We start from the raw sequence: 140,999 nt of genomic DNA on the forward strand, positions 1-140,999 counted from the left end.
TGGGATTCTTTCTGTCCAGTAAAACGTAAAGTAAATTTGATAAGAACTCTGGTACACAGGGCTCTGATGATATGTAGTAAAGTCAAACTTGATTCTGAATTGGAGAACATTCGGTCAATCTTTCAGTCAAATGGTTATCCTGATCATATCATTAAAATGACCATAGATCGTAAACTCAAAGATTTCAGAAAAGTTAAACCGTTCGGACCTAGAAAATGTCCTGTTTATTTGCATCTTCCTTGGATTGGGAAAGTGTCCAACAGGTTTGAAAAACAAATTAAATCGTCAGTGAGCCATTGTTTTTCACAAGTAGAACCTCAGATAATCTTCACGACGAAATCTCTGATGCCTGCAACACAAAAGGATGTGCTACCTGCGACAAATCAAAGCAGTACAGTAGATTATATTGAACTTTTACTCTCATGGGGCGATTAATCACCTGATGTGTCACTACCGTATGTTCCACCTAGTGTCACGCTCTTTCTTGCAATTTTGCAGACTAAAATTAAATATCATATTAGCCCGCAGCCTCACGCTCCGCCACCTCCGCTGCTTTCGGTGGTTGGGTTGTATTTGATTGGAATTGGTCGGTTCGGTTCCCAAATTTTGGAAGGAAATTTGAAAGTCCGCAGAATCCGGCTGGAGAATTTCCGGTTCTGCGTCCAAAAAACTTCTGCCAAAATCATGATATCGTATTTAAGATTATAATTAAGAATGTGGCCAAAATCCGACTGTCGAAATAAATTCAGAATCCGCATCCAGTCCGGCTGAAATCCTGCTACGACTCCGGCTTCAAATCCGGAGTGTAAACGAGAGGCCATTTCTCCCTTGCGAGTTCACATAAGTTTCGGCGCGAAATACTGGCAGACAAAGCGCTCTCGTAATGGAGGCTTACAGCTACGCAGCCGTATGTTAGGTTTAGTTCCGTTCTGGAATTAATCGTGGTAAATTAAGGCTCAACCAACCATATTCCTTCAGAGGATTACTGAAAACTGAACTGTAGATGGTAATTTATATATGCTTGATACGAAACATAGGTATATAGTGTATGGTATAATGTCACAAAGTATAGAACTTGGTTTGCACTTTTGCGAATATCATATAAGCTATTGTGACAGTGCTGGATTATATAATATCATCAGATGGTGGTCGCTAAAATCATTCATTATGATCGAATGTTCTTGTACTTTTGTCTATAATAGTGTAGTGGGAGCTCAGCTACAACGTGGTAATGCCCAGATATAAAATAAGACGGGGGAAGCACAGACGTAGGCAGTACCAGAAAAAGTGGCTACGGTTCAAGCGAGCTAGAACCTCCGATTTGACGGGACGGATCGTTTCATGATCATCAAGTGAAATATGACACGGGCAATTGGACTCCGTACAAAATACGTATCAAATGCTCATCCGGTAAGTCAACTCATAATTTGTGAAGGTTTACCGTTACTCAGTACCAGTGTTGGGATGACTTGAATCATGACAAAAATGAGACTAGCATGTACCTATACCAGTGATTCCCAACCGCGGCCTCGAGCTAGCCGTCTTGCGTCCCCCACAAAAATTTAAAGAAATCGATTTATGATATAAAATAAAATTTATATTTATAAAATTCTCTTGCTTAGCTTGGAGTCTGGAGTTGTTAATTAGGATTGCAGAAAAGTTCTGAGTAGAGTGCTAACGTTATGTCACTACTGTATATAGGTATTGATAACTAATCTACGAATAGATGTACAACACGTGACTCACGGTTGAATACGCTGAGGCAAAACCCAGCAGCAGTTCTCCTTGATTTTACTCTATTTGGTGAACTTTTTATTGATCTAAAGCAGTCACGAATTCGTGCGGCCCCAACTATATACTCTGAAATTCTAAATTTGGCCCTGACACCGAAAAAGGTTGGGAACCACTAAGCTATGTATACAGTTACTTGCGTACAGTATTTCATTAGCAGTTCTATGTTTGCGTGTGCGATACAATATCGTTTTTTCAAGTTTGTGCGAGTTTTCAAATTTGAGTAATTCTAGATCTAGTTGCGCTGTTTACAAATCCAGTAGTTTGATAAATCTGGAAACTTACCATCTATATTATCCATCTGTTTTAGATTTATGGGTCAAGGCCTTTCGTGATATGAGGGCAGTTGCAGACAATAGTAGCTTGCCCTCCGCTTCAGATAAGGACCTACACGGCCTCTAACCGAAAACGTCAGCCGCCAAAAGATTTTTTGACAAGTCCATGTCATCTGATAATCAAGGTATAGCCTACACTGTTATTCTGCCTAATATGTTATACGCAGAAGTGACATATGTATAACTTTCATACTTTGTAGATGATGCTGTTCCTTCAAAGAAAAAACGTAATCCAAGTATTCAGACACAAGGCATGCCTATACCAACTCCAAGAGTGCGGTCACCTCCTGATTCTTGCGATGAAAGTGTGACAAGCAAGAGTGCTCTTGTTAATGATGCTTCAAATGCAAGTTTGCCATCATCAAGTGAGGAGAGTGTTCAAGAACAGCATGATCCCAACATCGAATGTAGCGGCCAGTTGCAGGGAATCAACCAATGCAGTAAGCTCCTAACACTTTGATTCATTCTCGAATTTAAGCAATAGAGTCGCTCTATTTTCCAGACGATCCTTCATTTGTAAGCAATGTTGAACTGCAAAATTCTGACTGTCAACAACAAGGCCTATCACAAAGTAATGGTAAGTTTATCGCATATGATCAATCCAGTTTTCTTGAATTCAAATAATTTTTTAGCTCCTCCATGTTCTTCATCAACTCCAACATCTGCACACAGTGACCACTCTATATATTTCTCTGATGCGTAAAGACATCAAAGCCATCAAGTTGCAGATGAACCAGATGATGGACCTCAGCTCCAAGCAGATGAACCAGATGATGGATCTAATTAAAGGTCACATCATCAACGACTCAAAAAATAAACACAGTACTACAGCCCCAATCTTGCTTGAAGATCTTATTGAAAACCCCTGTCAAACCGTATCTCAGCTGGAACGACTGGAAAAGAACTTGACTGACGGCGATTGCAAGAAATCTGAACTGGTATGATTTTGTCGATTAGAGCAAACTTAGCCGGGGTATCTAACCAGGGGCAGGCAGCATACGGCCCGCAAAGTGATTTTGTCCGGCCCGCCGACAGTTTTCTGTCCTACATGATAATGCCCCGCCCCAGTTTGCCGAGATTCCTCACTAATTCCATAATACGTCAAATTTTAGTGACTGTGTTGTTATATTATACGTGTATGCGCAGCGTTGCGAGAGTGGAGCTTACGCGTAAGTTCGTTGAAGCGAGAAGACTTTCATTATCGGCATTGACGATGCAATCAAACCTAATGTGGTCTGTGGTAATCATGATTTTTGTCGACTACAATGGTCAGCAGGCTGATATTTCCTATTTTTGATTCCGTGACCGCCGACTTGTAGCACGGCACACTTCTAGGATTTTGTAAGGCACCGCTTATGCCAGGGGCGCCAACTCAAAATGAGTTGCAGGCCACTTTTCGAATTTGGTAGAGGACGCAGGCCGCATGAATTCAGTATCGAGATTGCCTACATGACAATGTTATTCTCAAATCCACATTGTATTCTCCATTATCGGCGAGAAATGGCTTTGAAGTGACATTGCTGTCGTTAAAATACATTCATTAGATACGATATATTCCTTGTGGATAAATGGACGAATAATGCATCGATTCAGCAATCCGGTGCCCAAGTACTTAATTTTCCTATATCCGGCCTGCCGACTGGAGAAGTTGCCCACCCTGATCTAACCTCTCGTCAAGATCAACGTTCCATCAAGTTATTTGATGATTATGCAGGCGCGTAGCCAGAGGGGGGTTTGGGGGTATAATCGTCATTTATGCATGTACTTTACCATGATGAATTGATGCTATATTAGTGAATTCGAAACCCTAGTTATTTTTTAGGCTGATCTAGTTATTTTTCATTCTGGTACACACCACTATCGTAATGCAGAGTCATTTGTATTTTGTACTACAGGTATCTGCTTTGAAAGGACTTCACGGTGAACAATTGGCTTCAACGGTCAGAAATATCATGACAAGCATAGCTGTAAAAGATGTGTGGCAATTGTTCAGCCTAAAAGGTCAAAGAAGCAAAAATGGACAAAAAAGAAGTTTTCAAAATTTTAATCTTTACAAGACTATTACACGTAAGTTGTTACTGATATTACAATCGAGATTACAAAACCCTCGATAACAATGCCTTCGAGAGCATTTTTACAGAGTTAAAAGTATTTTGCTTTCCCTTCTTGTGAAAGATCATCGCAGCTAAATTGCAAATCGTTGCTGACCACACAGCCTTATAAGCTAGGCTTACCATACGTCCTCTTTTAAGAGGATTTGTCCTCTTTTTTTACTTTCTTGAAAGTGTCCTGGGAGGACGCCCTTTTGTCCTCTTTTTCGAGATTTTGTCCTCTTTTTTGAAAATTTAGGTCAAATTTAGAGGAAAATGCGAGTGATATGCCGCAAATTAGCGCAGAAGTGAAGCTCCGGTGGGTATTTCGGAAGGAAAAGCGGTGATTTTAGCTCTGAGCGAAAAGAAGACCTTTTTTTTTTCTGGCAATGTGGAGAGAAAAACGTTATTTCGAGCACTGAGCGGAAGTGATGACTTTTTTTTTTTTTTTTTTTAGTCAACCGATCACGAAGTGGGAAAAATTTACCGGTTTTTGAGAATTCTTCTCCAGTTTTGCATGTCTGAAATTTCTGAAAAAGTGTCCTCTTTTTACATTTCCAAAATATGGTAAGCCTATTATAGGTAGGGCTGGGCACAATGATTCGCGTACTCGAATCTGAATCGAGTCTTAATTTTAATGATTCGAGTCGAGTAGTAAAATACGATTTTTTCGAGTAGTTAAATTATACGCTTCTCGCCACTGAAAGTTAATTTACCAACGAGAATTCTAGTTTCAATATTAATTTTCACTGTTGAAGCCTTGAAACCTTGATTGGCGGTATTGTAGCTTACGAAACATAGTACAAACCTACGGAGGTTACTGGACGTAGCTCATTTACGAAGTCATGATAATCCCACAACATTTTCACCGAGTGGAATGAAATCGGTATGGTCGGTAAAATACCAAAGTATCTTTTACGAGATGGATAACCGGCATTGTATTCTTTGTGGTAGCAAAAACGGTGCATATTTGAACTTGGACGTAATACATTCCGTTATGACGTCATAATGGGTGATACTCGATTACTCAACTCGACTCGAAGCATATTACGTGATTCAGAATCGAATCACTCAGGTACTCGATTTTGCCCAGCCCTAATTATAAGCCCTCGTTTGAAGTCATCTTCTACTGACATTGCCGACATGGCAAAATCACAAACAAGTGCGATGATTGCGCAACTCGGTGTTGAGTCTGGAATGTTTTGAAATACCAATTTTGACACTATGGGGTGATCACATTCGAGAGAGATTGTTACCGCTGGCGGAGATTCCGATTTGCCGCATTGTTTTGTAATGCAGCCCCTGATCAACTTATATTATCTTTGAAGGAGCATGTAAAGTGGCTAATCCTACTGCCGAGAGTACAACAATTACAACCAAAGTGGGACGATTTCTAACTGTTATTGGAGCTTGCAAGGTAATTTTGTTTATGAATCTGACGTCTGTGCGACAGCTGCGTTCTTTATCATATCATTTGACAGTAAGTGAATCGTTGCTACCTCCAGGGCCGCTACCATTCATCTTCAGAACACTATACCAGTGGTTCCCAAACTTTGACGTGATCTAATTTAAAAAAATTTATAGTCATTTAATTTTGTCAAAATTGTTGGTCTTGCTTGCATAAATTTTTGATCATCTCGTTACACTTGCTCAGATTTAGCGGTGGAACCAATGTCTCCAAAACTTTTTTGCCAATAATCCGTCACTCATTTCAAACTCCTTTCAATTCACATTTCTACACGGGAAGCAAGTTCATCCTCAACTGGTCGCATTCGTACCGCGTGGGGGGCTCAGATTGCTATTGCCTGACCCATGTTCCCTCTAAGCTACACTGCGCACGTGCGCAATTGCACAGTGCTTAGTTGGTCTCTGCGCACAGAAAAAATCTGAAGTGATGTCATTTTTTTTAGTCGTTATGCACTACTGTGAGTTGGTGAGTGTGTGCAGACTCGTCAAAAATTAGAGGGAGCATTGGGTCGGCTAATTCGGTGGCGAACAAGATGTATGGCAAATATGGCTCAATTCCAACGTGTAGATGTCAAATCATTGAGATACAAAATTAGGGATTTGATACTTCGCTGGTATATATATTAGGTACATTTTACAGCTAGCTATAGTATCCCGTTCACCAAAGAAATGTTTGAAGCTGGCCCAGAACGATAACGATGAGTTATACGATCTTCCAGGGCCATCACACTTCAAACACCCAATTAGGGGAGCTCGACTGAACCCAAAATTACTTTGTTTGTCGTTTGTTGAAGTAGATTTTTGTCGTGCTTTGCGCGATTTTTTGTCCCTGTAGGTCTACATTTAAATATGATTAGTAAGATAAAAAGGTGCTCATAATAGAGAAATATGCAAATTGGTGGTGGCGATTACCACACATTAAAAAGGACTACGACTCTACTCTGTGGTAAGAGATGGGTCTCGAGAACATTTTCAAACCCGAAAATGGACCACGGCCAAAAGATGGCTGAGAACCCCTGGTTTATTAGCTTCTATATGTTGGAATTGAGCCAAATATGGCGCGCAGAGTTGAATCGACAATTTCGTCGAAGTAGATGGTAAAGTTTGACTTGGCTGTCACACTCCACCAAGTTCGTCGTGACTTCCTAAAGACGGTTCGGAATCCTTGGATGAATGTGACTTGACATGACCGTCCCACATTACTCACAAACAAACACATATAATGACTATTGCTCTACTGCTAATCAATCAAAGTAATCAATTCATTTATGTTATAGGACGACGATAAAGGAGAAAACAGGAGCAAGACTGTTATCGAGGAGGCAGAAGTATTGGCTGAAGTGATTGCACAGTTCTGTATCAAGGCCCAATTCTTGCTAACGTATTTTCTTCATCCATGTTTTTTTTCGTGTTTTGTACTGATTTCATACAGAACAGAAAGCCATATACATGCTGATTTTTAAAATTGGCAATTAGTTTCCCTTCTGAACAAAAAGGCCTACCTCTTGCTGCCTACTTCTTGCTAACGTATGTTATGTCAGGGACTATTATTTTACCTTCATTCTTCATCCATTTTTATTCCAATTTTTCGTCGAGGTCAAGTCCAGTGCATTTTTTTGTATTTTGAACTGGTACAATACAGAACAAAAAGCCATACATGATTTGTAAAACTGAGGATTCGTATTCGTTCATGTGTGAAGTGCAGCATATAGCAGGTTTAGCCAACCAGGGTTCAGGGTCACACAGGGTCGAATTGTACAAAAAATATCTTATAGGATATCGTTGAGGATGTTTATCAGGATATCTTTGAGGATCTCCATCAGGATATCTTTGAGGATGTTTATCAGGATATCTTTGAGGATGTCTATCAGGATATCTTTGAGGATGTCCTACAGGACGTCTTATATATATCCATTTCTGTCGACAAATGTATATATTTTGCACTTCATTGAAGGACATCTTTTGAACTCATGGAAGATGTTTAAAAAATATCTTTAATAAGTTTTGTGTTTGCTGGGAAACTGTTAGGCATTAGGTAGACAGTGGATTTCTATTGATAAGATCGCGGCATGCGCCCGGAAGTGGAATTAATTCAAGCCCAGGGGTGGCCAACCTGCGGCCGTAGAAGGAAATTTGTACGGCCATCAACACGTAACTCAATTAGTATGTGCTGGCGGCCGTCGACATGCAAATTGAATTTACGAATTGACCGATGTACTACCGAAATGCTTCGCGAACGTAAATCGGGAAATGCACCAATGCCGCCCAAATCGCTCTTTTAATCTGCAAATAATTGCCGCGATGCGAGTTGGTCAACGCCAGGGATATCTCTGGGTCAACGCGAAGCAAGAAACAGCAAGAGACAATTGCTGATTGGCAGCGCGATTTCGCGTTTGTAATCATCAGTATTGTCTGCTTGAAATATTCGAGAGTTGTCATGTGTTACTTGGCAGGCCAGTGCGTAGTGTATTTCGTAACTCACACGGGGCGTTGCACGCTAATAACATTGATGCAGTTCCAGATTCTCAGTGACCTGAATTCTGATTTTTGTTCGATGAATTCCGTCGGACGGACTGGTAGCGCAAGCCGCAGTTACACTTTCGAATGATCGTACCGTTTTAAGATTCCATCTAATAACTCGACTGCATGGTTTGATATTGATGAGTGCAGGGTCGATATTAAAACGTCATGCGGCATGTAGTAAAGAGCGTTTTAGTGCGACGATGACGTCATCTATATGGAACAATTATGACGTCACAAGACTTCGCTACCACGCAAAAAAATAAAAGTCGGCGCCTATGTCCAATTGTCCATGAGTTATTGCAAAACATTGCTCTATCAAATATGCCGGACCTGACGTGTGGAACAGTATTCCGCCGGCTATCCGACAGTCTACGAGCATGTCCATCGTCCACATTCAAGTCGAAATACAAGTAATTTCTACTAAATGAATACTAGTCAGTCATCGAATGTTTCACCTTCAGCTACATCATACGTTTAATTTTAAACCATTAGGACAGTCCTCTGCTGTTGGTAAAGCAAAATTCGCCTTATGCTAGGCTTACCATATTTCGGAAATGAAAAAAGAGGACACTTTTTCAGAAATTTCAGACATGCAAAACTGGAGAAGAATTCTCAAAAACCGGTAAATTTTTCCCACTTCATGATCGGTTGACTAAAAAAAAAAAAAAAAAAAAAAAAAGGTCTTCATTTCGCTCAGACCTGAAATCACCGCTTTCCCCTCCGAAATACCCGCCGGAGCTTCACTTCTGCGCTAATTTGCGGCATATCACTCGCAATTTCCTCTATATCTGACCTAAATTTTCAAAAAAGAGGACAAAATCTCAAAAAAGAGGACAAAAGGGCGTCCTCCGAGGACACTTTCAAAAAAGAGGACAAATCCTCTTAAAAGAGGACGTATGGTAAGCCTACCTTATGCTGTACAATTTCGGTCTCCCGCAGTTTCTAGATATTTTTTCCGCGGGGCCAGGTTGAGCGTCCATAATTTATCGTTTTTCTTTACCATCGGTAACTTGAAGTTAATTTTCCCACCATATTAGCTATACCCGCTACGAGGCTTCATCCTCTTTCGCATTAAACTCATAAATTAGGGAGTTCTGCTGCTTCCTCGTTCTAGACTTAGTTTCCACTATGAGATCTATCCAGTATCCAGGTCAAAGTCTGACTGTTCCGCATTTTCCTGTTTCAGCGCTTTAGGAATCTAGGTTTCCCGTAGTTCCCACGTTTTAGGGGCCATTTCCGCTATTCCTCCTTTTAGGGTTACCCGAAAGTAAGGCCTATTTCGTTATCCTCCCAGTCCACTAGAGTAACATAAATACTCACTGCGCTAACTTGCAAACACACCGCACAAGGAAACAGTGTAAAAATTTTGTATTCAACAAACCCTTACAATGGAAATCCTGTTTTCAAAAATACGTTTCTAGATTATCAAGTCGCTACAACACGACGTAGCATCCGAGTCGGAAAAATTTGGAAAGCTCAGAAACAATGAAACACCGAGAACGTAACAAACTTTTCACAAGATAATTAATGCCGAAAATGAACAGTTTGCTGTACGCAGAATAATAAGCGAGGAAGCCGACTTCTATACAGAGGCAATCCGCGTCTTAAATTTACTAATGAGTAGAACAAAAGCAAGGAAGAATTAATCACTGCTCTTTCTGCGTGCCCGGCTTGAATTCGTCCTTATTTTTCAACAAGTAAGCAGCCAGATATTCAATGGGGTTTGGTGGCCTGGAAAATATCAGATGTTGATGATAAAAGCATTCCCTGATTTGTTTTCATTGCAAGGCAAACTGATGAAAAGTTCAGGATAAATCTCGAGAAATTACTGCTTGGTGATAGCAACCTGCCTCGACACAGCGCGCAGAAAATGCTACCAAAAATCTTAGATGCGACATGCGAGTCAATTCTGCTATGGTGAAGACTTGAGTTGCGTGATCACTGGCATCGATTGTGCGGTCAATATAAAGATTCATCAGGAAACAAATCCTGATGGTATTTTGTATGGATTACTTGATTGCTTAGCAAAAAAAGTATCTAGGAACTAGTTGTCTTTTTCACAAGGAGTCAAAGGCAATTGAAAATAGAGTTTGCGTTTTCCTGTGATTGCATTCAGCGGATGGAGTTTAAAGAATGTAGCCCAAGTAAGCAATGAAAATCTGACATTGGAGTTGACTAATCCAAACATTGAAAATCGTGACAGCATGAAATGATTAACTAAAAAGTTACTAGGTGCAACAGATTATCTTATAAGCCTATAACGTTAATTCAACTAATATAGCTGCGAAAAACTTCACATTGCCGATATCGGCAGGAATGACGATTATATTTCCTCACCTTTCTTTCGCAAGTGTAGCTAATCCTGACAGCAGTATAGGAACAACAGTTTGGTCCAAGTAGGCTCTCGTTGGCATAGATTGAAGCTCCACCATTTTGGGGGTTTTACTTGCTGCTTCCTTCTCTTCCTTGGCTACCGACTGGAACGAATGAACAGTTACTCAAAATCTGCCATTAAAAGTAACCACATCCACTGAAACTCACCTGGACAGACGCAACTGGACTTGGTTCAGTGGTCTGGCTAGGCTCCTGAAACACGAAAATTTGCTTTGATTCAACATATTAGAGTCATTCAGTCCAGCAGGATGAAATCAACACCAGGATGCACAAGTCATAGGCCCAGGGGCGTAGACAGCCGAGAAAAACGGAGGATATTTAAAGAAAAGGGAGGGGGGGGGGCAATTTTCCTAACATGATATGTTTTTACTACTGGCCAAGCGCGGTAAAACAGGACAATCAGCAGATGCGCTAGAGGCCCGAGACACCAAAAGTCTGGAAATTCAGAAACCACAACTAAATCATTGAAAATTGGATCAATACATGATAGATTTCACATCGGACATTTGATGAGTACAATCTGTTATGGTACTATAGGGATCAGCTGTCTCTAATAATACCAGCGTAGGTCGCATGCCTATTTGAACGCGCAATGGCGAGGTCTTCGACTGCAATGTAACATGATGCTCTAATTACTCCCTGTTACAGACAAGAGATGGATAGGAGAAAAAAGGGTATCGTTGCATTTATTGTTCTGTGAAAACGCACCTTGGGCATCTAATCACTAATGAGCATTTGAGCAATTATACTAAGACATAGCAGAGTGCTAGATTTCGGATTCAAGAGCTATATTTGAGCTTGGGAATGGGGATATTGGACACCGATGACCTCCCCCTGTCTACGCCTTTGGATAGGCCACACACTCCTGTCTACAGTGATAGAAATATATTTCTGAATAAGGTTCAATTAAACGATTAAATGAAGTAGCATTCGGTATTTTTCCGATCTTTCAAATGCCGAAGTACCAAAAGCGAACCTTTTTTGTTACCGTATCAGGGATTAAATATCACATTGTTGTGATACCACATAAAAAAAAAACGTTATATAAGGTGAAAAGTATCCATGATAATAATCTTCAGACTAGCAACAACTGACACATCATATATTTCAGTTGCAAGATAGCATATTGATGAAACATGTCTGGTGAGTCTGAGTGTATGAATGAAACAATATGAAACTTCACATCTAATATGTAATCGAGTGCTATTGCTGTTGCACTTGGAGAATTCAGCACAAATTAAACTCATTCCAAGTTCAAGAAACATCATCTCTTCTCTCGCAGGCGGCCACGTGCCCCAGTTTGAGAACCACTGCTCTACAGGGTTGGAAGTAAATAATTTTAGTCTACCAATGACAAGGATTTGAACCGCTGGTACCATACCTGTGCGGGTGCTGGTGCGGGTGCAGCCTCTGTCTGCATTGGCTCAGCAGCTGGTGCATTTGCTTCTGTAAATAGAGTGAGCAAAATGGTTTTGCGGAGTTTTTTTGGCGTCAAAACACTCAATTTATTGCAGAGCATGCCAAAGACAATTCAATTCATTTCATCATTTCAATACACCTCAAGACATCGATACAATGAAAGATAGGAAGGTGACGAAACGACTTGGAGTAGTCCCTCGAAATCAGACACCCACCTGGCCTAGGTGATGTAAAAAATGAGGCATGCACAATGAATGAAAAGTAAAAGAAGATGATATGAAAGGACCGGTGACAAAAAAGGTGGCATGTGTCGGAAGGTGAGATCAATATGTCAGGTCGTGGTCCGGCAAACTAGAGGGCTAACTAAAAATGCATATTGGAATGTGTCAATGAAAATAAACGCTTTGGAATATTAGTGACAAATGCCAAAGAACGTGACTATGCTGGTGGGCTCATTACAAATCCAACTGGTGAAGTAGAGAGATGGAAGCAAAACTTCACCGGTAGAGCCTATTGAGGTAATAACACTATTTTTCAGATTGCCCAATAAGTACGGAATGGTTCATGGCAAATTCAGCCAACAGATGCTGTTCAAAACAATCTTTTGGAAAGACAGGCCACACCAGAACTACTCAGTACGTGAGTGGTGTCAATGCAGTCCCAGCATACTTCCAAAGCAACATAAGCTACTACTAATGACAGTATTTGCATTTGCAGTGATCGCTATTTCACAGAAATCAATTCATAGCATTTCTGGTGGGCCAGACGACATCTTTTTCCAGTCGCTCACATGCAATTGGCGAAGTTCGGGTAAATACCTGGGCCACACATACCGATTCCATACCAGCCCCACGCAGAAACAACTATACTGTTGAATAGTATATCGATACTGAAATGAACCCAAATATTTTCAGCTGAGACTCGTCAGGAGGGGTAATTGTCCGTAGACTCGTAGATTATCGGAAAGAACACTGTATTGGATATTTTTCGATCCTTCAAATACCTCCAAGTACCAAAAGCGAACCTTTCCGTTACCATATTATAGGGTTACCATACGTCCTCCTTTTTCAGGTTTTTGAAAATGACCTCCGAGGACGCCTAAATGTCCTTCTTTTTGGCAATTCGTCCTCCTTTACAGCTTTTAGAGCCAAGATAGTGGATAGGTTCGAGTGAAAATGGGCATAGATGACTGATGATGCTAAATAGGAAATTCGGCGCTTCTTCGTTTTACGATCAGAGAGAGCCAGTGTTCCCCCATGACACCAACAAATGTTTCACATGAACACGAACAAAAATTCATAAACGTCAAAATAAATTGTTTTTTTTCTGTGTGTGGTGGGGGTGTTGGGCTTAGGGTATCCATCTCTCCAAAGACACAAATAAAACAATTTATTTTGACGTTTATAAATTTTTGTTTGTGTTCATGTGAAACATTCGTTGGTGTCATGGGGGAACACTGGCTCTCTCTGATCGTAAAACGAAGAAGCGCCGGAAATTCGTGGTTCGACCGAAAGCGATGACCTTTTTATTTCTTCAGTCACTAAATTTTCCAGCAGAAATTGTGACATCGGCCATATCAAATTTAATATCAAATTGTTGCGATAAGGTGTTCTTTCCAATTCTCGGCTAGTTGCTGACGATTACCCCTGACAAGTGTCAGCCGAAAATATTCGGGTTCATTTCATTCAATATCAATACACTACTGTATTCAATTGTATACCGGTATCGCATTTCTGTACCTCCAGCTCCAATAAGCGGTTTAAACAAATATTGGTACGTCACGAGTTGAGCAGCACAATTATTCCACAAAACTTGAAATGATTGCAGTTTCGACACGATGCTATTGTTACTACTCAAATTAAATGGCAATGACGATTTTCATAATACTCGTGGGAATGTAACTAAATAAGCTACATTATAGGGAAAATTAATAAATGACAGTAGCTTCCGATTTATAACGGTAGCATGGGCCGCCGGCCCCATGGACACCTTCTGTTCTCCGTAAAATCAAAATGGAGGACAATTCTCAGTCGTCATTTTCTTTTCTCCATTATCAAAAACTAAAATCTCGGAAGCAGCTCGAATCAAGGTTACATCACGTATTAGCACTTGACATTTTCGTTTGCCAAGCCTGCACCACGTTAGTTTATGATTTTTGCTGACATGACCAATTTAAAATTCTACCGGAGATTACAACTTCAGTTCATGGTGCATGACACGAGTAACTATAAGCTTCGTAAAGGGTAGGAATCGCGAACGTAACCAGTGTTCAATATTTCCTAAAATGAGAATTTTCCAGCTATCGATATTTCCAGGTCACTAACTCACCATCGGCCATCTTCTCGTAGTATATTCAACGATTCTCGATCACACCGAAAGTACACAAGACTGAAAGATCCGCTCCCGCCGTTGCTAAAGACTACCGCGCACGTTCACGAGCGCGCTCTTCGTGCTGGCAGAATAGAGGTTTATAATATTACAAACTACTAAAATGCTATTTGGAATATACCGATCAAAGAATGGCACAGGCAACATTTCAAATTTGATATATATTCAGTAAATTTATTATTAATATATATAAATGAAGTAATAACATATTAAACAGGTTAATTTTCCTTCGTGTTAGTCTGATCTTACCTACCGAGCGAGATAGTGTAATGGTTGTGCGTCCGGCTTCTCGATCGGTAGGTCATGGGTTCGATCCCCGCCCCGGCCGGGTCAGACCAAAGACTCGAAAACTAGTATCCGCGGCTATCCTGCTAGGCGCACAGCAATCACGGATAGCATGGAGGAGAAAAAAGACGGGGGTGCAGACTAGATGACCTTACTATAAAGGCCGTATCGCATCTCCGTCGTCAAAGCATCTGGATGGTGCAGGCGAAAAAGAATACCATATCTCTCTCTATCTCTCTCTCTCTCTCTGACTATTTTGTGACCTAGCATAGTTGGCGAATTTGGGATTTTGTTAGGCTGATATGCATATGGTATCATCTACAATACTGCTGAATAAAAGAAATTTCGATCGACTGCTTATAATGGTATGATGATGTATAAACATACGAACAGTGAACACTGAACATGAACAGTGAACACTGTGATATAAAGATAGATCCCCCTGACAAGTCATGCGTAACGGGAAAACAAATGGCTCTAGTTTTGCAACATTTGCATTGCAATAAAAGGTCCAGTTTGAGTATAGATAACTAACCGCCGTAGGTTAGTTATCTATAGTTTGAGTTCCGTGTTCCGTTGTGTCGCCTTGGAGCATATTTAGAAATAGGACCATTAGTTTGTAAATCCTGTGGATTCTCACCTACGTAATTACGCAGATGGTGAAAGATAGATGTTAGCATATCATCCAGCAATTGTACGCTGTACTCAATACCATATCCATTCTGCAAAGACCTATCAACGGTATCAATATATATTTCATAATATTGTGACTCATGAGGTTCGGGCCTGTTGAACAAGTGTGCCATGATCGAGTTGATATTCGCGTATCTACTCGGACTCTATGACGGTCTACTACGGCCAGTTTTTCAACGCATATGGCTCTACGTTGAACCTTACTTGGGAACAATCAAGTCATTAATTATTCGGTCAAGCGCTGTGTTTGTGATATCATCCTTCTGCCTGTATCTGTCGGCGTTCCTCGTTGGGGTTGTCTACTATTACAACATGCCTATCACGTATCAATCTTACGAATTGAATTTTCAGTATAAGAGGTAACTGGTGATCTTAATTGAGCTATTGATTCTTTTAATTTGACAATTTGTCTTGATTTTCGCCAGGTCATGTATTCAGCAGCATAGGAACTACGTAAAAAGCGGAAAGGGATTGCCCGGAATGATCTATGGAGAAGACTGCTTCCCCACTGCGACAGTGAAATTTGACGATTTATCTAATAAGGTATCCGGTACCATATTAAGGCACTTTGTCCTTGAAGTGACTTGTCAGAGAATCATTTCACAGGTGAATCCTCATCAAGCGTATGAAGTCCATCTGTCTCTTAAACTTCCGAACTCTCCTGCAAATATGAACATTGGTATGTTCATGGCAACAATACAATATGGAAGCGAAATATCCTCGCAACCGGTTAATGATTTGAATTTTGTAATGATCAATAACATTAGAAATAACAGAGCTACTTCAGGCTTCACTCAACTACCATCCCCTTATCATTCGAATTGCTTCAACTATACTGTTTTGGCCTTTTCTGATGTTTGATGTGATGGAAAGTACGCAGACACTCAACATTCAGTTATTCAAGAGAATAAATTTTGGACTCAAGCCATCCCAGGTGAGAAATGTTGCATCTTGTAGATATGTAGATGGTGGTGAAGTTATTTTCAAAGAGCCCGAAGATTATGCATTATGGGGCAAAGCAGCAATTGCAATGAACCTTTCTGTGACAAGAGCAGTCCAAGAGATGCAACTGTATCCTAATTTATTCAGTTCCGGTTTAAAAATATTTTCATCATTTCAAAACACCGAAAAAGCTGCGATGCAATGAAAAGATAGGGGCAGATAATCTTTGTGTCACATGAATAGTTGAAAAAAAGCTATATCGGTACGTCATATGCTGCACCAAACAATATCTTAATTTTTGAGCGACTTTAGTCTTCAGAAAAGATCAGCAATTATTGTCAAAAGAACTTCACTTTTGCTATAAGAGCATGGCAATGCACAACAAATGGTATGCTGTAGCACAAATTCCACTAATATACTGAAGTTTTTCTGCGCTTTTATTTCCAGTAAAATCGTAAATTTGCCCTGCTACAATCTATTATGCTGTTGATGAGTGAATGTTTATGTGTTATTTTATCGCTACAAATCCAAAGTTATTACTGAATTTCACTGTGAAAATAATGTTTTGTGAAATAGCAAAGAGGTATAATTCAAGTAGAAACTGTTTGCTTGCTATCTATATATACAACATATGTTAACAGTATCTGCACTTGATCACAATAATATTGTTTGCAATAACTGTGTCTCTATTATTCAGGATTGCAATGCAAACTATGTAAGCTCTTCGCACTTCCAATTGAAAGATGAAACGACTTGTTCCAAATCTTCAAATATAAAGCCTCCTCATCAACGGATAGCAACAGTGCATATTGACTATCCAGAAATCGAGATCAATTCCGCTACTCTTCACATCACTGCCAAACTCTCCGGCTTGCAGTACTTTTTATTTCAATGGCCAATTTTTTCTTTTGTGCTGGGCACAATGATATTCTTTACCCCCGTACTTGCGTCAACCGTAGTGGTGCTCTACATATTTTTGTACGTCAGGCGATCCAACGGCCCTGTGAGAACCGACATGGAACAACAAACAACATCTTCACAAGACACTAATGTTGAGACGGTCGGCGTTGGTAATGACGGTAAACACATCTTCTCTTCACGTTTTTCATGGATCAAGTATTGTCACATGAAAAATCGTCCTCTAGGCCCACGTTTAACTGAGGAGTTGGGGTGGGGTTGGGTGGTGAGTGATGAGAACAATCTGAAATCGAGGATAGGGATGAAAATGATTAATAGGACACCAAAGGTCAATATTACAGCTTTGATCGCTATTGTGGTAGGCTACTTACAAACAGGAGTTCGAAGTAGTCATCCGAAGCAGTGCCGTAAATTTCTACTTGTAGAAGGGCAAGTAGGCAAAACCCGTTTATCTACTCCAAAAAGTAGAAGTAATTCATTACTGACCTCTCTGAATATAAAGTTGTCATTCTTATGGAAAAGCACCCTTTTGCAGTCTAAGCAAAAGTAGCAATACACACTGCAGAGAGCAGTACTAGTATTTCATTGCTTTCAGGCCAATCTACTCCGTTGAATCCAGAACCCCTTGAATTGGAGCATAGCGAATTCGGGACCGCGAACCCTTCGAATGCGGGATCATCATAATGACATTGGTAAGAATTTCAGAGTAATTGAGATAGTTTTCATGGGCATGGGATCGTCCTGCTGGGCGACAGGGTGGAGTGAAAAATGAAAATTTTTGAATTTCAAAAAAGGGTCTTGATATGTGGTGCCAAATAGTAAACAAATAAATTCTATTATAATTTTGGGTTCGTACACCCTCTAGTGGTCGTGCAATTTCACCGAACGAGCCAAAAACAGCTAATTTCGCCATATCTTGATCATCACTTACACTAGAAAGTCAGTTTTGGGCTTAAAAGATGCAGAAGCAACATGTTTCTATCTCACTTCCATAGAACTTACTCTTAAAAATGAACAGAAAAAAAGTTACAAGCAAATTACTGATTTTATAGGTAAAATTAAGCACTGAAGCAGTGGGTAGGATGTCAGAAGCGTGTAGTGATTGATCTTATGACTGAGCAACATACCATATCAATTAGAACCACTTTTGAAAACTTGCTCAAACAAATGAAACCCTCTCCAAGCATAAATAGGGCTCAGGCATCGAATAGAGACTGCGAAAACTGTATTTAAAACAGCGTCCATTGGTAGTGCAGCGTCACGATATCGGTAAGTTTATAACAACGGCCCTCATGAGATTTCTTACCGAAATGCTGTCGTAGGGTTTGTATCATATTTGTCAAAAAGCTCCTGAATGAAAGCACAAAAGTTGAAAATACACATTCAAAACACAAACATCAATTCTATACTAGGAACAGAAAATTTTTGTAGCAGTATCATATGAGTATCAGTGTGCACAAACATTATAAAATCATGTTTAGTATTGAAAGATTTCATCTGCTTTCAAGACTTCAGTTTTTGTCTGATGAGGCTATCTCTACGTGTAGATCCTGAAACATGGGTAGATGCTTCAGTAACCACGTTTAATGTCTTTCCACTGCCTGGTTGTGGCAAGGATGACTGAGCCGTAATGGTGATGATCTTAGGTTTTCCACCTCGACATCTGACAAGGTCTTGATTGCAGGCGGCTGTTCAATATCTTTGTGGTTTAAGTTGACAATTTGGTGGAAATATTAAGCCTTGATGTTGATAACTGGAATTTGGAAGAAACTGATGCTCAATGTCGATGTTTTTAGCTTTGATGTCATTCATATATCTTCCTTCCAATTCATAATTGGAATTTGGTATGGTGTGGTTGTTCTGCGCATAGCTGTAATCTTGTTAACTGTAAATCTTCGGACGTTTCCCTCCTCGTCACCAAAGCATTCCCAGCAAAACATTTTCTGGATGTTCAAAATGAACATTTCGTCGTAGCAAAGATAGTGCAAGGGAGTGAATTCGGGTATTAGTCAGCTTTGTGACGCGGGAAACTATATTGTGGAAATTTTTAGCACCATCTACAATGGAATTGTGCATTTTTTTCAAACCATGACGGAACATAGACCTCCATGCAAAATTGAGCAAGACGGTTCAGATTTCTCGATGGACGACTCTGTCTCACATAGTACTTTGAAATTTGAGAGCGAGAGTCAACCATATTGAATGAACGACGGGCCCAGCCTCTAAATATTGCAGATCTGGTTCCAATTGACGACTTTGAAGGAGAATATATAAATGAAACCAAAACCTTAAGCAGCCACATTGACACCAGCATCATATTCTTCCAAATTCCAGTTATCAACATCAAGGAATTAATCTTTCCACCAAATTGTCAACTTAAACCTCAAAAATATTGAACAACCGCCTGCATCGCAATCAAGACCTTGTCTGATCACGAGCATAAGCATAAGCATCTGCTCAATGTTTCAGGATTTAAATGTAGAGATGGCCTCATCAGACAAAAACTGAAGTCTTGAAAGCAGATGAAATCTTTCAATACTAAACATGACTTTATTATTTGTGCACACTGATACTCATGTGATACTGCTACAAAAATTTTATGTTTCCAGTATAGAATTGATGTGTGTGTTTTTGTGTATTTTCAATTTTTGCGCTTTCATTCAGGAGCTTTGTGACAAATATAATACAAACCTTACGACAGCATTTTGGTAAGAAATCTCATGAGGGCCGTTGTTATAAACTTACCGATATCGTGATGCCGCACTACCAATAGACGCTGTTTTAAATACAGTTTTAGCAGTCTCTATTCGATGCCCGAGCCCTATTTATGCTTCGAGGAGGTTTCATTTGTTTGAGAAAATTTTGAATCACTACACGCTTTTGACATCCTACCCACTGGTTCAGTGCTTAATTTTACCTATAAAATCAGAAATTTGTTTATAATTTTTTTTCTGCTCATTTTTAAGAGTAAGTTCTATGGAAGTGAGATAGAAACATGTTGCTTCTGCATCTTTTAAGCCCAAAACTGACTTTCTAGTGTAAGTGATGATCAAGATATGGCGAAATTAGCTGTTTTTGGCTCGTTCGGTGAAATTGCACGACCACTAGAGGGTGTACGAACCCAAAATTATGATAGAATTTATTTGTTTACTATTTGGCACCACATATCAAGACCCTTTTTTGAAATTCAAAAATTTTCATTTTTCACTCCACCCTGGCGTAGCTCGAGCACTTGCTTTTGTGCTGTTTACAATAACTTCTATGTCTATTTGATGATCATGGGATGCAGATGTATTTCTATGGAGGTTAAAATATGTACCGGTAGTTTAATATTTAAAATAATTTCTTGAAAACCATGTTTACAATACGTAACTGTATCCTTATTAAATACGAGGCGCTAGCCGTTCTGTCGATTTTTCGAGGAATCTTCAAGCGTGTGGAATCGCTATGCGCCATACCACGAGACTGGAGTGGAGATGTTTCAAATATTGGTTCTCATTGCTCATTATATCAGTGGTGACACGAGGAAATATAGACTACGACCTAATCCGGCCACGAACTCCGCGTAAACGTAAAGGATCCTAATCAGTACAGTGTTCAATAATGATTTGGAAAACGTCCCTTTACAAACCTTCGAGAATCTGGTCGTTAGATAGCATTCCTCGTGTACTGGCTAGGATATCAACCCCTGTACGATGTTGTATATGGCGGTGGTGGCAAACTGGTGTCAGCTGCGCATGTTCTGATGATTTCAGTGGCGATCGACCTGCGTTCGTGAAATTCATTTCTTCTACTGTCGTTTGCATTATATCTATGACTGCTGTGATTAAATTGGATTCATAGTCTTATGGAGTTTTGCGTTCACGATCAGTGTAAGCCGGTGAGATTCGGATACTTCGTTGTTGGCGTTGAACTATGTTACGCCCTCAGAACCCGGATTGGATCGAATTATCATACTGTAAACACCAGCACGCAATACGAAACCCATTACCTTAAAATATCTCACTCGTTTTTTGTTATTCTGTGTCTTTTTAATAATCCTTTGTCTTTCATTATCTCGTTATTTACAGTGATATCATCATCTGCGTCCGCGCAAAGGAACTTCACGACTATAGCTGCGCCGATGATCACGCCATCAACAATGTATTATTATCACTATTTATGTTCCGTATTTCACTATTCTGTGCAACATTTTTTAAGTTTAATAAATCTGTCACCTATGTTAATAGCACCGTAAGAAAAACAATAATACGACAACGGTCAAAATGAGAAAAGTCAGCTATGCGGTCGTGCCATGCATGGATCGTTGTTCAGACGGCGAACAACTCAGACTACCTGAGATTTCGGCAGTTGAGATATTTGTGATGATTTGTTGTTATGTAAGCGATACATAAATGGTGTATTAATATCATATCCGAAAATGTGTGTTTCCCTGAGTATAAGCGTGAATTATGATATACGGTACTTGGTGAATTCGGCTCTTGGTAGGGTTATCATATTTTGAGATCCGAAAAAGACGACACTTTTCAAGTATGCTGAAACCTACAGCACCAGAAAAGAAAACTGGTGATTTTGAAAACTTATCGACCGATTGCGGATAGTACTGTGGTGACTCAAAAAAAGAGGTCATCACTTCGGCTCGACTCCTTAAATACCCAATATTTACGAAACTCTGACGTTCGCTGCGTCGGGGTCGTGTTTTTGTCTTTTGATCTCATTTTAATACTTTTTCTAGAAAAAGAGGACATTTAGGCATACTCCGAGGATACTTGAATTTATTGAAAAAATATGACAAATCCTATTAAAAAAGGACAATGTATTGTAATGTATTTATCCAGTCGTATGCTATTCGGGGTAGGTCAGGAAATTGGCCTTTCGGGCCGCTATTTATCCATATGCGTAACGGCTATACGAGTCGACAGATCTCCGCGAATAACTATCCAATTATTTACAGACAACGGAGATGAAGCAATTAGTTATTAGACTTTTATGCTAGCATGCTGTTTAAGCCCTGTGTATTTACCAACTTCGCCAACGTGGGAGTCATACTCGAACAGTTCAAGTGATAAACGAGTATTTCAGACTACAACATGAATTCAACTAGATAGTTACACACACTTCATGTCTTCACCATTCAATATCACTTCTGAGATATTGAGTGAGCCGCATATTAGGCGTAAAATTTCACTGCTACGCGGGGGTCCTATTCAATCGGTTTGTGTCTAGGCGGGTAAATGGATGTCAACGCTCTCACACGGCTCGTACGGACTGAAGTAGATAAAACTATACGAGAGTTGAGAACAACAAACTTGATTCAGCTGGTTTAATATCAATCGCGGTAAACTGAAATCGTAAACTGGCGCTGATTCATTGAGTCATTATTCTATAATAAACGTAGGTGTTGCGCGTAATTTGATATATGCGCCAACGTGACATCGCAATACCTCTCTAAATATCATAGAAGTCGTTTGTGAGGAGTTCGTTATTATTGAAATCGAAAAGAGTGTTGACCGTTCAGTCAGTATATATTAAGTGATTGCGAAGAAGATAGTAGGATGAAGGAAAGAATGTAGCCTGGCAGTGACAGCGGATTTTGTTCAAGTATGAACCTTGCCCGATACGCAGTGCACCTGCGGTGCGTTTCGTGATATTTGTTCAAAACCTCCTCGCAGGAACAATTACAAATACCTGAGAGACGTTGCAATCGAAATGTGTTTCAACACTGAGTTTATCTAGATTCTAGAATGAGTTATATTTTATAAATAATCGCAAAATTCCTCTAGAATTTCGGATGCTTATTGTGAGCTATCGAGGTAATGGATTTATCGTGTCCATGACGGTACTCCGATTCATGTAAGTGTGATAAGGATTTAATTGAAACGAATGGGTTTATGTTACTGCAAAATCGATGTTATGCACTGCATATGTGTCCCTACCACGATGTAACTTATTTTCGCCGGAGAGTGACAAGAAAATTCAAAATTATTTTTCAAATTCCAAATCATATTCCGGATCCAAGTCCCAATGCCTCTCTGAATCCCTATAGAAATCCTGAAGTGCAGCATGAAGGAAATGATGGAAAGCTAAAAATGGTTAGTGCGTGAACGTCACTTTACTCAAATTCATAGTCTATATATGTGCAAAACAGAAGTCCCCAGCTAACATACTAGATTCCGCAACCCCGAACTCATAATTTACGAATCGCATTTAATCGCCAATCTGTACAGTAGCCTATATACTTGTTTTTTTTTTCAGTTCCAGTATCATATGAATTTAAAGCCTTAGAAAGCAGGCGATATAGATTCATGATTTTGAAGCGGAGTTCGGCGAGTTATTGATGTCTACTCTGGATAACGGAAAGAAATTTTCAAAAAGTGAGAGAAAAGTGCACCCGACCATTTTTGACGTGAGTTCCAGTTTCCCAACTGTGAGTAGGAAACGAAATACTGAATAACAGTAATAAAACAAGCTGACGTCTTTAGGCTACAGAGTCATAGTAAAAAACTGGTACGATTGTGCTCGATAGTCGATACGCATCTCTATCAGGCATAATACGTAAGAACGGCAACGGCAGGGGAAGAGGAGCCCAGATAAACGTCCGACGGGAATCGAACCCGATCCGTCTGCGTGCTGGGCGCTTATCGTAACCACTACCTACACTATCTCCCCCGATTAATAGTTAATAGTAATACCCGAGTCATGGTCGCTTCGTTTGAGAGTTGTCCCATATTGAGGCCATGGCAACGACATTAGCATTTAGTTTTATGGAATGACGTATCCCCCAACGTGTAGCGGAAAAGCGCTCATCTTGATGCCCACGCTGTGTATATTATTAATTCAGTGACGTCATAATAGTTCATTTCCTGTCAATATGTCTGTGACGCAACTTCAGTGTTAGATATTCTTCCCCTCACATTCCGAGACAGCGCACTTGTATGTATCAATCGACAAACCTAATTAACGACACACTGGTGCGAGTATAGGTAAACATTGGCGTAATAAGGAATTAGTCGGTAAATCTGTCATACGTGACTTTTCGTAATTTGAATAATTAAATGGCATTCCTTAATGTTAGCGTGTATTTGCTCAAGGTACATCCCAACTTAAAGAATCATCCTGTACCATGGCGATCAAGATCATTGATTTACGTAATTCATGATTGAAGTTCCATATTGCACACGTTTTTCAGGGGAATGCCCCAGAACGCAACGCTAAAAACAGTGCCCCTCCTTCTGTTGTGATAACAGACTTCTCAGATGATGACAGCGAATTGAGGTCGATAACAGGTAGCCCGGAACTCAGACCTGACGAAGGTGATTTCATGCACATTTTTTACACTAACTACTGTATGATATAGAATAGCTCGCTTTTTGACGATAAATCAAATCGGTTGGTCTATTGGAGGGGTGTCCAACCTTTTTGCATAAGGCCCACATGCGTTCTACAAATGATTGGTACTTGCCTATATTGCATCTACGTTTTAACCTTTTACCGGTAGAGCTGATGTAAGTGGTGTCTTCGACAGTAGAGCGCCTTATCACACCATAAGCCAGTGGTTCTCAACCTTTTTGTCTTCGCGGACCCCTTATGGAGCTTCACGGAACCCCACGGACCCCCGAATATTTAGTTCAAATTAAGCTCTATTATAGTGCAACCGGAATCGGTCGTGTGCAATGTGCATGTAGCAGCTGTTAGACTACTGATAAACAGCAACAAAATGACCGTTCTTGAAAATAACACCATAGGCTAAGTATCATAGCCTCCTATTTATGTAGAAATTTGGAAGGCTTTTATGATTCCAAAACGAATTCTGCAGCTAAATTTATCGAAATACGTGGAGTGTATGGGAAATACGCGTCGTGTATTATATATGAAGGCGAAAATTCATTTCCACAAAGATAGGTGGTGGCGAATGTAATAATAACGCGCAATGCTTCCGACGAACGACACCTATGGGTATGATCGCAACCTGTATGAAATCAAAATTGAGAAACTGATTTTTAGTTAACATATAACCCCCCCCCCCCCCCCCCATTGACATCTAGCCTAGCAGCTTCTCTTATTGTTAGTCTGGAATAGCGATTATGCGTATCCCAGGTGAAAATGGATTTTTGCAAACAAATTCTACCCAAAACCCCAAAAAACATTTATAAACAGTAATATGTTTGTATTAGCAGGATATTGGCAATTAGGAAATTGAAATGAGTTTGCACAGTAGAAAATTTCATCTCAGACGGCCATTCTGATTATACGAGTTATGAGATGTTAGCCGTTATGAAACGAAACTGTCTGGCGATTTCTCTAATTTAAAAAAAATACAAATTAGGTTAGCAACCATTTTGCAAATTTGGAGGCTTCGCGGACCCCCGGTTGAGAACCACTGTCTTAAGCAATACAATACGCTTAAGACTGTCCAATGTTCATGGAAGGTTCTCGCTTGTCAGCATCGGGCGGGTTCATTGTTATTATTATCATTTATTGAAGTATGCTGCTATTTCGTGACCTCCGGAAAAGATTGTTCTTACTCAAAAATATTGGAATCGCTCACCCAACTAAAAGAAGAAAAAAAATCATTTAGTTAGACGCATGCGATTCCATATTCGCATTTCTTCGCGGGGTACAATGTTCTCTTCTCTTCGTATCGAATTTGTACCGCGGGACTCAAATTTCAAGGAACACATTTCCAGTTGATATACTGGTCCCACAAAGCGATAAAGCCAAACCCAATGCAACTTCATCGTATCGCCAATCACAAAGGTGAAATGCGGGGGCGTGTCCATTGGGCTCGAACCCGATATGTATGAGCCCGAACCAAACAGTTTTTTACAACAACCTGAATTTCGATCCTGAAAAAAGTACATACAACTATTAACTCGGTGATTAGTCGAGTGGTCATCGTGCGCTATTGAAGTGTGAAATATTTCCATTAGTCACGCCCAAAACCAAAACGACCGACCGGACTGCGACCTTTACGCACCCGTCTGTAGTACAAGCACAACCATTAAAATATAGGATCCCAGACCATGTGGATTTCCGAAAGGCGGCGCTTAGAGAAAATAGATTAAGAACCACTGGTCTAAAATATCCAGCCTCGAAATCGTTAATTCGAAATTCTTGTACATAAATGTAAGAGTCGTATCAATCGTTGATGCGTGTCACATGATGACTGGATATTTTTAGAGAGAGAGAGAGATTTATTTTATTTAACTGACTGATTTATATATTTATTTAACTGACTCTATAACGATATAGACGGGTGCCGGCGATATGATCCTTACGATCTTCATGTCATGTCAAGTGTTGCGGCATAACAACGTCAGTAGTTACATGGCATAATAAACCATCTCTCTCCACTTGGCTTCCATATAATACTCAATTCACCGAAATAACGTTAAAATAAGTTGATTGGGGCTAGGCCAGAATCGTTTGCTATCACATCTACGTTTAATCTCAACCACAGTGGACCTTAGACGCCATTAATCCAATCAGATTTACGTGGACAGCGGGCGGTCGTAATTTATAGGCGAGAAATATGCGGCATCAGTGATTTAGAAATGACGCATACGGATTGCAGACACGCACGGGGATGCTACGAGAACGGCTCGTGCTACACATCGTTATAATTGATTGTCATGTATACAACAAAAACAGGGAATTATAGTCACATATAGATATAAAATTCGTATGTTGCAATTTACCGTTGTCCGACCCAGTTTGCTCGTGACTATTACACTACAAATTCAAGTGGGCCACGACCAATAAGACGTGGGGAACCACTGCGTTAACATCAGTTTGCATTTCAAAAGCGGATATCTCCGAAAATAGGCATTTCTCGAAATGGTTAGATTTTGAAATCATGATACTTGCCTATTGCCTACGAACTAGCCAAATATATTTCAAGGATCACATAGGACCTTTGTTTCAATTATCAACAACCTCGTCGTCCTAGGCCGCAAACGAATGTTAACCGTTTTAGCACATTAATATTTATGCCTACTTGGATTTTAGGTTCAAAAAGATTAAATGGATTTCCTGCGCCTGGTAAAGCGGCTTTGAAGTGGCAGAATGCAACCAAGAAAGTTACTCAAGCTGTTGTAGTTACACAAGCAATACACCGGCCGCAAACGAGACAGAAGAAGGTGTTATTGCTATAACCGTATTGCATAACGAATTATAATATTGCATCGAAAAATTTTGCAGATTCGTAGACAACTAAATGGATCAAAGGCCGCACTGCCGGTGTTGCCAATTGCCGCAGCAAGTTTCCTGTTGGCGGCCAACTGTTTAGTCCCTGGGATCGGTAAGGAAACGTGGGTTGATGACTCGGGTGTTCATTGTTCAACGAGTGAGTGAGAGAGAGAGAGAGAGAGAGAGAGATGGTATTTTTACCCCTACACCATCGAGATGCTTTGACGACGGAGATGCGATACGGCCTTTATAGCAAGGTCATCTAGTCTGCACCCCCAATGATCTGGACGGACATGGCCAGGATTCGGTCTAGATAATATTGTGCAATCACCGTTCTTGAGTATTGCAATTACGCGCTTGGTCCCTTAGTTAGCTAATCCACGGATATCTATAGGGTATCTAACAACATATCCAGCGCTACATAGGCCTATACTCTAAGGCAGAAGCGGGCAACATACGGACCGCGGGCCGGATCCGGCCCGTGGACAGTTTTCCGTCTTACATGAAAATGTGGCCCGCGGCCGCAGTCTGCCGAGATCTCCACTGCTTGCTTACTACGTCAAATTTTAATGACTGTATGTTATTATATACGCATGTGCGGTGTGCGTAGCGTGCAAGAGTGGAGCTTACGCGTAAGTTTGTCGAAGCGAGAAGACTTGCATAATCGGCGTTTAAGATGAACTCAGTTCTAATAAACTGATATCTTGGTAAATGTGGGGTACCGGGCTTATCGAACGCCTTTGAAATCTTAATTAATCCTTTCAATGGGGGGGGGGGGTCAAGTTCAAGTTCATCTCTCAATTTCTGCAATAGGATATATTGTAGCGGGCTGCTTGTGGTTTATATGGAAAACCATATATCTTCTGATTTATGTGATACCTACTTTGAAAGTATAAGGCGAAACAATTTTCGAATACCGACGATCTTACACGAGGAGTTCGGCCTAAAATATGCATGCCGAAAAACAATGGTTATCACCTGAAATTTCCAGATATTTTCGGAGTGGGAAATATTGTCGGAAATTATGCCAGATCATCAGAAGTCGACTTGTACGGCATTCTGTGTAATTTTTCACCGTTTCGAACTTCAAACCTTATCTGGGGAGTTTTCTGAGGGGGTTTGTTAATTGTGGTCACGCTTCGGTGCATTTCAAGAACATAGTCAAGTTCAAGTCCGAGTTCGTGACGGAATTTGAGTCATAAACTGGTTTACTATGCCTGCAAATGGGTGGATATGAAGAGAGAAAGTATACCACGTTGTTTCATGCCATTAACTAGGCGTTAGGGCTCCGATTCGGTATTGATCTTGAACTTGACCATTATGACTTATACTCACTGACCACGCCTATATGGAAATTTTTCATGTATTTTTGATTTTTCGATATCTGGCGAGCCTGCGGTTTACTGCTATGGTTGACGACTTGTTCGAAACCAGGCAACGATGGCTGCGCATTGAGGCATCATTTTTGACTCACTGACGCTATCCTGGGGGTCAATCTCGAAAAATGAGAGAGAGAGAGAGATTTTTTAGTGAAAAAGTCTGTTTATTAAGTCATATAAAAAAAAACTCTAGACATGGCATGGGGTGTTGATCGAAGGTGGAAACGGTAGAGGGCTATACTCCGCCCGCCCACTTTTAAACTGGTACAGCCCAGATTCAAGTCTTGGTGAGGTCACGGTATGAATTTGAAAAGTGATGGTCATTTCTGCAAAAAGTGACTCCCCATCAAAAGGGCACCATGTGTTAATTGATCAGAGAGAAGCTGACATGGCGGTGCCTGTATGACAATGCTGTTCTCAAATCCACATTGTATTCGTCATCGTCGGCGAGAAATGGCTTTGAAGCAGGGCATGGTATGGTATGGAATGAGAATCTTCCATACTCCATACCCGCCCAATCGTTCCATACCATACTTGACAATTTTCCATACCATTCCAACATTCTTCCACACCATATTTGATACTTTTTCCATATTTTCACAACTCGACCAACCTCTCATATTCTATTTTTGATGTGTGGAAATGTTCCGGCGTACATATTCTAATTATTTTGGATGAGATTATCCATTTCAACAGCCCTGATGCACCAATGATAGCCTCAGTTTCTTTATATCATATGTCGTCAGCGATGTAGGAACTTATAATGTATAGGCCTATACACATGGAATTATTTGGAAATCACAACAGAATCTCACGACATGTAAATCTAGTGTGGTAACGCACTGCTAGCATAACCTCCACTACATAATAACGTGAAACAAAGGTATTGTCAAATTATAAGATAGGTTCCCAATCTCTATATACTTTAAAATTGTGAAAATTTGATAAGATCTTGGTTGGTAAGGACTTGCTATTGGTGAAAGTTAAGATTCCCAGAATGAAACAGCACGCAGTAAAATTAATGAGCAGTGAACTGGTAACCATACGGCGTACACGCAATGTTACGTCTCCGTAAAATGGATATGTGAGGTAAGCCGACAGAAAAATGGGAGGGGTTTGAAATTTTTCCAAACGTACCAACGTAGCATCAATTTACATGTGTAAATGCCGAATATATTGCATGGGTCAGATAAACTTCCTGGTGTTAACAAACTTATGCGTATGGTAGATATACGCCACCATAACCTACACTGTCGCACGCTACTATAACTCGAGTGGTAAGAAATATGTCATTTCATCAGTAACGAGTCCGGCCATGCTATCAATTAGCGACAAGCGAAATGCAATTGTAACGCGACAGCGGTCGAATATCATTCATTTTTATGATATTTAAATCGGAATAATTATTATCAATAATATTATTTTCATTCATATGCGCGTCGCGAAACTTATTTGTCTTCAAATAGATGTCGACCGGTATGGGTGAGTCATGAATCACAATTTGAGATATGAACATCGACAGTGAGCGATTTTATGTGGTATGCAGTCAATTTGACAAATCGAAAGTTAGGATTATTGTCATGGTTCTGGCAAAACTGTCAAGTATGGAAAAAGTATGGAAGTATGGAAAACACATTCCATACCATACTTGGTAAATTTCCATACCATACCATACTTGCACTCTTGCATATTCCATACCGAAATTTCGTTCCATACCATACCATACTTCCATACCATACCATGCCCTGCTTCGAAGTGACATTGCTGTCGTTGAAATACATTCATGAAATACGAATCATTCCTTGTATATGTGGATGAATGGGCGAATAATGTATCGATTCAGCAATCCGGCCGCCAAGTACTTAATTTTCCTATATCCGGCCCGCCGACTCGAGAATTTGCCCGCCCCTGCTCTAAGGGCATGCAGTGATAATAGGGCAGTGTTGAGCTTATTTGCCTTTGTGCCAACAGGTACCATGGTGGCTGGGTTCACATTCTGTTGCTGTGCAACGACATACGATAAGCCGGACAGGAAGGGTATTTGGGATAAAGTACCAGGATTGGTATCTAACTTTTCACTGCGGCCTTATGCAACGCACTCCTGTCTAATCTCGGCGAAAATCATTTTCAGATTTGCACAAACCTATTTGTGGGCCTGGCGCAGCTACTGACAGTTAGTTTCCTCTTGGCGGGATGGTTCTGGAGCATCGCATGGGGAGTAACCATGGTGCAACTATCTCTGCAGAGACGCAAGGAGAAGAAAGAAGGAAGCGATTGGTTTCCTGATGCCGATGATGCTGATTGACCTATCATTGATTATATATGAGCAGCATATAGAAGGGTCTTACCTAATAAAATATATCCAGCGAAGAGAATCTACTTGGATGCTTAGAAGAGTTAAACTGATCACTATCTCAATCTCATTGGTGTGAAACAATCTGGGTTGCTTAGACCGGACAAAATAGTCGTTTTGTGTGAACAATAGCTAATGCATATATTGACAAGTGACTCGTCTAATTCCATCGGTATAGTTTGTCAAGTTACTGCGATCGCCAATATCTACAATTCTACACACTTCAAAACTTCGTATTTTCTAAACTGTCGACTTGAAACATTGCTTACTGCTTTTCGGAAATGCTTCATTATATATTTCTTTGTCATTACGTGGATTAATACATACATGAGATCTTATTTTCGTGTGAAATATTTCGTTTTTGGATGAATAAGCATGTCAATGGGTCTCGTGATTTTGAGAAAATATTCGCGATTTCAATAATATCGAATAGAATTAGCATAGCCTGGCATTTGGCCCAAACTTCAGACTGGTATCGTATTGACATGTGTCCGTCCTCGTGCAGAGGGCAGAGCCTCGATCTGCTCACAAACGGCACAGGCCAGTGTTGGGTAGACTCGAGTATGTACGTACAATTAATCATTTATTCATAAGTTACCCCTCAAATAAATTGTACGTCTCGAAGGTTAAATTCAACCTAAACTGAGATGGTACAATAGGTACAATTCAGACTCCACTGATGAGCTATATGAAATGACTGGTGAATGCGAGACAAATTTTCAAGTCATCAAATATTTTACTTCCAAACGTATTCTGAATCTCTCGGCTGCACTAGAAGTGATCATGATGACTTTATTTACTGGATTTCATTCCATTTGCCTTTTCGATATCGATAGTTCCACCAGCTGCGACATTACAAACAAAACAGCTTCGGCACCGTCAACGGCTTCAGCTATCGTAACAATCGTGGGTAGCCTACACAACGACACGACAATAAGACACGCAATGCGATGTAATGAACAGAACAGATATGCTCGACCTTGGCAGTCTTACTTTTTCTTGCTTATCTAATTTGAATACCTGTGGTGTACGCCATTCATCGGGTATTCGCTGGCACTTCTTTTTGTAAGGACACCGCAAGAACGAGCGACTCAGCCAAGGAGGATCTCGATAAACCGCCCACGCTTCTAAACGTAGCCTACTATTGCAGTGAATCCAACCCGGATCTGTTGCGTCGATTCCGGTGGATGCGCGCGCACACTGCCGTAATAATGGCATTGACTGTGGCATTATAATATCATTACAGCCATGCATAAATCTATTCAGCAAGTATAGTTTGTGTGGAATTAGCGGGGGTTCCGTACTGTAGGATATCTGCGTATTACACATCGACTCACTTTTAAATCCATTTTCGCTTATGCGAGATTGAGCGATTAATTGCAAATAGGATTTACGAGAACCAACGAGGGGCGATAGTTATGGAATTTATACTTTACTATAGCTGTTTTATTTTTGGGAAGTCAGTCGTTGAAGGCCTATACCCAGGGCCGTAACTGCCGCACCCCAAACCCCCCAATTGGGGGGGGCGAGCTCGAAGGAGGCCCAAAATTATTTCGTGAATCAGCATAAATATTGGAGTATTTTTTGAAAATTTATGCAACTTTTTCAGAAATTTTTCACGCTGCGCCCGATTTCACGTTGCCCAATATCTTGATTATTGGGTTCTCTTCACCCAAGAAAAAATACGGAAGATTTATAGAAATGGGCATATCAGCGTTGGACATTACCTCGCCACGACGAACCAAGACATATAAATTTTTAGGCCATGTAACATTAGGGTTAACATACGTCCTCTTTTAAGAGGATTTGTCCTTTTTTTTACTTTTTTGAAAGTGCCCTCGGCGGACGCCCAAATGTCCTCTTTTTTGAAAATTTTGGTTTGACTGAGATACAATAAGTCAGCACTGTAATAACGCTCCAGCGGCTAATTCAGGAGCTGGGCTGGAAAGTTGACTTTTTTTTAGTCAAGCGACCAGGAAATGGAAAAAATTTACCCTTTTTTTGCCGGCTTGAAAATTTTGAAAAAGTGATTTCCAAAATATGGTAACCCTATGTAACATGCGACTCCAAGAGGTGTGCCAGAACGATCAGCAGCGAGAAAACTTTGGCCGAAAAGGACAGCCCTTATTCTGACCGAAAACTTCGTTATATATACAAAATACAGCATACATGTTAAACTGTCCATAGGCGCCTAAATGGCTGGCGCCGAATGTTCTTATCTTGGCAATCTGAGCCTCACAAGACAAATACCATCCCGCAGGGAAAAACAATATGCCAGTGAAGAAATACCAATTTTAAATCGTGTGATCTTTTAGTTAAGTACACGTTTGGGCGATTCTATATTTTTTGATAATGCAGGCTAACGGGTCCGCCCGCCCGAAGATGTTTAATTATTATTTACGGGCTCTACAGTTTCAAGAAGCCTCAATCAGCTATATCGGTAAATCTGATTACGTGAGCAGAGGACAAGAAATTGATTCAATTCCCGATCTTATTGAACGAGAATATCATGAATTATCGAAAATTTACGCGCCTGGCGCTAGCTCACTCCACGGTACGTCTATAATTTCGTGGCAAAGGCGAACAACGTGATGGGGGTCGGTTTATCACCCAATGGAAGTCCAAGACTGAAGTTTATTTTTGGGTGGGGGTGGGGCTGACGAAGTGACGTTTCGTTCCTGCCAACGGGTATACACCCGGAGATGTTTAATTATTATTGAGGGGTCCTACACCTTTTCAAACACACCTCACTCAGCTCTACCGGTAAATCAGATTACGTGGGCAGACAGAGGATAAAAATTGATAGCAATGTATATGCAATTCCCTATTATATTGACCGAGGCAGCCATATAAATTAAAGAAATTTGTCACGCTTCGCGCGTTTATGCGAAAAAAGCTGACGCACCCAACGGACACCCAATGTAGATGATAAGTAGCGGTAAACAGCATATTGCCTGTGGAAGGTCTGGGGGCTAAGCCCTCCAGACGTTCGGTTTATCACCCTATGGGGGGCCCAAGTCCAAGGTTTTTTGGGGGGGCTGACGAAGTGCTGTTACGGCCCTGCCTATACCGCCGATATGGATTTTGGACATCAAGATGCATGTTGGAGCGATACAACCCCACCAAGCAATCAGGTTTATTAATATTTTCATCGTTTCAAAACATCACAAGACTGCGATACAATGAAAAGATAGGGAGGTGTCGAAAGAACGTGGAGATACCTTTAAGATCAGACACCCACCTTAGCCTAGGCGAAGTAAATATGAGGCATGCACACTGAATGAAAAGTAATGCAGAGAATATAAGACGCAAGCGACAAAATGAGGTGGCATGTGGCGGAGGGCGAGGTCGATGTTAGGTCGTGGTCCGGCAATCCTGAAGACTGGCTAATATTGATTTAAAAGAAATTGCTTGTATTCCGACTTGAATGCGGACATGCTCGACGACTGTCGGATAGCCGGCGAGATGTTGTTCCACGATTGGGGTCCGGCATACTTGATAGAGCAATGCGTTTTCTTGTATTCAGTCCTGATCATATGGTAGTTGTTCTTCGTTGACGCGCGTGTGCTGTACTTGTGCGCTTTTGTCTCCGAGGTGAAGTAGCCGTTGATATTTGAGGGACATTGACCGCAATGGAACTGATACATAAACTTGGCAATTTCTAGCTTCCTCATATCTTCTAAGTTTAAAACACCAAATCTTCTGAGAAGCGATTTATCAGTTGCACATCCAGGCCCCCGTGGGACTTTGGCAATGATACGGATGACACGATGTTGAAGTTTTTGCAGTGGGTCAATTGTATTCTTGCAGGCAGCACCCCAACAAAGAATTCCGTATTCCCACCAAACGCACAAGTAGGCTATATTCAACATTCAGTTTAATGGTTGCTGAGTTCGTTTTCCTCAGACGTCATGTTGGTCCTTTATTGGCCATTTCGACGAACATTGGTAACCCAATTACTCCTATAGTATTCAAACATTGTTTCTCCTTTGCGGAAATAAAATGTAGACGTAGAGCAGGGGTGGCCATAACCTGCGGCCATAGAGGGAAATTTGCGCGCACGTGGACACGTAATTTAATTAGTATGTGTTAGTGGCCGTCGACATGCAGATTGAATTTACAAATTGACTCCCGAATTTTTGAGAAATTTTACGTAATCTTGAAATTTTCTTCGCGCTACGCGTGATTCAATGCGACTTCATTTTTCGACCCTTTCCAATATGAGCCACACAATATAGATGCGAACAGCAGAGGAAAATGATTCACCCCTTCAGGGTTGCGGGACCAAGTCACAAGGTTCCGAGTCACAAGTCAATCTATCTCACTTTTATCATTTTGACTCAAGTTAAGTCGAGTCATTTTCAATTCACCACCGATTCAAGTCCGAGTCCAAGTCATTGAGTAAAGGGTCGAGTCCGAGTCATAGTGCTATGATTCGAGTCGGGGTTCAAGTCATTGTGTTCACCGATCAGTTTTAAGTTAATTTCGGCTCAACCCAGTTTTTTCAACCCTGCTCGAGTAATATAGAATGGCTCGCATTCATAATATCGTAATTTTCCTCAGTCCCAACAGTTTTGGTCCTATTTTCCAAGGATCAGGACTTATAGACGAATTACCAATAATGTGGTGATTTTACTATTCTTCGAAGTTAATGAAATGTCTGTCTTGGCCGTCCTAGTTTCGAGATATATGACTTGGTTCGGGCCATATGTACAATGACTCGAGTCGAGTCATTTTATGCATTTTACAGAATGACTCGAGTCAAGTCGAATCACCGAAAAATCGTGGGATCGTGCGAACGTGAGGTTCACATTCGCGTTCTGTGTGTGAACCACATAAATTTAGAGGTTCACGTCGACGAACGAACCTTGGTAGCTTCTGCACTGTGAAACTTCTTCATTTGTTACTATTTTTCACGAATTTCAACTTCAGACCACTCTCTGCATGGCGCTGTTCTCATAAAATCAACACTAAACAAGCACACACCTTGAAAATTTAAAAAAATTTATTAGGTTATATCCGTATAGCAAATAGAAACCCGTTTTACACTCAATGTCGCAATAGTCATACGCCGAATAGGTTGACCGGTCTAGCCTAGGTCGTTAAGGCGTAAGCTTATATTCCTTTCCATTGCATGTCCTCGTCGAAATTGCCTGACAAAGCAACGGAAGATATTGATTTCCAAAAATTATTATAGCATTTGACTGTAGTAGTGATATATTTGGTGATGTTTGAAAAGTCAGCATGTACTTCAGCATTGTGGCATAATGTAGCCTGAGTTGTTGCTAGGTATCGTACTACACATTATAGCCTACTACAGGGGTCACCAACCCTTTCGGCCATATAGGGCCACATGAGATTTACGAACCATTGCGTGGGTCACTTGAATGTGAATGACCTTTTTTTAGTCGTCCTATAGGAGCGAACCGAATTAGGTTATACGTTGAAAACAAGACTTATATTACTTCACTTTAAAATTGATTACAGATATGTCATGAAAACTCTGTGTGCAACTGTGCAGTGTGCAATGTGCATTGTGCATTCATGTCCTGGTCGCACAAAGCGCGAAATTTTTTCAAAGGTAATGAATGAATTCGATCAATAAATATGTTACTTGATTATATTGGGGGTCGCCTCTGTATACCACTGGAGTTTGGCAAGGACAGGATTATTTGGCGTTTAGATATAGTAATATCGAAGGTTTCGGTGAACATGCCTCTATCATTTTGTGCAAATGTTTCGTCGCCGACGATCTCGGTGCGAGCGCACAAGCGAAGTCGCATGTTGGACGACACGTTATCTCCTAATTGCGAATACAGTAGACTCAATTCGGTAAATCACGCGTAATTATAATTTTCAGGAGGGGGTTCCAATACTAAATGCAAGAAATCGAGTGACAATAAATCATGCGAAGTGCTAAGAAAAATTTCAAGTCAAATGAATCTGCTACGAAATATTCGACTTCATAGTCGTATACGAAGATCTGCGATAAATGCGGCTGGCCCCTGGTTACGCCAATGCGTCGGAGATAATGTTTTAGTCATCATCAAATTTCGCGGTAAGGCTAATCAAATTTTGGTTGGCCTTGCAATTTTACCTGATTTCGAGAATTACCTCGCGGCCCACACAAAACCTTCTCGCGGACTATGGCCCGCGGTTCATGGGTTGGTCGCCCCTGGCCTACTGTATAACTTTACTGAAATGTACGGTTGCTATCAGAAATATGACGACTTGTGATGTGATAGGCTCGTGTCCATGTTCACGTTCACACGAACCAGAATCTTTCAGAGGTTTGCACCATCCCTACTATAAACCAGTAGTTATTACACCTTTATAACAAATTCACGATATAGTCTCTTGACAACTTTTTAAGTGACTGGCGGTCCCTTACCAAATCAACGCAAAACGTTTGATTTTATGGTGTCAGCGTGGCCGGTGTAGCCGATATTTTGCGACCAGTTCGGCTATGTTTGGTTGCGTTTTTTAGAACGCAGCTCTAATCTCGTTGATCACATGCACCCGAATTCACATTCAGTCCCCTAAAACGGTGGTCATAGTCCTCATAGGGCGATCAACCTAATCTCTGAGGCACGAATCCTTGAGACTTCCTCTTTCTTACCTCTTCGCATAATTTCATCATTAGTACCCGGTACATCCGATTCACAAACCGTATTACGGGATTCACGGAGGAGTCGAAATAGCTAACGGCAAACGCAAGGTTTATTATTTGTTTCTTTCAGCTTAGTAAGCTCCGGCCCGTGTTATATGATAAATGAGTGAGCACTGTGCAGGTATTTTTTTGTCGCGTGAAACGCGTTTTTTAGAGTTCAGGAATAAATTTTGTCAATAATAATAACTAGCCTACGTTGTTGAAACATGTTGGCATGCGAGGGTAAATTTGGGCCACGGATTTATCCCTAGTGATCTTTATGGCAACGTACTTCTCGTAAAGTCGCATGTGAACCAAACTTCCCCATGTGGTGGTAGGGTTGCATTTAAAACAAACGGTGTTTTAAACAAAGGCCTTTAAAAAAAATAGTTTTTTTCAAGTTGTAAAATTATGCCATAATTGTGTATATACTTTTCAAAAACATGTTGTATGAGCCTACGGATAATTACCACCCGGTAATCGATATGGGATGGTTGGAGCCCTCAAAATAGTCGGTTCAACAGCAATAGTACAGATATTTCGTCAAAGGAGCTATTTTTACCATATATTTTCAATTGTCAATGTCAATCCAATAGGATGTCACAATTGAATATTCGTGACGTCATGGCTTAAAAAAACATAAAAAACAATAAAAAACATGTTTTAAATTAGGGCCTTGTTTTAAACATGTTTGTTTTAAATTGATTTTTGATGCAACCCTATGTATTGGTGTGTCATGGCACAGAAATGATCAGCGCCGATATGGTGATGAATGATGATGCACCTGCAGGTTGCGCATAGGCGCACCCCAAGACTAACGTATTTCAACATCCTCAAGAGGATCTCATAATTTCGAATACAGATAGACTTATTTGTGTAAAATTATGCGTATTTTGTTCGGGAGTGGGTAGGGTATACGCATAATAAAATGCATAGTCACATTATAGCGCGAGAAGCTCGACTCAAATTCAAAATTGAATAATTCTACGCCAAAATATACTATGCTTTATGTTGATTAAAGATATAATGTCGGGCCACCATCGAGTCTGGTTTAAGGGTTTTAAGGAAGTTGCGGAACATGCTTCGCGGTCCCAAAAATCGTCCCCAAAAGGACAATGGACCCTATGAGTTTGAGAACGACGGCTATTGACAGATTTGGGCAAATGTACGTATGTTTATGGGGGCGCTTTTTCGATGTCTTACTGGCTCAGTCGCTCTAACACCCATTCAATTACCTAAATGAGCTGCCTATTGGCTATTGAGCATACTCATAAACGCCTCATGTAGACAAACAAAACCAATACAACTACAAGTTGCAAGTCTTGAAAGTCACTGAGCCTTGACATAGGGGAGATGTGGTACCGATGGATCAAAAATTGGAAAATGATCGCTGGCCCCAAAATGTTCAGCCGAAAACAGCAGGTCTTTTGCTTGCTCAGCACTTTGATACAAGCTCTACCTATCGCGCACATATACATCAATATCCGTCTTTTCAAAAAATATTTATGGACGTTCAAAATTTGTTGCTCGAACGTGTCATCGGTCCCCACCCGGTGGGTCCAATGGCACACGACCCGGGGACCTATGACACATATACCCTAAATGCCTCAGATGTGACAACTGTTCTTGCTCAGTATTATAATCTAAGCTACAGTAAGCGAAAGAAGAATGTTTGATCGCAACCGTCAAGAAATAGAATAAATATTAACTCAAATGTTGTCATAAAATCAAGTTTCGATTTAGGCTCGGACTTATAAATTTGAGGGTACATACATATTGCCCGAAAATCGACAGTGTGACTTCCAAACACCTCGTTATAGTGATAAAACATCATATGCAATTATTACATAAAGATTTTCTGTACGTAGGCATGTTTCATTTGTTTTATGATTAGTATGCTTGATTATTTTGCTTGATTTGGCTATGGTATCATCGGTCCTCACCCCTAGAATTTTATACATGAATCGAAAAAAATTCCACTCAAGGAAAGTACTGAAAAAAATAATAGCTGCCATTATATAGCCTGATACAAGCCCTGCACTTCACAATAAAAATGATTGCTGGTTTGTTCGTGTTGAAGGTTACAAAGAAAAATGTATATGTCGATATAAATTTACTTTACACCCCCCAAAACAAAAAACATCTGTGAGAGACCCCATAGCTCGCGCACGTCGAAGTTTTTTGTATGTGAGGAAAGATTTTGCCAGCAAGCAATTGTGGACAAGTTCACGGAGTGTAATCATGGAATTATCATAGAGAATTTTCAAAGTATTTTCGGTCCCAGTGATCCATCGGTACCACATCTCCCCTACTATAGGCCTACTGCTAAGTTAGTAATCATTTAAAATTTATTATGTTCACCGAACAAACTGTCATGTTGATATCCACATTGTTTTGATCAGTGCCCACTGCCACACATATATAGGCTATAGCAGTGGTTCTCAACCACCAGTCCGCGGACCGGTGCCGGTCCGCCAGGTATATTACAATTTTATACCTTAATTTCAAGATGCAATGTTGAAGGCGACAAGTACATAATAGATACGAGCAGACTCATCGCTAAACAGCGCAATTTGCGCGATTATTCGTTTTCGATTCATCCATTTTGTGCAGGACCGTAATTGGGGCACCCCGAACCGCCCAATTGTAAAAGGGCCGAGGTTGAAAAGGGCCCGAAATTATGTTGCAAATGAACTTAATTCAAAGCGTAATTTTTTGAAACTTTTTCCAACATTTTTCAATTTCTTTGCTTTGCTTTGCGCGATTTGGTGTCACTAAATGCCTTGCTTATAGGTGCCTTTCTCCGAGAAATGAGCATGATTTATAGAAATATACATTTCAGCGTCAGCCATTACCGCGCCACGACGTACCAACACATAATGAAGTTTAGGCTAACATGGGACTACGAAAGTTGTGCAGCGAGAAAACTGATTCAGTCATGAATGATCGAATATTTTCGCTATTGGCGCAATTAAGCTACATAAACTCTCTGCTTACACTGAGTAGGATGAATGTGCTCACAAGTACAGGTGAAATCATCCCCAGCTGTAGGGTCTGTCGGCGAAGCCCCCGGAAGTTTGGCTTATCGCCCTGTGGGGCCTCAAGACCAACGTTTTTGGGAATGGGCTGACGAAGTAATTATTCGGCCCGTATTTGCGTATATGGCCGGTATAGCTGCTGTAGGGTGTTTTCTTGCGGCACGCATTGTAAACGTAGTTGTCAGAGTAGCCTGCACCTGTAGGAAGTGGGCAATGAGCAAGGTAGCACGACAAGGTGCTTGGTTCTATACTAAGAAACGCTTCTTCTCTCGATATTGTCAAAGACATGAATATTATTCGTGTTGGCGTGGTCGGTTAAACCCACGGCCTTCGGCGCGAAAAACTGCCAATGACTCTCGGCTGTAGCACGTTTATCTGGACAAGGCAATTTTACCTCGACTCAGCAGACTCACTACCATAAAATCACATTTCTGCCATCATGAAGATACTTAATTACGATCAAAACCCTCGAAATGTCACTCTCTAGCATCATTTAGTTGCAAAAAACGATTGCATACTTTACATTTTGGCTTCATTTCAATTTTGAAAGTTCACCGGTCCGCCAGACATTTTTTGAAATTTTACTGGTCCGCGAGGTGAAAAAGGTTGAGAACCACTGGGCTATACCACGTCCGACTTCGTCAGTCCTCTCAATAGTAACTCTCTTGTGGCAATGGTTATACCCTCATTTTAGGGCAGACATCGCTCAACTGTTTCGCAGCCCCGTGAACCTAGAGCCAATATTGATTGGAAAATTATTATCGACCTACAATGGCTAGCAGAAATGACTTTTAAATGGATAATTTGAAGGAACATTCATGCCAAGACTTCTCTATCTTCCTTTTCCCTGGGGTAAGACTGGACTACGGCGATACCTGATGGCTTTCGCAATTAGAAGAAAAATAAGAAGCAAAATTATTCAGAGTATGAAGACGGAGCAGGGTGATTACATTTTTATTTGAAGAAAGCAATGACGAAACGTGTATGATGTTACAAATGAATGAAATAATTTACAAATGATCAGCTCCGACGGTAGATATAACACCAACAGAAATACGATGCCATGCACAGTACTCCAATAAAGAGAGAGGTGTGATGAACAAAATGGCATGATTCGATCAAAGAAACGAAGGGTTGGAATTCACAAACCCAATGACTGCTCGCATTAACACACTGATGGTTTGTACATCACGCTATTACGGTCATAATTAAGTCAGAATAATTTTTGTATGCTACAGACGAAATCTAGAAAACAATTTATGTCAGATGAAAGCGAACACTGTAGTGGACACGATTTGCTGACGTCTAAAACAAATAAGTGATGATGATATGTTCCGACGGGCCCGCAGGTACCCATCTGGTATTAAAATGTGAAAGAGATCGCAGTGATAACTATGGAAGAGATAATTAAGAGTGTAAAAACCCGGAATTTCACACATGAATAATTGTAAGACAACGATAATGAACCATGACATAATCAATAGATGTACATGGAAATGGGGTGACAATTCCTTATTTACTATTCTTGGTAATTAAAGGATGCTCTGTTCGTACGGGACTGATTTCAGTTGAAATTTAAATCCTCAAATTGACCGATATTTTTACTGTCGGGATGGTGACTTTCAATGAATCTAACACCGCCATGTTCTAGATTACAACACTAAATTTGACCGTGGGCCATCAGCATGTTCTTGTCTCGTTGGAAAATGCAAGTGGCGAATTCATCATTTTCGAGAAGTCACCATGATCGTATATGCATGGACTTTGGATATCAATGAGCTAGTGTAGTTTTAACTGTTTTTGCATACCGCGAAAAGAAAGTCAGGTATAGTATATGTGTTAAATTAAAAGTCTAGGTGAAAAAAGATGCATGGAATGTACATATATGTATTTTCAACTTCAACCATCCTAAACGCAGAGTAAAAGTCGCATCACAACGTCGCCTTCATCATGCTGTTTTCGGATTTATTTGCAATATTGAGACCATTACGAATATTACATATATAAAAATAGACGAACATTAAAAAGAACGTTGCACTCGTCTTTCACTCCGTGGCGTTGCTACTGGAAGCACAACCCGGCGACTCACACGAGTATCTGTCGAAACACGTGTCTCGCAGCGTCAAGAAAATCGGAACAAACATGCACAGTTAAAAATCGACGAAGTTCTGTTGAAAATACAGAGTTAGTCTCACACCATAACGCTTCGCTTTATATTGATACAGCTATAAGTTAGAAAAAACTTTTGTAATACGCCCCCCAACTCACCGTTTAGAAGTTGGTGCCCTGGTCATTCAGAAGTGCTCTCGGTCTTTGTACGCGTCAGTTCCATTCGGGAAGTTATGCATGGTGGTGCGATGTAGGATTATTTCATGTGAGGTGATTTGTATATTATGCCATACCGAGTATGAATCACCGATTCATGACGACAATAGATAGTCAATGAATGATTGTGACACCGACAGGGTTGCAGTTTGTATCAAAGGAGCAACTATGGAATGGATATATTAAAATTTCAGAGGTAGATATTACTAGTTTCAATTTCAAACTATAGGGGCGATAAAGAATATTTCCCCACATTCACCCATAGGTCCTTATTGATGTATGGCCCAGGCCAGTATTGTCTGGCAAAATCATTTGGAAGATATGTTTCCTTGTCAATACAGGACCGCGAAACTGTATGTTTACTTTGAGTAGTGTGGGCCACGTTCGGGCCATTTACAAATTTTCGAATTAGCGATACGTAGTCGCAGGGGTGTCCACATGTTCACAAACTCGCAGCATATACACGGCGTGCAAACATAATGTAATAGCGATGGACAGGTCAGCGTCAATACGACCGATGTCACGATTACGAGAGACTTGTGAATGACCATGACACCAAACCATTGATGCAATATGGGACAGGTATACAGGTGCTGCAGAATAAAAGAAGTAAATGGTATGAAACCTAGTCCGGTCAATTGCAATATGCCGTGCGGTGAAGGCGGGCGACTAATGAAGATCTTCTCGTGTTGGTTGGGCATAAATCAAAGCCTGACAAATGACTCCGTTTTAATGATGATTCGATTCCCGAATGCTTGATTCTTACTATTATTTTACGACATATCTAGCAAGCAAGCATGTTTTGCAGAGATGATGAACAAATGAATAATCAGGACATTTGGAAGATCCATCGATAGTATAAACCTTTCGCATTAGAACATAAAACGAAATCGTTTGGCGACGGTTAGAATCCCGCTATACGCTTTCAAATTATGTGACCAAGCACCGCTTTCAGTTAAATGCCGCGCCACGGACCTGATTACTCATTTGCGGAGCGAACAATCGAACAAATGGATGATACAATTGCGATTTTATGTAATATAGTTGGAAGGCGCGAGGGAGCATTTGTATCATTCTTAGCATTCTGAAAGACAAAACACAACGTTTTATAAATATATCGACTTGTATAATGAAAGTAGTAACCAATCTAACCATAAAAGAATATTCCGGTGAAATTTTAAGTGCGCAATCTAGGAGCAAGCACACCGTGCCATTTCAAATCCTAATGGCCTGGCCGTTAGCAGATTCTTTTCAACTGAGGAAATCAAGGCTGCATCATTTGCTACTGTGTTAATCCCGCACCAGTAAAAGTTGTGTAAGGGCAATAAAACGATACAGAGCGGTCTCCATCAGAATTCAGTTGATGAGCAAACATATCCCAGGGCCTAGAGACGGAGGCGGCTTCGAAGACGGGTATTTGATCGATCGATCAAACTGAAGGCAGCACACGCACTGTAGTGCATTTTAACATTACGCAAAGAGTGGAGCATAAAACAGCCAATAAAGTCGGACTGGCATAAAGCAAAGAGCTGCGCCAGCTCTCGCTTAACATTTTATGGGACGAACAACAAGTGGAGCAGAAACGCAAATAGGCGAACGCAGAAGTCGTACGGATATAAACTATAAAATCACATCCATTTCATAGATATCACCTGTGATATAAGACTTTTGAAACTTGGAAGTGTATAATCGCATCTTGTGGATAATAAATAACGTGAAGATCTAATAGTGTAGTGTAGAGGAGAGTAAAATTGGCGTCTCTAAGAGTACGTGTGGGTATCCGTTCTTTATATATGACAGCGCCTCACGCTTAAAGAACGTAGAAGTATAGGAGCATTCGTGTCATGGAGAAACAGAACAAAAGGTACGGGAACACTGACCTTGAAACGTAAAAAAAAAGACTGAAGACAGATTTGGTTTGGCATCTGGGTGTTTCATCGCGCACCAGATATAAGGAAGACGTTGATCTCGTTGCTGTGTTCTTCAGTATTTCGTTGCACTGATACGTGCATTCGTTAGTTCAAGGTTAGATAACTTGAGCTTGCTGCGCTCTAGCTGTTTGAACCGTCACCAGCCGTTGGGTAATGAGGTACTGCGCCGTTTGTGGCCCCGGAGGCTTACCGGATATCGAAACTCTACGGTTTCTGGTACCCGGCACGTACTCGCCTTTCTTTGATATCTGTATTCGGGTACCTGAGATCTCCTGGTATTCGACCAGGGTTTTTCCGCCTTTGCCTAGAATTGCGCCGATCAAAGATTCGGGCACCGCCAAGTCAATCGTTTCCTTCAGGCCGTCTGTGGACTTTTCGATGCTTAGGACACTTGCGGCTTGACTTCCTACTGTTGAGATCTGTACTGGCGATGTCGGTATAGGTGAAGAAGACACGCTCAGAGACGAAGTAGCTCCTGCTGTACTCTGCGGGGATGTTACGTTTGATGACAGAATTTGATGGCCTGTCAGGTACCCGGCAGAAGCCATATTGGCTAGATAGTTGTTTGAAAAGACATACGAAGCTCCGGCAGTAGCCGGATACCCGGTGGTTTCGTTGACTCCCGGCATACCCGTAGTCAATATCTGTGTGGTAGCCGGGCTCAACGCCGAACCGGATATAACGCCCGGCGTGAGTCCTAAATGGTGGGCGTACGGGCTGCTGTAACCGTACGCAGCTAAGCTATTCACAGTTGCGTTCAAGGCGGCGAGTTCGCCGGGATTTGAAGCCACTGGTTGATGAATCGCGTGTCCGTGAATTAGATGGGAAGGGGAAGCGGCCAGCGAGAATGCCTGTAAGCCGGGAACCATTGGCTGTCCGATCATGGCTGTTAGCTGCGGCGAGGCAAGAGCTTGGACATCTGCAAAGCCCGCTGCCGCGTAAGGTGATCCTGTGGGGTTCGCGTTGGCGACTGGACCGGAAATACCGGAGTAGCTAATATTGGGGCAGCTGGAGCTCTGCGGGTCGTCTTTGATTTTGCTAGTGATCAGATTGGAGGCTGTCATCAATTGCATTTTGTCGCCTTTCAGGGTGATGACGCGTTCCTGCAAGTTCAGTCCGTCCGGCTTTTGAGAGAGTTGCACTTTCGCCCCGGTCTCTTCCATAATCGCCTTTATTGTGGCGCCGCCCTTACCGATCACCAGCCCGGCCGTCGTGTTCGGTACTATGATCTTGACCTGTTTAAACATTGCTCGTTAACGTGGGTCATCGTACAATAAGTGTTGGTCTCAATGTAGGCAATGAAGTTATACACAGAGGTGGTCAGTAACAAAGTACTGCTACTTTTTTCCGAGTACTCAAGTAAGTTTTGCCTATACTTGCACTACTTAATCGAGCGGTTTTGGAACATTTATACTCCTACTCAACAGTTTCCACGTGTTTTAGACAAAGGTAGGCGGAAATACATACGTTTTACTTACTTGGAAATCACTATTTACTTGTACTTGTACTTGTGTAGAAACCATTTCTACTTCTACTTGAAGAGCTTCTTGGAGGTACAGAACTTCAATATACAATTGAAATGTGTATTGATATTGAACTGAACCCGAATATTTTCGACTGACACTCGTCAGGGGTAATCGTCAGTAACTAGTAGAGAATTGGGATGAACATTGTATATCAACAATTGTATCACAAAATATGACAGCACCGGCATGAAATTTCGAATATTAGGGGCACAGAGAGCGCTTAAGCTCACGGTACTATTTATAGATGGTCCACAAACTCCACCTGTATCCACAGGCGTGGTTGGCGTATTTTGATGACGGTCGACTCCAATAAGGCACCCGAATGAAAGTCGTCCAGATAATTTTTCGCGCAAACAGGATTATCCAACAAAATGTTTGCCAATGGCAGAATTTAAGTCCGTTGACCTGTTCTTAATCAAGCTTCAGGGGATGCGTCGACTGTGAGATTTTCACCGAGCGTGATGCACGGTGTTCCAATACATCTAGGGACAAGCCGTTTTATTCAGTCGTGAAAACGTTGTTGCGTTTTTTCCACGTAGTCACAATCACAGTGGCACTGCTGCTACTCGAGTACTGGCTACTTTAACCATTGGTTATACGTCACATGTCAAAAATATGATGACGTCATCATTTTGTAAAGTCCCTTCTATCTGGTTTAGTTACGACTCAATGGCATGCCCGCAGTGGTGGTCGAAGCAGTCATCTTTGGTACTCACTTAAAAGTAAAAGTTACGTCGTAAATTTTTACTCAAGTACAAGGAGAAAAAGCGGTTTCCAAGTGAGTACCCCTAGATTTGCCTAAAAAAATTAAAAATGTGAAGTACAAATCTACATGACCACTACGAAAAAATATAAGTAGTCTTCGTTCGAAGTCGGACAGGCCTGCGAAATTACCGCGAGTCGGAAACCTTCGACAGTCGGTCGCACGTTCTATTTCGAAGGTCAAAAGTCAGACCATAGCAAATCAATGCATAATTGCATATATGTATGAGCCTCCAGATATTCGAAAAGCGAATTCGTCATTCTCATTCAAGGTCCCAGGAGGCCACCGTTCCCACATAACGGCGGCTAAAAAAAACTACGCTACGAACGTCGCGCAACAGCTGCTTGAGCATTGCCTGATAATTTCGTGGGGGAAGAGAATCGATAGGCAGCGGTCTCATACAAGTCTCGCTTATGAAACATTTTCGAACCGTGCGCTATGCAGTAACGTAGTGTGGCACGGTTTGGATTATTGAAAAATTAAAAACGTGCGTCGGTTCAGTCGTGTGCAGAGAAATAACGATATACGAGATACGAAAGTCTAATTGCTTCAGTCTCATCAATCTTGTGAATCAATTCAGCACAAGCTATTGAACGACCGACGATAAACTAGGCTTTTGCTAATAACGAGAATGCAATCCAAAATCACGAGTTTGGTAACATGGGCGAATCCGGCACGAGTGCAAATAGCGAACTTATGAAGTGCTTTTGTAGATAATTCGGGTCCAATCACAGTGCTGGAAGCGGCCATGTCGCGGTGCGACTGTGTTGCTTATTTTGTGAAGCAAATCGATACAGGTGAAGTGGAACAAGACGAAACTACCCATAAAATCTTACAATATTGATTTTTCGTCGCTCGAGCTCAGGGAAAATGAAACATACATTTTACTTCACGGGGAAAGTAATTCGCTGCATTACTATCTGGGAAGATGTCACATAATATGCATCCCAGTTCCCGCAGACCAAGTTAGGGCCGCCGAAAAGATTAGATTAATGGCTCGATAAATCGAATGGAGACATAGAATCTATAGTCAGTTAAGACGAGGTAAGTCGTACCGGTTTTATCATGGACGTCTCTAATCCCGTCCTCCATACTGACCAATTTCTATACCAAACTGATGTGTATGGTAATGCTCATTGATAAGTATTCAAATTGTAATTTAATAAGTATTAAAATTTGCATATTGATCTGTAGTAGAAGAGTTTGAAATATTTATTGCGTTTATTACTGATTTGCGACACGACAAGCTATGGGCTGCACTGGCTTGCGCCGGGCTCGACCAGGGAGGAAATTTCAGCAAACGCGATTGTTATTCAAAAGTTCAGAGCCTGGCATCATTAAACAAGTCTCCTATCGATCTAAAATACTAGTCGGCGATATAGGTGAACATCTAATGTCATTACGCCGGAATAGTTGAAATTTAATGCGTCTTAAGATAGGAAACAAGGTATGGTGCTATGAATCACCAAAAGATCATCAGAATCACTCCGACACCAAGGAAATCATAATCTAGAACAGGGGTGGCCAACCTTCTAGCCATTCTCGGCCGCATTTCTACTACCCGTGTAGCCTATACGGCCGCATTCCAGGGCATATAGTTATATTGCACTAGCTGGAGGCCAAATACCCATGTTAAAATGTCTATGTCCAATTGTCCATGTCCGGTGAGCTCTGGACTAATCTATGTAATGATATAGACTTACTATCCGCACCAAAATCGGGAGTGGTCAATGGTAATGTTACGGAACTTTACAGTCTTCACAGTCGCGCAAAGCGCGACAATTTTTTCAGATTCACTTATGAATTTCGTGATTGATATCCGTAGTTTTACATATTACTATCAAACATTTATCCTTTCTCAGCCCACGTGATCAGATTCACCGTTGGAGTTGATGGAGGGGGTTGTTGCTGTTGTTTATTAAAAGAAAAATTAGGCGCTTATCACCTGTTGGTCTTTTGCACCACGGTCAAAGATGGAGGGGGTGTTTTCGAACATTTGTTGCAAGATATAAATGATGATGCATCTTAGAGTGGGCCAATTGTCATTAGTCACTTTGTTGCAATCTGTTACTTCTTGACCTCCCGTCAGGATTGTCGGTATAGTGATGAGCGCACGATTCCGAATTGGTATTTCTATATGAGGCGCATCGTTTTCCTCTGTTGTGCATATCAGTACTGTGGGGAATGGGGATCTGATTGCTAAGAGCGCGACTGTACTAAAATCGCATTGAATCGCGCGCAGTGCGAAGAAAATTTCAAGATTAATTAAAATCTTTCAAGAAATCGGGAGTCAATTCGTAAATTCAAACTGCATATCGACGGCCGCCAACACATACTAATTGAATTACGTGTCCACGGCAGCACAAATTTCCTTCTACGGCCGCAGGTTGGCCACCCCTAGAACCATTCGCAAGTTGACCGCGGCCGTTAATGACTCTGTCCCTGGCGCCATAACATAAGAGACCACCGGGAGGGACCCACGGACTGTTGAAGTTTGAGAACAACAGTGACACCATATATTCTATGCTCACAGACGAAGTCTACGGATACCTATCGCGTGACAATAAAATAATAGTGTAAATTTAATATTCTCATTATCAACATAACTTTTTCCATCGAAACGTTGTCGGGTCATTTTCTCACGCAGGCAGTCGTACACAATTGCTTTAGAGCAGGGGTCGCCAACTCAAAACGGGTCGCGGGCCACCTTTCAAACTTCGTACAGGCCGCGGGCCGCATGAATTCAATATCGAGATGAAATAGGCCACATAGATTAACAACCACGTTTTAAAAACTTTACGCCAGTACAGCGCTGTGCTCTCTAACGTGGGTGACGGGCATAGTTACCACAATTGAAATAATATCTTGGTAAAGAAATACAAATGCAACAAAAATCTTATTTTCATCACTTTCATTCTATATTCAACTATGAGCGGCGCACGATACCCGACAACACTTTTAGGCGGCTAAAGAATCGATATTGGGGTTAGCTAGACACGGTACTTGCTGGGAAAATATATCCTCGTAAAGCTTGATTTTGTGGGGAAGCCTCAAGTCGTTTCCTAAGCGTTGTCTGGGCCATTACACGTCAAACCAATGCCCACATTCATATCAGCTAATTCTCCCTCCATGGAGTGATATTAATATGGTTGCATTTAAAACAAACATGTTTAAAACAAGGCCCTAATTCAAAACATTTTTCAAGCCATGACGTCACGAATATTCAATTGTAACGTCATAGTGAATTGACATTTACAATTGAAAATGTAGGGTAAATATAGCTCCTTTGACGAAATATCTGTACTATTAATGTTGAGCCGACTATTTTGAGGGTTCCAACCATCCCATATCGATATCCGTCGGCTATAACGGGTGGTAATTTTCCGTAGGCTCATACAACATGCTTTTTGTAAAGTATTTACACAATTATGGCATAATGTTACTACTTGAAAAAAAAATGTCATTTTGGAAAAGGCCTTTGGTTAAAACACGCCGTTTGTTTTAAATGCAACCCTAGACATTGCCATAGCTGGAGCCTCATCAGAGTGAGGAATAGTGATGTTGAGCGCAAGAGAATAGCTTATTTTGAATAGCAACAACAATATTTTAAAACTGAAATCAATTTTAGCATTTCAAAATAATTTACTTAGCGCTCTTTCGAAATCTCAAATCAGGTCGCGGGCCGCATAATATGACCTCGAGGGCCGCGTGTTGATGACCCCTGCTTTAGAGGTACATTTTTGGTTGCTTGACTGACGAAACTGACGGGTCTTGCCCACAGCGAAGCTGTGTAGTAAAAGAAAAGGCACGCACCAAACACGCTCTAACATGTACGAATGGAGCAATGTAAATTGCTTAGGTAGCCTATTCCACGGCTTGCCATTAGTTACGGGCACACATTCGCGTACACCGCCACATGCTGAAGGTTCGCAGGCTGCCTATCACATAATCAGTCTCACGACTGTAACTTTCCCGACCAACAGCAAGTCCGTACGGAATATTGCGGGTCAGCGAACAATTTCCGCGTTGGAAGTAATACAGCACGAGTGAAATGCGCGTCTTTATCGATCCATTTCGAATGCAGTCTTGACGCAATATTGGCATTCGATCTGACACGGTGCCTTCCTTTACTTGAACGGTCTGAACTTTAAGCAACTTACACAGAAAAGATTTTCACATCAATTTCAATTCTCGCCGGGAGCCCCCGCGGACTCAGCGGGATACCATCATATTCGCGGAAATTGAGAGAGAAACGCCCCGTATACAATAAAACATACGAGATAAAATGCAAGTTTCCAAAATGAATGCTGCGGCGAAAATGGAAGGCCGCAAGGAGGAACCCAATTGATTTTATGGATATTATAGGACATCTCTATTGTCTTGTGCAATGTGCATAAATATGTACTGTACAGCGTGACTCGAAGAAATTTCGATTTCAGGCTGATTAGTTTCAGCTCTCCATTTCAAAACGGCACTCAAGTTGACTTTTTTAGAATTGTACTTTCACACTTGTCACTGTGTTACGATCACGTTTCAAGTGGCGACTGTGTAAACACGGGTAAGCGAATTGGTCTGTCGGTGTTAACGACACAATGGTTTGACTAATGATAGCGTCGGGTGCTTGATTATATCGACCGACGATAAAACATTTTAATGATGTTTTTTACTTGACCACTGGCACCATCTCTGTAAGTAACACAAATTGCTTGTCATCATTACCCATCTTTTCGGTAAACCTAAGGAGATTAGGCCCGGTCGTAAAACAGATATCGTTGAGATGGAAACCGTGTAATGCATCGTACAAACTCAAGATGCATCTCGTACTCGCACGGTAAGCTTTGGGTCTAAAATTCTGACGATGACGTAATTTGACATTTACCCAAGATTTTAGCAGTTACCGAAAAAGCTGCATAGGCCTATATTCAATATTATGGACACATTTGTCCCACATTAAGCATACTGAATTAAAATTAATGTATTTCCGCGTTTGGACAGTCTACCGTCTCACAATTCACACGCACGCCAGTTTTCTTTTGGGGGACAAATCACTGGAAACATGTCGTATACCTGGACCAGTGTTGGGATCAAGTCACTACCTTCTAGTCACGAGTCATTTCGAGTGATTGCACATTTTGACTCGAGTCAAGTCAAGTCAATCGATTTTCGAAGGTGACTCGATTCAAGTCAAGTCACTCGATTTTTGGAAGTGACTCGAGTCAAGTCGAGTCAAGTCAAGTCAAGTCACGAGTCAAGTCACATTTCAAGTCAAGTTGCCTTTTCGAAGTATGAGGTATGTCACGTCATGGCATTTCGCTAGCTGTCTGAAATACAGATTGAGTGGTCATTGATTTTGAACCGATGAACGAATATCTACTTAAATATACACGCAAGAAGACGCTGTATCGCCCACATATGAGTAGAACTGCTAAGCTACGTATATATAATTGCATAGCCTCAGTTTATAATCACCAGCCAAAATAAAGAATGAGAAACGAATTGATTAGATGCAATACATTACCCATTTACAAATTGATATGATACAATTCGAGTCTGCGCCAACGGTTGAAGACGATATAAACTATATTCGAATTCAATTTCAATAAAACAAGAAGTTTGGTTAAGGTAAGAATGGAGAACAGAAATATACATTTTGCAATAAAATTACTTTACTATACTAGTCTACGACAACGTAAGCTGTAAGCTTCGATCACTTCGCTTGCGGTCAATATATTTGTGAGAGAACAATGGAGGCTCAGTAAAACGCACGATCATTGAATGATCGGTCGCTCTCACGGGTTACACCAGCGTTTCGCGAATAATCCGAACAAATGCAAGGTACAGTGATTTTCATCGAGACCGATTATACTTGATGACTTGAAATTGACTCGTGAATTTTGCTCCGAGTCACGAGTCAATCCACATTTCTGATGCGCCGAGTCAAGTCCAGTCAAGTCATTTCAGCCTAGTGACTCGAGTCAAGTCAAGTCATACGAAAAAGGTGACTCGAGTCATCCCAACACTGACCTGGACATGTGTACATGTGATATTCAGAAACACTATCGCAAATTTCGAGGAATTTTGGTGGCATTAAGTTTTTGTATAACGTGTTTTTTCGAGGTTTTTAATCATCCAGGCAACCGACACCGCTACAGACACATAATCCCGCGAGATGTCGCAAGGGCGCCCATCGCTTTCGAAATCAATATTTTAAAGCGGAGCGCGTGACACAAGACGTTGGTATTCGCAAACTGCTCGATCGCAAGACCGCATTGCAGCCAGCAATATACATTGGGTATCCCGGGACATCTATCACTGTGGAGCGCGGATAGACGATCTTTTTTCACTCATATGGGAGTTTAACGGACCCCGCAGATTATTTCTAATCAGCAGGTGCGGTAGTAGCAACGTCACACGTTATCTGACATATTTGAGAATCCTTACGAGCATACTCTCGTTCAGTTGTCTTAAATATTTTGAAGACCGACGAGAAGCTAATGGGACTATATTAATACCGGTATATTTACTTCTGGAGTATTTTAGCACTGCGATAATGGCATGTGGAGTTACCGCAGATCAGTAGCTTGCGCGGTATTGAATATCAACAGTATATGATCCTAATTTTTAGTGTTACGCCGCGTACTTATTTGGTGCTTATTTCGCTTGGACGGCACATTATATTTGACGGGGGGAATCCAAATCAGTTTCAATTCATCATCCTTAATTTTGATAGCTTTGGGAGCTAAAACAATTGTTCCCAGCACAAACTATGCTTCATTCGTCGTCTTTCAGTGGAAACTGCGCCGTTGATTGCAGCGGGTCAAGATGTCTACATTGTCATTCTTCCTTCGACTCACCTGTTTAGCTCTGTCTCCAATGATCGCGGTCAGTTCTTTCGGGACAGGAAAATCGAAGACTTTATCAATGATGGTGTTGTGTACCTTCGTTAACCCTTCATATGCTCCTTGGATCAAGACAACTCGATCCTGAGTTCCTGAAAGACATCATTGCTTTAGTACATAATTGTAAGGAGTTAAGGTTGTTATTTCCACGTATTTACAATATGTACTCTTGATATCACCAAGGAATTGTGACGTCGCAGCATTAGTTCGGTTGTTTTTATGTGTGTGCGGTTGTTCGTTCATTAAATGGACTACCCTGTCTGAAAACAGTACCAGGGCGTATAGGGACCGATTGTGTATAAGCTACATTGTGGCGATCCGAACCGAGCGATACTCCGAAATGAGTGGATGTCATTCGCCAAGGCTAATTCCACGTACTTTGGACACCACGAACAGTATGACGATGATCTTAGCATAGCAGTCCTTCGTGATTTCCAGATCGGACGCGACTAATGACCATTAGGGCTCTTCAAAAATGACTTTTTTCTCATATGGTATTGGCTACTTGATAAAATTGTTAGGTTACCTAATTTAAGCCTACACACAAAATTTGGTTCAATTCCAGCCAGTAACCGCTTTGCTACAGGAGAAGAACGTTTCTATTTATTATATAATAAATAAATAATAAAAAAATTGAAAATTTTGCTGTTCACCCCATGAAAGTTTTAGGCTGTCTATAGAAACGATGCTCACCAAATTTGGTTCAATTCCAACCAGTGGAAGCGGAGTTATTGCCGTCGAAAAATTTTGATTTGTATAAAATAGTATTTACGGGGAGCACAGCTATAATAAATAAACAAAGAATCGGTCACCGTAAATACTATTTTATTCAAATCCAAATTTTTCGATGGCAATAACTCCGCTTCCACTGGTTGGAATTGAACCAAATTTGGTGAGCATCGTTTCTATAGACAGCCTAACACTTTCATGGGGTTAACAGAACATTTTCAATTTTTTAATATTTATTTTTATATAATAAATAGAAACTTTCTTCTCCTGTAGCAAAGCGGTTACTGGCTGGAATTGAACCAAATTTTGTGTGTAGGCGTAAATTAGGTAACCTAACAATTTTATCAAGTAGCCAGTACGATTTGAGAAAAAAAGTCATTTTTGAAGAGCCCTAATGACCATATACATACACCTAGAGGACCGACCAAAGTCCTCAGTTATATTGAGAAACTGAAATAAATATGTAATGTAAATCTGTACATCTTTCCTACTCCCATACACTCCGTAGCACAGCAGAGTTGGCCAAACTAACCCTTGAACGCAGTGAAAATGCACTGCAATCAAATAGGCACTTGATAATGCGCGAAATGCAGTATTAAAAGGAGGACCAAGTACGGGTACCACTGGCAACTCAGTTCAAAAGCGACCTCATTGTCAACGTTGTAAGCAGAGCTACGTTTGGAAATTAGGACTGAGATCTTGATACCGGGATTCTAGATTGAGTCACGCAAATGCAGCTGTCCTCTGCTGAAGCCGAAGCGCGATCGATTTGGGCGTATTCCGCGTGACCATCGAGTGCTACACTTGATGAGCGAAAACAATAAGGATACACGAATCCCTCGCGGCGAATGACGTTTCGTCTTTCAGTTTCCTTTTGAACCATCACAGTCTGGAGTGCGACTCGGCGATTCTCGACCGGGCCACTTGGGAAAACTTTCGCTAGCTCGCGACGAAATCGAGGGCTTGGAGTAGCGGTCGAGTATTGCTCAATTTTCAGATCTTCGCGGCGCAAAGCAATAAGGTTTTGACGGTGAAAAATGTGAAGCGCAGATGCTGTACGCTATGAAAGTTACTAATCGCCTCTTCAGAAGCCTGGCTATGGTGCTTGTGTTAAAAGCTGCCACGCCTCATTGGTTTTAATGACAATTGTGATCGCGAATGTAAGAAATTATGGAGGTATGGCACCTGGCGCCAGCGTATCTCTCCAAAACCGACCGAACACGCACACTTGGGCGTAGTGATGCCATTTCACTGCTAATCGACGCCAGCATTGCTACCGAATTCGAGTAACTGTTTATGACAGCATAATGAAAAGCGACAACGAATGAGTTGTATGAAACCGCGCGAACCTTATAGATTTCGAAGCGCGCCAAAATCGGCTCGAATGCATGTAAATACGGCTAATGAAAATCTCGATCGATTCGCCATATACCGCCAATAGTCTACACATCATCATTCACGCTGATTGAAATAGCGTGACTATATATCGGGTAAGCAATCTCGAGAATATACGTGACCGTTGAAGATTTCGTAACCTGCCATGACAAAAATTGATGGCGGATTTTTCGAATCGATTACTATGCGAATTTTAACTTTTTGTGTCCAAGTGTATTGACCAACATTATTCGTATGGTTGTACATTTGTACAACACAGTTAGCAGTAGGACTGCAGCTGGTGTATAATGCGGGGGAATACTATTACAAATGACGTACGTACAATCGCACAGATCAGCACCGATTTTGAGAGTAAAAATTGTTATATTTGCATGCTGCTTTGATGTAACTTTTCCGTGAATACAAATATTAGTAGATAGATATCGCTTCCCGTATCAAATCTCATAAAGTGTGTTCAATTCTTGCTCGGCATCGTCTAATTGGGAGTATACGAGACCATACGTTCAGAAGTATGTTAACATCCCTCAACGTGTTGTGAAACACAGCCACCATTGCTTCTAACGTACCAGCCATAAACACGCGACGGATAAGACAATATACAAGTTACACCGATGACGATGGCATTGGTGTAATAGAAAATATTATCAGTCACCTATCTTGGTCGTTGGAATGCGTTTCCAATGACAGACAAGGCTGTGTTTTTCCCATTATACATCTGTATTCTTCAGCGGAGATAAGTATGATGTTTCAACCAGGCTTTACGCTCTTTCGGTGGGAGTATGTTTAGTACCACATTTCGCTGTATGCTTAAGGCACTGCTCACTTTCTCACCTTATGTGAGCGAAATTACTACAAGAGAATATTGTTTATTCAGCGTTCCATTGACGAAACAGCATTATAGGCCAATGCTTCCTCTAGTCACATCCATATGAAGACGATACGTGATTACGTCAGATATTTAGGTAAACTACAAAACTCGCACCAAGTTCGTTCCGTTAAATGATGGCAAACTGCACACCGGTCCTGCTGAGTAGCAGAAAGGCGCCAGACGTCACATGACAATATGATAGGCTTATGGACATCTAGTTGGTTGCGGAAGTCGCAATAAGAAACTGTTTACGTTTACTTCATATCGCGAGAATGATGCTATCGTTACTTTTAATCACATTTTGCGTATACGTAAAAAAGTCTTCTGTCAAAACGCCACTCGCGCGTCATGATATATTATTAAGATTCGTGCGTCTCTTCTGATACTAATATCGCAATGCACATTACCAGTATATAGTTTCTAATTGGGTCGTCTAAAGGAATCGATGTGCGGAGCGTCACTGCAAGTCTCATGCGAAATTAGCAAACTGCTTGCGTGGACTTATCGATCGTTTTTGAAGAACGGATGTATGTTCGATTGTTCGTCTCTAACTGTAGAATTGTTTCGTAACAGATTCTATAATGAACAGATTAAGAGATATAACCGTACCAGATATACAGACAATAAGTAAATTTAATGGCGATAGCATCCGTATTACCTACTTTGATGTGTTCGGATATATTGGTATCTTTCAAAGCGAAGGCATCTTGCTGCATTATGATTGATGGGAAATCGAATTTTGCCCTGTTTTTCATTGTTCAATCGACAATTTACACCACTATTCGAAAAGGCACGCCGCGAGAATAATATAAAGCCTCATTTCCTTTCGAAAAGGCGCGATTTTCCGCGATTACGGCGAAGGCAGAGATACGTCGGTCGCAACGTAAGTGATATTGTTCGGTGCCATAAGTCCTTACGATTTTACTTTAAAGATGACCCCCGATAAATCAGCTATTATGTGCTCGTGTCATTATGGTCGCGCAGTGTCCGGAGGCAAAAATGCGAAAATACTAGCTACATAATTTGAGAATATCCCACAAGTGGGATCTTAGAAAAACTATGGAAATGTAATTGGCCTCGATTTCAAACCTCGCCGCGTCAGCTATCTTTCAACCCAAACTATATCGACTTCACGGTTATTTTGCATCACACTTTAAATTTTAAGTACGAAATGAATGAGTTTTAACGCATTAAACAAATAGACACGCGCATCAGTTTCGAAATATAGAACGGGCAATGCACGTCCGGATCACGAACTTGACACGAAAATCCAAGTCTGGTCATCCATAGTTTTGACTTTTGGAGGGGTGCCTTGGTCACAATTGTGCTTTCACAATATATTTGACGTGACCTTACACTCCATATTCACAACAAGCTAATTTGCGCCTGGAGATTTCCTAATTTGGATTGTAACTCAAGTGTCACCTATATTAGGTCGTCGTGATGCACATCTTTCAAAAACGCAGGGCGACTGCTCAGTGCTTACCGCCGTCATTATACAGATGCAACTGCAGACGCTTACACAGATGGCTATTGGCTATCACGTCGGGCGTCATATTGTCACCCATCGCCGATTCTCAGTCGTCGATTTTTAGTTTGGGCGATGCAAGCGCGTTCCAATTCGCACATTGGCACCAAAGGTATTTCGAAACATCTAATTAATACATTAACATAGTGAAATGGGACGCTACATTATTACAAGTCGATACGGCATTGACCTCATACCGGTAGCAATCGCAGATTTTCGCAGTTATTATTCTTTGCAGCACACCATTCCTGTTGGTGACATACCTGGATAAAAATCTTTGGCCTTCGACAGTTTGATTATGGCTCCAGTCTCTTTTTGGAGTTGCACGATGATCTGACCGCCCTTTCCGATGATAGCGCCGGCCGCGTATCCCGGGACCAGGATTTTCAGGAGAAGCTGGCCAGGTGGCGGGCTGCCGACGACGCCCCCATTTTCCATACCGTCTGAAAAGATATCCACCTTATGCCACGGGAATGCGCCAAGAAGAGTTCTCATTTAGGCAATATCAAACGGCAACTCGATGCAAAATCGAACAGAGAAAGTACAGCGAAGGTATCGTTTCCTAGAATATTTTCAACGATTCGCACAACTTCCTCATTGTTCTGGTCATATTACCTCATTCAAAGGCTCGAAATCACTTCGCAGTGTAATATTCATCGGTATGGAAACTGAATTGCTATGCTAGTCTTACACCCGCTCATCTACACCCGCAGCCGAAGCACTCACCTTCCGAATTTCGCGAGCAATAATATCCCGAAAGTTGGACGCTCCCATGATTATTTTCTATGTATGGCGCAGGTGCGGTTAAGTCCATGGTGATAAGATGGCGGTAGGGTGAATTAATTTAAGTGCTTGAAACGGATCTAGTGTGAGGTGTGACTGATGCTGATGATGCTATGATCGGGCATTGCCCGATGGTAATAGAATCTAAATCTTCAACAACAAGATACTTTTAGGGGAGATTTTACATAGTGGCTTCGGAAATTCATTGCTAAAGCAGCGTGACACCTATGACCTTACGCTATAATATCTACAATTCTAACCTTTACCGAAATAAAAGCCTGTCGACTGATATCTGCGCAGTGTTCTATCACAACACCACTAAAAACTATTAGAATTATGGACAACGCCACAGAGCCAGAACTACCGTTGTTGCAATTCTTTTTACACGCCCTTGTAGCACGCTCTGACTGACTCTTATTATTTTGAGTGCTTCCTATTATAAGCCCAGGTTGACGTCGGCGATTTTAATGACTGGTACGGCAAACAGCAGATTCAATATTTTTTCTCATTCAACTATACAATTCAAATTTTCGAAAGCGCGGCGGCCTACAACTCACGGAAACCTCGCGGTGACACCGACGATGCCATATTATGATGCGACCGCGTCAGTCCATGTCTATCTGATCAAACTATGCGTTAAGATTATGCGAAGCTGTTTGATTTTGGGCATCCCACGTAATGATATGTAAGCGACGACATGTCATTTCCCATTGATAGTCTCTGTTCTAGGTGCGTGTACCCTATACATATTTTCGGTGCGTTAGCTTATCACAAACAATGAATGCAGAATTTACAGCTTGTTTTCAGCGAGCAAATCAGTAAGCTGTTTTATGTAGTAAGCGATAAAATATCAGAATATTTACGACTGATTTGCCCAAAGTATACGAGAATCTCATGTCGTAAAGTAGTAAAGGTTGAGTCGGTTACAGAGGACAGTAAAACTGACTGTCCAAAGGATCTAACGAAATTTCGATTCAATGACGCGTGACGATATATGTCGCATTCGCATTCATTTGTAAATGAAATATCCGAACACGAAATCGAAACGTCGGGGCGATATTCTAGGATTATGGATATACCTGATAAAAACCAACGATTATACAATTGCCATTATTCGTAATTCAATACATAACATTCCCAGCTAACAGTGAACTTTGGCTATCAAACATGTGATCGCTATTGGCACCTTCGCGATACGCGACCATTGATATAAAGTACAAACACCGCGAAAACCTTCAGCAAACTATGATCACCATCTATAATTGGCAATAAATCATAGCTACTGCCGACTACACACGTACCGCATACATTCTAAGAACAAATTCACATTTAGGAGCTACTGAAACGGGCAATTTCAACAATACATATACCTGGAGTATCGCAACTAACAGGAAGTTGCTTACATCTTGAACACGGAAAGATAGGAACTTATTGAGGTCTCCTCGGCGTTCATTTTCGAGACACAAGACGCTATCGACGGTAATAAAGGACCATCAAATTCAACACAATCTTTTCAGAAACGTCTATGACACAGCAAGGACTTCATCGACGCAGAGTGATGCGATGCAAGCCCGTCCAAGACTTTTATACATGGCCGAGTCACGTACTAACGCTGCCGCGGCGGAGAGCTAACTAGAGACAATTTACAATTTCAATCTAATTTTAGGAAGTGGCTACACGAAAAAGCTTTCGCATTTCCGAGAATATATGGCGATTTATTGCTCAATTTTTTCGTAAAACTCGGCGACAAATCCAAATCAATATGGCCTGACGGTGCGCGCACAGATGCGAACGCGCAGGAAACAATACAACTGGTTTGAAATAAATAAGTAAGTTTTAATAGCGAGGTTGATACAAAAAGCCGATATGAGTCACCGTTGCATGAATCAATCAAAATGCATTGCAAGTTTCCACGCTACTCGTCAGGGCTTTCGTATGTTCACAACAACGCTATTTCGCATCACAAATAGATCATATGCATACGTCTGGTCAGGCGTGCATATATTGATATCTAATATATAAAATCAGTTAATTATCCAGAAGATAACATTTGCGAGGTGAGGTGGCGCCGATTCGTAATAATATTACGGAAACGTCGTATGGGGGAAGCATCAGCGATTTTGAATGCAACCTGAATCACTGGCACCGTCTACATCAGATTGGATTACGCAAATCTTTCGCTGCCGCACATCATCAGATACTTTATTCAGGAAGCAAGCGCACGGTCGGTGAAGAACGATCTATTTGTCGTAGCACTCGCGATAAACTTGATATTTCGCCCCACTAAGTAGTTACATACTAGCGCTGTTCCAGTTCTAGTTTATCAACAAACACGAAAGAAATAGAGGGTGAATTACGCAGACGCTCAGCGTGCAGTCTATTGTCCGCGAGAATTCCATGTAGGATTGCGTCACAACCATTCGACGTCTTAACGTGATCGGTATATGCGTTGTGTTTTATGATGCACGGCCCGATGCAAGGATAACGGCACACAAATCAATGATATGACGTATGAAAGCAAACACATAGCATTGAAGCGCAGCCCAAATCGCAATTCCTGTTTCGAAATTAAATTGGCAAGATGTTTGAGCAACTGTCGATTATGCAAAATGCGATGCCCACATCATGAAAAACATGCGGTTTGGTAATATTGGAGATCCCTGTCTATCGATAACAAGATATAACTAACGTATCTCCAGGTATATTCAAATGGAGGGGATCCGCAAAGTCCGATTACACGACGGAGAACTAGAGATACCCTCGACTCGAAGCATAGATCGAGTGTTGCTATTCCAGCAGGCGTTATTCTCGAAAAGGTTTATGGGTAGTGAGTCCTGAAACTCAATTAGAATTGATCACACATTGATTTTGTTTGTGCGTGTGTTTCGTTACATTAAAGCAATTTTAAGTCATTGTGGGCGTATTGTTTTCTTTCAGATCTTATCATATACCCCACAGCCATATAAAATTTTCAATATGTATCATATTTGATGGAACTCACCTTCAACAGCGGTCTTTTCACGCTTTAGGTCCAGTAATTCAGTAGGTTCCTCCAAAGGCCTCTTTCTTGAATCAACTAAATAGCTCCCGTTAGGAATTTGTACTACCGCCATCATCATGCAAGCATGATTTCTGAACGTCCGATTTGTCGGAGATATAAGAATATGAGGATACGACTTCGCATTAACAGAATAAACCTTTTTCGCTGACTTTGCTTCTCTTTTTCTCGTCACCTGATACTTCACAAAGGCTATACCATGTCGCCCTCTGACGGTCATTCTAAAATGTCAGAATTGTTCGATTAAAATAACAAGGCTACAGAACTGTTCAGTGTTCAATTCATCCCGCCACTATTTTTATCACCAACATTTTCGTTTGAGAGCACGTATGACATTATGCTGAAATCAGTGGTTCTTAATCGAGGTTCCCTCAGCCAGTGTCGGGAATGGTCAGGAGGAATACTCACACTCGTGATGGCAGGCCGTCTTGGCGTCTTGGTCATCATTGGCTGCAGGCAATTAGGCATGATCAGTAGTCGAATTGTAAGTGACTTATGCGATGTGGTACGTGACGTGAAGCAGCGCCGTATGCAGGTGAAACTGGGGTTCAATCAAAATCCGAAACCCCACTCTTGTGAAATGCCGATTATATCTTCAATATTTATCAGATCATTGCAATTACGCAACTGGTAGCACGCAGTTGCGTTACGAATAAACAGCAATACGATGCCCCTTTGCAAGATGAAGCCTCGCATCTCTGAAAGGGAACTGCAAAATCCACGCTGGTAAATATTCAGAGGTGGTCGCAGTAGTAAAGAAGTATTTATACTTTTTCGAAGTACTCAAGTAGTTTTCCAAGTAAATCTGATTTTCCACTACTTCTACTTCTCCTTCGCAATATATTGTGATCTACTCAATTTAGGTCCGACGTATTTGATAGAGCGATGATCTTTCCCGTCGACCATATGCGCGTATGCCGTATATATAGGGTTGCATTTAAAACAAACGTTGTTTTAAAACACTTTGTTCAAAACATGTTTTAAACAGTGTTTTTAACGAAGGCCTTTTAATTTTGTTTTAAGTTGTAAAATTATGTCATAATTGTGTAAATACTTTCCAAAAACATGTTGTATGAGCCTACGGACAATTACCACCCGATATAGCCGACGTATATCGATATGGGATGGCTGGAACCCTCAAAATAGTCGGTTCAACATTAATAGTACAGATATTTCGTCAAAGGATCTATATTTACCTTATATTTTCAATTGTCAATGTCAAATCACTATGACGTCACAATTGAATATTCGTGAAGTCATGCCTTAAAAAAAATATGTGTTAAACTAGGTCGTTGTTTTAAACATGTTTGTTTTAAATTGATTTCTGTTTTCAATGCAACCCTACGTATATAGTTAGGGTTGCATTGAAAACAAACGGTGTTTTAAAACACTTTGTTCAAGACATGTTTTAAACAGTGTTTGAAAAAAAAGCCTTTTCAAAAAAAAATTGTGTTTTTTCAAGTTGTAAAATTATGCAAATATTTGTGTAAATACTTTACAAAAAACATGGTGTATGAGCCTACGGACAATTACCACCCGATTTAGCAGACGTATATCGATATGGGATGGTTGAAATCCTCAAAATAGTCGGTTCAACAGCAATAGTAGGCTAGGCTACATATATTTCGTCAAAGGAGATATTTTTACCCTGGAAATTCAATTGTCAATGTCAATCCACTATGACGTCACAATTGAATATTCGTGACGTCGTTGCTTTAAAAAAACCATAAAGAAACAATAAAAAACATGTTTTAAATTAGGGCCTTGTTTTAAACATGTTTGTTTTAAATTGATTTTTGTTTTAAATGCAAGCCTATATATAGTTGAACGACGAGGACGCGCGTGTATTGTAGGCTTACTTATATATATGATTCCGACGGACAGAGATCGATTGAGATTTCGGGGTCATAGCGACCGCAATGGAGCTGCTACATCAACTTGGCAATTTCTAGTTTACCCATATCTCTTATGTTTAGAACACCGAGTCTTTTGAGCAGTGACTTTCTTGGACGCGCATTGGGGCCCTGGCTATGATACAAAGAACCTGTTGTTGAACGTTTTGCAATGGCTGGAGTGCACTAACACGAGGCTGCCACATTGGAACTTCGATTGAAATATGGATTTAAAGACTATCTATCCTATGGACCCAACGCGGCATGTAGTCTCTAAGGTTGTAGCAGAGACCACGTCAACGTGACAATTTTGTTTGGCGACTGGATGTGACTTTTTTAAGACATGTTCGAGTCCAGTTTGTTTGTTTTGTTAACACAATTGGCGCTTATCAACAGTTGGGTCATTTGCGCCCGCACAGTACTATCATAAGTTCGTGTCTTTTGAGGTCTTTCAACATTCTTGCGTACTTTTTTTGGTCTCCGATACCGGCTTTCTTGATTTCGACTCTCTTCCCCTGGTTTGTTGAAGGCGCCGTCTTTACAGCGGTATCGGCGATGAGGAGCCCAGATATACCTCGGACACATAGAAACATGGCAGAGCCGAGACGCGAACCAGCAACCATTGTCCACTGGTGTCGTGGCGGTGTCGATTAGCACACTGTGCCACTCGCTTCCCCTTCGAGTCCAGTTAAACCCCGAGGTATTTCGTATTTCCGCGTTGGAAATCGGTTGACCAGTAATGTAAACAGTTATAGTTGTTTTCGGAATTTACGGCCAATAATTGGGAATTGGCAGCGTTGACACAAACGTTATTATGGGCCGTCCACTGATATGCACTTTGGGTATTTAATCACTGGTCAGCGGTCACTTTGCTGTAGGCGTAGCCGTAGAGGATGTGTAAGAGGGGAGGTGATTCGTCATCACTCATCATCGAACAACGTGGTAGCCTCTGCTATGAGGAGCTTTCATAAATGTTGACAAAGCGAAGAGGACCGGCCCAAGCACTGAGCTTTGGTTAAGGCCTACGTTATTGTTGCCATACGTCCGGAATTTCCGGGACGTGTCCGAAATTTCACTGTAAAAACTGCGCCCCGGAGGAATTCTGAAATATGCCTGAATGTCTGGAATTTAGAAGGCTTGAAGTAGGCCCAAATCAAGATAAACAATATTATTTTTGAACAGATTTATGATATTTTAAATAATTTCTTCGCGCTGCGCGTGATTTCTTGCAACGTCTATTGACTTTAGTCAAAGACAGTTGTCCTAAACCTCGGGGTGCGTCTGCCGTTATTTTGGAGATCGCGAAGATGCTAGACCAGGGGTTCTCAGCCCTTTCTTGGCCGTGGCCCATTTTCCGCTTTGAAAATGTGCTGTGGCCCACCTCTTATCTTGGAGTTATAATCCTGTTCAATGCGTGGTAATCGACGGCGACGATGTGCCTATTTCTCTAAAACAGTGGTTCCCAACCTTCTTGTCTTCATTTCCCACTTCAGATATATTCCGAGCCTTCATTCGTCACCAGGAACGTAACAGCACTTTGTTAGCCCCGACAAAAAAAAACGTTGGTATTGGGTCCCCAGAAACCCCGCAGCCCCGCCGAGCCTGTACGCTTTTTCCCTGCAACTTATCAGCTACCTTACGTCTTCTAGTGTGTAGCCTTATTTTGACTAAACGTGCGAAGCGCGAAAAATTTATATAATTCGTGTTTGAATCGCCCAATATGATCGGGAATTGCATATATTTTGCTATCAATTTTTTATCCCCTCCCTGCGCACGTAATCAGATTTACCGGTAGAACTGAGTGAGGTGTGTTGGAAAAGGTAGGAACCCTAAATATGAATTGAACATCTTGGGGCGGACCCGTTGGTATATTGACTTCGTTACATTATGCTATTTCGTGACCTGCTATATCTGCTATGTCAAAAGATATGGAAATCGCTAAAACTACAAGGCACGCACAATTTCAAATTGGTACTGCTTTAATGGCAAATTAATTTTCCCTGCGAGATGGCATTTGTCCTGTGGGGTTCAGATCGCCAGGACAGAAACATTTGGGGCCAGCCATTTAGCCAATGAAACATATATGTATATTGTATCGAAGTTTTGGGTCACCACAAGGGCATTCCTTCTCGGCCAAGGTCTTCCCGCTGCTGATCGTTCTGGCACACTTCTCGGAGTTGCATGTTATGGCCTATAACTTCATATGCCTTGGCGCGTCCTGGCGCAGTAATGGCCGACGTCTCCATTTCTATAGATTCTACGTATTTTCGTGGGGAAGGGTACCCAATAATCAAGATATTCGGCAATATTAAATCGCGCCACCCGCGCGAATTTTTTTTTTAATTGGGCATAAATTTGGGGGGTTCGGGGTGCGGCAGTTACGGTCCTGTTCCCCACTACCCAACACTTTTGTCATCACAGAGCAGCTATTTGCTGGTTTGACTACACAAGACACACAACCACACCAGTACGCAAGACAATCGCCTATAACTGCAACAAAGATCATCGCTCTATCAAATATGCCGGACCTGATGTGTGGAACAGTATCCCGCCGGCCATTCGACAGTCGACGAGCATGTCCACATTCAAGTCGAAATACAAGCAATTACTACTAAATAAATACAGTCCATCCTCAAGATTACCGGACCACGACTGACCTATCGATCTCGCTTCCCATGACATGCCGCCCTATTTCTTGTAGCTTTCTTTTTCTATACTATCTTCTTTACTTTCATTCAGTGTGCATGCCTCCTCTTTACATCGCCTAGGCCAAGGTGGGTGTCAGATTCCATACACTACTCCTTGTCGCTTCGACATCTTCCTGTCTTTTCATTGTATCGCATTTTTGTGGTGTATTGAAATGATAAAATTGCTAATAAACCAATGATGATGATGATGACTTCACCTCGGAGATAAAAGCGCACAAGTACAGCACACGCGCGTCAACGAAGAACAACTACCATATGATCAGGACAGAATACAAAAAAACGCATTGCTCTATCAAGTAGCCTATGCCGGACCCCAATTGTGGAACAGCATCTCGCCGGCTATACGACAGTCGTCGAGCATGTCCGCATTCCAGTCGAAATACAAGCAATTTCTTCTAAATCAATACTAGCCAGTCTTCAGGATTACCGGACCACGACCGAACATCGACCTCGCCCTTCGCCACATGCCACCTCATTTTGTCGCTTGCGTCTTATATTCTCTGCATTACTTTTCATTCAGTGTGCATGCCTCTTCTTTACTTCGCCTAGGCTAAGGTGGGTGTCTGATCTTAAAGGCTACTCCAAGTTGTTTCGACACCTTCCTATCTTTTCATTGTATCGCAGTCTTGTGATGTTTTGAAATGATGAAAATATTCATATACTGATTGACTGATTGATTGATGTCATTCGCTCAAAAATATATTCATGTTATCGAATTATATGTAGGCTACATAAAGCTTGTGATCCGACTCTGATCAGACGTAGTGGCACAAGCTATAGTTACAGCTGATATGAACATTGTACAATATTGCACACCCGGTCAAAATGCTCTGAAGCATTAAATTGCCTGTTTATTGTGCTAGCTTTAGCTAGTCATTGGTATTTTTAATGCGGATCTCTGGTACACCCCAGTACACCCCATTTGAGTCGTACACCCTTTTGCAATTTCGGTACACCCCAGGGTGTACGATATACACCCGGTTGAAGAGCCCTGTTCTAGAATACCATGAGTTATCACAAGAAACTCGCACTCAAGAATGCGGGCCTCAAAGCGACTTTAAACTTAAGATTTGAGTTACGTTATTGAATACCATTCATTCTTGTTTGAGGCACAAGCAGTGCTTGAGCACCGATTGGGATTCTTGAATTCAGGCCGTGGAAATCACCACTTCTACTTACTTCAACTTCTACTTATGTAACAACCATAGGTGGTCAAAGTAGACAAAAAAGCTTCTCAAGTAGAACTAGAAGTAGAGGAAAACTACTTGAGTACTTCCAAAAAGTAGAAGTACTTCGTTACTGAACACCTCTGCTAACAACTATAGGGCTGGGCAAAATCGAGTACCTGAGTGATTCGATTCTGAATCACATATTACGCTTAGAGTCCAGTCAAGTATCACTCATTATGACGTCACACCGGAATATACTATGTCAAAGTTCAAATATGTACATTTTATGCCACCACCACTGAGAATATAATGCCTGTTTTCCGTCACATTAAAGTTACTTTAGTATTTTTTCGACCATACCGATTTCATTGCACTTCTTGACCATGTTGTGGGATGATCATGACTTCGGAAATGTGTAACGTACGGAGCTTTGTACTATGTCTCGCATGGTGTGACAAGGCCAATCAAGGTTTCAAGGATCAGTGGAAAACAGTATCGAAACTATAATTCTCGTTAGTAAATTAACTTTGAGTTACGAGGAGCGTATCATTTCAGTACTCGAAAAAATCGTCTTTAACTACTCGACTCGAATCATTAAAATTAATACTCGATTCAAATTCGATACCTAGTAACAACGCTAACTGCTTTGAACGCCTCTAAATGTCAAAGTCAGGAATGCCGAAATTCTCTGCGAGTACTTCGATCTTGCTCCCGATCAGGAGAATCGCAAAACATCTCCTTAGTTTTGTACTTTTGGGCCACGGTAGCGATCAGTTCGTTTATAGTTCAGTGGGAAATACCATAGAAAAATTACTGAAGCGTGGCGATTTGACGTTTGCAACGCATGAGTGCATTTTGAATCAAAACACATCCGAAAATAACTGACATAGCCAGCCTTCGCCCTTCGATCGTGATTTTTATTAGACTTGGTGCATAAAATGGGACGCAATCCTCGAAAGTCAGAGTATCAAAGGTCGTACCTGGTTCCAACCGAAAAATACTCTAAATCTATTCACGAGGAGTTGTACACCTACAGATGTGAGCGACGCCAGAAAGAAGCAGCTCACTTCGAAATACAATGGGACTCGCAAGATACTGGTAGTTCCGACCGTTCGGGACGAACAACGCCGATTCAGAGTCTGTATGTACTATTTAGTGATTAGCATTCAAACCTTAACATTGAATATTCAAACTCCTTTAAGTCCACAGATTACCGGTATAGTAAATGATCAATCGTGCGACACTACTGGTGCCATTGATGCGACAAAAGACGTTCACTATGAGGAGCAGGAGGTGATTAAGCTGGCGTCTGAGGTTCCTGCAGAAGGTAGCTATACACAGATGTTATATCAGAATAAATATCACACTCTTTGCTCCTATTTGCTTCTCTCGCTGAAAATTATGGAAATCACGACCACATTTTAAGTCGGTCAGTCAGGTTTATTAATATTTTCATCGTTTCAAAACATCACAAGACTGCGATACAATGAAAAGATAGGAGGGTGTCGAAACAACTTGGAGTAGCCATTAAGATCAGACACCCACCTTAGCCTAGGCGAAGTAAATAAGAGGCATGCACACTGAATGAAAAGTAATGCAGAGAATATAAGACGCAAGCGACAAAATGGGGTGGTATGTGCCGGAGGGCGAGGTCCTAGTTCGGTCGTGGTCCGGTAATCCTGAAGACTGGCTAGTATTGATTTAGAAGAAATTGCTTGTATTTCGACTTGAATGCGGACATGCTCGACGACTGTCGGATAGCCGGCGAGATGCTGTTCCACAATTGGGGTCCGGCATACTTGATTGATAGAGCAATGCGTTTTCTTGTATTCAGTCCTGATCATATGGTAGTTGTTCTTAGTTGAAGCGCGTGTGCTGTACTTGTGCGCTTTTGTCTCCGAGGTGAAGTAGTCCTAACATTGATTGACCTTTGTAGTAGACATAACATTGATTGACCGTTGAAATTTCCTTCACTATTTGCCAGAGGAAAATGGGATGAGGACTTGAAGTTGATATAAAACTTTCGTCCTCACCATACTGTGGCTCTTGAAATGTATGCTCTGTCAATAGTAGAAACAGGTCCACAACCGGTAGCAACCAGTCACGGCAGGAAGAGTCAAAAACAAAAGCCTACAACGACGGAGCCATCAGTTGAAAAACCTCCGTTTGTCACCTACGGCTGGGCAGACAAGGAACTGGACACCAGCCGCAAATTCACACACAACGTTAATGCTAACAAGGAATACGTGAGAATCCTGCATAATACCCAAGGGAAATTCTCGTACTACATCCTATATTCCAGGTTTACCCGTCGGCGCTGAAAAGAAAGAAGGTGCTAAAGCAAAGGAGAAAAAAACACGACGAAGTACAAGCGAAAAGTCGTGCATCAATCGCCGCTGCTTTGCAATGTAGACAAAAGGTACAACGGCCGCCCAAATCATATCCTTACAACTGAGTACCCAAGAAAATTTTTTTTTGACTGGCCGAATTGGTATTTGAATAAGCATTACTTAATTAATTGTGAGTAAATTAATCGTAATAACCCGGACGTGTTGCACAGTAACAGAGTTACACTTTTTTGAATATATTCATTCAACCGTTGGGAAGATGAAAATCATAGTCTTGTGATTGAAGAAATTTGCCATGATACTTCTGAGTATCTTTCAATTACTGCTTATACCACACAGGCTACGTTAAGCGACGTATGGATGACTGAGTATCAGAGGTGCTACTCCCGCAATGGTGCCAGCAGGCCTGTGTCGGCAGTGTCGAGTCGCGAAGAAGCAAAGCGCAAAACCAAGCGGCCTGTGACTAGATGATATGTACAACACACAATTATACGCTCCTAGCAATCCCGATGCAATCCGTAACACAAGGAGACACTTCGGCATATATATTTTTATTTTTTTTTGGTTTTTTTTTACCGGTTTTAAAGATTTTGCAACCTTTATAGAAAAACGTGATAAGTTTTAGCAACAATAAAAGAATATCAGCTCGGCCGGTGGGTGATCGTGAAAAGACTGGGGAACATTTCATGTGGTTGGGAACTGCTTTACAAACGACCTCAGAAGCACTGCGTAAATAACAGAATCCAACATTAGCGTCAAGCAGCATACCAGAGGGACATACTCGCGGTACAGATATATGCAAATGCTCACACAGTTCAGTCAAAGAATGCCCTACGACTGTTACTAAATCAGGACATACACGGGCACTGCTGCGAGCAAAAGAGTGTCGAATAAAAAAAGGAGATTGAAAAAGGCTTCCAATCTCGGCAACAAGAGTGAGAATACACACACAGAAATGACATCATTTTTTTTCATTTTTCTCATGTTAAGTTATAAAAAAGAACAGTAAAAAGGTTTAAGGACTTCCAAGATTGACCAATCACCCACCCCAGATTGTGGCAAAAAACAAATCGTTCATTCTTCCGCGTCCAGATGCTATACCATCCTGAAGTCACAGCCCAGGAGCATACTCACCGTCAGGAACACGTATACTCATCTCTTACGCGGGTAACATCTCGTCAAGCAATATCTGTGAAAGATGACTAGTACGTTTCACCATAAAGGCGATTCAAGAACAGTATAATGTACTTACTTCGCACCCAACGCGACTTGCGGCCACAGCATCTCACCTGCCGTCTTGACTTTTTCCCTTTGGCCTTTCAAAATAAAACATCACAAGGAAACTAGAGAGGTTCTCAAACCATGGCTGATGTAATAGAATTAGTGCAGAAATTTAATAATCATTATCATCATGATCTACTGACATTTATACAAATCTCTTGACCCATCAAAAATAACACCAACAATTTTGTCGCCGATTTGCAAATGGCCATTTCGACGCAGTCCAAGCTCGAAGTCCCGATTCTTCGATTGACACATATATAAGCAGGGTAGCCCCCTCAATCGATCAACAACTAAGCACATCCTATCCTCACTGCCAAAAAAGGCACATTAAAAAAATAAGGACAAATCTTACAACTAAATTCTATATAGTTTTATCAGACATCACCATTCAATATAAGGATACATATATGCCATATGCCTATGCCAACCCTGTATATAAGTGAGTGCTGATGCATCAACACCAATAACACAAACGGCCATTTTCGTCACATTGCAACCCCAACCCCACAATCCATCGACACAAATACCGAGAGGCGCACGCACAAATCGTGGTTGCAATAAAGACGCAAATCCCATGGATAGACCAAAAACACCAGCATCTATATCCAAACACCGCAGAAACCGTAATAAATCCCCGACGTACCTTTGCGCCTTCATTTTTATACTATTCTTGCTCGGTAATATCTGCACGTTCTTCTCTGTCGGAGTAGAGACGTCCGGAAGTTCAATGTCGTGAGGTAAGACCTGCGTGAGACAAAGCGGAAATGTCATCAATCACAACGTTCGTTCACGCTAGAACACATTAGATTCATTGGCACCCCAGACGTGATGGTCGAATTCCTCTCGGGGCTGAAGAGCTTCAGATTAGCAGACTGCTGCTCGCTCTGCATAGGCGAATGCGGTCTTTTCTTCCCCTTGATGTCGATAGGCTGACAAAATGCACGAAAACGTTACGGGGTTGCGGCCAGTGGTGGAATTTTTTGTCATCAAGAGTCAAAATTTTTAGCCGGTTCTGTTACAAAACCGGTTCACTGATCTCCATCGATTTCGTGAGATGGTTCTATAGAACTGGCTGAATTCGAGAATGCTGAAACTTACATCAGAATACGGCCTGCCGTTTTTACCGGCGACCGCACTGGGAATGGTCTGTATCACGTGATTGTACGAAGGAGTGGGTTGAGTACGGTAATTCCGCGAGTTGTACTGCTGAAATGTCTGCAGACTCGTAATAGTCGGTATGTGGTGCTGTACGGTTTGCGTCTGGTAAGAGCCGTAGTGCTGCGGGTAGAACGGCGTGGGCTGTTTCCGTCCTATCACGGGAATGGAATGTCCCTGCTTGTTGACTTGCGAGGCTCCGCGATTGGAAGGCACTGTAGGAATGGTCTTGGGCTGTTCCGTGTGATTTACAGGCGGGGGAGCGCGAATAGGCGACGGTTTCGCTGACACTACCCTGGCTTCGGTTTTCGAAACCGTGCTTCGAATGGGCGACGAGCTGTCCATCGCGTCAGAGCGAAAAGTCTGGGAAGGCGACGTGACCATCGGAGTCTCCGAAGACGCCGGCGTTAACGAGCCGTTGACACTTTCGCAGACGGGAGGGGTGGGCGTGTTAGCGCGGGAGTTCTCCATAATTGACGAGTCGTCCGTGACGCACGACTCGTTGGTGTCGCGTTTTCCTTCAGAGCTGGTGGCAGACGCCGGGCTGCCCGTGGCTCTGGACGTGTCCGTCACGTTTGTGGAACCCTGCGAGGGTGAGGTGAATTGAAAGTGGTGATTCTCAAATTTAAATAAAAATCATTCTGTAGTTTCCAAGGAATTTCATATGGCAAAAAGTCTCTTGAAAACACCAACACGAATAAACACACAATACCAAATTCATGGTAAAAAGAGCTTTCTCACACCAAGAAAAATCTGATCTTGGGGCCTTGACCATCATACTTCTATGGGGGATTAACACCCTTTCTATGTACGATTTACAAACACCCACACACACACACCCTATCCGTTACGAACCAAGTCCAGTATTACACAGTTGCGCCGCATTAGGTAACAGGGAACGCAAGACTTTTATCTGTTCATGTCATCCGCTGGCTACGCACCAGAATCCCGAATAAAAATATCATGAGAAATCAGTGTGCAACTATATTATAGTTCTAGAAAACTTTTTAAGATTAATGAATGAATTTTGTCACTAATATTGGTAATTGTATATATTTCGACCGTTTGGCTTGATCGCAATCTTTGCTGTAACAATCAAAAACGCCAGGCTCACAAAGCTACGTGTGAAACGGCCTTTTTCAAAGTTTGATTTGGAAAACAAGTGGCCTGAAAACCGACACTTTCCGCAAAACTTTTATCTCCGGGATTGCGTTTATTTTTTTGGAAGGTGCTTCGCAGTCCTAGAAAATTGTCTCACGGACCCCAGTTCGAAAACCCATGATTTAAGGAGTGAAAATGCGCATGCGCCCGCTACCTTCTTCTTCTGTGTTTTGTTGGTCGGCGGTTTCAACGTTGCGGAGATGTCGGCCGGTAAATATTGAGGCAGTTGGTTTCGCTTTGCGTAGGTGGCTTCGACTTTCATGTCGTCTTCGTGCACTTTGGAGCTGTGCGCTTGTCGGTGTACGGTGTCTGTGAAGCTCTGAACAACATATGCAGACGTAAAAATGTAATATTTATTAAAAGCGACACTTTCCTAACAACAGCACAAAACACGGAAATTATGTTATATTATGTTTTCATCTATTTCAAACTAACTTGAGTTTGGCTGACACCGGTGTGGCATTCAGAGCATAATTTTCGATTTCTTTCGTCCAAAATAATGCCCTATAGCTTTGATGTTAATTTCCTATCAGGGGAACTGTGAAGTTTCAAATTTGGCGCAAATTCCATTGTATAAAAAGCATGCTAAACAAGTAGATTGCGCATTAATGCATGTAGTATGTCCGTGAAGTGGGCACTGGATAAAGGTAACGCATTAATGTGCTGCACCACACTCTATAGTAGATATTGTCTGACAACACAACATTAATTGACAGCAACCATAATTTGCAAAAACAGTGACAAGATTTCCTACATGTTATCTGCAGAATTGTGAAGAACATCTGCAGCTGCATCCTTGCATTTAGGAAAGGTAAATAGTTTGTAAAAATACTAAAAACAAATAGGCCGGCATAGTGACTATTTTTAAAATGAATTCAAAGTATAAATAGGGTTAATATAATCGGTGATTTGCCCACACGGGATTTCAGAGCTAAAAATATCGGGAATTGCTCATGGATTATAGAATATTACTCTGTTCCAGTGATACCGCAATTACGTCATCCCTGGTGGGTTACGCGAGAAATTTGAATATAAAAAAATGAAATGAAAAATTTCGAACTACTACACTGATTAACCAACATACTTGAATGTCGTGCGTCAAATTGATGTTGATATTCGTTAGATTGTTAATGAAGCTGAGACCGAGAAACCATCTCGTGACATGCTTCGATCTGACATAAAAGAAGAACGAATTGGTGAAAGGCTACCAGGCTAACAAGAAGTAGTAAACCTACTGCTCGTCAATGGACGGGAAGGACTTGCGATTAATGTGCGCAATCAGAATGTAATCGTTCCTTTCCAAATATCCGACCAATATACGAATCTTAGATTCCACTAACCCGGTCCTGTGATAGTAGATTGTTTATGTAACACGAAAGTCGCAAATAATGTCAAACGCTAGCAAATACCATTTCTTATAGTGCTCCTCCTTCTCGGCACTCGCCGTCAAGACGATGAAGTGCTTGTACTCATTGAAGAAGTTTGGTTCTTCGAAAAGTTTCGACCAACTCGCTTTATTGTCGTAAATGTCCATGGCGTTTCTGTACCCTTCGTCAAATTCCTGCAAATCGCAACTGTCTCATATGCGGCATACCGCCAAAAATAATCCAAAAACTCACTCGTTTCATAACGGTCAACGACGACCTCGTTACATTGTACGTCGAGTTTTGTTGTGGATATGCTGGAGTGATTATCGGCATCAAATGCAGTCTGTCCGACGGGTTGTACCTGGGGTCCCAGACGGGTAGGTTCAAATTGCTTTTGTCCTCCGGTTGTTTCAGCAAGACTGGTTTCGGCCATTCCCTGTATAAGATTTCACGGCTAGCAGTTCCGCATGTCCAGCGAGGGTAGTGTCAAACTCACCACTGCGAAAACACCCAGAAAAAACGGTGTATCAGGGTGGCGGCAACCGCATTCGGATAGAGTTGACACGTCCTCGCGACCAACATGGCCCACGATACGCCCCCCAAGTATCCCAACATGTTGCTGTATATTCCACGCCCTGCAAAGGAAGCTCGGCTTATCCTGTGCAATATCTTGTTTTCGCACTTCATATAGGGCAGCATCACCCACACAAAAAGTATTTAATGTAGCATTTAAATCGCAAAAGCCTTTTTACAATCCAACAAATTGACTTTGACGAATGCTAAAGCTCCGTCATCACGGCAAAGTCTATATATTCATGCGACTCTCTTTCTCTCTTTCTCTCAATCAATTGTACAGCCAACTTTATGCGTCATGTACTATTTTGCATGAGAGTCGAGCATGCAGAAAGTCAGAGATGTGACACTTTGTTATAGCATTGAAAAGAGAGGGAGATATCAAACCTTTCTCGCATATACATCATAAACAACTGCTACAACAAAAACCACATGGTGAACATGATTTTCCCAACTTAGCAACACAATGCTTGCCATGCATTGGACACATTGAGAAATACATATATGAATAAGCAACCTCTGCTATTGACATACTTTTGGCCCAGAGCTTGATCGCACGAAGGGTGTTTCGGAAATTCTCCTTATTCGGTACCAGATGTAATATTTCGTCCGTCACACGACAGCCGTTCAAGCTCCGTATGCATCGGATGTCCAGGTTTTTCAAGAGGTCGTCGTCGCGAAGATCAAATTTGTCCGGAATAACTTGTAACGCAAGACGTGCAAAGAGAATATCCATCTGCAAAGGACAGACGGTGGTTCAGGAATGAATCAACTCCGAGCCACTCGTACCAGATAATTTTGTTATCGCACAATCCACGTCTGTTACACTGCGCCTTAAAATTGCACATTCTTCTAAATGGCCACACACAGTTATCCCAAGATGATTGTGTTTAGATTCGATAACGATTCAAACATTAAAATTCAAGGCAAAATGGTGAGAGCTGTGAAATGTATCTACAAAGGGACAGGTGAAAGCCTCCCAATTTGAGGTAAAAATATTCAGAAAGATAACAGCCGTATTGTGTAAACGGAATATTGACACCACAAGCTATCTCTGCCCATGTGATTACAGATATGATTCAAGGAATAGGCCTAAGTCACAAAGAATTCCCAAATATCAAAAAGCTGATTACCTGTAAGATGAATTGATGTTACGATTTGCAATTTACCACTCACCTCAACGCCGTCGAACATGAGCTTGATTACGGGCACAAACGCCTCTCCCACGGCCTATTAAAATAATAACGCAACTCACAAAATCTGCACCCGGGCAATCACCAATGAGGAATTACTTTTATATCTTTCACGCCATCCTGCTCCTCCAGCATGGAATAAAATGTGGTGAAAAAGTCATGCCTGTCGACATGTCGCGGAGTAAGGCACAACGCATCAATATCAGCGCCGCGCGCACAAACCCCAAGTCGGTACGAGCCAAACGTGTAAATTTTTCCACCGCACTTCTCAATCATTGACGGCGGAAGATTCTGCAGATAAATTGTAAGAGCTTGCTATTTTGCATGACACCACATTCAAAACAATCTTTGAGCACTGAAAACTGGAGCATTCAATTTGTGTAAGCAACTTTCAGTTGACGCAACCATTACGAGGATGCAACTCATGATAAACCAATTACATAGAAAGTCTGAGGAAAACATTTCAAGGAGGGAAGGCATTATATTCTCGTTCACACCATTAACATGCTAGGATGATGGAGATGCAAAGAGACTCCAAGATTATCAAGTCAGCACCACCATTTTTCTTTCCCCTCAATCTTGGTACGCTGAGAACCTTGTGGGGAAGCCGTTTAGCCGATCAAATATTTGATCTGACCGAATAGGGGATTGAACTCACAACCTACCCAGCAAAAAGCTAGATACTACACACACTATTATGCTGTCTTGCCATGATAGACTTTACAAAATATGAGATTCGGTGGCGCTGAACGCTTATGACACAAAAACTGCCAGTGTAAATCACAGTTGAACTGGAGAAGCAATCTACTTTGGAATCAATCACATCGTACCTCATTCACAAAGGTGATCGAAGTAGTCTGTGTTGCTACAAAGTAGAAGTTGAAGTATTATCAATTACTAGTAGAGGTTTCTAAGATATGTAAAAAGTGCTTCAAGCAGAGATAGAAAATGCAGGCCTAAAAACTACTTGACCAAGAAGTTGCAACAAGTACATTTGATCTAGGGGTTGCGTAATCTTAGCAGTTAGTTAATGAGAGATGACTAGCTCAGAAACTGTAAGATTAATCAAATTACACTACAAATAGATACAACCGTGAATCGGGGGCTATTAAATTGAGTTGTTATGCCAGTTTCACCAAAAGAAACCCAACCCAGCACTATTTCTACTTTTCAAAATAAAAAGTGCAAGGTAAATAGTTTGCCTAAAAAGCCCTGAAGTACAAGTATACGAAGGTAAAATCTATTCGAGTGCTGTGAAAAAGTAGAAGTACTTCTGTATTGACAACCTCTGCTGATTCATAGTCAAGAATCAAGTTAAACAATAGAATGTTTATAGAGTCAACTCATATCAAACACTCTTATCACAGATTAAGACATATTTAAGACCATCAATTTTCGATCAATCAATTAGGTTTATTTGTTACAATAAATAGATCGCAAATAATGAAAATGATAACAAGACTGCATTGATGAGACAAGAAATTATACAGGCGGCCATAGCTAAAGTAAAACATAAATCAGATATTGCACAACTAACAAGTAAATATATCTTGCAATATTTAATAAACAATTATAAGAACACAAGACGCCAATGAGCAATTGATAAGTTCAGCAAGTCTCTAGCTAGTTAGCAGCAGCAGAGAAAATTATACAACCATATGATGTAGGCTACAATATATTATTAAATTGTTAAATAAGAATAGCCTCCAAAGACGGAACTTGCTATAATTACTATATCATATTATTATCGAGCTATATTCGCAGCAAATCTTTGGGTGTTCCAAAACTTTGATGAATAACCAAAATGGATCCATGGAGGAAAAAAGTTGGGAACAAGTGGTTTAAACGGATACAAAATGGCGCATTGCAGGCCAAAGGCAACTCAATAGGCGGGATCTACACCCAAAATTGTCAATGCGCTGTGCAGTGTGCATTGACCGAGAAATATCCGGATGAGGAATAAATAGAGCAATCTATGATGTGGTCATGGGCACGGGGCAGCATCGCTCATCCATGGTCATAGGGAACACTCGTTGAGAACAAAAACACTGTGTTCATGGAGAACACTTCTTGATGTAGTGTGTTAATCAAATAAGTGTCAAAATAATACAGTTAGGAGTGGATTTGTTTTCGAAAAATCGAAATCAACTATCACTAATCCACTCGATGGCGAGTTAGCTTAGCAAGGACATTTTGTGTGAATGCTCTGAATCATATACCCATACCTTCTGAACACTGATGCGTTTTACAAAGTCTTTAACCAATTGATTCAATTTTCGCAACACTTCCTGTTTCAACTCCATCTCCTCCTTAGATTCGAATGCCCCCAAGGGCCTGATTACTTCCATAACTTTTTGTGTCAACAATAGATCCATTGGCGTGGGTTCAGCCAAACTGATTGGAGAAGTTTTACCATAGGATTTTTGCTGTGAGCCGGACATCTTACACAATTAATGTGATCCTGCAAACATGGCATGTACAAAGAGGTGATTATGCAGATAGAGACATCAACAAATCAGGCTAACTTATTTAGGTATCAAGTTCAAAGCAATGCATTTCAAGTTCATAAAAATATCACCCACAGTAGAATGTGAAGGCTGCAGATATTATATCGCCACCTGAAACCTCACTATAGCTTTACAATCTGAAGTTCTGCGATCCTGATGGCAATGTAAATAATAAACAGTACGGTAGTATAGCCTAACGTGCAATTGTACATAATGACTTACAGATCAATCTAAATTGGGATCTATCATCACACATTCGTTAGGCTATACGGTGGTACAGTTAACAGTATTTTCAAAACAGACAGTGAGAAGTTATTAGTTATTACCATCATGGAAAAATCCCAGATAGCATGATTTTCAACATGGTATCAAGTTTATAACACAAATCAAGCAATTGAGTTGCAGAAGTGCCTAGAGCTAGATATTCTGCTAGGAACTACGAATTCGAATTCGCTAATCAGAATTGAATGATTCGAATCCAACTGTGACAGACAATTTTTTCGGTTACCAAAATGATAGACCCCTTTCTACTAAGACGTATTTTATCAATATGAATCATCGTTTCTATACCTTCTTCAAACTGTCGAAGCCTTGCAATCAAGATTGATCATTCAAAACTCGTAGCACTAACGGTAGTCAATTGGTCACGCATGTTTTTAAGAATATATTTACGTGAAACAGAGATCAGTCTCAACATACTCATAAAATATTATGAAATAAGGGGGGAGACATCGAATAGTATTGCTGCGGTGCAACTGGCATCATTTTTGGGGGTCGCCTGACAGTTGCATATTTGAACTTTCCATTTCCTTCATACTGTAATGACGCCATAATGAGTGGTGGGCTACAGCTATACGCCATGACTTTACTTGAGGACTAATACTAGATGCATAATTGATTCACTCAAGTATTTCATTTTGCTCCAGAGCCCTAGTCCTACAATAATGGAATAACAGCATTAAAATATTGTCAGTGTAAAGGTTTGTATTTAATCATAATCACTATCATACTAGACCAAAATTAGAGTTAAAAATGGGCGGAACTTCCAAAATTAGAGTGTGATTATGAATTGAATTTGCCAAATGTAAGTTCAAAGAATCGTAATTTGTCCCTGCAATAGCCCTAATCTACTTCATAAATGATGCAATGCAATTAAGTTATCACAAACTAAGTTTGTTTATCAAAATCAATGACCAACCATAGCCAAAATGGTCGAGTATAAAATACAAATTTCTTTTTTCAGATGCTCTGATGCATGTACGAAGATCAGTAGATAATAAAAGAGCAGTCGCAAATTAGGGCCCAGGGCCATCTCAGGAATCAGCAAAAACATTGATAAACAATCATAATACAGTCAATGCGGCCAAAGGTTGGAGGATGTCAATAGTATTCATCTCAAATTCATTCATCATTATATGACAGAAAGCAGTTGAAATCATCTGCATTGAGTTTCTAGAGTAAATAACAGGGAGCATACAACTCATAGCCGCACCTACAAGGTGTGAAAAAACGAGGCTTGTAATTTCTAATTTGATGACAGATATATACAGTATACACCCTGCACCCTATATGGAATCTCTGTCCATTTTTTGAAATAAATCCTGCGTGATGAGAGCTTTTCTTAATAGAATAATTAAGGAATTAAACAGAAAATCCTGCGTGACGTTGCCACCAATTCCACTCCGGCCCTGCACCAACGGGTCTAATTCTTAAACTCGACAATGCATCCCACGATTAGGACTTCACAGCGAGCAGCGATTCAAATGGTTTGCATTGATATGATGGCTGTCTTACTGTCTATTAACTAGTTAGACAATCATGCAAATACAATAATTCGTTTAATCGGCTCAATTCAATATTTTGATGTATATTATATGTTATGTCCAGTATTAAGCAATCCTTTCTGTTTCTTGGTAGCCTATACTATACTTTTGGGATTTCATATACCAATGTCAGAAGAAGTTTCAAAGTGTTGAAATATTCATTTTCAAAATAATATCTAAAATGAAGTAGGCCAGGTGGGCAAGTACTTTGAGTGATAACTGCGCTGTCGGGCGTATCGGCTATGGCACCGTACTTTGATAAATGTAATATGTTCTGCGGTCTACAAGGCACGTGCGTGAATTCAACTCAGTAATTCCGATACGCCTTCAGCATCGTGATAGCAAAACATAGTCGCTCCTGTCAACGAATAATTGACAATACTGGTCTCACTGTATCACGCTACGTTCCTTGGCGATTGCTGGGGGCGAATCATCAACCTCCATCGTGATTCGTGAGTTCTTTCTGATTTGATGCGATCTCAGGTTTGCTGAAGAATTCAACGGTATCACCGGCGCAAAATATCCGGTAGGAAGAACCATAAATTACACAAACCATGAGGATGTTCTCTCAAAATTTGCAAACAAATATGTCATGTTGGAGATCAGTTGGTCATTGTTAAAATTATTACTAGTGTCAGTGTCTAGTTTCTAGTGACAGTCTACATCAGGGGTCTCAAACACGCGGCCCGCGGGCCGCATGTGGACCTCCAGAGTTCAGAACATTATGTGCGGCTCGCGCACTGAGCTATATAAACGTCCCGCGGCCCGCGTCGAAAGCAAGCACAACAACAATTTTATTCAAATATTTGAAAAATGTGGTTGCTTTCGTGCCGGCCGTGAATTGCTACATAGTAAATCACATTATCACGACGAAATGTGGACTGTGGAATGTCATTCTGCAAGGTTCCGTTAAATAAAGCCTACTTGCTGGGGTCCGCGAGCCGCGCGACCTCATAAAAAACTAGGAAATTCACCCGCGATCAAATTTAAGTTTGAGGTCCCTGGTCTACCATCATAGATGGTGTAAATTGAACATATATAGGAACAGTACAGTAGCCTATGCATCATGTAGGCTATACGTTAATTTTTTTATTCTTATATTCTCCAAAAGTAAGTTTTCAATATCAAATGATAATGGAATTAATTGTCCTGCACACAGAGGTGGTCACTAACGAAGTACTTCTACTTTTTTGAAGTACTCAAGTAGTTTCCGCTGCTTGGGTACTTACTCAAGTAGATTTAATCTCCCGCTACTTCTACTTCGTAATAATTTGTGATCTACCTAATTTAATTACTTTTCGCTATTTTAAGTTTGTCAAGTAGAAGTAGTTTAATCCTCCGATCAGGAAGATAGCCTGAGGAATTTCGGGGCTGTTTTCACGGAGTATCACCATTTAATTTTCAGAAAAGTTGAGTAAAGTCCATAATTTTCGTCGCTCACGCGCAGTGGATATGGAGTGACCAGTAGGCCTATGATTTCACGAAAGAATCCGTGAATATAATTGAGATAGGGGGTTGCGTGGTTCCGTTCACACCGCATTGTCGCCCATATGAAATAGTTCATAACAGTATATGGCCCATCATAACGTTTGAAACTGATGTTTCGCAATCTAGAATTTACTTACTGTCGTAATCTAGCAGTCCTAATCCGGAAAAGTGAATTCTGACTTTTTTTAGCTTTAACCTGTTATAGTTTCAGGAGGTTACGATAAGTGCCCACTGTGACAGATATAGCCCGTCCGTTCGTCTGGGATAGTATACGGCAAGTCCGTTGCCTACGGATATCAGCTTACAGTCAGCACCGTAACTGCCGCACCCCAAACCCTCCAATTGGTGGGGCCCGAGCTCGAAGGGGGCCCAAACTTATTTCGTGACTTAGCATAAATCATATGGTATTTTTTGAAAATGTATGCAATTTTTTCAAAATTTTTTCGCGTTGCGCGCGAATTTCAAGTAGCCATTTATCTTTATTGTTGGGTACTGCATGGGCCCTTACCGCGCCACGACCCACCAAGACATAGAATCAAGTTTTAGACCATATAACATGCGACTCCAAGAAATGTGCCAGAACGATCGGGAACGAGAAAACCTTGGCCGAAAAGGTCTATGCTCTTATGCTGACCGAAGACTTCGTTAAATATACAAAATACATTAAGGTTTAATTGTCCATAGGCGCCTAAATGACTGGCGCCGAATGTTCCTGTCTTTGCAATCTGAACCTCACAAGACAAATGCCATCCCGCTGGGAAAAATTTTATGCCAGTGAAGAAATACCAATTTGAAATCGTGTGCGTCTCTTAGTTTAGAAGCCTACGTTTGGGCGATTCTACATTTTTTGATATAGCAGACTGGAAGTCACAAAATAACATTATGCATAACGATCGAAGTCATATCGACGGGTCGGCCCGCCCGAAGATGTTTAATTATTATTTACGAGCCCTCCCGTTTTCAAAACACTTCACTCAGCTCTACCGGTAAATCTAATTACGTGAGTAGAGAGGACAATAAATTGATAGCATAATATATATGCAATCGCCGATCTGATTGACCGATTTTATATAAATTATCGAAAATTTTCGCGCCTGGCGCTGGCTCACAATACAGTACAGATGATTTCGTGACAAACGCGAACAACGTGATGGAGGGGTCGTTTCATCACCCTATGGGAGCACAAGACCCACGTTTTTTTGGGCCTGATGAGGTGCTGTATCGTTCCTGCCAACGGGTATTACGCCCGAAGATGTTTAATTATTATTGAGTGGTCCTACCTTTTCAAACACACCTCACTCAGCTTCACCGGCAAATCTGATTACGTGAGCAGAGAGTAGATAAAAATTGATAACAATATATATGCAATTCCCGATCATCCATTATACTGACCGATTCAGTCATGAATTCTAGAAATTTCTCGCGCTCCGCGCGCTTAGGCGACAAAAGCTGATTCACTAAACAAACTCCCAACGAATATGATAAATAGCGGGAAACAGGCTATCGCCGGAGGTGGGTCTGGGGGGCGAAGCGAAGCCCCCCAGAAGTTCGGTCTATAACCCTATGGGGCGCCCAAGACCAAAGTTTGGGGGTGCTGTTACGGCCCTGCTTACAGTTTATACTTAACTGGCACTTCCGCAGTAGCTGACACGTACGTCCTGTGTTCCGTGTAGTTCTTGACTGGCAGTTCAATAGAGATGACAACAATTGCCTTATCCAGATATATTGTAGGCCTACAGTAATTCGGATAGTGCAGTGTACATGAGTCTCGTAGATCTGAGTCAATTATACGATATGCGCTAGGTCATATACCAGCGATAAGCCACGTGATATAGAATTATACCATAACAGATAGGAGAGAGATGGAGCCAGAGCTTCTACATTACCCCCTTCAAAGAGGCGTGATTAGCGACAATACGAAGTGACAGTAACATGGAGTGAATGGTGGTGATACGATTTTGAAATGCAATTTTGCAACAGAACACTGTAGTGGAGTCGTATGGAAACGCGGTAAGGTCGAAATATAAAATCGATAAGTTTTGGAAAAAAGGAATGATCTGGTTTGGAAAAGGCAAAGTTTTTTTGTATTATTATAAGAAACAAAGGACAATAAAGTAAAGGGCGAGTAGCGTCATTGATAACCACCGCGCCATGCGTGCATAAAGTTAATGTGTACGGCGTGGCATACTTGAAAAACGGTTTTAAGGAGTCATCGGAAATCCCGTATCTGCGAGTCTGGGACGATTTGGGGTTACAATCATCATCATCATTGGTTTATTAGCAATTTTATCAGTTCAATACATCACAAAAAATGCGATACAATGAAAAGACAGGAAGATGTCGAAGTGACAAGGAGTAGTCTATGGAATCTGACACCCACCTTGGTCTAGGCGATGTAAAGAGGAGGCATGCACACTGAATGAAAGTAAAGAAGATAGTATAGAAAAAGAATGCGACAAGAAATAGGGCGGCATGTCATGGGAAGCGAGATCGATAGGTCAGTCGTGGTCCGGTAATCTTGAGGATGGACTGTATTTATTTAGTAGTAATTGCTTGTATTTCGACTTGAATGTGGACATGCTCGTCGACTGTCGGATGGCCGGCGGGATACTGTTCCACACATCAGGTCCGGCATATTTGATGGAGCGATGATCTTTTCGGTCGATCATATGATATTTGGACGACGTGGACGCGCGTGTGTTGTACTTGTGCGCTTTTGATTCAGAGGTAAAGAAGTCATTGAAATATTCGGGGCAACGACCGCAGTGAAACTGATACATAAACTTGGCGATTTCTAGTTTCCGCATATCTTCTATGTTTAGGACGCCAAATCTCTTCAGCAGCGACTTATTGGATGGGCAGCCAGGCCCCTTTGGAGCCCTAGCTATGATTCGGAGTACTTTATGCTGTAGTTTCTGCATTGGCTTGAGTGCAGTTTTACTGGCAGCCCCCCAACAGAGGATGCCATAATGTAACTTCGATTGGATTAAGGATTTAAAGAGTATCAGAAGAACCCATGCTGGCATGAAGCGCCCAAGGCTGTAGAACAGGCCGCACTTCGGTGATAATTTAGTTTCTAGGGACTGAATATGACTCTTCCAGGACATGTTCGAGTCCAGTAAAACTCCGAGATATTTGGCATTATCTGTGTTGGAAACGGGCTGACCAGCGATATTAACGGTTAGGTTATTTTTTGAATTTACTGTCAGCAATTGCGATTTCGAGGCGTTTATGCAAGGGTTATTCTGGGCCGTCCACTCATGGACTTTGGGCATTTGGTCACCAGTCAGGGCATCCAGCTCTGCCGTCGAAGATGCGGAAGAGAGGAGGTGAGTATCATCAGCGAACAGTGTGGTGTTCAATGAGGAGGTTTCAAAAATGTCGTTGACATATAAGGTGAAAAGGACCGGTCCAAGTACTGAGCCCTGGGGCACACCACAGGTCACCGGGTGAGAAGAGGACAAGGTGTCTGAGATCGCAACCATTTGTTGGCGTCCAGTGAGGTAACTTTTCATGAGCTCAAGTTGTGGGCCCCGAAGTCCGTAACGCGCCAATTTCGAGATGAGAATTTTATGATCTACGCAGTCAAACGCTTTTTTTAGGTCGAGAAAAATGCTACATCCCACATTTCGCTTCTCTGAGATATCATAGTACTGTTCGGCCACTGTTAGGAGGGCATGAGCGGTTTGGTGTTTGTTTCGGAAGCCAAATTGTTGAGGAGAAATGACAGACATTTTTGCGAGGAATGAGGACAGGCGGGAGAGGAGCAACTTTTCGAATACAATCCCGAAGCATGGGAGAACGGATATCGGACGGTAGTTGGTGACATTAGTTCTATCCCCAGCTTTGTGTACAGGGACTACTCTGGCTTTTTTTAGATAGCTTGGGTAGACTCCATTTTCTATCATGAAGTTGAAAAAATGGGCCATATATTGACCGATATGCAGGCTTATCATTTTTAAAAACCATGATGGGATTTGGTCATAGCCGTCGGCCTTGTGCGATTTCAGTTTGTGGATGGCTACTTCTACTTCGTATTTGGTCGTAGGTTCAAGCACAATTGACCGGGATATCGATCTCACCTCTGACCTGGCCGACACAGGTTTTGTAATAGAAGAAGCAATATTTGGGCCTACGTTACAAAAATATTCATTGAAGTGATTCGCGATGGCCGCGGGGTCTGAAAGTTTGTTTCCGGTATCCGAATTCACAATTTCCGAAACAGACTTATGGCCTTGTTTTCGATGTAGGAGAGAGTTAAGTCCTGACCATGTTTTTCGAGTGTCCTTTATGTGTCTGTTGAAAAATCTCTCATTGTACTTTGCTTTTGCCTTGGAAATGAGATGCACGGTGCGATTCCTGAAACGTCGAAATCTTTCTCGTTCATGTTCTGGGCAGTTCTTGGTGTCTATTCGGTTATGCCACCGGTTACGTTTACGGATAAGTTGAATCAGCTTTGTGGTCATCCACGGATTTCGCTTCAATTTTCTTTGACTTCTCGAAAGGCGCTGTAGAGGTGCAAATTGTTCCAGCAGTGATTTGATAGCAGACATAAACTCTACAAATTTTTCGTCAAAGTTGTTTACGGAGATGTGGGGGATGGCTGATGTTTTAAATTGATTGAATGCGGCATCATCGAGCGCTTCTTCGTCCACTAACTCTCGTCGTCTGCAGAGGTGATATGTTTCGGGGGGTGTCCTTTGTTGTTCTTGTGATAGAAAACCAATATGGCTGTGGTCACTGATTTTTGCCGAAATGACAAATGGAATGATTTCCATGTCGCGCGAGTTGGTATATATGTGGTCGATCAAAGTCCTTGACTTTTCGGTTATGCGTGTAGGCTCGGTGATCATTTGGTAGAGACCGGCGGATTTGACGGCGTTGGAGTATGCGTTGCCTTTGTGTTTTAGAAGGTTTATGTTAATATCTCCCGCAATGAAACACATCTTTTTGTCGCTGTTGACTTTGTCCAGTGAGCGCTCCAACGCTTTTGCGAATTGGTTCATGTTTTTCGTGGGATGACGGTATAATACGGCCACAAGAAAAGATTTGTGAATTCCAATTGGGTGATCAACTTCCAGCCATAGCTCTTCGCAATCTTTGACGTTCAGATCGTAGTCCGTGCAAAGCCGAATCACTCAACTCGTTAGTCGACAATTAGGGGGGGAATTATTTTCGGAGTGATGTAAGGGGACTGAGACATGATGAAGTCATATTATGCGAATAGAGTTGTGAGAATTCGTTACCAGTAAAATCTGCGGCTTGAGAAATCGGCGCGATCAAAGCCGTGTTTGGTTCTAGTCATCACTAAGAAGGCCGAAACCAAATCCGATTAATAACGGGTTGCCGACAAGGGCGGTAGTTATGGTCGCCAAGCAAAATAACATGCATGCATAAAAAGGGGAATAATAAAACACATTAAAATTGGTCCTCTGAGGGATAAATCAATGTCCAAGAATCCGGCATCCATTAGGGCGAGTGACGAACACATGTGCCGCTATAAATGGCCCGAACGGGAAAGTCAGTTCGTCATGTCATGCGAAAGTAAGTTACAAAGCCGTGTGGGAAAAACCGCCAAATTGCCGAAATATTAACAGAAGTCTGCTCATTTCATGTATTGATAACCCCGCCAATGTAATGGACATATGTAATCGCGATATGGCATTAAAGACCAAGCGGGTTTGTAGATTTTCGATGCGCGAGACGCGAGCGCGAAGCGGAAATGGTGCGGTAAGATTCCGGCTGAAACAGCATCCTTAGAACCGCACGATGTAATCGTGAATGCGATTCATTCAGCCAGGTCGCTCTTGATATAAGCGATTCAGCGCGTCTTTTGGGCATCGCGGTCAGGTAGCGAGTAATGTCTTTCGTGAGCATTTGGTGTTCGGCAATCTGGTGCGGTCACGGCGGCGTGAATACGATTTCTGGAAGATAAGTCGGCAGCAATATCAAGGAAACCAATACATGCTCGCGCCGTAAACACGAGTAGTAATAAGAACATATAATAACAACAAAAGCATGCAAACAATAATAAGGCAACAATCAAGCCACGTGTGGCAGGCAGCGAAACAGATGATGGATGGCTCCTTCCTTTAGGTAGGAAACTAGTACATCTATCTTCCGCAATCAATTCAAGTGGTGGTGGTGACGTCATCTATGTGACGTAGGCAACCACTCGTAAAAATAATGAAAAAAGGGTAGAAATCAAACTGGACAGCTAAGTACATCGAAACACGTGTATTGTGGTAGCAAGTCAAATCTAGTGTCGATATAAAATCAACGGGATTTGCAATATTGACGTGGTTTAATCAAGAATTTGGTCCACTAACGGATCGAAAGAAAGGGATAACAATAGCAATCAAACATCACTGCACGCAAGTGTAAAAACGTGCCAAGCAGACGGAACGGGACGATTCCCGTCGGAGGTTTATCTGGGCTCCTCTTCCCCTGCCGCTGCCTTTCTTACGGCGACAAAAAGCCCAGAAAAAGACCCGACGAAGAAAGCATTCACAAGAAATGGAAAGAACTAGTAGAAAGGGCCGCGGCTTCAAAACAAGATCGAAAAGAACTGTGACATCGGGTACTCTAGGCCGAGGTGGATGTTAGAGTAAAGGATCGCTACTGATGCGTGTCGTTCGACATCCTCCTATCTGTTCATGATATCGCATTGTGTCTTATCGCATTGTGTATTGTGTGTGACTTGTTCAGATGAAAAATATAACCCAACGATGTGATGTTAGTATACCACCTTTGGAACTTTCTCGACTAAAGACATGACATACATTTTCCGATTTTTGAAGTAGTATTTATATTTCACTTTCAATTCCCAGTATCATATTTTAAGTTCTAATTATTAGTTTCTGTTATTTTGTCTTGAGAACATACTTGTTGAAGTATAGAAATAAGTGTAGTATGCGAGTATGCCTTTAATTTCCGGAAATAAAGCTGATAACCGAGCGAGATAGTGTAATGGTTATGTGTCCGGCTTCTCGATCGTGGGTCAGATCCCCGGCCCGGTCATATCAAAGACTCGAAAATTGGTATCCGCAGCTATCCTGCTAGTCGCTCAGCAATCACGGATAGCATAGAGGGAAAAAACGGGGGCGCAGACTAAATGACCTCATGGCCGTATCGCAACTCCGTCGTCAAAGCATCTCGATGGTGCAGGCGAAAAAGAATATCATATCTCTCCCTCTCTTCACAATATGGAATTTTTACGGTCCACCGTATTTTTTATTAACGTTCACTAATCGCGCAAAGTGTTTACACCGTATCCAATACAACTTCTCCGTATTGCTCTTCGACTAAACTATAGGGGCCTTATAATATGGGGTAGGGCGCCATACCATGATATTTTCCAAAACGGGCTGCTCGAGTAAACAGAGGATTAGTATCGCATTTCCATATTAATACTATCATTTTCATCCCATGATGTGGACGAATGCTTATGCTGTCAAAAATTGGATACCTCTGGTATGCATCAATAGGAATCAAGCTCGGCACTTTTCGCATCTAGCTCAATTTGCAGCTTTTGACAATCCATGCGAACGAACTAGGATCGTTTTCAAAATTACTTACTTACTGGAGTAGATTTAAAGTCAGTCAATTCTACTTCTATATCAAGTAGTTTTAGGTTGCTTATGGAAGAAGTACTTCTACTCGTACTTGAGTAACTTTCTTGACTACTTTGACCACCTCTGCCTGCACATCGCAAAATTATAATCCCACATGGCACTAATCAGTATCCGAAACTTTGACAAAATTTGAGTTCACAATTTGTTTCCACGCATATACAACTCTTCGAATTCCAGTCCTCAAAAACATATTCCAGTACAATGTCGTTCAAGCAACACCTTGCGTCCAGGTCCAGGTGCGGGGATCGTAGTGGTGACGATATGCGCCTGCTACCAGGGCCGCCCGGGCTCGATTCCGCGTCGGAAGATATTATGTGCTCCTTTAAAACCGCGTCGCTGTTCTTACAGCGACACTGGAAGCACAGAGAAGACGACGAAAGAGCGCACTCACAAGAAAATTTTCGAGTAGAATAAATCTGCTGACCGGATAATATTCCACTTTTTATCTATTTCCAAAATATTTTTGGGCTCTAGACAGCTTATAGGCCTAATTCCACAATGCATCTCCCTGATTTGGTGCTTAGTACCCAACGGGGTCCACAGACCGCTGGTCGAGAACCCGTGTTTTGGCCTCTTTCGCGGGCGCATAGCACTCGCTTATACATGGCTTCTACCAGCAAATTCTTTATATGCTCGTTTTTGTCTATTTTCCTAGACAAGTTATCACAGAAACAACCTTTAGGTCGTAGCATTATTTATATGGGATCAGCGTATTTATTGATGCCGGTATTCAAGAAATCGTACATCTTTGGAAACGCTTTAAGTGCATTTTCTGAAGTAATCTTCATAACATCTTCGCAAGACATTCCCTTGATCTGAGCAATCCACTCGCAGGATATTCTGATATTGGCAGGAACATTTCTGACCTAAAAAGATGGTCAAGTTGAGTACCTCTAAAAGTATTCCTTGCGATGCACCCATCCACACCTGTGACTCTCAGCCCCTGGATTACTACATGCTGTCAAATACTAGGCTAACTTTGAAAATGCAGTCAAATATTCAAAAATGTCATATCCAAGCGACAAAGATCCGAACTAGACAAAGGTGTTGTGAAACTGAAATGATTGGGTGCAAGCAATACAAGGAGGATTAAGGCAAGATAGAATCTAGTGCAATTTAATTCAATTAATGTAAAATGCTTAATTTTGATGTAATGTTCAGGGATCGCAACTACAGATCATGAAAATTCAATTGCATTTTTCGACATTGTGATCCTATCTCTGTGAAGCAAGTATGTCTGCGAAGGCAGCAACCAAAAAAATGAATTAGAATAGACACAGACGAGATACGTGGAGTGTCAACAACTAGATTGAATATAATCAACACTCCTGGTGATCTGCAGTATAGTTACTACAAGTGCACCAGTCTGTGGGTGTAAAATAGTTGGGAAGTACTGGTCTACTGATCAGACAGCGTACTAAAATCTTCGGGTCACCAGAACATCAACCCATAACATGGTGATACCTGTTTTTCCGGACCCAGGGCAGGAGAATCAGTTTCCAACAGAATTCGATCCATTGGCAGAGCTTTGACAAGGTTTTGCTTCTGAGACAAACAATAATATAATTAGTAACTAGTTAAGTACAGTAAAATAATACAGCATTCCTATTTGATAGCATAAAGTCGAACATCGAACATCTACAATGACCTCGGGTCTCGAGTGCAAATGTGTAAGTGATGACAAAATTATGAGTGGAAACTTGATTCCTTCCACAGTAGATTATTTATCTATATGTAGTGATATTCCTGCGAATAGAGTGCTTTCATCGCATAATTTCAACAATTGGATATTCAGATTCCTCATATCCGCTTAAACAAGCAACATATTTGCCAAGGAATTTTCAACTCATTGTGTGTTATTAGCGCATAGAGTATTACAAAATTTTCAGCACACCTGTTCGCTTCTTGATATACAAGGAGGAATGGAAAAATAATATCCAGCTCTAGCTCCTTGCATAGCGGAATTCGCATTCCCACAGTAGGCATGAAGAACGGCCTTTTGTATGCCATTTTCTATCATTTCACGAATCGCTGGTCTTCCAGCCGAGCGCGAGTGTACATTTCTTAAAGAAAATATATGTTGATTTAACTCTAACAGTAGCTACCAGAGCTTTTACTCACAAAGGTAAGTCATGTTTTTTTGCCATCTCCATCTAAAAAGTGAGATATATTTATAATTCTAACACATATTGTATTGATGTTAGTAAAGCAATGGAAACTCGAAGAGCTTTTGAAGATCGCCAGTGAACCTCATAATGCAATACAGCTATATGAAAGATGTCAAACAGAAACACTCAAGTCATACTTGCTCTTTGAAAACAATTCTTTGGAGGTTCTTGCTTCCTTCTTCTTTGGTATAAAATGGCGTAAAGTCAAGTCCAACTTCTCCAACCCCCACTATCTCATTAATATGTGATTCAATGAATGGTACTGCGTCTAAGAGGTCAGATGGAATAGCACTGCGTTCACCCGAATCTTCAGACTTCTGAATCAAAACAATAAGGAACCAAAATTTGCATTTTAGTAATGAAATTGGTAGCAGTTCATGAACAAACCTGAACTGGGTGGATTCCTAGACAAGGAAATAAGAAACCTCGATATCGATTGCAAATGCCAAGCACCTTTTCAAACTGGTTGTAAAATTCGGGAACTACAATAATACCTCTGACATTGGCGTCCCGTGCCTGAGTTATGATCTCTGTAAGATCCTGATCAAACTGAGAGTCCGCTAAATGACAATGACAGTCAATATAGCCCTCCATTTACCAATATCTAAATCGAATCACTATGCCCAGCGCAGTTATACAGCTTAGCTACTACCAGGCTTACACCACGAAACAAATCGCCACTCATCTTGTTGTTTTGAAGTGGGGTAAGTGATGCAGATCCAGTCGATCACGTGTCAGAATATGGAATTTTATAAATTTTATTCCGCTCTTGGCCCTGGAACTCCCACAATCAGCCTCGAATTTTTCATTGTTATGGAGATTGGCATTGGGACGCAACAATGCCGAACAATGCTGTCTGGCTCTTCTTCTCTTGAGCTATTCTCTCGTTTCGCCAGACAGCATTGTTGCGTCCGAATTCCAATCTCCATAACAATGAAAAATTCGAGGCTGATTGTGGGAGTTCCAGGGCCACGAGCGGAATAAAATTTATATTTTCGTAATCAGTGCAGAGTCAGCTTTCGATTGATACCTGTTATAACAAATTTAATGCTTGGCAAGCAGGTCAAAAATGACAGTCAAATTGCCTGTAGCCAAATGAAAATGTGACGTGATACAATTTCACTGAGGCGTGAGATTTGCTTGTGTCGACACCATATAGGACACTATGATTATACCATAGCCTTTATAAAGGCTATGATTATACCCTATCAATAATGTAGCATTAATAGCCATGTTATGGTATAATAGTGTTCTAAATGGTGAGGACACTGGACACAGCAGCATCGAACGGCTCACTGCGTTTGGATCACGTCATTATAGAAAGTGACTTTCTATAACGTCATACTATGCATTTGGGTTACCACTTACCATTACCACAATAATGTCCTCGTTTTTGGAATTTGTCCATTTTTTGTATGACAAGGATTGGCATGAAAAATGCGACTCCGACGCTGCTAACGTCAGAGTTCCGTAAAAAAATCTGGTGAATCGGGAGTCGATTCAAAGTATCGACCTCTATTTAGAGCAGGGGTTCTCAAAGGGTGGGCCATGGCCCACTGGTGGGCCACAGAGTATTTTGAGGTGGGCCACAGAGCCATTTAGAAAATTTCAGAATTATTGTAAGTTTATTTATATTTCTTATGTTATTCGCTAAAAATACATTCGTATTATCTAATTATACGTAGGCTACATAAAGCTTTTCATCCGACTCTGATTAGACGTATAGTGGCACGCATAAAGTCAGCTTGTACAAATCGAAAACGTTCGGGAAAAACAGTGGCTTTTTCTATTAATTGGCTATGACAACCTACGGCTAACAGCAACTAAAATAATTTCTAGCGTATAATAACTAGAAGAGAATGTTGAAGTAACCGAGTATTCCGGCAGGGTCATATGTCGTATGCCGTTGAAAGGGGTATGCAATGAACTCGCAATGAAGTGCAATTGATGTACAGATTTACCGTACTTCGGCAGGCCGTATTATTGCAAGCTAAACATGGCCATGATTGCAAATTATGAGCAACTTCTGGCGGAGGTATACTGCACCACTGCAACAACAAATCTTAATGGATTGAGGATTTATCGGCGCGCATTAATCTTTGAAGTCGATTTAAAATGTCCGGCCTGGAAATCATTGTACATACTGAAATAGTCACGGGGATTGATTGTATCATTGCATTGAATATTCTGACATCGCAACTTCAGTTGTTCTGGTACAAGACATACAAAGTACATCATGCATATTGAAAAATCTTTCTCCAATTCACCAATGAATTGTTCGAACCCGGCCCAGAATGATTATAATATTCCCCACAATAGTATCACTAAAGGAGTTCTAGCTTATGATCTACCAGGGTCGTAACTGCCGCACCCATATCCCTAATTGGGGGAGCTCGAAGGGGCCCAAGATTATTTCGTTGGTCGTTTGTTGAATGATATTTATGCAACTTGAATTTTTTTTTCGCGCTTAGCGCGATTTCATGTCCCGGGAGATCGAGATTGAAATATCATCAGTTAGAGAAAATTGCGCATATTTTAGAGAAATAGGCATATCAGCGCTGTTCATGACCACGCATTAAACAGGATTATGACTCCAAGACATCAGGTGGGCCACAGCACATTTTTAAAACGGAAAATGGGCCACGGCCAAGAAATGGCTAAGAACCCCTGATTTAGAGTCATCCTGAGTAGGCGTACTATTGGTTGAAAATTTTGCAACATCACCAGTTTTCCTCTCCGGTGCTTGAAAAGTGTTCTCTATTTAAGATCTCAAAATATGGCAACCCTACATTTGGCCAAAGGCAATATTTGACCGGTTTGCCGAGCGCTAAATTTGAGAACACGGTTATTAATCGAAATATGACGCTGTACTGATGATTACCAAAATATAAATTTCGTTCTGCTCATAGCCCTGTAATCCCCCAAAATCAGCCTCGCATTTTGCTTTGCGACTGAGTTTGGCATGGTGACGCAGATATTTCGTCTAGAATTACTATATGCCGCAACCTTTATAGGAGCAAGGATTGCTCAGCTGCTCAATCGGCGGCGCGGCAATGAGCAATGCGCTTATGGTCCGATCGCGTCGCAGAGAAACGTGGTGCTGTTAATACTTTATGCAGGTGCTCTACACTACATGCTATCAGCGACAGCGGTGAGGCTAATGGGGGCTGACCGTTCAGAGAGTTTACAAATATATAAGCCCAAAATGGAGGCTGATTTAATTAGCATCATCATTCTTAGGCTAACATATTAGCACTCTTCAAACGCAATTCAAGATATAGATATGGACGGAACATGTCTGTAGACGTAAGGAAATGTATCTGCTCTGCGCTAACCCCAGGATTCATGCTACACCATTGCGCTGTGATTGTCAGGTTGTTAGCTATCAGTGAGGCAAATCCATATGTGCCTCACCTGGTCATTACACGTCACCATTCCTGATTTCACATTCCTTGGAGATTGGGTCCCTGACGTATAAATGTTTAGATTTTCGGAATAAGTGCGACAATAGCATTTGACTAATCCCAGTTATTAGTTACAAATTTTGAGCTGTTTGTGACGAGTTGCAGTTGCAGGCAGTGCCTCACCTGACCGTACGTCACTGCATGCTAAAGATAGTTAGATGCTTTATTCATCCACTCCATCCCCAACACCAAAACACGTGTACATTGTACAAACTGTACATCCCATATCAACAAGATAACGTTCATCACGTTAACTCAGCAAAGCAGGAAGCTATCAAGCAGACCTGGGCATAGCGCGGTCCGCGAAAGGTTGCTTGGAATTCAAAACATAAAACTTTTATGTAGATATTCACTGGGCAGCATTTACTAACAATGTAATTTTAGTACTAAAATTAAAATACCCTGGATAGTAGATAATATAGCTAAAATGTTTCACTCGGCCCGCCATCGTTTTTCAACTTCTCATTTGACCCGCGGAGGAAAATAATTGCCAACCCCTGCTATTGTGCCTTCTCTACCTTCCCATACAAACATAATACCAGATTCTGGAATTCCTACGTAGTTTCACATCAATACATTTACCTGAACACATACATTCATGCATAAGTTGTAACATTGAAGAATAGCAAGAAAAATGAAAATCATACATAAGTTGTTCTAAAACGTCAACATAGTCAGAAAAACTCTGGGTAGTGATTATCCTACAAAGAAGCACAATAAAAAAGAATCGCGGAACAGTAAATGCAGTTATTTGCAGGGAAGACATCTTATAATATGTTTGAGTTTCATGTATATTTCATCAACTTGATTGCAGGTTAACATTGCAGATACTGACAAGCAATATCTTGTATAATGTTCATCACGAAGGTCCTGCAACAAATGATACTCTCAGTTAATATTCACGTGTTAACATTGTGCTTTCCTACAGCTAATAGCGTTCTTATACGATCACAGAGCCGAGTCATATTGCAAGCGAGTGATAATAGGAAGCTTGGCAGATAAGAAATGGCGAAAATCCAACCAGCTGTCTAATTGTCTGAAAACATTGTTGAACTAATGGACAGAAGCTCATTGGCAAAGACGCCAACATCCAGACGAAAACGGGTCATGAAAATGCTCCCCATATGATACTGAATAGTTGAATAAAACGTGCCTTGTTCAACTACAAGATGACATCCTCTAGAAGTGCCAATTAAAACGACAGGCAGGGCACTTCATCACAGTTCAGTTAACAGTTGAAGTTATTTCAAAAATTCCTAACGCTGAAATGCTCTTGCAATACAATTGAGTGATAAAATAAATGATTACCATTCGGACTCTTGTCTCTTAATTTCTCCAACTCCTCAAGTTCGACAGACGAAACAGTTTCAGACTCTTCGCCAATATCGCCTTCAGGAACTACATACACTGCTTCGATCGAGAGTTGCTCGCCCTATTCAACATCCACTAATCAATATTCGTAGAAACGAGTTAATGCAGACTTTATACATTTGAGAAATAACGGCTTCGAATCATCAAATAGTAGTGGCAGCTCCTAATCTACAAAACGGATATCCCCCCATGACAAACTAGACCATACCTCTTTACACAGGATTTCGACGGCTTCTTTATGTACAACTTCGCGCAGCGATACTCCGTTCACGGATAGCAGAGCATCACCCACATACAATTCTCCGGATCTTTCGACTACTCCACCAGGGTGGACTTCGGATATCAAAATTGGAACACCATGGTCTCTCCCTCCCTGAGTAAAAATGATAGTATCATCAAACATCTTTTTAACTGACTCACCAGTCCACAGTCCAGTAATTAACTCACGGTGATGGATATACCCAGTCCTTCTTGCAAATCCTTTTTCAGTACGATTTTCCTAATCTCGCCAACACCTTGATTGCTGGAGGAATATATGTCCTGAAAGTTTGAGTTGATATTGCAGCATATACTATAGTACCGAGTCGATAATGCGATTTTGGTAAGGAATATAAAATGAATTAACAATATGTTTGCGTAAAGATAAAGAAACTGTATAGTGTAGTCAGTAGTAGTAAGGCACTGCATCCGTATAGTATGTATATATATTTATGGGTATATATGATGGCCACTGTTCAAAGAATCATATACATCGTATAGCATCGGTTCACATGTTCTATTAGACTTGTGGTAATACCTGTCTGGGTGGTGCCGGTAATGATTCTTTCCCGCGACAAGCTTTTATGACAGTCTTTTGGCGATGAAGGTGGATCTCTGCTTCCAGTTGACTCCACATCTTTTGAAAATTACTCGTTTGTACGTTTCTGCCAAGAAGCTGAATTTGCTGGATTCTGCAAGAACGGAAATCTAGTAATGGAGTGACGCTACTTGTACAAAATGAGGGCATTGTCGCCTAGGCTCAACATCCTCACGAACAACGGCTATTGAATTCAAATTTATCCCAGGAAAATATCTTTCTCTGGGACCAATCGGTCATCAACTATGCAGGGAACACAGGTGGACTACTTGGCTTAGAGAGAAGCTATCTATATTTAAATTATGCATATGCCACAACAGATATATCGTCATGATAGTAAGCAGAGCGAAGAGCAGGGAACACCTAAAGTTTTATAAGTTAATGCAAAATTAATATTCTATTATATTATTTATGCAACTGCTGCATTTTGAGAGTCTGTGATTTCAAGGTCCTAGTTTTCCTGATATACTATGTGGAGCGATCCGCTGAGCAGAAGTTACGATACCGGGTATGCCAGATGTAGCACTGGATAACTACAGCGATCAAATAAATCTATTTTTATGGCACAGGGATTAGATATACACAATTATTATTAATTTCCCTTGCATGTATTTTTCCATGTAATTGACATATCTTTTAGAGATTTTACAGTAGTTTCAGTAGTAATCGTAATCCATTACATTGATGCATTAATCTTCATGTGCATAGGTAGGATTCCGTAGGAATATATGAATACAAAACCATTACAAATAGGGATCGGTGCTAGTCTAAAACTTGTAAGCTCAAGGAAATTCATGTCAATTATGATCATCGTCATCGTAATGACCATCATTAAGCTAGTTATAAATTTCAGGTAACATTGCCGGTGTAGACTACTGTCTGTATCGGGTCATGTTTGCGGTGTATCAAATGTATCATTACAGGCCTACTTGGTCTAGGAGTGTGCGAAAATATGTAGAAACATAAAATATGTATATTAGACAGAGGTGATTAAAGTAGTCATCCAAGTAGAAGAAACAATGTAAATTTCCACTCAAGTAAGTAAAGTAGCAGTGATTTCCAAATAAGTAAAAAAGTGAAGTATTCTAGTTAGCCTATTTTGCCTAAAAAGTGAACACTATGAAGTAGTAGTCTAAAACCAGACATGGGGTAATCGTGATTAGTAATTGTAATCGCAATCGATTACATTTGAAAAAATTCCGAAGTAATCGTAATCGGCTGCTTCCCATATCTAATCGATTTATCTGTGGAAGAACGACTACTTTTTATTTGTACAAGGACTATGACATGAACTGAACATTCGTGAACAAGGAAGAGATATCATACCAGATTCGCCACTACTCATTATATTGTCAGAAGCAGCCTATTAGCTTTGCTCGTCATTAAATAAGAAGTATCCACAGTAAATAGATATTCGTTGTACGTGCATTAGTGTGATTGTAAGAACACCCGCCGTGCCGTATATCAGGTTATCAACACGTCTCCGCTCTGCCTAGTTTAAAATAATAACTTATGTGCTGATGTTTGGTTATGCTTAGTTAACGAGGTTTGACCGTTGCTGCTTGGCGAGCAGTAGGCGTATGTAGTGCTTACATACACCGGAAAAAGATTTGAAATTTTGTACTTGCCAAATAATACATAAAGGTTTCCACAACGAAGCAGGTAAAATCAACAGCTGGTGATATATATATCATAACCAAGCCGTTTCTCGTAATGGCAGCTTGCAGTACAATATCTGTATCAAGTTGAAGGCAGAATTTTATGTTCGCTTTATCTTATTCTCATATGACTCTACTTGAAACGGGCGCAAATCGTTCACAATTCTTTACTCAACATTGGGACTTGCCGCCATGGCAAGTATATCATGTTAGCGTGGGTTGTTGCTAGAATCAGGACCAAAACAGCAATTCGTTCCCCAGTCCAAATGTTGGTCTTTGGCGCCCATAGGGTGGTATTTTAAAGCTGAAGACTGAATTTCGTCAATAGTATTAGAAGTACTTCGTTATTGATCCCATCTGATAATACATAACACAGTATAAAATGATAATTTAATCAGAGATTATACGCATCAGGGTTGGCAGATTGACTCTTTTAGGGGTCAAATTTTAAAATTTCGCTCTCTTTAGAGACAGTTGGCCCACAAATAATTCGCTTGGCTCCTCGGCTGTTTGTTTTCAATATTTGGCTCTTTTTGGAAGCAGTCGGCTTGGACTATTCAAGCTATTTAAATAAACGTCTTTTGGGAATTACGCTGAGAATGTTTATGCCAGTGCATATCATTCGAGTGGAAACACTGTAGAAGATGTAAAATGGGAACTGTACCTGTTGAATGTAAAACTGTGTTGGAATTGAAAATAGAGATTGGGGACTGGAGGCTTGGAAGCAGAAAAAGACCCGAAGAGTATCCTCATAGTCTTAATAATGTTTGGTAAAAATTTCAAAGAAAAAAAACCTTCAACATAACTGGACATTAATTTGAGTAGCCTATATAACTTGAATAATTTTGAAATGTAAAGAAACTATTTCTTAATTGTTGATTAAAATTGAAAAAATTTACTCAGTGAAATTTTCATAACTCTCATATTATAACACGAAAGTTCATTCAGTTGCAAAAGGCTCGAAATAATAACGGGTATTGCAGTTGGATTCGGTGTCCTAAAATACTATCAACAGTTGTAGTGGATTCTGAGTTCCACAACAGTAACAGCAATATTAATCTGGAATTATTGGTGATTGAAAAAAGGTCTATGGGCTATGCTGCAACGTTATCAACAATTTGGCTCTTTTTGGCCGTTTTTTGGACACTTTTTTTTCTCAAAAGATGTTTGACAGCCCTGTACACATACCTTCCAGCCAACTCTTTATCCAAATATTTCGCAGCAAGCCTCGCACCAAATAATTCTTTTTCGGATAAAGATAGAGAACTTCTCAGCCTCTCATTGTCGGATTGCATTTGGCGAATTTGCGCTTCTACAAGGGCTTGCTTTTTAACATCTTTGCGATAAGTTTTCAATTCTTCCTCCTGAACAGACAGAAAAAGTTGGAGGATCGAAGTTAGAAAATGTAGTTACGTGTTCTAGAAGCGCAGATGGAATGGACTTGACACTGATGGATTCGGGAGTAATCTAGGACTGGTATGTTTTGGAATTATCAAGACAGATGACTCACCACATTAGCACGAATCTTCGTCGCATCATCAGAGTCGGATGCCACTGTACTGTGAAGCTGAAGTTGAAGTGAATGAACTTGTCGCAAAAGCGATTTGGTTTCCGCCCTCAAGGTATCACTCTCAGCCTGGCAGTCGATGAGATCCGCACGGTAGTTGATGAGCTCAGCCTGTGAAATGATATGCACAGGATTTCCATATAAAAATCGTCGATATTGAATTCGATGCTGATATCGTCGGTAGGGAAGCCTACTTGAATACGTGTTCTGACTAATTGTATCATTCAACTAATATATTTTCTTAAGTTTTGATTGAATGATTGCTTGCTTGACAGTTTATGACGATGGTTGTAGATATTCAGTGCGTGGATCGCCTGTGACGGTTGAAGGAAGAGAGAGGTTGACTTTTCGGTTGTGTACTGTTGTGCTATTGTGGCAATTACTCTTTCAATCTTAGTAATATAGCCTACTTTGCATATCTTCTAGACCCTAGTTCAGGTATAGGCAAACTACGGCCAATAACACCGTTTTGTGTGGCCCCTGAAAGAAGAATTGTGTTGAAAATATTGATAGAATGCGTACTCAAAATCGAATTACTGCAGGGACTCAATCAAACTTTTTCTTATTATATTTCACCACAATAATTAAATGTTATATTCTTACCATAGTATATTTTTATTTCATTGATGCCATGATAGCCCGACCTCAAGGCCAACGCATTCAAAAGATTTCAACTGGTAAACATTGCAAATAGTCAAAATGGGGATGACTTTCAGACCACAAGTGTAATTTAACATTGTCCACTCCAGTTTACTACTTTTAGTGCAGGCTTGGAAAGACCGATTCTCACGTGTTAGGTACATTCGTTCTGTGAATGTGCAGAAGTATTTATATATATAAATCACAATTTTATACAGTGCGGCCCGCAAATGGATTAAGATGTTGAATGCAGCCTGCAAGCTAATCATTTTGCTCACCTACATCTGCGCTATAGTTGGACACATGGACAGTTTTGAAGTTCACCGAGGCTTCCGAATTTTGTTCAATATGGAAGGAGCTCATTATCCATTCATTGCCATTTAATATTTTCAAGTCAAACTAGCAAGCACTATATATTAAATTTGAGCACTTCTGACCAAGGGAAAATGAACTTGTTCTCACCTCTAGCTTGGCATTTTTCTGCACAACATTCTGTGACTTGTGGCAGATTTGAGCGAAACAGGAGCTCAAAGAATTCATTTTTTCTTTAGCAACCGCAAGAACATCATCCAGGTCGTCAAGATCCGGGTCTGACAGTAGCGTATCGAGATCGACGAAGGATCGATCGAACTGCTTTTCCAGTGTGTCAATCCCCGAAAGAAGAATAGAAACTGAGCTCATGGTTACAAGTGCTTAAGACCTTATGAGAACCAGATTGTGGAGCTACTAGGTTATCAACAACACAGCTCAAGGAACCCTGCAAAAGCGCGATAGGGCGATAGGGTTAGCGACGTTAGCGTCCGCGCACATCAAAGTTACTGAACTCAAAAGAGAAGCAATGAAGTAAGCGAGTCGTTGACGATGAGCGGATGAGTGTCAGAGATGAGCGGATTTGAAATTTCTATGTCCTAATCCAATCCAAATCCGAACCTTCAAATCCATATCCAAATCCTAATCCATAACTTTTTCATATTCAAGTCCATGTCCAATCCTAATCCGATTTCAACTAGAAATTCAGAAAAAAAACTAATTTATGCAATGGAGGGATTCGAAAATTTTCTTTCACAACCAACGATTCACTTGATTCAAGATAAATTAGTAACCATAAGTACATTAATAACTGATCTGAATTAAGTTTGTCGCATTCGCCACACGACATTTCAATCTCCCAGAAAATAGGTAAATCCAATCCAAATCCTAATCCGTTCTGAATAAAATGTCTAATCCAAATCCAATCCAAATCCGACAAAATTTCACAAATCCTGTTTTTTCAAAACCTAATCCTAATCCATGCTCATCTCTGATGAGTGTGATGGAGGAACTGTAACCAGCGATGCATGAATGAACGATAGTGGAAGCATAGTGTCGACCATAGTGTCCTATATGGTGTCGACCATAGTGTCCTATATGGTGTCGACACAGGCAAATCTCACGCCTCAGTGAAATTGTATCACGGCACAATTTCCATTTGGCTACAGGCAATTTGACGGTCATTTTTGACCGGCTGGCCGAGCATTAAATTTGGTAAAACGGGTATCAATCTAAAGCTGACTCTGCACTGATTACGAAAATATAAATTTTATTCCGCTCGTGGCCCTGGAACTCCCATAATCAGCCTCGAATTTTTCATTGTTATGTAGGCTTATCATATTTTGGAAATCTAAAAAGAGGACACTTTTTCAGAAATTTCAGACTTGCAAAACCGGAGAAGAATTCTCAAAAACCGGTGAATTTTCCCACTATGTGATCGGTTGACTAAAAAAAAGGTCATCTACTCCGCTCAGAGCCCAAAATACTGTTTTTCTCCCTACGTTGCCGGGTGGATGACTAAAAATAAAAAATAAAAAATAAAGGTCATCTTTTCGCTCAGAGCTAAATTCACCGTTTTTCACTCCGAAATACCCGCCGGTGCTTCACTTCTGTGCTAATTTGCGGCATATCACTCGCAATTTGCTCTGAATCTGACCTAAATTTTCAAATCCCAATGCAGCCGGTCAAAAATGGCCGTCAAATTGCCTGTAGTCTAATGGAAATTGCGACGTGATACAATTTCACTGAGCCGTGAGATTTGCGTATGTCGACACCATACAGGACACTATGGTATAACCATAGCCTTTATAGCCCTTATAAAAGCTATGGTATAACAAACAGCCATCAACGGCTAGTCCCAGTTCTGATTTCTGAAGAATCGAACATCTCTCGAACGCCACCTGCTGGGTGAACAATCAAAATACTACTACAGGATAGGACAACAATGGCTGCTCAGTTCGCATTCGCATTCCATTGACCTCCGATTCCGCAGTCAAAGTGCAAACGTCAGTGATATGATCGAATGTATGTATGTAGTGATATACTGTGTGTGTGTGTGTGTGTGTGTGTGTGTCTATCTTATCTCTATCCTTACTGAAGTCACTGAACTTCGTTGCAGCATCGGCAGAGCCGTTGGCTAGACTACAGTGCATTATGTGCTTGTCTTCTTCCTACGCGTAAATTAAGTTAGTGAATATCCAGTTGGTACCTTACTGTGTTTTGTTTATGATTGTAATTTAGTAAATTACATGCAAAATATTACTATGAGGCAACTGGTGCCGGTAGAACCGTACGACATTCCCTAAGAAAAGCTGTAATGACGCTAAAACTGGAAAGTTTCATAGCAATGATAGCTAGCATAGTGTAAAACTATAGAGGATGTATAGTAAAACGATGCTTTGGGACTTCAGCAGTCAGAAGTGTATACAATATATGCCAAAGCATTGTACCATAGTGTATATTTCTTACTGCCATTTTTTTTATAGATATGGGTACCTAAGATGTTCCTCTGGAACTTTGTATACTATAGGCTCGAAAGTGATGGTGTACCTCGTGTTCAACTACACTTGTAGAAACGGAAGCGGCTCCAATGGATCAAGCGGCTCTCTTACTCCATCTGTGTCATCTGCAGTCAAGATCGGACTTACCGCAACATACATTACGTTGTATTTCATTCTATTCGTTGTCGTATACACGCAGTTGTGGCTGATACTGTATTATCGGTACAAGAGAATCAGCTTCCAGACAGTGTTCTTATTTCTCTGTGCAACATGGAGCGGCCTTCGAACCACACTTTTTTCATTTTACATCCGTGATACCAGCAGAGCCAATACGTTACCGATTTTATGGGACTGGCTTTTATATTGTTTTCCCGTTTGCTTGCAGTTCTTCACGCTGTGCCTTCTTAATTTGTACTTTTCTCAGGTATGTAAATTTAATACCGATGTTAATGAAGCTCGAATTATTATCTATTACTTCATTTTGCAGGTGATGTTCAAAGCTAAGCCCAGGTATGCAGCCAATCCAAGGAAATTCAAGTAAGTATGAAACACTACACAAGTGGTAATTTGTGCTCTCAGAAGCACTAAAATATGTTCATGTCTATTGCTGATTGTTTTGTTATTTTGCGAATGATTTTTTATTATTTTTATACTGGTATTTTTTAATATCTCCTCAATTCTCCAGTCCAATTCGGCTAGGGTTACCATACGTCCTCTTTTAAGAGGATTTGTCCTCTTTTTTGACTTTTTTGAAAGTGTCCTTTGAGATTTTGTCCTCTTTTATGAAAATTTAGGTCAGATTTAGAGCAAATTGCGAGTGATATGCCGTAAATTAGCACAGCAGTGACGCTCTGGCGGGTATTTCGGAGTGAGAAACGGTGATTTTAGCTCTGAGCGGAAAGATGACCTTTTTTTTTTAGTCAACCGATCACAAAGTGGGAAAAATTCACCGGTTTTGAGAATTCTTCTCCGGTTTTGCAAGTCGCAAATTTCTGAAAAAGTGTCCTCTTTTAAGATTTCCAAAATGTGGCAAGCCTAAACTCGGCGTGATCATGACTAATTTGGTTTCAAAATCATAAGTGTCAGTCGAAGATCGCTTGATTTTCTGTTTCTTAGTTTCAAAACTGAATACGTTCAACATTCAATCATCCAGAAGACCAGACATAATATATACTCTAGTCATGCTTAGATCAATACTTCACATTCCAGTATCCTTTTACCCAGCTAGTGGAATTGGTGGCAATGTCACGGACAACTTTTTGTTTAATTACTTATTATTCTATGCAAAAAAACCACGGATATCTAGTTCTAGATATCCTTGAAGAAACCCTTCTGTCACGCCCAACTTATTGGTAAAAACAACCATGGTTTCTAGTCTGGCTTTTTACCGGCTTACATCCGTATCCACGTTTGTTGGCTATAGGGCGGGCATTCCCCATGGAGGTGCGAAGCACCAAGTCAGGGGATACAGGATGCATTGTGGAATTAGGCCTACGCGCTATCTAGAGCCCAAAATTATTCTGGGCAGATTTATTCTTAGTAATGCACGCTATTCCGTCTCAATGATTTTATTGAAGGCTTAAGGGGTAGCCTATGTGCGCTAACAATGTTAAGAAACACTGCTATAGGGATGACTTGACGACTTTTGTTTGCTGCCTTTTATTCCATTTCTTAGACAGAGTGTTGGTAATATCAAGTAGATCCAACAAGTTTAGAATGGGTACTTCATTATTGATTGCATCAGGAAGCTGGAAATATCATCTATACAGATGATAGTCAACAACTCCCAACATATGGAACCTTCCTAGGATTTCTAACTACAGTATGAAGTCGTTAAATCATTAGGCACCTATTTGAGTGGATACAGTTCAGTATTTAATATTCGGCATATATATTGCAGAAATCCTTTGCGGCTATTCTGCTTCACTTTGAGTGCAATATTTCTTGCAATGAATTTGGCATGTGCCATTGTTGTGTACAATAGCACATCGGTGAGTAATTGCGGCACCATGGTGCACGATCAGTAACATCATCCATTGTCACGGTTTCAGATTGTTGATCCCGATATTGATATGATAAAAAAGGTGGTCACCGCCCGTGTAGTGGTGAATGACACGCTTTTTATCATCGGTGGAGCTTGGCTGACATATTGCATCGTGCGAATATCCAAGACTACTTCTGCCAACATATTATTAGAAGCAAAAGGAACTACTGTGTGTCAAGCATCGACTGTGGGAGTGGTGATACTTCTACTTTACACGTCACGAGCCATATACAATCTTCTGGCGATCAGCCCACTACAGTGCAAAAACCAATTGTCGACTTTTAATTTTGACTGGTATAACGTTTCCGATCAGGTACGGTTGAAAATGAATAACAAAATTAAATATATAATATGTGAAAACTTATTTTGTTTCCAGGCAGATTTTATTGATGTTAATGACTTGACGTTTGTTTTGTTTGGTATTGTCTTGTTTGTGTGGGAACTTCTACCGACGACAGTTGTGATTATCTTCTTTCGTGTACGGAGACCTGTGCAAAGCATGGTTCGTATTTCAACAATTTCCCGAGTAGGCCTATTATATTGATTTTACTCCGTCAGTTTATCATTCTACTTGTTTGGTAATAGGATACACAGCAGAATCTGAGCAATTGGGTATCGCTTATCCTTTCGGGTTAGGACATTTGATCAAAAGAGTGAACCCTGAATCTTTACATCGGGCTTGCTACCATAGCAGACATGAATCACTTCTAGTGTCAGTTTCCTTACTTTTTCAATCGTTCGTTTCATTGCGTGATTCAACTATCATCGTAACATATTTCAGGTGATTGACGATGCACTAAATGCACACAGCTGCAGTTCCAGGGTGTATTTCTTTGACAATCCACATCGCTATGACAGCGACGATGACTGCAGCGGCAGCTTTTCGAACCGAGAGGAAACGTGAGTGCTGTTCGAAAATACTATTCAATCATTGCTCATGTTTCGGTGAAGTAGCCCGTTATATCTGCATTCCACGCCCCCGCGTTAATGCAATTCAGACGTTTAGAATGAGCGGTTGCCGTAGGAAACTCACTTACAACACAAGATATGCATGGAAGCATCACGTGATTTAGGATGAGTCATTTTGTAAGGCAAAAGTATTGGTTGCCTTCTTGTAATATCATTCGTGTCATACCACTCAGCAAAAGTTTGACAATTGGTGTAAACGTTGAGATCTTGTTGTTTATTGATACTGGAATTGAACTCTACGACTGAAGTCCTTGCTTGTTATGTCGCGCCAACTGCGTTTGCTGCTACACCAATTAGATCATCTTCTGTACATATTGCTATGAGTTATTGCCTCTTGATATAACATTGATTGGCTTAGTCACTTACAAAAATTCTTGCTATAACTATAATTCCTCTACTGTCACTACTTGCCTACTTTATTTAGGTTTATGCTATGCCATGACTCTTGCACAAACGGTTCCAGTTTCGCATACAAAGATATGCATCGTCTGATTTGCTGCATATTTTGAGCAGAATCCCCACACGACTAGTTGTGCCATGCATTACAGTTAGAAATTGCAACAATTTCTATTCCTTTTCGCATTTTTTTGCACATCACTGTGACGCATATTATGCTTTAATAGTTGTTGAGACTCGGTACCTGCTAATGTGATGTACGGTATTGTCAGTTGCTGTTCCAAACGCTCTTTCAGATGCCTTTTAAACTGATCTAGTTTTTTTTTTTCACTTACGTAGTAGTTTTTGTTTGTCTTAGAAAACCTGATTTATATCATTCTACACTTACTCATCAGGTGCAAAGCCATGAATTTGCGTGGTTAACGTCTCTATTCGATAGATAAGCCGCCACAGTGTTCAATAGCATTCTGCCTAATATCCTAACGGTAATTTCACAGCCTATAATACGTTTTTTTGCTCTGACCACGGCATAGAGGGCAGGGTTGTAACCAAGTCACAAGGTTCCGAGTCACAAGTCAATCTCACTTTTATAGTTTTGACTCGAGTCAGGTCGAGTCATTTTCAATTCACCACCGAGTCAAGTCCAAGTCAATTAGTAAAGGGTTAAGTCCGAGTCATAGTAATCGGTTTTCTCGCAGCCGAATTTTTGGCACACCCTTCGGAGTTCCCTATACTTCATTAGGGGTTGGTACGTCGTGACGCGGTAATGGCTGACGCCGAAATGCCTAATTGCCTATTTCTATAAATCATGCGTACATCTCGGAGATGGGCACCTAATAAGCAAGACATTTAGTGACACTAAATCGCGCCAAGCGCGAGAAGAAATCGAAAAATGTTGTAAAGGTTTCAGAAAAATACGATATGATTTAGGTTCATATGCAAAATAATTTTGGGCACTTTTCAAGCTCGACCCCTCTCCTATTACGCGGTTTTGGGTGCCCCAGATACGGTCCTGCACAAAATGAATGAATCGAAAACGAATGATCGCGCAAACTGCACTGTTTAGCGATGAGTCAGATCGTATCTGTTCTGCACTTGTCGCTCGTCAAATAACACGTCTTGGAACTTCAAGTTAAATCGAACATGTTTCAAGCCCTAATGTTACTTCACGAACTTCTGAATTATTTTAGAATTTGATGTTTTATTTATTCTATCAATGGACAAGCCTGCAACATTACATCTTGAAATTGAAGTATAAAATTGTAATATACCTTGCGAACCGGCAGGAATGTCGTCGCGGACCGCCACCGGTCCGCTGACCGGCGGTTGAGAACCACTGGTCCAGGCTACATATTTGAACTTTGACGTATTGCATTCTGTTATTACGTCATAATGGGTGATACTCGATTACTCGACTCGAAGCATATTACGTGATTCAGAATCGAATCACACAGGTACTCGATTTTGCCCAGCCCTAATTTCAACCCTGATATATGAGAAGCCATATATTTGCAAAAGACTCTGGAGTCAAATTTGCAATGACTCGAACTCGAAGTGACTTGGGTAAGGAGTTACCCACTGAGGACATTGCAATCAAATAATTTTTTCTATTCAATTCATATTTGTGCTTTGCAAGTCCTTGCACAAATCCGCATTCTCTGAAAAATTCTGTACTTTTGTGTGGTATTTATTTTGCCATTGAACACGTGGTCAAACGCGTTGAATTTTGGTGGCAATGGTCATTACTCGTTATCCATGCATGATTCTTATACACAGGTTCCGTACCCTTTCTTCTCATGGTGGAAGTGTACTAGGAGAAGGACATGAAAATTCCATTAACATGTCTTCCAACGCTCCCAGACACGGCGTGGCTTCATATCCTTCAGGCTTACCCAACTTTGTGAGAGAAAATCAACCCTTGCTTAGTCATCACAATCAAATTTCTTACTCATGAGCATTTTACCGAGTGCTTCTACTAATAAGCTGCTCATTACTGTGTGATATTGTTACGTTCTGTAGTATGTTTTTACCAGTTGTGTGGAAGATCGCATCGGTTATCCATTCGTACCAGATGTTTTTTATCGTTCCTTGATTTATCATTACCTCTCCTGACTGATCAATAAAATGTAAGACCAAAGCGTATCAAAAATTACCGTGTATTTTGTCATCTGATTTGTAGATGATCTCTTGCCCATAGCATGTTGCATATTGTATTCATTATGTGTGCAATATCCTTGAGTTGTTCGATTGCCTAAATATACTTGCGATGTAAATGTTTTACTTCAAAACCAGCTTGATACTAATTTACCGGTTTGTCACTTGGTACATTCTTTGTGCGTAGCACAGGTATATTCCAACACTGAGACAAATCACGAACTTCGGCCTCTGAAATGTCACTCATTGTGTACTGGTCAGCTCTTCAAATGCATGATGGTGTCCTCCATTACAAATGTGTACTTTGTATATTCAAATTCCTATCTTACCGGGTTCCGATGAATACTTGAGCTGGATGTGGGCTTTCACTGCTGTCGGTGGACATCCTACTTAAAAGCTGCGGCAGGTCTTCAAAACTGGTCCGGTCCGTGAAGGAAAATGTGTACAGGAAACAGTCGGCACTCGCTTGACAAGCCTTTCAGGAAAACTCAAAATCAGATATATCAGCCATATATAAGATTAAAGATACATACGTCTTTGTAATCTCCAGCTACTCTATCCTATCTGGGACCAGATGCGTTCGCAGTAGCTAATGTTCGTATGCAAAGTAGAAGCAGAAGTAATACGTAAATTCCATTTAATTATAAGTAGCAATTTCAAGGACATAGGAACTACTCAAAGTGGAAAAAGAATATGAAGCTCTGAAAAGGCAAGTAAGTAGATTCATGAAGTAGCTTACATCTGTTTGATGGATTGCATACATTTAGCCGTTGTCCTGAGGCCGGAGGCGTCATATTTTGAAAATACAGGCTGCAGTTACATGGCTACGCATCCGTCGCTACAAATATGTTCCGTTGCTGTGCTAGGACTATTATGTCAAGTTTTTAAGGCAATTTCGCTCAATAGTGATTCGTATTCCTATCCAAAAACTACTTTAAAAAAGTGTGGAGTTCATAAAAGTGAGTTTTGCCAAAAAAAATCAGTGGAAGTATTTCAAAACAAGGCAAAACCTACTAGACTACTCAGAAAAAGTAGGCGTAGGCTACTTTGTTGCTGACCACATCTTTTTGTGACTACAAATTTTCAAAGCCAGGACCAATGTTGAATTGCATCGAAGGATTTAACTGTATATGCAGAGACTCAGAAGTCTAGGCACTCACCGGCAATATATGGTCAAACTTCTTCATCGCATTGTCACCTACATCCCAGAAATTCAATCTGAAGTAAATGACTTTCCCACCGTCCCGTATAAGTGCCGGCCAATACACAGTCGTCGTTTCAATACCTGTGACGGGATCTGGTCAAACCAGTAGTATGGTAGGGTACCAAATTAACGTTTTACCTGATGTTTCGGAAAATGAGTCAGGGATGTTGGCGCCACATAGCTTGGCTATCGTGGCAGTTTTTCCGACGCCACTTTTGCCGCAGACGAATATTTTGTAATCGGCGGTTGTCACCTCCCTACTTGGCGGTAAAGACGGCCGTTCAAGTAGGCCAAAATGTCTTCGTTTTCCTCTGGAAATATGGTATTGCACGATGTATGTAACTTCAGCGGTCAGTACATAACGAACATGTGTATGACATACTTGTGGATTAGTGTCTTCAGATATTCTGCTGAATGTTCGCTACGAAACCAACTCATATCTATTGCCGTCATCGTGGTAGCTGAATCTGGGATACTTACTATACGTTATGTACAACTGATTGGTGGTGCAAAACCGGAATATAACTTTCATAAGTTTTACGTTATGTTTATGTTGTAAAATGTGATTCAGCGAAAATCGGTGATCCGATGCATCATTATTTTAGGTGTCATTACATTATGTGGTTTAGAAATTATATTGGGTTACTGAAAAATCGCCCCGACTACTCGATATGCTTCGTTCGATGGACATATTTGCCGTAATCAAACAGCTGTGTGGTGGTAAAAATGCAGTTGTTTCATTGAAGCAGCAACATAATAAAGATGGATGTGTTCGTACAACAAAACAACATGATTAAGTTCCTTTCGAAACGTGTCTGTGACAATGACCATTACTGTCATTGTCCTTCAACGAACATTGGTAAATATTCAATTTCGTCGCGTGGCATGCAGTTCGACTTCGAGGTGATGCGAACAAAGGATCTGCTAGCCTATAATAGGCCACGGAAAACTGCAATACATTTCGCCAAAATGCTCGTTGATGGACATTGTCAAATTGGACATGCACTGTTGCGCATTATCAAAAGAGGCATTTTCCATCTAAATCCTAATTTAATGTTTCAGTCCCCTTTTGTTATTGTTGATGGGTGTGCGCGCTCCTCTTTAATAAATTACTACTTTACCAGAAAAACCAGTATTTTCACTACCACGCATTTTTTTGCAAGAGTTTCGCATTAAAAATAATAATGTGGAATAATTTGGCAACGAACCAACACAAATTATAAACCACAGAAAGTAATGACACCCGAAATTTAAATAGCATCGATCAGCTGACAGCGATTAGTTGGATTAGTAGTCTGGTACCACCATGGAAAATTCCATGCTGATACTCATTCATTCATATTTGCGCAGCTGTAAATAAAACGAAGACACGGAGATGGGACTCTATCGTCCTTATCACTTGCTCTATGCGACCACAACTACGGAAATGTTTTTCTCACTGCTCATTATTTGTCACTGTTGTAATTACGCGAAGGAATGAATCATTGATAGCGTCGGTAGGCGTGGCGTAGAGATACTGTTTTAGCAAGTATACCAATGAAAACTTGAACGAAGATGACTGACGGACTCATCGCTGGAGTATATACAATACCCAGTATAACATTAGACCTATGTGAGGTGATTATCTGCGACTGTTACCCGTCAGTGTGTGATAATGTAGTTTTACTTAGCATTGGAATCAATGTCCTATGCTCACACAATTCCTTATCTTTTTTATATATTTTATGAAATTACTTCAACTTGGAGAATCATTGGGGTCAAGTGTAGAATACGGCCACCTCGAGAAAGTGATCCCCATGACCATCACCGATCAGTGTTGCACCTGAAACTTCAGTGCTGCACCTGAAACTGTCGGAATTCAGAGTGCTTCACGTAGTTACCGACTATGCTCCCCACTAGACCCTATAAATCCTGTCAAGGTTCCATATTATATCTTATCATATTATTATATCTTGAATTCACAGATACACATGCCGGTGACGAGCAAGATTACATTTTACATCGCTCGCTCGCATACCAGATGAACGGCTTGTACAAGAAATCGAAAGAAAGGGGAAAGGAAGCGACTTACTCCAATCTCTTCACCACATTATGTATTGTGTATCGCATTTTTATCGAAAATATAAAAAATAAAACGCATGACGCCTATGCCCGCGCAGTTGCCCAGAAAAGACCCGACGTAAGAAAGTACTCATGTACACTTATGTGAAGACACTCGCATAGTCGCGTATCATACCAAGTGTACTTTCCAGCCACAATAGTTATGTACAGACACTCGCATAGTCGGGTATGATACCAAGTGTACTTTTCAGCCACAATAGTTATGTACAGACACTCGCATAGTCGCGTATCATACCAAGTGTACTTTTCAGCCACAATAGTTATGTACAGACACTCGCATAGTCGGGTATGATACCAAGTGTACTTTTCAGCCACAATAGTTATGTACAGACACTCGCATAGTCGGGTATGATACCAAGTGTACTTTTCAGCCACAATAGTTATGTACAGACACTCGCATAGTCGCGTATCATACCAAGTGTACTTTTCAGCCACAATACTTATGTGAAGACACTCGCGTAGTCGCGTATCATACCAAGTGTACTTTTCAGCCACAATACTTATGTGAAGACACTCGCATAGTCGCGTATCATACCAAGTGTACTTTCCAGCCACAATAGTTATGTACAGACACTCGCATAGTCGGGTATGATACCAAGTGTACTTTTCAGCCACAATAGTTATGTACAGACACTCGCATAGTCGGGTATGATACCAAGTGTACTTTTCAGCCACAATAGTTATGTACAGACACTCGCATAGTCGCGTATCATACCAAGTGTACTTTTCAGCCACAATACTTATGTGAAGACACTCGCGTAGTCGCGTATCATACCAAGTGTACTTTGCGGCCAAGGCTACTCATGTAGGTACTCTCCAATAATAGGGCATGATACCAAGTGTACTTTTCAGCCACAATACTTATGTGAAGACACTCGCATAGTCGCGTATCATACCAAGTGTACTTTGCGGCCAAGGCTACTCATGTAGGTACTCTCCAATAATAGGGCATGATACCAAGTGTACTTTTCAGCCACAATACTTATGTGAAGACACTCGCATAGTCGCGTATCATACCAAGTGTACTTTCCAGCCACAATAGTTATGTACAGACACTCGCATAGTCGGGTATGATACCAAGTGTACTTTTCAGCCACAATAGTTATGTACAGACACTCGCATAGTCGCGTATCATACCAAGTGTACTTTTCAGCCACAATACTTATGTGAAGACACTCGCGTAGTCGCGTATCATACCAAGTGTACTTTTCAGCCACAATACTTATGTGAAGACACTCGCATAGTCGCGTATCATACCAAGTGTACTTTCCAGCCACAATAGTTATGTACAGACACTCGCATAGTCGGGTATGATACCAAGTGTACTTTTCAGCCACAATACTTATGTGAAGACACTCGCGTAGTCGCGTATCATACCAAGTGTACTTTTCAGCCACAATACTTATGTGAAGACACTCGCATAGTCGCGTATCATACCAAGTGTACTTTCCAGCCACAATAGTTATGTACAGACACTCGCATAGTCGGGTATGATACCAAGTGTACTTTTCAGCCACAATAGTTATGTACAGACACTCGCATAGTCGGGTATGATACCAAGTGTACTTTTCAGCCACAATAGTTATGTACAGACACTCGCATAGTCGCGTATCATACCAAGTGTACTTTTCAGCCACAATACTTATGTGAAGACACTCGCATAGTCGCGTATCATACCAAGTGTACTTTCCAGCCACAATAGTTATGTACAGACACTCGCATAGTCGGGTATGATACCAAGTGTACTTTTCAGCCACAATAGTTATGTACAGACACTCGCATAGTCGCGTATCATACCAAGTGTACTTTTCAGCCACAATACTTATGTGAAGACACTCGCGTAGTCGCGTATCATACCAAGTGTACTTTTCAGCCACAATACTTATGTGAAGACACTCGCATAGTCGCGTATCATACCAAGTGTACTTTCCAGCCACAATAGTTATGTACAGACACTCGCATAGTCGGGTATGATACCAAGTGTACTTTTCAGCCACAATACTTATGTGAAGACACTCGCGTAGTCGCGTATCATACCAAGTGTACTTTTCAGCCACAATACTTATGTGAAGACACTCGCATAGTCGCGTATCATACCAAGTGTACTTTCCAGCCACAATAGTTATGTACAGACACTCGCATAGTCGGGTATGATACCAAGTGTACTTTTCAGCCACAATAGTTATGTACAGACACTCGCATAGTCGGGTATGATACCAAGTGTACTTTTCAGCCACAATAGTTATGTACAGACACTCGCATAGTCGCGTATCATACCAAGTGTACTTTTCAGCCACAATACTTATGTGAAGACACTCGCATAGTCGCGTATCATACCAAGTGTAGTTTCCAGCCACAATAGTTATGTACAGACACTCGCATAGTCGGGTATGATACCAAGTGTACTTTGCGGCCAAGATACTCATGTAGGTACTCTCGCATAATAGGGCATGATACCAAGTGTACTTTGCGGCCAAGATACTCATGTAGGTACTTTCCACAGCCCTGTACTCATCAAATCTTGTTTCCAGCCACAATACTCAGGTGTATCATGTTTATTTGTGAAAGAACGAAACAAAGAAAATTGAACGAAATTGCAGGAATGGTGCATTCTCATATTAAAATTGATACTCTGGATGAGTCGCAATCGCATGAATGATATCGGGGAAGTAATGTGCCCTATCTCTAGTTCTTCGCCACATCCACTCATCAATATAGGAGGGCACAAAACTTCTTACCGAACCATTCATGCGATTGAATTTTCTTTTGCAATCTCGCCATTGACTTTCAATATTATTGGTATGCACGCCGTCGGGTGCCACGTATAAATCCTTATGACACACCGATTTGTGCGTATAATTCAGGCCCATTCCTGTTAACGAAATATAAATACTTTCATGAAAGTGATCGTTATCGTTGAAATATATATTTTTACCGTTTATGCCACGATATGCAGCCCATTGATCGGACCAAATTTCAGTCCCTGGAGCAATGTATTGCCGAATAATCGGCAAAAGTGTACCGGCGTCGCGACGATCGACGAATCGCATGAAGCATTGACTGCATAAAACATTTATTATTCTTTAAGTTTTGCTAACCTTGGGTGGTATTTTCTGTATACAAACTTCGTTGCAAGATCCACGCCTCCAAATATCCACTGTTGTGGGACGGGCCTTGCCTGGGCGTTTGCCCCACGGCCGCGCTTGGCTATGACAGACTCGTCAATAGCCACAACGTGTCCTAGACCACCAACGACGCCGGAGCCTCTCAGTAGCTCACTCGAGCAGACCTTGAAAATATCACAGAGTAATCATAGTGCCATGCTATACAATTAAACTTGGAAATTACCTCCCTGAAAAATTGACACCAGTCAATGCAGGTCCGATTACTGATCTTTAATTCGTGTATGATCGAGACCTGCAAATGGTCCTGTGACCAAAAGTAGAGGAGGTACAGTAGTTGCAATACCGTCAGATTGCTTTTGTAAAAGAAAGAACCAAGACGTATGCTCCAAAAATTCTTGCATTTCTGTGAATGAAAAATGTCACAAAATATTAGTTTCTGGCTCCAACAAAAAAAAATGTATGACTTCCTACCGGACAACGCCAGGCGGTCTGATCTTTGACGTTCCTGAATTTTTCAGCGCATGGCACGCTGCATTGTGGGCAATTCTGTTGCCTTGCAAGTAGTCCATGCTGCCTGAAAAACTGAATGGCTGCAGTGTTGCTTGACAGCGCGCCCATTCCAATGAGCTCTGGTATGCCTACACCAACTAAACTCGCCATGCTTAGGCTACTGATAAATGTGGGCTATGAAATGAAATGATATATTATTTAGCGATGATTTGTTTTACAACTTTTATTACAACATAAAATTATTCATAGATAGAAATCAGCCTAATTCTAAAGGCCACTATAGTTTCTACTGCGCCTAATTTTTAATTATATTCCTGCAAGTTTGCAAGTTTCTCTTTCCTGTTCATTCATTCGTTACTTGCATTCACATCTTCACCGCCTTTTGTTGACCAAACGCTGCTGAAGTTATTGCTCGACTTACACATGGAAGAGTCGTGTTCATCAGGCCCGGAAACTCTTCCACCGTGATCAATTATTAAGTTCATTGTTAATCACAATGTTTTTTCCGGTTTATGAGCATGTACCATTGTTGAAGATGATACCTTCATGTGACCAATGTGGGTTGACGTACATAAGGACGCATTCTGACTGTACAATGCCTCTCGACATGCCTACATGTACCTACATGAGTATCTTGGCCGCAAAGTACACTTGGTATCATGCCCTATTTTGCGAGAGTACCTACATGAGTATCTTGGCCGCAAAGTACACTTGGTATCATGCCCTATTATTGGAGAGTACCTACATGATTATCTTGGCCGCAAAGTACACTTGGTATCATACCTATCATTGGAGAGTACCTACATGAGTAGCCTTGGCCGCAAAGTACACTTGGTATCATGGCCAATTATGCGAAAGTACCTACATGAGTATCGATGCCATTTCTTTTACATTGCTGGACAAGCTGGGATAAAGACCAATTTCAAGAACGTGCTCTTTGTCAAAGTCATCCAGCGATATGCTCTTTGTATGAAATATGTCAATGAATTCAACTGCATCGCACTTCACAAAGGCCCATTTGAAATTTTCCGGCAATGGTATTGGCGTCCACATTAAACGGAGTACTGAATAGTCAGAATTCATTTTGTAGAGAAGGAATGTTGGAAAAGCGGGTGAATATTCACTTATTCAGTAGTTAAATTTCGTATCACAGTTAGAAATGTAGTGTTGGTACTAGGTTTTCTCTCCTCCAGTATAGGAAAGTGAGCATAATTTTCTTTGTAGGCTACTGTTGACATTTCAAGAGTCACAGATTCGTTTAGAATGCGCCTAAACATCTCATCTATCCCCCTGAAGTTGCAAATTCAATTTGTTCAGATGCGACGTTAAATGTACCAGGAAAGCAAGAAGAGATACCCATTTTCGATTACAAGATTATGAGTCGGCGATATTAGAGGAAAGTTGCTACTTCATTTCTCAGTTCATAGACTCGTGTAAGCATAGCTGCTTGACTTAATGCGTGAACATGACAGATATAGGCCTACAGGACATCGCCATATTGATTCTCTGCTTAGTAATATCTGGCGTAACTGATTCAGTTAATGAGACAAAAATCATATTAACAGTTTTCCCCATTGCAAGGAAGGACACCCTTATTGTCACACCCCATTAGAGTGGTAAACTATTTAAAAAAGTATGGAACACCTTCGGTTGCGAGATACACTCGATTGATAAGCACTGATCCAGTCGATGAATGGATGTGGCGTCGGACCAGAGAAAGAGATCATTACTTTTCGGACATTGTTCAGGAAATCGCCAGGCAACACCCAGTGTAAAATGAGCCCTTTAATTTATTGAGATTTGACTGCTCAGAATTATCTAGTTATCGAAGTGTGCCTGCAATTTCGTAATTCCGTTTTTTTCTACATTTCGTTTCGTTTTTGTTTTGTTGATAAACGTGCTGCCATTGGCTATAGTTCGAGTCTATCTACATTTGACCGGACGTTGGAGTAGGAGTCAGGGTCAGGGCCATTTCTATAATATGCGAGTGTCTATACATAAGTATCGTGGCTGGAAAGTACACTTGGTATCATACCCGACTATGCGAGTGTCTGTACATAACTATTGTGGCTGGAAAGTACACTTGGTATGATACGCGACTATGCGAGTGTCTGTACATAACTATTGTGGCTGAAAAGTACACTTGGTATGATACGCGACTACGCGAGTGTCTGTACATAACTATTGTGGCTGAAAAGTACACTTGGTATGATACGCGACTATGCGAGTGTCTTCACATAAGTATTGTGGCTGAAAAGTACACTTGGTATGATACGCGACTACGCGAGTGTCTTCACATAAGTATTGTGGCTGAAAAGTACACTTGGTATCATACCCGACTATGCGAGTGTCTGTACATAACTATTGTGGCTGAAAAGTACACTTGGTATCATACCCGACTATGCGAGTGTCTGTACATAACTATTGTGGCTGAAAAGTACACTTGGTATCATACCCGACTATGCGAGTGTCTGTACATAACTATTGTGGCTGGAAAGTACACTTGGTATGATACGCGACTATGCGAGTGTCTTCACATAAGTATTGTGGCTGAAAAGTACACTTGGTATCATGCCCTATTATTGGAGAGTACCTACATGAGTAGCCTTGGCCGCAAAGTACACTTGGTATGATACGCGACTATGCGAGTGTCTTCACATAAGTATTGTGGCTGAAAAGTACACTTGGTATGATACGCGACTACGCGAGTGTCTTCACATAAGTATTGTGGCTGAAAAGTACACTTGGTATGATACGCGACTATGCGAGTGTCTGTACATAACTATTGTGGCTGAAAAGTACACTTGGTATCATACCCGACTATGCGAGTGTCTGTACATAACTATTGTGGCTGAAAAGTACACTTGGTATCATACCCGACTATGCGAGTGTCTGTACATAACTATTGTGGCTGGAAAGTACACTTGGTATGATACGCGACTATGCGAGTGTCTTCACATAAGTATTGTGGCTGAAAAGTACACTTGGTATGATACGCGACTACGCGAGTGTCTTCACATAAGTATTGTGGCTGAAAAGTACACTTGGTATGATACGCGACTATGCGAGTGTCTGTACATAACTATTGTGGCTGAAAAGTACACTTGGTATCATGCCCTATTATTGGAGAGTACCTACATGAGTAGCCTTGGCCGCAAAGTACACTTGGTATGATACGCGACTACGCGAGTGTCTTCACATAAGTATTGTGGCTGAAAAGTACACTTGGTATGATACGCGACTATGCGAGTGTCTGTACATAACTATTGTGGCTGAAAAGTACACTTGGTATCATACCCGACTATGCGAGTGTCTGTACATAACTATTGTGGCTGAAAAGTACACTTGGTATCATACCCGACTATGCGAGTGTCTGTACATAACTATTGTGGCTGGAAAGTACACTTGGTATGATACGCGACTATGCGAGTGTCTTCACATAAGTATTGTGGCTGAAAAGTACACTTGGTATCATGCCCTATTATTGGAGAGTACCTACATGAGTAGCCTTGGCCGCAAAGTACACTTGGTATGATACGCGACTATGCGAGTGTCTTCACATAAGTATTGTGGCTGAAAAGTACACTTGGTATGATACGCGACTATGCGAGTGTCTGTACATAACTATTGTGGCTGAAAAGTACACTTGGTATCATACCCGACTATGCGAGTGTCTGTACATAACTATTGTGGCTGAAAAGTACACTTGGTATGATACGCGACTATGCGAGTGTCTGTACATAACTATTGTGGCTGAAAAGTACACTTGGTATCATACCCGACTATGCGAGTGTCTGTACATAACTATTGTGGCTGGAAAGTACACTTGGTATGATACGCGACTATGCGAGTGTCTTCACATAAGTGTACATGAGTACTTTCTTACGTCGGGTCTTTTCTGGGCAACTGCGCGGGCATAGGCGTCATGCGTTTTATTTTTTATATTTTCGATAAAAATGCGATACACAATACATAATGTGGTGAAGAGATTGGAGTAAGTCGCTTCCTTTCCCCTTTCTTTCGATTTCTTGTACAAGCCGTTCATCTGGTATGCGAGCGAGCGATGTAAAATGTAATCTTGCTCGTCACCGGCATGTGTATCTGTGAATTCAAGATATAATAATATGATAAGATATAATATGGAACCTTGACAGGATTTATAGGGTCTAGTGGGGAGCATAGTCGGTAACTACGTGAAGCACTCTGAATTCCGACAGTTTCAGGTGCAGCACTGAAGTTTCAGGTGCAACACTGATCGGTGATGGTCATGGGGATCACTTTCTCGAGGTGGCCGTATTCTACACTTGACCCAATCATTGCTGCTCACCTGTTATATTAGGCAAAACGTACCGAGATTCCAGTAGCGCTTATCGATATAGTCTTCTAAAATTGTCTCTTTTTAGCCCAGGCTTACAAAGAAATACTTAATGCTTGATTAGACTGAAACTATGCATATGAAACGGAACTTATCATGAGCAGATTCCGGCAGTCCTCGATTGCGGATAATGTTATCAACGAGAATTCGAATGTAGGTTTGTCTGAAAGGCCGCTAATACGTTCAAATTCCAGCTTCTATAGAAGTCGTACATTGGAGCATTTGTCGGAAGAAAAGAAAGCAAAGCGGGTTCACTTTTACCGTAACGGTGATCGATTTCACCAAGGTGCCACTTATGCTATATCTGGAACAAGGTTTCGTACATTCGATGCACTTTTAACGGACTTGACGAGGACACTATCAGACACAGCCAATCTTCCGTTTGGTGTTCGGTCTATATTTGCTATCAAAGATTGGCGGAAGGTTGATTGCCTTCGCGATATTGAACATGGAGAAAGCTACGTTTGCTCATCTGGAGAGGGTTGCAAAAAAATGGATTATCTTCAAAACACCACCCCAAACTGGTCTAAAAATAGACAAGGTGGGTTGAAATCACAGTCATTAACAAGGCTTACAAACACAAGACTTTCTTTTAGCGACAAGAATTATCGCTTGATGAGCGAGAGAAAGTCTTTCAAGGCTAACCGAGATTTTATTCGTCCCAAGTTAATTACTGTTATCAGAAATGGTGTTAAACCTCGCAAGGCAATTAGGATACTTTTAAACAAGAAAACAGCCCACAGTCTCGAACAAGTTGCCAGCGAAATCACAACAGCCATAAAACTAGACACTGGAGCGGTACGGAAAATATACACACTTGCCGGTAAGGAGGTGAAAGAGCTCCGTGACTTTTTCGGTCCTGAGGAAGTTTTCATCGCTTGCGGATACGAAAAGTTAACGTATGAAGATTTCGAGATCGACAGTTCTGAGAAAAGTTTATGCAAATCTTATGAGACCCCAAGGGCGCGTCGACGAAGTTTGAAAATCCGCCCCGAAAGTGATCGAGAAACCGGCAGGCTGGTTCTGTCCAACAAAGCGCAGTCCACCATGTCTTTGAACACTGTCGAACCGCTTATCGCCGAACGAAATTATCCCCCAAAGTTACTTGAAGAGTTCAATGTGCTTTCGAATATTGGTGACGGACATTATGCTTCGGTAAAAGAATGCATGAACCGAGCCACTGGGAAGCGTTACGCTTTGAAAGTGGTGCTTGCAGAAGATTCGAGCGATTGCAGATTTGACAACGAGACTACTATCCTCAAACAAATGCGTCATCCCAATATTGTAAGACTAGTGAGGGATTTTATCTCAGACCGGGGGACTTATGTTGTGATGGAATTAGCAAATGGCGGCGATCTGTTTGATGTAATTTCAAGAGGAACCAAATTCTCTGAAGACGACGCTTGTGGCATGCTGCACAACATTGCCAGTGCCTTGCTGTACCTCCACAACCGTAACGTTGTTCATCGTGACGTCAAACCGGAGAATCTTTTAGTGTATCTCTACAAGGATGGTACCAAGGCCCTTAAACTAGGTGACTTTGGGTTAGCCACAGTGCTGGCCGACAAACCACTCTACACAATATGTGGCACACCTACGTATGTTGCTCCGGAAATTATTCTACAAAAGGGCTACGGCCTTGAAGTAGATATATGGGCGGCGGGTGTAATCACTTATATATTACTGTCTGGTTCACCTCCTTTCAGCTCATCAACTGATAATCAGGAAGAGCTGTTTGATATTATCATTTGTGGGAGGCTGGAATTTCCATCGCCGTCATGTGATTGTATTTCACAGTCTGCACGCAGTTTGATCCAGGGAATGTTGCAGCACAGTAGGACTTCCAGGTTGACTGCTTCGGAAGTTCTAAATCATAATTGGCTATCGGAAGGAAATGTCTTTAATTCAGTTCGGGAGAGTATTGAAATTTGATGAATGTGCATCTCATCCATGGCTCATGGAGCTCTGCGATACATTGCTAGCTTCGTGCTCTATGTCACTGCATGTTTACCTAAGCTACGCTGTTTTTCCAATCATACATAATCGCCATGGGTTGATTCATGACACAACACTGTTCCTTTCACAATATTGTTATTCAAAGGTGAGGCGTCAAAATGAAACAGATATTGCGATAGATGAGTGCTGGCCATAATCATACGATGTAACATTTGAATGATCAAACATTTATGCCCTTTTGCTTATTGGTCAATTTTATTGGACTGTACCATGTGGTTGCCAGTGTATGCATATTTTCTTTTATTTGTCAGATTCTTTGCAGAAGCATAGTACCGCATTTTTTCACCCACAATGCAATGAAGCATCGGATTATTATTTACGGATACATGTGAGAACTGAAAACAGTATTACTGTTTTGTCATAAAAATATTCTTCATGTTTGTCTTAATTGGAATTTCGATCATACATGTGCAGTAGGGCGGTTCAAAAATAACCTTTTTTCCTTAATCTTGCGGGCTACGTGATTAAATCGTTAGGTTGCCTTAAAAAACGACGCATACCAAATTTGAATTCATTCCAACCAATATTCGCGGTTTACGTAGAGTTTGAAAATTTTGAATTTGCCCAGAAACGCAAAAAAAAAATTTTTCAAATTTTTCTGCCAACCCCATGAAATTGTTCGGCTGTCTTCAAAGACTATGCAAAACAAATTTTACTCAATTCCAAGCCGTAGAAGCGGAGTTATTCCAGTTTTTCGATGAAAATTATTGGATTATACACAGATCAAGGATAATCCCAGAATTATTAAGGAAAAACTGATATAACTCCACTTCTACGGCTTGGAATTGAGTCAAATTTGTTTTGCATAGTTTTTGAAGACAGCCCAACATTTTCATGGGGTTGGCAGAAAAATGTGAAAAAAAAAAATTTTTGCGTTTCTGGGCAAATTCAAAATTTTCAAACTCTACGTAAACCGCGAATATTGGTTGGAATGAATTCAAATTTGGTGTGCGTCGTTTTTTAAGGCAACCTAACGATTTAATCACGTAGCCCGCAAGATTAAGGAAAAAAGGTTATTTTTGAACCGCCCTAATGTGCAGTTGAGAGTATGGGAATTCTCAAATGATTAATACACTAACTTGGGTCATGAACCACTTTTTCACAACCTGGCTTATGCAATGGGGGGCCATGAAGATGAATGCATGCATGCTTTGTGGACTCGTGTATTGCACTGTAACAGTATTATTTATGAATACATGTTGTCTCTTTTGTTCAGGTTTGGTCAATTTGGGATTCAAGTGTTAACCTACGTATATTTAGAGGAAGAAGTTTTGTCGCACCTGCCATCAAGGTGGCATAGGAGCACTCTCACTTCAAAGTTATTCTTCAATGGGTTGCCTCTACTTCAAATAGTATTCACTGACAGATGTTAACTGATCCATGCATTGACAGTTGAAACCTCTCCCATTCATTTCTAGCCTGGAAGAAACGCTGACGAAGTTAAACCTAGATTCCTCATCTACCTTCAAGATTATTTTCCTACCTCTATAACAGAACTGTCGTACGACAAACAATAAAACAACTTACAGCCTACTTATAATTAGCAGGGTTGTGAAACAGCTGCTTGCATTGCAACCAACTTTGCTTCACGAAATTTATTCAGGAACAGACAAAATTGCACTAGAGTTGTTAATAATCCCTCTTGAAAGAATTAATTGAGTGACAGCTGTTATTAACAGCATCCTAGAATGCTCAACATTCAATCACCATATTCCCAGCAGCTTTTACGTTGACTTGGTGACTGCTCGAAGTACTCTTCAAGATAAATTGATGTTCACATTGCATCGCCTGTGGCTGCTGTAATAACACATACCGAAAATCGACAAATTCACACCATGAGTCACCATACAGTCGTAAGTTTCTATTTTCAGTAGTAACGCTTTTCTGTCTATTACCAAATACTTCGACCGTCCGTATCAAAATAGAAAGGCTGTATTTGTCCATGAAGGTTTTTAAAATATCCGATAACCTCTTGTAGTTCTGTACCCTTAAATATTTAGAGCTGGCACCTACAAACTGTTCCGTCCAATAGTTTGAACCCAGACCATCGAGAATGATCAGCTTTACTGCGGAACTGCTGCTGGCAACCATTGGCTCTATGGATAAGAGTGTGATCAGAAGATGGTGCAGGTCTCTGCAACGTACAATATGAAATTTCTTCACCCATTCTTTAATACATTCTTCTTCGGCATTTGTCTTGTTCTCCAATGTGCCGATGAGCTGTAGCAGGTCGAAGTTTTGATTCAGATCAAAGTACATTGTGTTTGCATCGCATCCTCCTTTTGCAGTTGGAAGAATGCAGTTTGCAAGTATGTTAGTGAATAAAATATTTCCTTGCTTAGTTTTGTTGTCAATAATCTCAATCACCGTCCCCTTACTGGAATACTGGGGAGAGTGTGGTGCAAGCTTTTTCATTTGAGGATGATTGGCAATTATGTTTGTAGTTGCGTGGTGGTGTGAGAACATAGTCGAGAGGAAGTTCACTTAATCACTGTTTGAATATAAATGGAGTGAATATGCTGCTGCCTATGATATATGCGATGCAATAACTATAAAACCTGAAACAAATATAAAATCACAATGGATAGAAATTTTGATTAAACTTGAACGATAATGAATTAATTAGCGGTATCCCAATATTATTCAACTGGAAACTGCAATTTGAAATAAGGAACATGTCAATACGTTGGCAGCATTAAATAATTAGTTACCATCTCATCGCAACCGTCTTTTGATAGTGTTGCTATGCATAAAAATGACAATTTATAAGGAAACAAGGGGAAAGAATAATTTAACTGTATTAACATCCTATATCATAAACTGAGTGAATTTGTCAACCTGTCCGAATCGCGCAGTGATAACATGCGTAACATTGAACTGCAACGTCTCGTCTGATGAGTGATATAATTATATATATATCATTAATCTAGTTACCTTACCCTTAACACAAACTCTTTAAAATCTTATCCTTGACCCAGTGTGCCCGAAAATTATTCCAAAGTCACGTGAAAATTTGAAATTATTAGCGATTCAATGTTCTGTTCAAACCCACCAGTCGAATCAATGCCCGTAACAACAATATTGAACGACTCCTGCAGCGCTAACACTTCCAGCGTCGTCACGTGGGGATTTAAATCCTTCGGATCAGCTGTTTTCGGCGCATTCGCGGTTCACCCACATGTCACACATCTTCGTTCTCGATTCTCGAAGAGTGGACTCCGATACAAAAGGTGCAACCTAGGACTAGAATAAACGTTATAATGCGTTCTGTAGTACTGATTTATTATAATATAATAATCGATCCCGATTTCGCATCACATCACTGAGATTCTGAGATCAATGGTTCAATTCAACCGGAATCAGTATGGTACGTCTGGAATCGATCGAAACTTCTAGTCATCTCAATATTTTCTAATATGGCAAATTGGGCATCTTGTCTCCCTAGAAAAGACTTGTCGACACGAAGGAGACTCGGTAGTCGGTGATACCGAAATGCGTTCGCAGGGCACCAGCATTATTTCTTGTCATTGGCGCGAAATCTTTTCGGTATACGGTGAGAGCATGGTTAATGTCGGGTAGATGCTGATTATATAGTATACAAATAACGATTGTTATCTTCACAGGTGCGGCATTAATAATGCATTTTGGACCGTAAAATGGCCATTGTTGAAATTATGTGCGTGATTCCTATTTTATTGTTCGTATTTAATTCGTCAAAGTTAATTTATACATGTATAGTGGTCCCTTTAATCAAGTAATATTTTCCCGCCACTTCAGGAGGTGGAATCTGGATGTTGCCGCAACCCACAGCGAACTGTTGTGGGGAAAGGACGGCACGAGATGAGACGTACGTTGGCATATGGCAAGGTAATATAATGTTGAGGTACATAACAGCTTATATTCGATATTTGCGCTGCTGCTTTTAAGGAAATAAGGCCACATCGTGTATTTTCTATGAATACAATACATTAGTTAGTAGATGTTCAAGTGACCCTGACTGATGAGGTTGACGGCTTACGCTACGCATTGTGTGCTGTGTCCGAGTGGGATATGGGCAAATAACATAACATTGTTATGTAATATTTTTCATCTGAACAGTCACACACAATGTACAATGCGACAAGACACAACACAATGCGATGTCATGAACACTGAACAGATAGGAGGATGTCGAACGACATGCATCATTAGCGATCCATATCCACCTTGGCCTAGAGTGCCCGATGTCACCGTTCTTTTCAATGTTGATCTTTCAGCACTTCTTTGTTATTCACCAAATATCGAAAAAACGATCCCCATGACACCAATAAATGCTTCCTATGAACAATAACAGAAAAATTTATAAACGTCAAAATGAATTTTTTTCGCATTGGGGTGGGTAGACGGACCCGGTGGTAGACGGATATTAGGGTTGGGGGAAAGGAGGATATTAGGGTTGCGGGAGGGAGGATATTAGGGTTAGGGTTGGGGGAGACGGAGATTGGAGGTGGGGTAGGGTATCCCAAGATTAGGATTGGGGGAGAGGGGGTTGGAGGTGGGTTAGGTTCAAAGTTGGGGTTAGATTACCCCTGACTGGGGTTTAACCCACCTCCAATTTCCCCCAACCCTAATATCCCCTCTCCCACAGCCCTAATATACCCCTTTCCCCAACCCTAATCGGCGCTTCTTCGATATACGCCCCAGATCGAAACAGTGTCTCACATGTAACCAGCAAGTGTTTCCCATGAACACGATCAAATTTTATAAACGTCAAAATAAATTGTTTTTTGCCTGTGGAGAGATGGATATTTGGGTTGGATGTGGTCAAAGTTGGGGTTAGGGATATCAGGGTTGGGGAAGATTATGGTTGGGGGTAGGTGGATATTAGGGTTGTGTTAGGGTATTCCAGGATTAGAGCTGGGAAATATTGGGGTTGGAGGTGGGTTAGGGTCAAAGTTGGTGTTAGGGTATCCCAAGATTAGGGTTGGGGATATTATGGTCGGGAGAGTGTGGAATATCGTGTCCCGCACTCCAAACCTATTATTGGGTTACCCTAACCCTAACACAGCTCTAACCCTAAACCCATCCCCAAACCCTAATATCCCCCCTCCCCAACCCTAATATCCCTCTCTCCTCCAACCCTAATATCCCCATTTCCTAACCCTAACCCAGCTCTAACCCTAACCCCTTCCCCTAACCCTAATATCCCCCCTCCCAAACCCTAATATCCCCCTCTCCTCCAACCCTAATATCCCCATTTCCTAACCCTAACTCTAATCCCATCCCCTAACCCTAATATACCCCCCTCCCCAACCCTAATATCCCCCTCTCCTCCAACCCTAATATCCCCATTTCCTAACACAGCTCTAACCCTAACCCTAACATCCTACCTCCCAAACCCTAATATCCCCCTCTCCTCCAACCCTAATATCCCCATTTCCTAACCCTAACTCTAAACCCATCTTCTAACCCTAATATCCTCCCCCCCCCCCCCAGTCCTAATATCCCCCTCTCCTCCAACCATAATATCCCCCTTCCACAACAAAGGCAAAAAACAATTTATTTTGACGTTTATAAATTTTATTGTGTTCATGTGAAACATTTGTTGGTGTCATGGGGAGCACTGTTTCGATCTGGGGCGTATATCGAAGAAGCGCCCCCTAATCTTGGGATACCCTACCCCAACTTTGACCCTAACCCCAATCCTAATATCCTGCTAACTATCAACCCTAATACCCCGCCTCTCCCAACCCAAATCTTGGGATACCTTATCCCAACTTTGACCCTAACCCACTTCCAATCTCCCTATCCCCCACCCTAATATTAGTCTCTCCAAAGGCACAAAAAATTTTATTCGTGTTTATGGAAAACAAACATTGGTGATCCTGGTGAACACTTTTCGATCTCTGACTGCCATCGAAGAAGTGCCAAAAATCTTGTGTATCATCTTGACAATAGTACATTGATCTCTTAACGCCGATTATTCGATATCTCATGACAATTGACAATTCAAGTCAATAACGTCAGATTTGGTAATATGATTGTTGATATGCAATGTTCTTTCAAATTCTCTACTAGAGAGAGAGAGAGAGATATGATATTCTTTTTCGCCTGCACCATCGAGATGCTTTGACGACGGAGATGCGATTCGGCCTTTATAGTAAGGTCATCTAGTCTGCACCCCCGGTTTTTTCTCCTCCACGCTATCCGTGATTGCTGAGCGCCTAGCAGGATAGCCGCGGATACCAGTTGTCGAGTCTTTGGTCTGACCCGGCCGGTGATTGAACCCATGACCTACCGATCGAGTAGCCGGACGCACAACCATTACACTATCTCGCTCGGCTAGTTGCTGTTGCTGACAATTTCCCCTGACCCAGGGTGGAATTCGTGGCAACATCATGCAAAACTTACCATTATATTAACTTGATTGTTCTATGCAAGAAACCCTTCTCTCACGCTCAACTTATTGTCAAAGATAAATGGTGTTTCCACTCTGGCCCCTGACAACTGTCACCCCAGAGTGGAAACAGTGGTTGTTTTCAGCAATGAGTTGCGCGTGACAGAAGGGTTTCTCTCATAGAATAATCAAGTAATTAAACGGAAAGTTGCGCGTGACGTTGCCACCAATTCCACTCTGGCTGTCACCCGAAAATATTCAGGTTCATTTCAATATTAATATGCTATTTCGTTTAAAATTTATTGAATGGGAATTCAGTGCTACTTTGCACTTCACTGTGCTTTCTGTTCATTACTTTATATACTTTGTCTTGATTGTATTAATCTATTCATTCTAGCATTTCTCATTTAAACTACAAAAACTAGTAATTTTCTGTATAAAAGCCAGTAAATGGGTGTACGATACTAACTGAACTAGATTCTTCTTCAGCATATTCGATACACATATCCAATCCTAGCATTACAGTTGAAGAGCTATGGACGTTTCACAAGGAGCAGGTGACAAAGCTGCAAAAGTGGTTGACCACTTGGGAGAAAAAGTTCAAAAGCTTTTCTTCGATTTCCTCGAAGAGTATGCTGTGCAGGGCGAAGTGAAATACTTGCCCGTGGCGGAGGCTCTCATGAGACCGGAAAGAAATACGCTGCTAGTGAGCCTGGTTGACGTTGAAATATACAGCCAACAACTATACAACACAATCCAAGAAGAGTATTATCGGGTGTATCAATATCTGTGTCTAGCTGTCCGAAACTTTGCGAGGCATCATTACCACGGCATTCCGGCCGGAAAGGATTTGTACATCGCGTTTGAAGATGTCCCTAACCAGCGTAAGATTCGCGAACTTCGAAACTTCAGAATCGGAACTCTATTTAAAATCAGCGGTCAAGTCATACGCACGCATCCTGTTCATCCCGAGCTGGTCAGCGGAACGTTCACTTGCCTCGATTGCCAAACCGTGATCAAGGACGTTGAACAGCAGTTCAAATACACGCAGCCGAGCATTTGCAGGAATCCCCAGTGTGGTAACCGTACTAAGTTTGTTCTCGACACTCATTCGTCGCGATTTGTCGATTTTCAGAAGATTCGCATTCAGGAAGTGCAAGCGGAACTGCCCAGAGGCTGCATACCTCGAAGTGTGGAGGTGATCGTTCGTACAGAATCGGTCGAAGTAGCGCAGGCCGGCGATAAATGCGATTTTATAGGCACGCTTGTGGTGGTTCCTGACGTCGGGCAACTCTCGGCGCCTGGCGCAAGGGCCGAGCCCGCTCGGCGCAATCGGTCGGAACGAGGCTTTGAAAATGAAGGCGTGCGCGGTCTGAAGGCTCTCGGCGCTCGCGATTTGAATTACAGGCAGGCGTTTTTAGCCTGTCACGTGGCGGCGACGAACCCCGCGTTCGGCGGAAAAGACATGAGACCCGACGAGCAGACGTTGGAATCCATGAAAAACCAAATGTCGGACGCCGAGTGGGAGAAGGTTTACAAAATGTCTTGCGACAAAAATCTCTACAACAATATTTGCCAGAGTATGTTCCCGACGATTCACGGAAACGATGAGGTGAAACGCGGAATATTGTTGCAGCTGTTCGGCGGGGTCAGGAAAACAACCATCGAAAAGACGACGTTGAGAGGTGATATCAATATTTGTGTGGTCGGAGATCCCAGTACTGCCAAAAGCCAGTTTCTGAAGCAGGTTGAAGAATTTTCTCCGCGCGCAGTGTACACGAGCGGTAAAGCATCTACGGCAGCTGGTTTGACGGCCGCCGTCGTGCGGGACGAAGAAACAAATGAATTTGTCGTCGAAGCCGGTGCGCTGATGCTTGCCGATAACGGCATATGTTGCATCGATGAATTCGATAAGATGGATCCCAAAGACCAAGTTGCGATTCATGAAGCTATGGAGCAGCAGACGATATCATTGGCAAAAGCTGGCGTTAAGGCGACACTGAGTGCTCGGACTTCGATTCTAGCTGCTGCAAATCCCATCGGGGGTCGATACGACCGAGTGAAATCCTTGAGGCAGAATATTTCATTGTCGGCACCGATCATGTCGCGGTTTGACTTGTTTTTTGTGATCGTCGATGAATGCAATGAAGTCATTGATTACGCTATCGCAAGAAGAATCGTTGACTTGCATGCCCGACAAAACGAGTCGATTTCTCGAACCTACAGCATCGACGAGATGAAGAGATACATCGTATTCGCGAGAATGTTCAAGCCGAAGATAACGAAGGAAGCCGAAACCTACATCGTCGAAGAATACAAGAGGATGAGAGAACGCGACTGCTCGACCGTGTCTAGGTCTTCCTGGAGGATCACCGTTCGTCAGTTGGAGAGCTTGGTGCGTCTGTCGGAGGCTATGGCGCGTCTCCATTGCTTGGAGGAAGTACTGCCGAAACACGTTAAAGAAGCAGCCAGATTGCTGAATAAATCGGTCATCAAAGTGGAGACTCCGGACATCAACTTTGAAAATGAAGACGAGGACGTGCCGATGGAATCGGATGCGCCTGCCGAAGCAACTCCCGCTGTGCAACCGTTGGGCACTCAAAACACCAACGTAACGCAACCCGCTACACCGCAACCTCGCAAAAAGCCGACTAAAATCAGTTTTGAAGAATACAAGCGAATAAGCAACATGCTCGTGCTGCACCTCCGTCAAAACGAGGAGGTTCTCGAAGAGCTGGACAGTGAAAGCGATACGGCCGGCGCGCTTCGGAAATCTGAGCTCGTGAGCTGGTATCTGGAGCAGATTGTGGAAGATGTCGAGTCGGAGGAAGATCTGCTGGATAAGAAAGCGATGGTTGAGAGAGTCATCGACAGATTGGTGACGAAAGATAATATTCTTATTGAAATCAGTCAGGCAGACGGTGCGGGCGATGCTCCTGCCGACCCGAAAGAAAAGGACGCGATGCTCGTGGTACATCCAAATTATATAATGGCAGACTAAATTCCACGAAGCACCCTGGTTTGTCGTATCATATAAATATTTTTGTTAGTGCTGTTGTAGCTTTTTCCATTCACTGCCTTGAAGAAGTGTCGATCAATCATGACCGCTATTTGTGATGTAGATTGCTGTAATTCGGTGGAATCAACAACAGCACGGTGTCCCTTGCTATGTTCCTGGAGACGGCCTGCGTTTATTGTCCAAAGTATCGAGTCACCACTTCCTTAAATGAGCTTCGTGCTTTAACATGTTTTGGTCAGTTTTAACGTTGATCCAATTACCAACTGTTCAGCGGTGTTCCCGAATATCCTATTATCATGAATGTGAGCTTTTTGACATAAAGTTTGTTTGGTTCTGATGTGGCTTTATCTTATAGTTTGTGGAAGGGTGGCTGAACAGGCTGTGACGCGATTTCAGTATTGAAACGGTTGGGTTTCAGTGCCGAAGCTTCTGTCAGTACCGTTATCCAGATTGTCAGATGAGATTATGCTGAATTGCGTGGATGGAGACTAGATGGCAGTCTGCCTGGGGCCAGTAACAACTTACATTCACTTATCCAAGTAGATTTTAGCTACGAGTCAGTTCTGTTATAAAAAGTTATTGATAATATAAAGGTTACTGGTTCGCTGATTTCCTGAGATGGTTTTATCGCACCGACTGAATCCCAGGGGGAGAAAGGGACCATGGACCCCTAAAATATTCGTAAATTATCATAATTTAGTGTCTTTCGATTTTAATATGGATATTTGATATGCCCCTCCCGAAAACTAATACCGTACGCAAAATTTGAAGAATTTTGTCTGACTGTATTCGCAATTATGAGAGACTATTTGACGACAGTCATCTCCACGCTAGGACCAGGACACATCACTACATAAAGATTCGGTCAACATGCGACTTCGCAAACAAGCAGAATGATCGACGACGATAAAACCAGAATTGGCAATTAATGACCGACGCATGTTGGCCGCAGTCCCGAAGAACAAATGCGATTCTCGAATGGAAATATTATTCTCCTGAATGAATGCGAAATTGGAATCACATGCGTCTCACCAAAGGAGTTGTTCGCTTAGTTTGATGCGGTACGTGTGAGCGATTCCTATACTTTTGAGCAGCAACAATCTCAGACAGCATGTTTTAACAAAGTAATAATAGCAATGGACCAAGCGGATGCTAACTAGGGCTGGGCACAATGATTCGAGTACTCGAATCTGAATTGAGTATTAATTTTAATGATTCGAGTCGAGTAGTAAAATACGATTTTTTTCGAGTACTGAAATTATACTCTCCTCGCCACTGAAATCTAATTTATCAACGAGAATTATAGTTTCGATACTAATTTTTACTGTTGAAGCCTTGGAGCCTTGATTGGCCGTATTGTAGCATACCAAACACATAGTACAAAGCTACGAACCAGAGATGAGCGGATTTGAAATTTCTATGTCCCAATCCAAATCCGAACCTTCAAATCCAAATCCTAATCCATAACTTTTTCATATTCAAGTCCATGTCCTATCCTAATCCGATTCCAACTGGAAATTCAGAAAAAATACTAATTTATGCAATGGAGGGATCCGAAAATTTTCTTTCACAACCAACGATTCACTTGATTCAAGATAACTTGGTAACCATAAGTACATTAATAACTGATCTGAATAAAGTTTGTCGCCATTCGCCACACGACATTTCAATCTCCCAGAAAATAGGTAAATCCAATCCAAATCCTAATCCGTTCTGAAAAAAATGTCTAATCCAAATCCGACAAAATTTCACAAATCCTGTTTTTTCAAAACCTAATCCTAATCCATGCTCATCTGTGCTACGAACGTTACTAGAAATAACACATTTCCGAAGTCATAATTATCCCACAACATTGTCACCAAGTGCAATGAAATCGGCATGGTCGAAAAATATTAAATTATCTTTAATGTGATGGATAACAGGAATTAAAGTCTTTGTGGTCGCATAAAAGGTACATATTTGAAATTCGACATATTACATTATGTTGTGACGTCATAATGGGTGATACTCGACTCGAAACATTTCACGTGATTCATAATCGAATCACTCAGGTACTCGATTTTGCCAAGCCCTAATGCTAACCCGCGAGAAACTCATGAATTATAGTCGTAGCAATTTCTACTGAATCAATACCAGTTAGCCCTCAAGGTTACCGGACCACAATATGATATATCGACCTCGCCTACCGACACATGCAGCATTCATTTTTGTCACTTCCTTTTATGTTATACTTTCTTCTCCAGAGTGCATGCCTCTTATTTACAATCTATAGGCCAGTGGTCGGGAACCTATGGCTCGCGAGCCACATATGGCTCTTTTGGGTGTTATATATGGCTCTTTTCCAAATATAAATATTTGTACTGAATTGATCAATATTGTAGCAACTTTTTAGTAAATTTTCATCACGACGCAAATTATTACTATCGTCGTAGAATAATCATGTCTTTGAGAGGTAAAATAATGCCGTCATCAGGTCTAGGGGATCGAACCCAGGGTTGTAACCAAGTCACATTGTTCCGAGTCACGAGTCAATCTTACTTTTGTGGTTTTGACTCGAGTCAAGTCGAGTCATTCTCAATTCATCACCGAGTCGAGTCCGAGTCCAAGTCACCGTTTTAAGGCTCAAGTCCGAGTCATAGTGTTATGACTCGAGTCGAGTCCAAGTCACAGTATTGAAGTCATGTTAACTCATGTTTTCAATCCTGAATTAGCTTATAGAGAATCAACGAATTCATTCTACAAGCTATCTGATATAGAACCAACGAATTCACGTCTAGATACCAGCTGATAGAGAATCAACAGATGCATGTTCATGTAGACCAGGGGTTCTCAACCCGCGGCCCGCAGACGTATATTTTGTGGCCCGCGACATCTTTCATTATAAACGCCATTACTAATGACACGGTATTGTTACAAATTAATTTAGATACTTAGCTCTTTTATCGCACCGTCTCTGTTTCGTTTGATTACTCATTCTTGAAGACAGTGGTTCTCAAACTGGGGGCACGCGCCCTCTTTGGTGCGTGAAGCATCTGAAGGGGGTGCGAAGGTGCGGTCAACTGAAAAAAATTTCGCGCTGCGCGCAATTTATCCCTAATTCACTGTTATTTCTCTGTGTATAGTCCGAATTTCATATTTGAGAATTCTCTGATCAACGGCTATAACCTTCCATGCCATCAAACTAGCCGTTTGTATTGCTAGCATTCTGGTTGCATTTTGTTATATGACGATAAGGGGCACGAAATTTTTCCCTATCAAAAAGGGGGGGGGGGCGTGACTAAAAAATGTTTGAGAAGCACTGCTTCAATGTGCTCTCGTTTCTTGATATATGCTCGACTTCAGATTGTTATTGTTTTGAATCATTATTCGGCTGGACTCTGGTTCAAGAGAATCCCGCTTCTTAGTAGGCCTACACTTTTAAAGAGTGTTTGACTCACTGCGAACGGTTGTTGAGATTGCCGACGACGTTACAGACGCATCGTTTAAAATTGCTTCGAATATCGCTAAACCCAAGAAATCTGATATAGAAGGTGTGATTTCAATAAAATCGTAACATACTTTGCGAATATTTGCTGTTTCCGGAACTTAGCAGCAAGGACAACATCACCAGACAAATTTCGAAGATGCAATCGTCTGATTCAATCCTGACCAGACGAGTAACATCAATATCAGTCAATCTTTTATCGCCTGTTCTGAAACACGTTGCCGCGTAGACTACTTTTACGCAGCCTTGGATGAATCCACCGACATTGTATAACTAATTATCTGGTTGAATTTCATCAGAGTGGACATATATGCAGAGAAATACTGGCTGGGCAAACGTGGGGAGGGGACCAGCGAAAAATATCAACTTGACAAAGCTGACTTCTGTAACTATTGGTACAGTGCCCTAGGCATGAACGGAAAGGAGAAATGTTGATTGTTTTGCTCAGAAATGCCCCCAAACACCAGATTTCTTCTCATATCACTCAGAGCTCAATGTGATAATGGTCTCTGTAACGCAAAAGTTATAGTAATTTTATACTTGCTCGCCCACGCATTGGAACAAAGAGTTCGGCTCTCTGGTGGAAGGATTTGAAGTTGCATAAACCGACTTGACAACGAATATAATGCACGCTCCATGAAGGGATTTACATGCGCCGCTAGAAGATACACATTCTCACAAGCAGCAGCTGCAAACTTACGAACGCTGTTCATTATTACTTTATAATGCATAGAAATGTACTAAATGCCGGTATACGACTGGTAAATCGGCTACAATAGCCTAAATTTAATAGTAGCCCATGAATGCAAGGTAACATAGTTCTGCGGCCCGCAGCGTCTTTTGCTGTTAAAATGCGGCCCGTTATACAAGGAAAGTTGAGAACCCCTGATGTAGACGTACAGTTTTTCTTTCACATTATCAGGTGGTTGACTAAAAAAAGGCCAGCTTTCCTGCTCAGATCCCGAAATATCCGCCGGGGCGTTTCTAATATGAGAGGAAATTTTGGATTACCTACAAATAGAGATTTTCGAATTTTACCGGCCACCTCATGATATTGTTATATTGTGTAAAAATATGATTCGCATAGCAAATTTGGCTCAATTCCAACTAGAAAAAGCGAATTTATTAGAGTGGAATATTTTGGATATGAAAAAATAGTCGGCTTACTACTAGCATTTAATTATATTATATGAAATAATTTCTCACCAAAAACACTCCCTTTATATTCAAATATAAAATTTTCTCCTCTCATAGCATTGATTCTACTTTTTAAAATTAAGCCAGATTCAGTGTTCTTTTTATGCAACATAACAATTTTACCAAGTAGCCACCCAATAAAATAAATAAGAAGTTATTTTTGAACAACCCTATTGTACAAACATCACACGACTTTAGCCATTCATTATTACTCACATGCATACTGCACATACCTAACAAAACGTCAAATGGATGGAGTGTATTTTCACTGACAGCAGATCAAATCAATGATGAGTTACAATTCAAAAATACTAAAGTGGAAACGGGATCCTCATATATGTTATAGCGGCATGGCCTTAGAATAAATCCACATCTACTGAAACACGTTCCACTGGTGCACTAGATACAGGAATTGACAAGCATTTTTGAACCATATTGAAGAGCATTGGATACTCATTATTTCTGGTCGCCCAAGAATGCAAAAAATCATCGCCTTCAAATCTACACATGAGCTTATCAGTCTCTTCCAAGTACTTGAACATCTGAGTCATTTCATTGCCACTAATTGAACTTTGCTTCGATTGTTTGCTTGTATAATTGAAAAGTCTCTAGTATTTTGATTGCGGAGGATCTATTACCTCTTCATCACAGGATGATTTTGTACAATGCATTGCTACTATATGTGCCATCATAGTGTCCTATATGGTGTCGACACAAGCAAATCGCACGGTTCAATGAAATTGTATCACGTCACAGTTTCCATTTGGCTACAGGCAATTTGACGGTGATTTTTGACCGGCTTGCCGAGCATTAAATTTGATGAATCGGGTATCAATCGAAAGCTGACGCTGTACTGCTTGCGAAAATATAAATTTTATTCCACTCATGGCCCTGGAACCCCCACAATCAGCCCCAAATTATTCATTGTCGAGTAGATTGGCATTGTGACGCAACAATGCTGTCTGGCGAAACGAGAGACTAGCTCAAGAGCAAGGATGCGGACGAGCGGCGAGAGTGGGATCAGCTGACGTCGCGGCAATAGCAATGTGCAACGGCGCCACAGAGAAACGCTGCGCTGTTGATACTTTTTCTATGCGCTTCGGTACAAGCGAGCACACACCAGCCTTTCCTTGACTTGTAAGGGTAGAACTGGGTCCACAGAATGTATTAGGGCCCTACCTACTACTACTACTACTACTACTACTACTACTAGTTGTTTGTTTTTGTTATTATTAACAATATGAAGTTATTAACAATATGAAGTTATTGTTTCGCGTTATTCTGAAGTTCTGTACCACAAATCACTTGTTCTACCAATTTTCGCGCAATATCCTTCAGCTGATAAGAGATATGTAGGCTACGTCTAAGTAGTCTACATTGGATATGTCAGATTATTATGATATCGATTGTCTTAGCCCGCTTGTTGCGTAGGGCTCCAGAGATGCGTGGCGCTGTTGATACTTTCTATAGGCGCTTCGCTAAAAGCGAGCACACACCAGCCTTTCCTTGACTTGTAAGGGTAGAACTGGGTCCACAGAATGTATTTGGTCCCTACCAATTTTCGCGCAATATCCTTCAGCTGATAGAGATATTTCTAGTAAGAAAAATATACTTTCAAGTAATAAGATTCACTCAAGACAGCAAATTTAGATAATGTAAATATATCATATTGTAGTAATACAACTACAGTGTTGAGTTTTCACTCTAGTCCCCATAAGCACCACGTCGGTGACCTTGACACCAAATTCCGAGAAGGCGAAAAAGTGCAAACTCTGTTGGGCCGAATGGACAATGGACATTCAGTTATTCACAGATGCGAAAAAATAATGCAAATCCGTTTTACGTAAGTTACATTAGGAATATAAATACAGGCTACAGAATGAATATAATTCAAATATCTGTGATACCACTGTATTACTTTTGACGCAAAAGGTCCCCGGCATTAAAAAAAAACTGTTTGGTGATTGAAAAATGCTAAACCAAATTCCAACGTCAACGTTTATAGTGATATCAGATTATATTCCAGTGAAAAACAAAGGTATGAATTTAGTGGTAACATTTTGGAATCATTTGGCAGGTATGTCCCGCAAGCTTTCTAGTAACGGATTGAATCCGGACAGCGATACCAGTTTAATTCGACACTCCTGCTGTTAAACTTATTCAACAATCAACATTTTACCTGCTGCATTCGCGGACCAAGTCCTACCCATACGGATAAAATAAAAGCTTGTAATGTATGCTCATGCTCAATGCTCCTTGCTCACACTTAACCATAAAAGCGACTATAGAAAGTATCGACACCCGCCATCAACAGCGCGACGTGTCTCTGGAGCCCTACGCAACAAGCGGGCTAAGGCAATCAATATCATCATAATCTGACATCTCCAATGTATACTACTTAGACGTAGCCTACATATCTCTATCAGCTGAAGGATATTGCGCGAAAATTGGTAGGGCCCTAATACATTCTGTGGACCCAGTTCTACCCTTACAAGTCAGGGAAAGGCTGGTGTGTGC

At 41.1% G+C, this 140,999-nt stretch overlaps 14 protein-coding genes and 1 long non-coding RNA gene across 29 annotated transcripts; 8 read left to right on the plus strand and 7 right to left on the minus strand.

Annotated features, from left to right (window-relative positions):
- The first annotated feature begins 396 nt into the window (after positions 1-396).
- On the plus strand, positions 397-114,407 carry LOC145441219 (uncharacterized). The gene is made up of 2 exons (XR_013915772.1): positions 397-1,006; positions 114,224-114,407. It is a non-coding gene; the product is annotated as an uncharacterized LOC145441219 (long non-coding RNA).
- On the plus strand, positions 1,013-7,339 carry LOC145441215 (uncharacterized). 3 transcript variants are annotated; one of them, XM_080319033.1, is made up of 8 exons: positions 1,013-1,410; positions 2,102-2,251; positions 2,327-2,566; positions 2,629-2,703; positions 2,759-3,064; positions 4,022-4,193; positions 5,545-5,633; positions 6,961-7,339. In XM_080319033.1, exons 4-8 carry the CDS (start codon positions 2,650-2,652, stop codon positions 7,144-7,146), a joined length of 807 nt encoding a protein of 268 aa, XP_080175159.1. In that variant the 5' UTR covers positions 1,013-1,410; positions 2,102-2,251; positions 2,327-2,566; positions 2,629-2,649; the 3' UTR covers positions 7,147-7,339. The 3 variants fall into 3 exon arrangements, with proteins under 3 accessions (XP_080175159.1, XP_080175161.1, XP_080175160.1); XM_080319035.1 differs by having other exon boundaries at positions 2,629-2,697; XM_080319034.1 differs by lacking the exon at positions 1,013-1,410 and having other exon boundaries at positions 1,510-2,251.
- Positions 9,560-14,489, minus strand: LOC145441218 (protein dpy-30 homolog). The gene is made up of 5 exons (XM_080319038.1): positions 14,348-14,489; positions 11,982-12,046; positions 10,748-10,792; positions 10,544-10,683; positions 9,560-9,937 (listed from the first exon to the last, which is right to left on the minus strand). The coding sequence occupies exons 1-5, from the start codon at positions 14,355-14,357 to the stop codon at positions 9,853-9,855; spliced, it is 345 nt and encodes a 114-aa protein (XP_080175164.1). The 5' UTR covers positions 14,358-14,489; the 3' UTR covers positions 9,560-9,852.
- LOC145441201 (seipin-like) lies at positions 15,124-21,471 on the plus strand. 3 transcript variants are annotated; one of them, XM_080319016.1, is made up of 8 exons: positions 15,124-15,206; positions 15,251-15,744; positions 15,811-15,928; positions 15,992-16,114; positions 16,173-16,319; positions 17,025-17,406; positions 17,865-17,937; positions 21,316-21,471. In XM_080319016.1, exons 2-7 carry the CDS (start codon positions 15,497-15,499, stop codon positions 17,927-17,929), a joined length of 1,083 nt encoding a protein of 360 aa, XP_080175142.1. In that variant the 5' UTR covers positions 15,124-15,206; positions 15,251-15,496; the 3' UTR covers positions 17,930-17,937; positions 21,316-21,471. The 3 variants fall into 3 exon arrangements, with proteins under 3 accessions (XP_080175142.1, XP_080175140.1, XP_080175141.1); XM_080319014.1 differs by having other exon boundaries at positions 15,127-15,206; positions 17,841-17,937; XM_080319015.1 differs by lacking the exon at positions 15,124-15,206 and having other exon boundaries at positions 15,226-15,744; positions 17,841-17,937.
- On the plus strand, positions 22,476-31,503 carry LOC145441202 (uncharacterized). 3 transcript variants are annotated; one of them, XM_080319018.1, is made up of 7 exons: positions 22,476-23,098; positions 23,501-23,672; positions 24,435-24,558; positions 27,254-27,384; positions 27,446-27,545; positions 30,784-30,875; positions 30,944-31,503. In XM_080319018.1, exons 2-7 carry the CDS (start codon positions 23,583-23,585, stop codon positions 31,115-31,117), a joined length of 711 nt encoding a protein of 236 aa, XP_080175144.1. In that variant the 5' UTR covers positions 22,476-23,098; positions 23,501-23,582; the 3' UTR covers positions 31,118-31,503. The 3 variants fall into 3 exon arrangements, with proteins under 3 accessions (XP_080175144.1, XP_080175143.1, XP_080175145.1); XM_080319017.1 differs by lacking the exon at positions 22,476-23,098 and having other exon boundaries at positions 23,109-23,672; XM_080319019.1 differs by lacking the exon at positions 22,476-23,098 and having other exon boundaries at positions 23,112-23,651.
- LOC145441203 (RNA-binding protein Nova-1-like) lies at positions 42,797-62,892 on the minus strand. Of its 6 annotated transcripts, none has more exons than XR_013915769.1 (5): positions 62,601-62,892; positions 59,080-59,259; positions 54,252-54,388; positions 45,058-46,343; positions 42,797-43,020 (listed from the first exon to the last, which is right to left on the minus strand). XR_013915769.1 is itself a non-coding variant. In XM_080319020.1 (4 exons), the coding sequence occupies exons 1-4, from the start codon at positions 62,875-62,877 to the stop codon at positions 45,204-45,206; spliced, it is 1,734 nt and encodes a 577-aa protein (XP_080175146.1). In that variant the 5' UTR covers positions 62,878-62,892; the 3' UTR covers positions 42,797-45,203. The 6 variants fall into 6 exon arrangements, 3 of the variants coding, with proteins under 3 accessions (XP_080175146.1, XP_080175148.1, XP_080175147.1); XR_013915767.1 differs by having other exon boundaries at positions 42,797-44,261; XR_013915768.1 differs by having other exon boundaries at positions 43,121-46,343.
- On the plus strand, positions 69,272-71,423 carry LOC145441206 (centriole, cilia and spindle-associated protein-like). 2 transcript variants are annotated; one of them, XM_080319025.1, is made up of 5 exons: positions 69,272-69,567; positions 69,629-69,753; positions 70,500-70,672; positions 70,729-70,845; positions 71,114-71,423. In XM_080319025.1, the coding sequence occupies exons 1-5, from the start codon at positions 69,365-69,367 to the stop codon at positions 71,243-71,245; spliced, it is 750 nt and encodes a 249-aa protein (XP_080175151.1). In that variant the 5' UTR covers positions 69,272-69,364; the 3' UTR covers positions 71,246-71,423. The 2 variants fall into 2 exon arrangements, with proteins under 2 accessions (XP_080175151.1, XP_080175150.1); XM_080319024.1 differs by having other exon boundaries at positions 69,279-69,567; positions 70,497-70,672.
- LOC145441205 (poly(A) polymerase beta-like) lies at positions 71,310-81,540 on the minus strand. Its single transcript, XM_080319023.1, has 15 exons — positions 79,733-81,540; positions 77,607-77,798; positions 77,491-77,544; positions 76,849-77,050; positions 76,238-76,376; positions 75,994-76,177; positions 75,784-75,935; positions 75,610-75,720; positions 75,459-75,546; positions 74,529-74,693; positions 73,157-73,798; positions 72,877-72,987; positions 72,702-72,802; positions 72,027-72,090; positions 71,310-71,963 (listed from the first exon to the last, which is right to left on the minus strand). The coding sequence occupies exons 1-14, from the start codon at positions 79,946-79,948 to the stop codon at positions 72,060-72,062; spliced, it is 2,388 nt and encodes a 795-aa protein (XP_080175149.1). The 5' UTR covers positions 79,949-81,540; the 3' UTR covers positions 71,310-71,963; positions 72,027-72,059.
- LOC145442057 (putative deoxyribonuclease TATDN3) lies at positions 91,651-94,006 on the minus strand. 3 transcript variants are annotated; one of them, XM_080320052.1, is made up of 6 exons: positions 93,515-94,006; positions 93,265-93,441; positions 93,081-93,112; positions 92,854-93,022; positions 92,424-92,504; positions 91,651-91,825 (listed from the first exon to the last, which is right to left on the minus strand). In XM_080320052.1, exons 1-6 carry the CDS (start codon positions 93,719-93,721, stop codon positions 91,655-91,657), a joined length of 837 nt encoding a protein of 278 aa, XP_080176178.1. In that variant the 5' UTR covers positions 93,722-94,006; the 3' UTR covers positions 91,651-91,654. The 3 variants fall into 3 exon arrangements, with proteins under 3 accessions (XP_080176178.1, XP_080176179.1, XP_080176177.1); XM_080320053.1 differs by having other exon boundaries at positions 92,424-92,501; positions 93,265-93,444; positions 93,515-94,004; XM_080320051.1 differs by having other exon boundaries at positions 93,265-93,444; positions 93,515-93,984.
- Positions 97,135-103,786, minus strand: LOC145441214 (Golgi-associated PDZ and coiled-coil motif-containing protein-like). The gene is made up of 8 exons (XM_080319032.1): positions 103,145-103,786; positions 101,987-102,154; positions 101,665-101,840; positions 98,759-98,912; positions 98,410-98,502; positions 98,171-98,335; positions 97,900-98,023; positions 97,135-97,461 (listed from the first exon to the last, which is right to left on the minus strand). Exons 1-8 carry the CDS (start codon positions 103,361-103,363, stop codon positions 97,451-97,453), a joined length of 1,110 nt encoding a protein of 369 aa, XP_080175158.1. The 5' UTR covers positions 103,364-103,786; the 3' UTR covers positions 97,135-97,450.
- On the plus strand, positions 105,356-111,050 carry LOC145441212 (G protein-coupled receptor 137Ba-like). Its single transcript, XM_080319029.1, has 7 exons — positions 105,356-105,916; positions 105,980-106,029; positions 107,393-107,483; positions 107,544-107,849; positions 107,913-108,038; positions 108,318-108,436; positions 110,678-111,050. Exons 1-7 carry the CDS (start codon positions 105,371-105,373, stop codon positions 110,853-110,855), a joined length of 1,416 nt encoding a protein of 471 aa, XP_080175155.1. The 5' UTR covers positions 105,356-105,370; the 3' UTR covers positions 110,856-111,050.
- LOC145441217 (ciliogenesis and planar polarity effector 2-like) lies at positions 111,044-112,841 on the minus strand. The gene is made up of 6 exons (XM_080319037.1): positions 112,642-112,841; positions 112,398-112,570; positions 112,216-112,340; positions 111,385-111,530; positions 111,210-111,318; positions 111,044-111,152 (listed from the first exon to the last, which is right to left on the minus strand). The coding sequence occupies exons 1-6, from the start codon at positions 112,710-112,712 to the stop codon at positions 111,066-111,068; spliced, it is 711 nt and encodes a 236-aa protein (XP_080175163.1). The 5' UTR covers positions 112,713-112,841; the 3' UTR covers positions 111,044-111,065.
- A 7,933-nt stretch (positions 114,408-122,340) lies between the features above and the next one.
- LOC145441209 (serine/threonine-protein kinase DCLK2-like) lies at positions 122,341-125,621 on the plus strand. The gene is made up of 2 exons (XM_080319027.1): positions 122,341-124,827; positions 125,454-125,621. The coding sequence occupies exon 1, from the start codon at positions 122,487-122,489 to the stop codon at positions 124,320-124,322; it is 1,836 nt and encodes a 611-aa protein (XP_080175153.1). The 5' UTR covers positions 122,341-122,486; the 3' UTR covers positions 124,323-124,827; positions 125,454-125,621.
- A 319-nt stretch (positions 125,622-125,940) lies between these two features.
- Positions 125,941-127,841, minus strand: LOC145441216 (DNA repair protein XRCC2-like). Its single transcript, XM_080319036.1, has one exon. It carries the CDS (start codon positions 126,870-126,872, stop codon positions 126,099-126,101), a length of 774 nt encoding a protein of 257 aa, XP_080175162.1. The 5' UTR covers positions 126,873-127,841; the 3' UTR covers positions 125,941-126,098.
- Positions 127,842-131,238: 3,397 nt separating this feature from the next.
- LOC145441208 (DNA replication licensing factor MCM6-like) lies at positions 131,239-134,138 on the plus strand. The gene has a single exon (XM_080319026.1). The coding sequence runs from the start codon at positions 131,318-131,320 to the stop codon at positions 133,781-133,783; it is 2,466 nt and encodes an 821-aa protein (XP_080175152.1). The 5' UTR covers positions 131,239-131,317; the 3' UTR covers positions 133,784-134,138.
- Positions 134,139-140,999: the final 6,861 nt, after the last annotated feature.

Source organism: Botryllus schlosseri, chromosome 6 (assembly GCF_051294905.1).
Source record: "Botryllus schlosseri isolate E-star chromosome 6, Bs_hap1, whole genome shotgun sequence".
NCBI lineage: Eukaryota > Metazoa > Chordata > Ascidiacea > Stolidobranchia > Styelidae > Botryllus > Botryllus schlosseri.

Excerpts from the sequence above, each read along its gene's own strand:
- LOC145441215 (XM_080319033.1), top strand. The coding sequence starts at position 2,650 with ATGTTGAACTGCAAAATTCTGACTGTCAACAACAAGGCCTATCACAAA. Across the intron at positions 2,704-2,758 it reads AGGCCTATCACAAAGTAATG|CTCCTCCATGTTCTTCATCA; the intron begins GTAAGTTTATCG and ends ATAATTTTTTAG. Across the intron at positions 4,194-5,544 it reads TCTTTACAAGACTATTACAC|GAGCATGTAAAGTGGCTAAT; the intron begins GTAAGTTGTTAC and ends TTATCTTTGAAG.
- LOC145441218 (XM_080319038.1), bottom strand. Across the intron at positions 10,684-10,747 it reads GTCCAGTTGCGTCTGTCCAG|TCGGTAGCCAAGGAAGAGAA; the intron begins GTGAGTTTCAGT and ends CATTCGTTCCAG. Across the intron at positions 9,938-10,543 it reads GCTACACTTGCGAAAGAAAG|GCCACCAAACCCCATTGAAT; the intron begins GTGAGGAAATAT and ends GATATTTTCCAG.
- LOC145441201 (XM_080319014.1), top strand. The coding sequence starts at position 15,497 with ATGATCGAGTTGATATTCGCGTATCTACTCGGACTCTATGACGGTCTA. Across the intron at positions 15,745-15,810 it reads TTGAATTTTCAGTATAAGAG|GTCATGTATTCAGCAGCATA; the intron begins GTAACTGGTGAT and ends GATTTTCGCCAG. Across the intron at positions 16,115-16,172 it reads GCGAAATATCCTCGCAACCG|GCTTCACTCAACTACCATCC; the intron begins GTTAATGATTTG and ends GAGCTACTTCAG.
- LOC145441202 (XM_080319018.1), top strand. The coding sequence starts at position 23,583 with ATGTCTACTCTGGATAACGGAAAGAAATTTTCAAAAAGTGAGAGAAAA. Across the intron at positions 24,559-27,253 it reads GGAACTCAGACCTGACGAAG|GTTCAAAAAGATTAAATGGA; the intron begins GTGATTTCATGC and ends CTTGGATTTTAG. Across the intron at positions 27,385-27,445 it reads CGCAAACGAGACAGAAGAAG|ATTCGTAGACAACTAAATGG; the intron begins GTGTTATTGCTA and ends AAAATTTTGCAG.
- LOC145441203 (XM_080319020.1), bottom strand. The coding sequence starts at position 62,877 with ATGACCGTCAGAGGGCGACATGGTATAGCCTTTGTGAAGTATCAGGTG. Across the intron at positions 59,260-62,600 it reads TGAAAAGACCGCTGTTGAAG|ACGGTATGGAAAATGGGGGC; the intron begins GTGAGTTCCATC and ends ATATCTTTTCAG. Across the intron at positions 54,389-59,079 it reads GGCCAAAGATTTTTATCCAG|GAACTCAGGATCGAGTTGTC; the intron begins GTATGTCACCAA and ends GATGTCTTTCAG.
- LOC145441206 (XM_080319024.1), top strand. The coding sequence starts at position 69,365 with ATGGGACGCAATCCTCGAAAGTCAGAGTATCAAAGGTCGTACCTGGTT. Across the intron at positions 69,568-69,628 it reads ACAACGCCGATTCAGAGTCT|TCCACAGATTACCGGTATAG; the intron begins GTATGTACTATT and ends AACTCCTTTAAG. Across the intron at positions 70,846-71,113 it reads CTTTGCAATGTAGACAAAAG|GCTACGTTAAGCGACGTATG; the intron begins GTACAACGGCCG and ends TATACCACACAG.
- LOC145441205 (XM_080319023.1), bottom strand. The coding sequence starts at position 79,948 with ATGTCCGGCTCACAGCAAAAATCCTATGGTAAAACTTCTCCAATCAGT. Across the intron at positions 73,799-74,528 it reads ACAAAACACAGAAGAAGAAG|GGTTCCACAAACGTGACGGA; the intron begins GTAGCGGGCGCA and ends TCACCCTCGCAG. Across the intron at positions 72,803-72,876 it reads ATTCGACCATCACGTCTGGG|GTCTTACCTCACGACATTGA; the intron begins GTGCCAATGAAT and ends TGTCTCACGCAG.
- LOC145442057 (XM_080320051.1), bottom strand. The coding sequence starts at position 93,721 with ATGGAGGGCTATATTGACTGTCATTGTCATTTAGCGGACTCTCAGTTT. Across the intron at positions 93,445-93,514 it reads TAGGAATCCACCCAGTTCAG|AAGTCTGAAGATTCGGGTGA; the intron begins GTTTGTTCATGA and ends GTTTTGATTCAG. Across the intron at positions 93,023-93,080 it reads AAAAAACATGACTTACCTTT|AAATGTACACTCGCGCTCGG; the intron begins GTGAGTAAAAGC and ends ATTTTCTTTAAG.
- LOC145441214 (XM_080319032.1), bottom strand. The coding sequence starts at position 103,363 with ATGAGCTCAGTTTCTATTCTTCTTTCGGGGATTGACACACTGGAAAAG. Across the intron at positions 102,155-103,144 it reads AGAAAAATGCCAAGCTAGAG|GCTGAGCTCATCAACTACCG; the intron begins GTGAGAACAAGT and ends ATCATTTCACAG. Across the intron at positions 98,913-101,664 it reads GATAAAGAGTTGGCTGGAAG|AATCCAGCAAATTCAGCTTC; the intron begins GTATGTGTACAG and ends CCGTTCTTGCAG.
- LOC145441212 (XM_080319029.1), top strand. The coding sequence starts at position 105,371 with ATGTATAGTAAAACGATGCTTTGGGACTTCAGCAGTCAGAAGTGTATA. Across the intron at positions 106,030-107,392 it reads GCCAATCCAAGGAAATTCAA|AAATCCTTTGCGGCTATTCT; the intron begins GTAAGTATGAAA and ends TATATATTGCAG. Across the intron at positions 108,039-108,317 it reads GGAGACCTGTGCAAAGCATG|GTGATTGACGATGCACTAAA; the intron begins GTTCGTATTTCA and ends AACATATTTCAG.
- LOC145441217 (XM_080319037.1), bottom strand. The coding sequence starts at position 112,712 with ATGACGGCAATAGATATGAGTTGGTTTCGTAGCGAACATTCAGCAGAA. Across the intron at positions 112,341-112,397 it reads CTCATTTTCCGAAACATCAG|GTATTGAAACGACGACTGTG; the intron begins GTAAAACGTTAA and ends ATCCCGTCACAG. Across the intron at positions 111,531-112,215 it reads AGTTTGACCATATATTGCCG|GCTTGTCAAGCGAGTGCCGA; the intron begins GTGAGTGCCTAG and ends TTTTCCTGAAAG.
- LOC145441209 (XM_080319027.1), top strand. The coding sequence starts at position 122,487 with ATGAGCAGATTCCGGCAGTCCTCGATTGCGGATAATGTTATCAACGAG.
- LOC145441216 (XM_080319036.1), bottom strand. The coding sequence starts at position 126,872 with ATGTTCTCACACCACCACGCAACTACAAACATAATTGCCAATCATCCT.
- LOC145441208 (XM_080319026.1), top strand. The coding sequence starts at position 131,318 with ATGGACGTTTCACAAGGAGCAGGTGACAAAGCTGCAAAAGTGGTTGAC.